This window comes from Hibiscus syriacus, unplaced genomic scaffold, assembly GCF_006381635.1.
Source record: "Hibiscus syriacus cultivar Baekdansim isolate YM2019G1 unplaced genomic scaffold, ASM638163v2 tig00116971_pilon, whole genome shotgun sequence".
NCBI classification, from domain to species: domain Eukaryota; kingdom Viridiplantae; phylum Streptophyta; class Magnoliopsida; order Malvales; family Malvaceae; genus Hibiscus; species Hibiscus syriacus.
Window position 1 is genome coordinate 2,143,779 of NW_024063495.1, and position 144,179 is coordinate 2,287,957.

The window sequence follows — 144,179 nt, forward strand, 5'->3', positions numbered from 1 at the left end:
GATTTTCCCTCAAGAAGAAGCGAAATAAATCTCTCTCTTTCAAGATTTGATATCCTGAGTAACAGTGGAACAAGTTTGTCTCAATTCAATCTTCCCTAAATAACAGTAGAATGAATCAACGTCCCCAGATCTGATTTTCCCTCAAGAATAAGCAAAACAAATCCATCTCTTTCAAGATTTGATATTCTCTAAGTAGCAGTGGAACAAGTCTGCCTCAATTCAATCTTTCCTGAATGACAGTGGAATGAATCAACGTCCCCAGATCTGATTTTCCCTCAAGAAGAAGTGAAATTGATCCATCTCTTTCAAGATTTTGGTATTCCCTGAGTAAGTGGAACAAGTCTACCTCGATTCAATCTTCCTGAGCAACAGTGAAAAGAATCAAGTCCCCAGATCTGATTTCTCTCAAGAAGAAGTGGAATAGATCCATCTCTTTCAAGATTTGATATTCCCTGAGTAACAGTAGAACAAGTCTGTAATACCCCAAATATCGGGTCAATGATTATATTTAAATGATTTAAAATTTGGAGGATTAAATTGAATAAATGGTAAAGTATAAGAAATGATTTGATTAAGACCAATTAGTAAGAATTGATGAATGAAAGGGAATTTTGGTCCTTTATAGTGAAATGAATTTAAATTTCATTTTATTAGGGATTTAAGAAATGGAAAAAGGGGAAAGTTGAAAACTAAACTAAGTCATCTACTCTTCTTCTTTCCCCATGATCGTGCTTTCCTCCATAACCAAAGGTAAGGCTTCGACTAGCTAGTTTTTCCTTTCATTTTGGTTTGTTATTGAAACCTTAAGTGATATGGAAGCTTAAGGAATGGTTATAGAGGATTAAAAACTAAGAATTGATGCTTTATTTGAGATTGAATAAAATGGATTTTTGAATGGTATGTTGAAATATGAGTTTTTTATTGAGGTTTATTAGTATATTTAACTTGTCAAAGAAGTAAATAAGAGATTAGAAGCCTTGGATGTGATTAAAAACATGTTAGAAAAACTAGTATGATTCTTAGTTTGAGATGCTCTTTGGATAATTTAGATGTTATAAGAAGCTAAATGGAGGAAAGTTAGTTGGTTAAGTTATGTTAAGTTTAAGGGTATTGTTTGAGGTAAAAAGCAAGAAATTTAAATAAAAATTTGGTAAAAATCAAGCTGAAAAATGGAAAATCTGGGTAGGGTATCGATACTGGAAGAATGTACCAATACTATAGGTTTAAATTTGAAGAATTACGATGAACAATATCGATACTGATGCAATGAGTACCGATACTAATGTGGGTATCGATACTAAGAGAAAGGTATCAATACCATGATTCCAGAATGCATAAATGGTATTGATACTGAAAAGGAGTATCGATATCATACTATAGAAGTATCGATATCATGGTAGGTGTACCGATACTATTGAGTCTGGAATTGTAAGATAGACTGAAATTGTAATAGAAATTGAAGATAATAGTACTTTTGAGTATTATTAAAGTATAATGTTAGGGAATATACTAACATTGGTATGGTATGTGTCTTTAATGGATGCTTGTGTAGATCATAATCAAGCTCCTGAGTCAAGCAAGAAAAAAGGCAAAGATAAAGTTGTCGAATAGTCGAACATCATTACAACTTATTAGCGAGGCTTATCAAGTGAGTGCATTTATTGTATTTATATGAGATGAGGAAGAATCGAAATAAGTCAACTTAGAATGTTTTGATTTAATGTATGTTTACAGTATTTAATATTTCATAAATGTGTATGTAAATTATATTATGAATAAGTTTTAGAGTATGAACTGCTCTAAAATAAATAAAAATGCATAATGGTGCATTATTGGCATAAAGGTACCACTCATGGTATTCATAAAAGGTAAATGACCATTTCGGCACTTCGGTGCAATGTAGTACCTTAATTCATATTTAATATATTTGGCAAAATAAAGTATAATTGGGAACAAAATACAGAAAAATAAGTATGTTGGGCATACTAAGAATGGTTTTGATGACTATATGAAAGAAACATGGGTTTAATTGAGATGATTAATTGATTTTTAGAAGTATACGAATTAGTTTGTATTTCAATAACTATGATATGATTATGTATGAATTTTAGTTCAATTGCATTATTATGCCTCATAAGTAAATACTTAATGTGTGTTGATTTCACGCGTAGGTAAAAGTCGAGATTAGAAGTAAAGAGTACTGAGCAAACTCCAAGCATCGAGGGAATATATTACAATCAATAAGACATCCTATGATGAAATTTTTAACTTAGTTTAATGGCATGTACTTATGAATGTTATTAGCTCTATTTAAATATTTTGGAAATTTGTCTGTAATAGATTAACTGGATCGTCTTTTATTGATTTTAAATATGGATAACATGAACTAGTAGTGATAATTGGAGTAGACGTGTTTAATAATATATATATATATATAATTGAAGAATGTCTTATAATCTATATTATTAAATGCTTTTATCTAAGAAAACAAAAATTTTTATTGATTTTCAAGTATCGAGAATGTTTCAAAAGTCATGTGACATCAGTAACTCGTGTACGGAAACAACGAAAACTCTGTCTCTTCGTCTTTGCCCTATTATTGTTGACACAAGAATGAGCAAAGAGGGGTAGTGTGTTACACTCATTTTCATCTTGTTAATATTTGTATATATATTATATTATTATTATTATTATTACTATATATTATTATTATTATTATTATTGTTGTTGTTGTTATTATTTTATTTTTTGGCATGCTTATACAAAATCCAAACTCGAACCCATTATACAATCCCTACCTAGTTAGGGTTTTAAAACCCTAATCTAACTTAGTCACCCATCGCCACCGTCAGTAGAATGGAGTCCTTACCGCCACCATCACCAATCAAATCTGTCACCACAGATGCCTTATATCCCAGGCCACCTCTTTGTTGCACCAACCCCGACCACTAATGCTACCACCAACCACACGTCAAGTCCCCTGCCTGTCCATGTACCCACATCAGCAAGGCAACAAACACCATATGCAAAATTTCATTTGTAATGATTTCATATCAGAAAAAAACTCAAAATATGTAAAAATCAGGGCTTATAAAGCCCCGAGCAAAACAGTAACACTGGTTCTTCCCTCGGGTTTTAGTTTTGAATAAAAAGCCAAAAAAAAAAACAAAAACTTTGAAAGGTATTCTTTTATTTTATTTTCCGGTTTCGGAAAAAAGGAAAAATAGCTTTGCATGTAACAAAACTGAAACGAGAGGGTCGATTGGTTTACCTAAGTCGTAAAGATCTTCGCGGCAGTCAGAGTGGGTAAGAAGCCGAAAAAGTCTAGGCTTTTTTGCTCGCTTTGGGGTTGTTTAGAGGGTTTTTAGGTAGTTTTAGGCTTAGATTTAGGGCTAGGGTGGCAGATCTAGACTTGGGGAAATTTTGGTTCGATTTGGGATTTCGAGCCACTATGTGCGGTGGCCAGAGAAGACTTGCGGCGGTGACAGTGGGCCAGCCGGAGGGAAGAAAGAAAGTGAGAGAGTTTTTCAGGGAATTTTTTTAAATATTCAGTGCAAATGAAAAAAAAAAAAAAGATTAAGTTGTATTTATAAAAAAAAAAGTTAGGGGAAATTGCATTTAGGTCCCCCTAAGCGTATATTTTTGCATAATGGTCCTGTAAGGACGTTTTCTTAATTTACCATTTTTATGTTTTACATATTTTTTGGTTAATTTTTTTGTCCCTGTATGTTTAGCATGATTTTACAGTTTAGTCATGTGTAGTCACTGTTTAATTTTTTAAAAATATTTAGGGATTGATTTAGTAATTTCCCCTTTTATTTCAAATATATAGTTTAGGCTAGGAGAAATGAAATATTTATGAAATAGCCCTGTAGTTTTTGCATGTTGTTTCGAACCCGAATATGTTTTTATTTTAATTTGGCCATGCAATTTTAATTTATTTTAATTTAGCCCCATTTTATTTATTTTTATTCTTTGTAATTTTAGCACTTAATATGAAAATGCTCATTTTCACTTATATACTTTATTTTGTTTTAATTTGGCATGATGGTTTGATTGTTTATGTTTAGTCCTATTTTTTTTAATTTTTCCATGTTGCTTGCATGTTAGTTCAGTTTAGTCCTAATTAATTTGCATGATACCCTCATAAGCATCACTTGGCTCGATTCGAAATAAATTGATTAAGGGTATATTCGATCATTTTAATATTGTCGTAAAGTGACTGTCTTAATGTATAAGAAAGATACTTTCAATAATTTTAAAATGAAAGTTTATCCCATTTAGTGACACAAATTAAAATGATTTTCATTTTACAATTTGAGGATGGGAAAAAGATCATGTCTTTTAATTAAATTCATCGAGAAAAGACTGTTAGATCGAATCTAAGGTATCGTCTCGAGATATTTAAATAATTGAACATCCTTATTCTCATTAAATATTGGTAAAGTAAATAATAAATTACTTGTTGATATGCTTTTAATTTGTTTTATCATCGCATTTTTTTCCTGATAGATTTTCAAAATAATAACATTCAAATCGATATTGAGAATAATATTATTTTTTCATTTCAGTCTGAGTGATAAATGACTACTTTAAGCATGAGAAGTCATATATTCTCGATTGGAAATCATTAGATATTCGTTTTCACTCGAAATCGCTATTGAATTTTAAGACGAAATAGTAATACATCTTTATTTAAATTGGGGTAATAAATGATTGTTTTAATGCATGAAAGGTCATTTATTTTCAATTGGAAATAATTAGATATTATCGTTTTCACTTTTAAAATTATTTTGGGTGTTATTATTTGAAATTAATAGTGAATTTAGAATGAAATTTTAATATTTCTTTATTTTGATTGAGTAAGAATCGATTGCTTCAAGGTATGAGAGATCGATTCTTCTCGATAGGAAATAATTAAATATTATTATGTTTCATCCAAAATTTCAAAGAATATTATTTACAGGGATCTTAAATTAAATTAGACTCGAACTTGTAAATTTCATTGTAAAGATAATTAATTAATCGACTAGGTACCAATTTAGGGTGTTATGGGGGTGCAATCCTTTCCCACACATAACTGACAGTCAACTCAAATTTTGGTAACGCATGCAGCAAGTTTGTCATTTTAATTAAAATTAATATTTTATTAAAATGACAAATACATTTTTTGGTGCGCAATCACATCCTAATCAAATATTGGTAACGACTTCTGAACCACGTTTCATCACTAACGTGTCATCAAAATCATTCGAAACGAACCCCCTTTTCCTTAAGAAAAAACTATTTCGACAAAAGGCTTCTCCTCAGATGTTGTAACACTTCCCCGACTAAGTGGTTTAACAGTAATGGCAAGAGACGAGATAATTGTTATGAGTGTCGACACCCGTTTTTTGTCCCGATATTTTTAATATTATTATTATATTTATTTTTCAGGTTACAAACCCAACTGTGCCCAGTTACTCAACACCCGATCCCAATTACAAGCAACCCAATTGGCTCAGTATCGATGCCCAAACTCGGGCCCAATGCTAACTAAGCACCTAGGGTTTCCAGCCGCAACCGCCATTCTCCACACCGAGAAAAGCCACCGCCGCTTATTGTCGCTCCGGCAAAACCCGTAACCTCTGACGTCATCTCTCTGGCAAGATTCACCAAATCAACACGTAATGACAGCGAAACAAAGACAAATAACAAATAACAAAAAATGAAATGGTTTCTTACATATCAACCCTCACTGTGATTCGACCGAACCGATGATGATGACCTCTGCAAAATTCTCCCCAAGCACACAAAGAGAAAGAGGACGAGAAAATCTAAATGGGGGGATTCAGGGGTTTTTAAAAAGGAAAAAGTACAGAGAATAGAGAATAGGGAAAGAAAAAAACGATGAGAGGTGTTCGATTTTGAGAAAAAATAAAAAAAAAAGAGAAACATAAGAAATTGAAAGCAAGGAAGAAACCGAGAGGAAGCTTACCATCTTCCACCAGAGAGAGCCTTGTCGCTCATCGGAGGAGTGAATTATCGAAGGTAGCCCTTTTTCACTCTCGTGTTTTGGTATTTTGGAGGGAAAAAGGGGTCGAATAGGTATGTGAATGCTCATTTAGGCTCGAGGACTGAGAGGGAGTAGAAAGATGGTTGTTGGCCCCTCGTCGGGGCCATTTCAAGCGGCCGAAGAGAGATACTTGCATCTCTCGGTTGAGAGAACATGAAATGATAATAGGGTGAGAAAAAGCGGATGAAAATGAAATAAAGAGGGTTCAACCAAGAATCACATAAAATGAGCTATTTAAACCCCTAAAATGATGTTGTTTTAGGGGTTTAGGGTTTTTTTATTTTAACGCATGGGTTAATCATGCAGCAGGCCACCCAATGTTTGTAACCTTTTCAATTTAGTCATTTAATGCAATTTTCCATTTTTTTATTTCGAGCTCCTCATTTTCTGCATGTTCTATTTTAGCCTTGTTTCGTGACTTATGAAGTTTATGATTTTCTCTTCTAATTTTACTCATGTTGTATTTTGGTCCTTGGGCTTAGTTGTTTCGAGTTTACGCTTGTTTGCACATTGGATCTGTTATTTTTGGATTGTTCATTTTAATCCTTTCTTATTTTAGATACTGTTATGAATGAGGTAGTTTATTAGCATGCTTAGTCCTTACTCTTTTGTCATGTATTGATTTAATCCTCATTTCAAAATGGTTCAAATGTGTTTTAATCCCTATACTTTCCATTGTTTTATTTTTTATATATGTACATTTATAGATATGTATTTACAAAATATATTATTTTGTATAAATATATTTATTTTATTTATCTTATTTTTAACTATTATATATATATATATACATGTATACATATATTTTGTATTTTATATATATAATTATTTCTATCCTAAGTTAAAAATATATGTTAATAGATAAAAATTTATGTGTTATTTTTATGATTTTTTTAAACTTATACATGTATACTATATTATTAATATTCACTTATTAAGTGTATTATATTTTATTAAATAAATTTTATATATTAATTATGTTATTTTTTTATGCATGCTATGTATGTAAATATGTAAATTGGGTCCTATTTTAATTAAATTGCATGAAAAATATATGAAACCTCATAAGCATCCTCGACTCGATTAAAATAATTGGATTAAGAGTAATATCATTTTTATTTTTCGATTATCGTGAAGTGATTGTCTTAACGTATAAGGAGATTACTTCCGATGTTTTTAAAATGAAATTGTATCCTGTCAAGTGGAAACCTAAAATTCGATTACACCTAAAATTTGGGACCGAGAAAAATATCATGTTCTTTTATTTAAATTCACTAAGAAAAGATTGTTAGATCGAACTAAGGTCTTATCTCGGTGTATTTAAATAATTGAACATCCTTATTCTCATTAAAGGTCGGTAAAATAAATAATTAATGGTACTTGCTTGATGTATGCTTCTAATTCGTTTTATTTTTGCATGTGTTTTTCAATGGGTTTTCAAAATAGTAACACACGAATCGATATTGAAAATAGTAATATCTCTTCATTTCAGTTGGAGTAATAAACGACTACTTTAAGACATGAGAGATCATTTATTCTCGATTGGAAATAATTAGATATTACCGTTTTCTCTCGAATCAATATTGATTTTTAAGACAGAATAGTGATATATCTTCATTTCGATTTGAGTAATAAATGAATGCTTTAAGGCATGAGAGGTCATATATTCTCAATTGGAAATCATTAGATATTATCGTTTTCACTCAAATCAATATTGAATTTTAAGATGAAATAGTTATATCTTTTCATTTCGGTTGGAGTAATAAATGACTGCTCTAAGGCTTGAGAGATTATTTTATGCTCGATTGGAAATAATTAAATATTATTATTTTCTCTCTTAAAATTATTTTTGTGTTGTTATTTTGAATTAATAGTGAACTTTATAATGGAATTTTAATATTTCTTTATTTTGATTAGAGTAAGAATCGATTGCTTTAAGGTATGAGAGGTCGATTCTTTTTTATAGGAAATAATTACATATTGTTGTGTTTCATCCTAAAATTTAAAGAATATTACTTGTAAGGGATCTTGAATTAAATTAGACTCGAATTCTTAAATTTCATTGCAAAGACAACTACTTAATCGACTAGGTACCGATTTAGGGCACTGTGGGAGTGTTAATCCTTCACCACACGTAACGACTCTCGAACTCGAATTTTGGTAACACATATCGCAAATTTGTTGTTTTAATTAAAATTAATATTTTTATTAAAATGACAAAATACTTTTTGGGTGCCCAATCACATCCTAATCAAATATTGGTGGCAACTCCTCGAACCACGTTTTACTATTATCTGGTCAACAAATTAGTCGAAACTATACCCTTTTTCAAAAATCGTTTCGACAGCTTGACGACTCCATTGGGAATCGAACCCAGAATCGTATCCGTCAAGTGGAAACCTAAAATTCGATTACAACTAAAATTTGGGATCGAGAAAAAGATCATGATTTTTTATTTAAATTCGCCAAAAAAGATTGCTAAATCGAATCTAAGGTCTCGTCTCGGTGTATTTAATTGAACATTGTTTTTCTCATTGAAGGTCGGTAAAATAAATACTTTATGTATGCTTCTAATTCGTTTTATTTTTTCATGTGTTTTTCAATGGGTTTTCAAAATAGTAACACTCGAATCGATATTGAAAATAGTAATATCTCTTCAATTCGGTTGGAGTAATAAATGATTGCTTTAAGGCATGAGAGATCATTTATTCTCGATTGGAAATAATTAGATATTATTGTTTTCTCTCGAATCATTATTGATTTTTAAGACGTAATAGTGATATATATTCATTTCGATTACAATAATAAATGACTGCTTTAAGGCATGAGAGGTCATTTATTCTTGATTGGAAATCATTAAATATTATCGTTTGCACTCAAATCAATTTTGAATTTTAATATGAAAGAGTGATATCTTTTCATTTCGGTTAGAGTAATAAATTATTGCTTAAGGCATTCTCGATTGGAAATAATTAGATATTATTCTTTTCTCTCTTAAAATTATTTTGGTGTTGTTATTTTGAATTAATAATGAACTTTGGAATGGAATTTTAATATTTCTTTATTTCGATTGGAATAAGAATCGATTGCTTTAAGGCATGAGATGTCGATTCTTCTCGATAGGAAATAATTAAATATTATTGTGCTTCGTCCTAAAATTTAAAGAATATTATATGTATGGGATCTTGAATTAAATTAGACTCGAATTCTTAAATTTCATTGCAAATACAATTAATTAATCGACTATGTACTGATTTAGGGCGTTGTGGGGGTCTAATCATTCGCCACACATAACCGACTCCCAAACTCGAATTTTGGTAACGCAAACCGCAAATTTGGTGTTTTAATTAAAATTAATATTTTTATTAAAATAACAAAATACTTTTTGGGTGCCTAATCACACCCTAATCAAATATTAGTGGCGACTTCTCGAACCACATTTTACTATTAACCAATGAATTAATTAGTCGAAACGTGAGTTTTTCAAAAACCGTTTCGACAATGACTGTTTGAGAGTGGGGTGTAGAAAATATGATGATGAAGTGAGCAAATGACCCTCCTATTTATAGGTGAAATGAGCCATCCTATCTCTAATGAAATTGTTCCACACGTCAGGTGCTAGTTGGAGAAGTAACAGCTGTCCCAGGCAACTGTCCCATTCCAGAACATTCTGTCTAGCACCTAATGACTAGGGTTGTTCATTCGGTTAAAACTGAACCGAACCGAATCGAATTAACCATAACCGAATTAACCGAACTTTTTTTTTTCTTTAACCATTAATCGAACCGAACTTTTTTTCGAAAATATTAACCGAACTGAATAAATTTCAGTTAATTCGGCTAATTTTCGAATTAACCGAATTTTTTTTAAAATTTTCTAATTTATATAAAAATTAAATGTTTTTAATTCAAAAAAAAAAGTTTATAATTAATTTAAATAATATATAATTATAAAATAAAAATTTCAGATAAAATTTTTAATTAATTAATATTGATTTATGTTTAAAAGTTTTTGGATCTTAAATTATTAATTGGGTTTTAAATGGTTTGGGCTGAACCCATATGTTATATATAATATATTTAATATTTTTTAATTAAAAAAATAGTTTACAATTAATTTAAATAATATATAATTATAAAATAAAAAATTTATATAAATTTTTTAATTAATTAATATTGATTTAGGTTTAAAAGTTATTGGATCTTAAATTATTAATTGAGTTTTAAATGGGTTGGGCTGAGCCCACATGCTATATAAATATTTAATATTTAAAATTTAATTTCGGTTAATTAACTGATTTCGAACTGAATTAACCGTTAACCGAATTCTAAAAATTTTCTTAACCGTTAACCGACCGAACTAATTCGATAACCGAACCGAATTAACCGAACTAATTCGGTTCGGTCGGTTAACCGAAATAGTTCGGTTATTTGAACACCCCTACTAATGACTCATCGCTTGCTGCAGCTTCTACTCCAATGCTACAACATTTTTGTACCTTTTTCAACAATCAAAATCAAAATAATCTCAAGAGAAACCATATTGCTCATGATGCATAATGCATGCAAATGTAAATAAAATGATCTTAAAATGCTTCTGAACATGCTTAAATTCAAAATAAATTTAAGTATAAATGATTTATATGATAACTCTTTTGGAGAGTTATCAATAGTATACAATATTAATATATTTTTATACTAAATTTAGAAGCGACTCAATGAGTTCATCTTCATTGATTGTTGCTCACCTCTATTCGACATTATCCGTTTTAGTTTTTTATGGGCTCTCCACTTCACAAGTCTCCCCTCCAAGGTTGCTGCTCCTCATCATCATCGACTGGAGTCTTTTGAGTGGACTCCACCTCTACAAGACTAGATCTTCTTGAGATTGATGCCTCGGTGTCATCTAGCACTCGTTTGGACTCTATTGGAGGTGTGTTCCACTTTCACTATGGTGGTTGAGTCGTTGAATTTTAGAAAGCTTTCAGCATCGACACTCCTCTTCAAGCTAGGCTGTGGAGCCTCAACATTGATCTTCAAGTGGCATGGACCCACGATTTTGAACGATTCCAAGTGTAATTGGACTATGCGGAACTCATGAAGTCAATCCTTACCCCGAAGACTTCAACCCTTTCTCATTGATAAAAATTATCTATGTTATTTGAAATCAGTCTGGTTTACGGAAATTCATTGGATCCCACAAGAATGCAACATGATAACTGATAAACTAGCGAAAATGTCTATTTTCAATCACTATAAAGTTTAATTACTCGACTCTGTATCGTCCGATGTTCAATTGCTTATTTCAAAGGATATTGGAAACTCCATATTATAAAATGTTTGTTCTTAAATCATTGGCTTGAAACCACCTTCCAATTCAAAATATATATCTTAATGTTATTATCTTATGCAAAAAATATAGATATAATCAACTTTAATTAAGTTGAGAACAAATAATGTTATTGATCAATAATCATCAATCAAACATGCATAATCAAAATAAGCGTAAAGTACACAAATGTTCCCTTGATTATAAAGTATTATTTTGTTGAGTTCACTTACTAATAAAAGTTATAAAATAGTCTCCCAACTATAGGACATGTTGTATTGAGTCATTCGATTATTAATTAAAAGTTACAAAAATATAACCCAACTATTCATATGCTCCAAACTCGTCATTTTTCGTTAAAAATTGACAGTCATATGAGATGGACTTAACATGTTGATTGTGATATGATAAAATCTGATCTCAGAAACGTTTTAGTTGTATTTTGTGGATCGAATCTCTGTTTACATTATGTCGTCAAGCTAGTGCTTGAAACATTATGTTGGCGACTAGTGCTTAAAAGAAACGGCGGTGCCAATATACAACATTAAATATAATTTTATCATATCTCAGACAGTAGGTTAACGTTAAGCTCAGACGAACGCCAATTTTTTAATAGAAAATGATAATTTTGGAACATATGAATAGTTAGGTGACCATTTTGTAACTTTTAATAGTTGAAGGACTCAACAAAACAATATCTTATACTTAAGGGACTATTTTATAACTTTTTAATAGTCATAGGACTCAATAAAGTAATGCATTATAGTCAAGGGACCGTTTGTGTACTTTACTCTTAAAATAAAAGTGGGTTATATTATATTATTAGAGTAATGTGATATACAATATTATATAACAACAACGATAAAGAATGTATGAAATCACCAAATAATATAATTTAATTCAAACAATTATTTAATCAATAAATGATATATAAAATCAAGTCAAAGTAAATCTAATTGCTCAAACTAAACGTAACATGGGTGTTTGCTATTTCTATATGGACCCATGTAGTTTGTCGTAGCACCAAGAAACGTGTAACATGACATTGAGAAAGATAAAGGAAATCCCAACAAGGAATATATGTGAGCAAACTTAATTTAAAAGTCGATAAAGATATTTATTTTTGTATAATATTCATAGTAGAATTGAGATGTACAATGTTGAGAATTCAATATATATATATATATATATATATATATATATATATATAATTGTTAAAAGGTTGATTCTTTGAATAGGTATTATATTGTATTCACTTCATAATTATAAAAGAACGAAGAAGAAAAAAAACAAAGTACTCGTATTGTGTCCTGATGGAGGGATGGGCACACCCTTAGTCAACAAACTGGAGTTCAAACGACTAGGGAACTGCTGAAGACACGACAGTCGTTGGTGGTAAACTAATACGATAACGGGTTATGGGAGGAGGATTGAAACATATTTCAACAACATCATGATAGAGAAATGGCCTAAACCTAGTACAACCATAATCATGATGTACAACCATACCTACTGGAACCAAAAATTATTCATTTCAAGCTCAAGTTTGTACATTGAATAGACTACCATGTCCTACTTTTACTTTATTTATTTCTTGAAGAGGAGCACTATATGATTAACTGTGTGCTTAAAGTACATTAAAGAAATGGTGGTGGTGGAGGAGATGGATCTGATGTACGTCTACTAGGTCCCGACGGAGGAATCGGCACTCCTTTAGGCAACATTCCGAAGTTCAAACTCTTCGGAAACAATGAAGACGTGACAACGTTCACTGGTGGCAAACCGATATTTGAACGAGGTGCCGGAGGACTAGGAACATACTTCAACAAATTACTTGTAAGCGACGAAGATTTAACAGCCGTCGGGGGTGAACGATATGATATCGGGTTGCCGGTGGAGGGTTAGGAGCATACTTCGACAAATCACTTGTAAGCGACGAAGATGTAACAACTGTGGGGGGTGAACCAATATGATAGCGGGTTGCAGGTGGAGGGTTAGGAGCATACTTCGACAAAACTGTAAGCGACGAAGATGTAACAGCTGTGGGAGGTGAACCAATATGATAGCGGGTTTCCGGTGGAGGGTTAGGAACATAACCCGACGAATCTCTTGTAAGTGACGAAGATGCAACAGCCGTGGGTGGTGAACCGATATGATATCGGGTTGCCGGTGGAGGATTAGGAGCATATTTCGCCAACATCATGACCCTGAGGGCTGCATCGACCGAAGAAGGGAAATGGGCTAAAAGTAGTACAACCATAAACATGATAAATAACCAAACCCTATGCTCCATCTTACTCGATTCTGTAATAATTGGGGGTTTTCTGGTTTTTTATGTCTATTGTATAAATAAACAAATTCTTATTGTTGTTTATATAGAAGTTTCACCATCAAAGAATTTATTGATTAAGATCAGTAAGTTATATTACTACTGAATATTTGAGATTTTAATTTCCTTAAAAGTTATTGCTTGATTTTATTGCATTTAATGGTGGTTGATTCTATTGGATCATATTCGTAATTTATATTTCTTCAACAAAAAAATTATTTTTGACAAAAAAATAATTTCTTTAATCTTTCTTATTACAGTCAGTCACGATTTCTTTTAATAAATCACCGGTATTCAATTTATTAACCGACTAATTCGGATCGGATATTGAAGAGCCAAGGGGACCCTCCCAACCCAGTTTGCTCAATTTGCAAATGTCAAGGTCCGAACCCCTGACATTGATTGAAGAATCTAGTGCCTCATCTCACTAGACCAAGTGAAAACCCACTATTTAATAATTTATTCAATAATATTTATGTATTTTTATATAATTTTTTAAAAATAGTTACTTAAAAAATTTATTTTAAATATGGATAAAATAAATCATCTTTTAAATTAAGATCATGAGTGATATGACAAATTAAGCGATTTGAAATAATTTCTCGTAAATGAGTAAGATCCAATAATTTATTTCCTTTTTTTATAGTGTTGCTCCTTTTATATGGACCCTAAAATTTTTAAGGAGTTGTGATTTATAATGAATTTATCATGATCTTAATAATTAAATTGATAATTTTAAATTCATTATGGATTTATTGGTGGAAGAGGTGCACCAATGAATCCATATTAGATCTTAATAAAAGGAATATGTCTCTTTATGCCATATTTAAGATTTAAACCTCTCAAAATCGAAGTAGAGCATTTCCTTTCATTCTCATAAAGTCTCCTCTCCTCTAAATAAGATTAAAATTAGATTTAGGATGATGAAAAAAAAACTTCAAAATTGATAAAATAGTACACATACCACGACCATAATATATAACCATAATCATTGTTCCATCTCGACTTGATGTATTTTTTTTAGATTCTTATATACAAGTTTTACCATTAATGAAATTATATTGATTCTATTACATTCAATTGGCAAACAAAGAAGTTCAAATTTTGGCGTATGTAAATGGAATAAATTGGGTTGAAAGGGTTATTCTCGTCTCTACAATATCCAGTCAGAATTAGTTGATCAATAGATTAAATATCAGTGGTTATAAAAAAATTACATTAGTTTTTTTACAAGGGGAAGATGGAATTTAATCGATATTGTTCTTTTGGAATAAAGGAAGAGAACAATTAACTCGTAGGAGTAAACAAATGATTACAATGAGGGGCTCAAAGAAAAGAAAACGCGAAGGAATGGAGAGATTCAGGGTGTCTACTTCATTTGATTGGCCCAATCCTTTTTCTAAGGAGATAGATGGAGTTTGGAAGATCAATTGGGTGGAAATTCCAAAGTCTAAAAACAAAGGTGGTTGGGGTTTAAAGACATGGAAGCATTCCTCTCTAATATTGTGAGAATCGGAATAGTGAGAACTCATCAAGTAGTCTTTATAGTTAAAGGAAAGATTGTCCTTTTTAAAGATAATAAAATGGAGTAGTTGTGTTTGCAGAGCATGTGTAAGTTATTAATAAATCAAGAAAATTATGAATACATATCATCTTATAAATTATAATCATCCTACACTATTAGAAAAAACTTGGAAGGAAACTCTTACAATACATGACCCACCCATTTTCAACCAACCAAAATGGAGTAGCTATTGGTATCTACAAAAACATGGAAGAGAAGTGAGTTGTTCTTTTGTATGCAGAAAATCCCCGTTGGAAGACTCACCTACCAAAGTCAGGTGTGCGACGCAGATCTGTCCAGATTAGTCAAGGCGAAGCCTTGAAACTGGGAGGGCAACAAAAAAAGACATGGAAGCATTCATCTCTAATATTGTGACAAACAAATTGTCAACTGGTTAAGAAAATTATGAACATATATTGTCTTGTAAATTATAAGAACCCTAAACAATTTTTTTAACTAATCTAGGATAAGTACAATACAATATATGTTCAAAGATAACTCTCAACCAATTGACAGTAAACATTCACACCCCTCACATTCATAGTGCTCGAATCCAAGACCTCAAAAAATAATAACAATTACTTTACTGTCAAAATCATAATTGCTATGCAACAAAAACTTGGATATCCCAACACCTCACTTGCCCCAATTCGCAACCACATCTACTGCTTTCTTGGAAACTTCATATCTCCCCACTACTTTGTATGTCAAATTATTCATCTGCTGATCAAAATCAGTTGGTTTATTTAAAAAAAAAAATTGTTTAAGATCCCCAATGATTAGAGAAATTATTATTATTCTTAAAAATTTTGGGTTTAAGTAATTATGTTTGTAGGATGTGTGTTGTCAATAGTTAAAACAATATGAATATTTAATATCTCGTAATCACCTCATACTATAAAAAAATAAAATATTTTCTAATTATATGTTTATTTACGATTCTATATATAAACGTTCATTATAATTTTGATTTTTTTCTTTCTTAATAAAAGTAACTAATATTTTTTAAAGAAATTCACTGCAAATATTTGTAATGGTTAATTTTAATTTTAATTATTATAATTTATAATTAGAAAAACTAAATTGATAGGGAGAAAAAGTTATAATATATCATAATTTCGAAAAGATTGTTTAATAGAATGTCAACATTTTTTTTATTTCAACATTGCAAAGAAAGGAAATATACTTAATAATAATCTTAAAAATGCAATTCTTTTCGTTTCATGTTTAATAAATATTAACATTAAAACAATATTATTATTTTTTTAATAATTTTTATCTAGGGGAAAGGATTGAGAATTTTTCTCTTAATGGATATTGAAACCACAACCTAAGATAAATGTGAGGTACCAACAGAGAGCTTTTAACTATCCGCTCTAGAAATTTATTATTAACTTAAAAAAGTACTAATGAATTATTACTTCTGAGATAAAACGTTAGATCCCTTAAATAAAGTAATAAGTTCAAATTGTGATGTTGTGGATGAAAAAAAAAATGAATTGAGATGATTATCCTTATAATAAACTTCTATAATATTTTATTTGAATTAATCAATCACTAGATAATATACTAAAAACTATATCAAACAAAACTAAAAAAAAAGAAAATAAAAAAAATATTTTATTATCATCCATCATAGTTTGCACATGCAACATCAATCATCATCATCAAAATAATTGCTTTTGTTTGGCTTATTTTCACCACCTCACCATTCCATGGGTCACATTAAGGTAGTATAAAAATAACATAACATATATTATTGTTTCATTGTCAATCAAACATCACTTCCTATATAATTGAATAACTAAGCAAACAATAAGGTGTGGATGCCCATAAACATTTGCCTTTTATGACCATGTGACATACATGTGACGTATTCCACAATCTCATTGAAATAATTTATAATTTGGTTATTTTTATAACTAGTCCCAGTTTGTAATTATTTTGTTTTATTTCCATATTAGTGTAAAATTAAATTAATTTCATATAATTAAATAGTTCTATATAATGTATGGTTTAAGATTTACTTACATAATGTAAAAAAAATAGTTTTACATTGATTTAGGATCATTAGATGAGTGAAAATAAACAACTGAGATTATCTCCTTATTTTTTTCAATGAATATCTTCTTATTTCATATTATTAATCTCAGCTGTTGTTTTCACTTACTCAATAATTCTAAATTAGTATAAAAAAATTTAATTTTATAATGTGTAATTGGATCTTACCTCATAATTTATATTTTATTATATATTTAAATGTTATGTAAATTATAGTTATAATCCATATATATTTGTATAAAAAAATTAATCAATACGATTTATATATGAGATTGTAATTATAATAAATGCATTTATATAATAAAGATTAAAATTAATCATTATAATGTACGAATAAATAAAATTTGTAATTAAAATATAGACTTAAGGGTCACATTTGTCCTTGGAGTAGACCCAATTTATCATTTTTGTCATATTGTATTTTCGCTTCAATTAAGCTCTCAAATTTATTTAATTGTGTCATTATATACCTTACCCCTAACTTAAACTCTAAATTGATAAGCCTAAACCCTGAACTATAAACTATAAGTCATAAACCCTAAATCTTAAAACATTCGATTTTGGATTTTAAGTTACGGTTAGGATGTATAATGATACAATTGAATAACTTCGAGAATTAAATTGATATGAAAATACGATAAGATATAGTGGTAAATTATGTATACTATAAGAGCAAAAGTTATCATTTTACCTAAATTGTTTTAAATCTAAACTAAAATAAAATATAAAATAATAACTTATACAATAAATAAAATAATACCTCAAATATTAATCATCTTTAATTATTGACTTAAGAAATGATACCAAACCCAAGACTTTATTCCAATTTCCAAGTTTCCAACTTGAATTTACCCCTAATCATGGGGCATTTATTCTATTATAATCAGATTTTAATATAAAAATAAAAATATTTATTTTGATATTAAGGATATTGTCAAGGAAAGATACTCGTAATTTTATGTAAGAGTCTAAATTTTAAAAAATATATTAAAGTTATAAAATTATAAAAAAAAATATGTGATGTAAAAGCAGATCAATAATAAATAAAAAAATAGATAAATTATATATAAATTTAAAATTTCTAAAAGATGTGACTGATTCGACATTCCTTGTTCCATCATTTTATTCTTTTTACATTCATATTAAGAATGCCATGAAATTTGGACCGACGAGTTATTACTCTACCTATGGTCTTTCAAAAAAATAAAAAAGAGTTTGGGTTAGATTATGTTTTTTAAAGATAAAGTTGACTCGAATTTGATTTGATTTTATAGTGAAAATTTCTTCGACCCGACTTGATAGATTATAATTATCATTTATATATATAAGATAATTACAATAATATTCATATTGTATATTTATTTTCAATCATGTCTTATTTGTTATATATATATATATATCAGGTCAGTCGGTTGTGAGTTTTTACAAAAAATGAAAAAAAAAAAATCAGATCAAAATTAGGTGGATTAAGCTTCCCTAAACATATATTGAGAAATGAGCGAAAAAAATATAATACTTAAATCGATCAAAAACCCAACCCAATGGAACCAATATTTATCCCTATTTTATATTTGTTAAAAAAATACATAATTTATGCTGACAACTCCATTGTCTAATAATTTGTTATAATCCAACAAATTATATTTCCATCAAAATCAAGGTCTCATTAGCAATCCATATGCTAAAATCTAATAATTTTAATCCTCTACTTAATCTAATACTATTTTTTTCATAAAAAATATTTTTGAAGTGTCGAACAATTTTTATTTGCACATAGAAGTATGTGTTATTTACCAAACTATATGAAAATGTCAAGATACATTATCATAGTACTTTATATTAAAAGGTGTAAACTATAAATTTCATCATTCAATTTTCTTATCACTCTTGTTTTGGTCATTAAATTAAAAAAAAAGTTAATTTGATCATTCAAATTTAGAGATTTATCCTTTTAATCATCCCATCAATATCTCTCTAACTTTGTGTTAACTCGTTTTTTATTAATTTTTTAGTTACGTAGGCACTAACCTAAATTTCGACTACCGCTCGTCGCGATTGACAATTTCACTAACAGGCATCACCCACGATTTTTAGAAATTAAAAATTTCAGATCATATTATTCTGGCCCCCCTACGTTTGAATATGATCCTTTATGAGAAGGTGGTGGCCATTAAAACCTGCAAACATTTCCAGAGTACATTAGGCATCTACACAAATTTATACACATGATGGAGAATATTTCGATCACAAAAAATAAACAAAATTATTTGATTGTATTTTTTTAGACATGTTCTTTTGCAGGAACATATATGCAAAAGGAAGAAGAAGAAAAATATTAGAAAAACAGTGCGCCTTCGACTTTGGAGTATCTCGGGTGATCATAGCTTCTATTTGAATATCCTAACGGTGTAGAGGCCCTTCTTTTAGGGTAAATAACAACAAATCTTAATTTAGATTACATTTAACAACAGACAATAAAGATTAAAAAAAAGAAAGAAATCAAAGCATTTAATGTTAGATTCATGAAATATACGGTTAGAGATGGACCAAAAGGGGTGGGGGCAGTTGCCCTGTTAAAAATTTAAAATTACCATATATTTTAGATTTTTTTCTATGTATTTTCTATTGAAAATCTATTTTTGTCCCTTGAATTTTATAAATTTGTCCACACTAAAATTTTAGATATTCCTCCCTAATATAAAATTCTACATCCATCACTGTTTACGGTGTTTCCAGTTAAACGAACACTTGATTCACGTTCAGGAATGCGAAATGAATTTATTGAAAAATTTTAGGATTCATTGACTATCGTCACTGATTAGAACGACAATCGATCACAAACAACGATGGTTGAAATTTGAGTTGGTTTGAACAAAGAGAAAGAAAATAAAAGCAAAAGAAAAGAAAATGAAGAGAACAAAGTTTTATAGAAATCTAAAACGACATTGTTTGGTTTAAATTATTTTTTAAGGATCCAAAATGATGTTATTTTAAAGTAAATTACCATATATAATATCGTTAACTATTTAACAACATAATGACAAAATAAAACATATCAAATTAAGTGATCAAATTAAAATATTTAAAACAAGAATAAGGCACATTTGAGTAGAGAAAACTATAGTTGACTCTATTAAGAAAATTAATTCACAATAAATTATTTAGGGGTAACTTATATTAAGATCACTTGATTATCTATTAAAAATATCACTTAATCACGATCCTAATGATTTTGTTGGTAAAAGAAATTGTTATATCTTTAGATTCCGAGTTCGAGCATTAGAAAATTCAGGGATACGAGTATTTAATGTGACAATGTCAAATGGTTGAGAATATAATAAATTATAAACATTATTCGATTACAATATTTTATAAATATATCATTCGATTGTTACCTAATTTTCTAAAAGTTACACATATTTGCAATAATATTTTAATTAAATGATTTATTTATAATTTATTATAATTATCCATTATTCAGTGACATTAAATTAAAAAAAAAAACATCACAAAATAAAAATACCCTTTTAAATTAAAAGAAAAAGAAAAGAAAAGGAAGATCAAACTATAATTTGGGAGCGAAGAAGGCTCAAATAAGAGAGATCTTCACACAAAAATCACTCTTTCCGAACTCTTGATTTCTTTTTCTCTAGATCTACTGCTGTTTTATTCTAAAACACAACCTCTGTTGGTATTGTTGTGATTTTAAAACAATAAATGTTGATTCCTTTACAAGTGATTCGATTATAGCCCTCTGATTCTTCCCAGGACCACACCTTTTTTATCTCGAAAATACGGTGGATGTCGACGAAAAATTCCATTTTATTTGAGGAATTGAACAAGAAAGAAAACCCATTGTAGTATGTCAGTTTGGTGATGGATTCAAGCAAAAGCGCTGCTTCTTCTCAACAAATGGCATCGTCGATCGAAGGCTAGTGGTTTTGTTTTTGTTTTTAGTAACTTTTTGCTAGAAATACTCTTCGTTTCCTTATTTCATTGGTTGTTTTTCCACATTAAATTTATTTTAGGAACTTATCGAGTTGATTTGCCCCATCTCTAGATGCTTTGCCCATTAGGTTAATTATGAATTTTAGCTGGTCATGATTATTAGCGTGTGTCAATCTGAGGTAGATTCACACTTTCCTCGAACTATGTTTAGCGCTGAGTTTTGGTTTATCTTATAGCAGCTTCCTTTGTGAAGTGATTGAAAAGTTTTGATTTTGAGGGGTGGTTCTGCTGGTGTTATTCGTGTGCTTTGGGGAGTTTTTATATGGACTTGGGGTTTTCCAAGAAAAAAGAGAAAGATGTAGGGGCAAAGAAAATAAAGGAAAACTAAGTGCGTCGGTTTTGCTAAGCTCGGAGTATGATGATTTAAAGTCTACAATTCTGTACATTTCCTTTATAGTTGATTCTATATCTATGTGTGGTAATCAAGGTTGGGAGAAACATACATCTATTTATGCGCATTTTTTATTCCTCTTGTGGAAAGCATTCATTGCTCTATTCTCTCGTCTTTTTAGTTGGGCTAGCACATTGTCAACATGACATAAATAGATCAATTTGTTTGTCATAATTGTTGAAAAATTCAATTTAATATATGGGGGTGGGGGGCAAGGAGATTTTATAGTGTTATTTCTCAACATTGGCAAGTGGAATGGTTTCTTCTAATCAGCTCATTTGCTTTCGTGAGCATATGTTCTCAGAATGCAAATTTCATGTTCGCAGTGCAAGAATGTTTGCTTTTGTTGTATAATGCCATTTTCCATCTATAGTTGAATTATATTTATAGGTTGACATGAAAGTTTTTTTATGCAATGATGCTGAATGATATTAGCTTTATTTTTGTGTTCCTTGTAAAGAGGATTTAGTTGTGGAGTTCTTGTAAACCCATCACTGATCGGCTTGTTAATTGCTGCAGATATTCATGAGAGTCATCAACAAGAATTAGAAAATTTGACATTGACAACACAACCCTTCAAAACATTAAGGTTTTTCATTCTGGCTATCTATCAATATTTTAAGCGATCAGCACTGTATCTTTTGGCAAAGGGTGGTGGGCTTATGCTTTCAAGCACTCTAATAGCAGTTCTTGGAATTTTTCTTGTGACCATTGAGGGTCCTCATGAAAAGGTAGGTAAATTTTTAGGTTAAACTAGTCTTTTCATCCGTCTTTATCATATTTTTCTGTTGATGCAAAGCATATATGTGCAATTTTGTTTGTAGCTTATAAGGGTCTTACTTTTTTTGGAATTAGTGACTGTGAGGCAAATTGCTCATTACTATTTTTTTTTCATTTTGTGGGGGGGGAGTTGAGGTGATTGTGCTGGTTCTTTCTTTTGTCTCTTGATGAGCTATGCATATATTGTAACCATTTTTTTCGATCTATGCATATATCGTAACCATTTTTTCTATGGTGCTGATGATAATCTGTGCTCATTATTTAGTTGAAATAATTCTATTTCTTGGTTCATCATTTATTGTGCCCTGATCAATAGGAACGATACTTAACTGTTGATATCTTCATTGCTTTTTTCATCAGCACATCGAGGAAGTTTCTCATTATGTTCAGTTTGGACTATGGTGGATAGCACTTGGTGTTGCATCTTCAATCGGTCTTGGTAAGAATATTTATTTTATGAACGTTTATGATAGTCTGGAGGAATATGCTTGATGAATATTACGTGATTTGGATTAATTTTCGATTTTCTATGCTGTTATATCAGTGTATGATTATAGGCTAATGCTGGTTGACTAAGCAGATGTCAAATTTCCCTTGATCTGACCTGTCACTTCTTTACTTCAAATTTCCTATTCCAGGATCTGGTCTGCATACTTTTGTCCTATATTTGGGTCCTCATATTGCGTTTTACCATAAAAGCAATGCAATGTGACGAGTTGACCTGAAAAGTGCTCCATATGATACAATACAGTTGAAGAGAGGCCCTTCATGGCTGGATAAATCCTGTGAAGAGTTTGGACCTCCGTTGTTTCAACATCCCATGGTTCAAGGGTTCCACTTAGCAGCATACTGCCGCAGGTGCAGATGGAAGCTATCTTATGGGGTATCGGGACTGCACTCGGAGAGCTTCCTCCTTACTTTATCTCAGAGCTGGTATGTGCACCGGATTTATACTTGATGTATTTTATTTACAATAAAAAGATTTACCAGAAGTATTGGTTTTGACATTTCTGGAAGAGGCCCACTCCGATTTTCATAAGCATTGATACTGGATATAATGCTCAAGGCATATTTATTTTCCATAATATGATGATCTCGGGTTTTATTTTCTGAGAAAAATGGTTCACCATTTAAATGATTTCATTCTTCCATCTTTTTTTTCTACTTTTGATGCTGCTTTGGTTGGTAATTAATTTTGTACGAAGTTCAAAACCTTGGCCGTTCTCTGATCCGAAAGTTAACCGTCTACTAAAGATTGTTATATAATTGTAAATTTTTACCTGACGTTGATCTTCTGCTTATGCAGCTAGAGAGTCGGGAAGAAAATTGATGCCATGGAAGAATTGGATGCTTCCTCAAGTGAGAAATCTGGAGTTATAGCTACTCACCTGAAAAAGATCGAGGGCTGGCTGTTATCGCACTCCCAACACTTGAACTTCTTACCATTTTAGTTCTTGCCTCGGTCAGCACCTTTCTCTTCACTGCAATTTTGTTTCTCTATGACTATGGTTTTACTGTTTTTCGTCTTCGTGACACCTAGGACACACTTTGCCTAAAACTACTAATGTTTTTATCTCAGTAAAAGTCCTACTTTAAGACGACATCCATCCTGGTAAAATTTTCCCAAGCCATAAGAATATAAGTTGACCGTGGTTTATATGTAGTATTATCCCGCAGTTGATGTTATTTTGTAAACCAGCTGATCATCTTAATCGTGTTTCAGGTCCCCAATCCTTTATTCGACCTTGCTGGTATCATGTGTGGACAATTGGAATTCCTTTCTGGAAATTCTCTCTCAACATTGATTGGGAAGGCATTTATCAAAACTTACATACAGGTTTTTGATTTCCTCTTTGTGTTTTACTGCAAGCAGAACTCGAATTGCTTCGATATTTTTCTTCTTTAACCAAATTGATTTCTTTTGATTCCCTGAATTGGTTTTATTATATGCTCATTTGTCGATTCTCGGTACTGGCATTGGCCAAAAAATGTCTCAATTCTCGAATCGTTAGATGAATTTATGTACTAAGTACCTTCTTTCATTCCTTCTCTGCAGATGGTTTTCATTATCTCCGTCTGTAATAATCAACTCCTTGACTGGATCGAGAATGAATTGATCTGGATTCTTGGCTTCATACCCGGATTCGATACTTTCTTGCCCACCCTCACGGCAAAACTCCATGCAGCCAAAGACAAGTACTTGGCCCCACGCCCTCTACCTTCAAATATCAAGGTACTCCACTCTCTTAAAGCCAAGTATAAACAATTCAATCCATTTTAAACCCGAGTTATGGCCGACTCGAATCTAACAAATTCGGAAATTTCATTGCGCAAAATGATGCTGTAGGGGAAGTGGGATTTTTCATTCACTTCAATCTGGAACACTGTTGTGTGGCTTATGCTCATCAACTTCTTTGTCAAGATTGTTAATGCAACTGCTCAGAGGTATCTTAAAAAGCAGCTGGACGAGCAGGTAGCCAATATCTTACCTGCTTCAATAGATTCAGATTGACCGTGTTATCTCGGACGAAACTATTGCATTGTACCGTGTAATCATCTGTCTCTAAATTAATTTTCTTTCGGTGAACTATTTCATAAATTATTACCATTGAAGCTACTTTAAAAAGAAAGCCCCTGCTTGGCTAGTACCCTTGTTAGAATGTAGTATAGACAGAGAATAGGAACACAGAGAACAGAAGGTATAGGTCAGTTATATCCCTATGTAATGCTCTGGTCTGGGTGGGGGGGGGTTTAAACCATTGTGTTTTTCTCCATCTTAAACTACTGTTTGCTTGATTCTGGGAAATTTGAGATCTCATAATTTTTCACCCTCAACTTCCTACTTTGCTGCCATCTTCACTTGCAGGTTTAGACGTAATGGCAAAAATGCTCTTAATGTTTGAAAATAATCATTTAACTTTTTTTTGGAGTAATTTAGCCCCAAATGTTTTATTTGGGGCAAAAAAGTTCATTCATTAATGAAAATTGTTAGTTAACAAATGGTTAATGTTCCAAAATAGGAATTTTTTTGTCCTAAAATGTAATGTAATGTTGGGAGTCAAAAATGTTTTAGAAAGAAAGAAAAAGAGTTAAGGTGACTATTTAGTCCAACGTAAAGGATTTGTTACCTTAAAATGAAACATTAAACATTGTGATTAAAATGTTAAGAAAAAAATAATATAGACCAAAATGACTAGAATTTTTATATGTTATTGTCATTGAAAGTGATAACAATTTTTTTTTTAAATTATCTTAAACATTGAAGTAATATAAATTTATTATTGATCAAATATGATTAATAAGATTTTCATATAATCCGAATTATAAGATAGAATAAAAATCCATTATTGTGGGAACAAAATAACCCTACTAATCCAAATCCAACGATACAGTGAAATGAGGCCCATGGGTCATGCTGCCGAAAGAGAACCAACACATGTACCTAACGCTGTGATTTGTGAGCACAAGGTTTTTTTTGTTTTGATAACGTTGGACCTCTCAAGATTAGGTTAAAGAATCCGACCCTATAAAAGAAACCTCCGAAAGGATTCAAAGAACCCACCACTCTATCTCCCGCTTTTTTCCAGGATTTCCAACCAGCGCAGTTCGAACTTAGAACATGAGACCAGCTCGTAATCCCAAGAACCCTTGCTTTGCCAATTGAGCCAGACAAGTTATTAGTTGTCGCCTTTTCGATCAGTTGGTAGAGATCCCCTACATCAAGTCCCACTGAAACATTGGTTAATCTTTCCTATGGAAACAAAGTAAAATTCAAGCGATTTTAATGATTAAAAGATTGTTGTGATCTTTGAGATTTTGAGTCGAACATCATAATATATATATAATATATATATATATATATATTAAGAGTTTTTTAAATAAATATTCTTTTTGACAAAATTTATAAAGATACTAACTTCAACAAATTTTAAATAATAATTGGATTAGTGGAGTGAAAGTCGTTCACCGACAGAATTAATTATAAAATTGGAGCATCAACTTATAAAAAAATACATTAATTTGACAATTCCAAAGTTTGAAACTTAATTGTACTCATACTCACATCGGAGGCCGAATCTTAGATTCTTCACATCACATGTCTCTCTCACCAAACCAACCTACCTAAACATTAAATAATAACATGCCATTTCTCGGGATGGATTAAGAGGTGTTAGAGGGATTATACCCATAAAATTTTTAAATTTTTATCCTATACCTTTTTAAATTTTATATTTTTATAAGTTTATTATCGATTAGGGGTGAATATTCAATTAAATCGAATCGAGCCAAAAATCTCGAACTAGCTGAGCGAGTCTTATTTTAGGGTCTAAACTTTATTTAATTTTTTAGTTGATTCAAGTTTATAAAATCTTATTTGAGTCAAGTTTTAAATTTTGTTTAAATAAAATTATAGATATTTATAATATTACTATGAATAATGGTTAATTTAACAAGGTTCTCTAATATATAAGAGTAATATCTATTTTTCATGTTCCTTTTAGATTATACTATTATTTAATAATCAAAAGTGTTTAAAATTATAAAATATATCTATAATTTTATTTTTAAAGAATATATTTTAGGAATAAGTATTTATACGAATTTAGTGATAGATCAAGGGGGTTGGGGGTAGTCGCTCCTGAAAATTTTAAATTATTATATTTTTAATTTTTTGGTATTTTCTATTGATATTATATTTTCGTCATCTATAATTTTATAAGTTCATATCTCTTAAAATTTTAAAAGTTCGTTCCGAACATAAAATCATGTATTCGCCCATAAATGAGATATAAAAGAGTTAAAGAAGAATGAAATAAAGATTTATAAAAAATACAATAAAAACTACATTGAATAAAATGAAAATACAAGATATTAAATTGTAAAAGAATAAAGTTTATTAAAAATATGAATTGAAGTTACATTTATATTCTGTAATGACAAAGGAATATATAATTCAAATTAATCAAAATAATACTAAAATGTAAGAAAAATTAGAAGTACAAGGAATTTAGAAATAAATACAATGAATTAAAGTGATGATTCGTATTTATCATTAAATTTTATTTTATTTTTTAAAATCAAATCAAATATGTAAATTGAGTCAATTAAATTATTATTTTTTAAATTGGTTATAAATTTACTTCCTCTATTCTAATTAATGAGATGCTGTAAATATGGGGAAAATTGATCGAAGAATAGATTTTACAGTCAAATTTCGTACTTATTACAGTAGTTTTGCTATGAAGCAAAGAATTCTTGCAATGAGCAATGGCACCTTGAATAGCACTCTGCAATTCTTCCATCGACGACTGATTCGGACACTGAATGCCACCACCGACGTCCGTATTCATCGCAACCCTTTCGAGAGAGCACTCCGAGTGGCTCGGCGAGGAACGTATCGACGATGGGCAGCTCGAAATGCAGCTTCTCCTTCTTGGGTACCTCAAGTTTCCCGAGAAAGAGTGAGAAAATCCCCCATTGTTGCTTTCTTTGACAGATCTCATTGGTTTGATTGAGAATGAATCTGGAATCGATGTTGATGACGACAAAGCTGAAACCGGTTCAACTGTTTGTGATAGTTTCTCGTACATGGCTTCACTTTATTCAAGTACTTGCTTATAACTCGTTTCGCTGTTATGCTCATCTTTTTAACGATGAAGAAGTGCCGCCGCCATGGTTACCTGCTCATGCTTATGTTGTTATTCTTTGTGACATGGAAGAGAATCTCGACAAAGAAAATACTTGTTTTCTTGATTTGTTGTTGCTGTTGATGATGATGAGTCAAAATATTTGGTTCCCGTTGTCTTCGGAAACAGAGCTGGGCCTCGAGGAGCCGCAGTTATCGGCGGCGAGCAAGAGGAGGTTTCTGGCGAAAGACGAGTGGGAGTCGTTGGGGAGCTGGCGGTGGAGTCGCGAGAGGTGGTGACGGTGGAGGAGGAGGTGGAAGAGGAAGATAAGAGGAGGGTACGGACCATGGAGAGACGAGGGGAGAGGTGGAGAGGCAAGAGCTGGCCTTTGTAAAAGAGGTCATCGGCAGGGCAAAGAGAAGAGGAGGTAGCGGCGCGTGGGAGAGTGAGATGGTGAACTCAAAATCGGAGGAGGAAGATGAAGAGAAAGAGCGGGAAGGAGATGAGGGTAGCGTTTGGGATCTTGAACCTACTTTCTCCCTTCTCTTCCCCACCATTGTCTTTCAAAGCCTTAGCTTAGCTTAGCTTAGCTTAGCTTAGCTTTGTGTGTGTGTGTGTGTATACACATAGACGTACGTAGGATTTTAACTTTTAAAATTTCTGAAAAATAAAAACTTTTATAAAAAATATATAAAATTTAAAATATATATAATTTAAATTTTCAACAAATAATTGTATCACTCCCCTCGATCCATCCATGTATTATATAATCATTAACGTTGAATCACTGATAACGGCATCATGGAAATGGCAAGTCATGGTTGTTTGAGAGAGGAGAGGCAAATGAAGGAGAGATGATTAGAACTGAGTTTTTGTGTTTTTTCCTTTACATGATGAGTCAGGGAAGAAGACGGAAAGAGTTTGGATCTTTGCCTCTTTGGGTTGTGTTTGACTTCACGCGACTTGTGGAATATGAGTTTTACGCGCCAGCTTTTTAGTTTTAGTGTAACTACGACTAGTACTCCAATTATTATTTTATTCCGTTTCTCTCGCTTAACTATTATTTTTTTAAATTACATCTAACGTTTAGTTTTGGTTTCATTTTGATCATTTACCATTGAAAATTAACAGAACTGTTGACATGGTATTTTTCAATGACGATATGAAATTATCTTATGGTAACACATTAGCATTATCATATTTTTTTAATGTGGTAACTAAAATGAAACCAAAACTAAACGTTAGATATAATTTTGAAATAAAAATAATTAGGTGACTAAAGTAGAACAAAAGTATAGTGGGATACAAATATGTAATTTACCATAATTTTAAAATAAAATTTTAGTTTTATAAGGCAAATCATTACAAAATCATAGTTTAATAAGGTAAGGAGGTAAGGATGTGATATTTTAAAAGGCTTGTTGTTTTGGTCTGAGTTGAAGTGGTCCATATGAATAGGGCGGGATCTTGACTTAGGGATCACATGGTCATGGAAAAAGTTATAGGGCTTAGGTATATTTAATTATTATTTATTAAAGATTTAAACTCGATAATTATATATATAAATTGTTAATAATTAATAAAGTATTAATAAATATTATCTTATAATATTTAAATTTAAAAAATATTTCTTACAATTAGATAATAAAATTATTAAGAAGTCATTAATATAATATGTACTTATTAATTATAAAATTTACGATATAAATTGTGTTGAATCTAAGGTAGTAATCTATCATCGATTTTGATAGGGGTATGGGAGCATTTTTTTTATTAAGCTAAAGGTGAGATTATAAAATAGTGTTTGATGTAAGTACTCTCGATCACTTTTGTAATTGCTAGCTCTTAAACCCGTGATTTCTAGGAACGACAATTATTCATTTAATCACTGAGATAAGTTGGTTCGTACAGGTGTGGGATCAAAGTTACTGTGATATGATATAGTTTTATTCAGTTAGATTACTGTGTATCTATAGTTATATGTATGCAATTAGAATTTTAGAATTTGAGATATTCTCTTAAATTTTTTTTAATACTTCAATTTACATCCGCTATAATAAAATTCTTTTTTCTATATCTGAAAATTTTATCTGTTTAAATTTTTTTCACTTATATATATATTCTTATATTTTTTTCTCATTGTTTACTATTATTTATTTACCGTTATTTGTAAATTAAATTTTAATATATTTTATTATTCATATTTATAGCTTAGTGTCATCTCTTCTAATACTATTATTTTTAATATGGAATAGTTTAATATTTTTAATTTAATCATTTTTTATTGAATTAAGATAAAAAAATATTATTGATTACTTATTGATGTAAAACATTAATTGACATTTTTTTAATCCATGAATGTGAGCAAACTCAGCAAAGTACAAGGAAAAGGCATGTGTCGACTGTCGTGTGATTGCATGCAGCAATGGAGTTTTTCAGATTAAGATCGCATCCCTTTTTATTTCTCTCTTATTTTTAAGTGTAAATTACACAAATTGATCCCTGACTAGGGCGTTATTTTGTTGAGTTTTTAGACTATTAAAAGTTATAAAATAGTTTTCTAATTATTTGACGTTGCTTTGGTGAGTCCCTCAACTATGAAAAATTACAAAATGGTCACCTAGCTATTCATATGTTCAAAACTGATCATTTTTCAACAAAAATTTGACGGTCGTCTATGCTGGACATTAACATGTTACTAAGATATGACAGTCATTATAGATTATGGGATTAAATTTTAACATGTCTCAGTCAACGTGTTAACATACAACTCGAATTGTCGTTAATTTTTAAAGAAAAATGACGAGTTTGGAACATATGAATAGTCGGATGATCATTTTATAACTTTGAATAGTCGGATGATCCTATAGTCAAAAGATCATTTGTGTACTTTACCCTTTTTTAATGACCTAATGATTAAGTTATTCAAAAATAATTATTTTTTATCAAATTAAGACATTAATTTATATGAAAAATTATATAAGATAAAATCATAGATAGATGAGAGAAATTAATTATAATGTCAAAAAGTATAAAATGACATTAATTACATCATCTCAAACTTACAACTGTGAAGTTGGGTCAAAAGCATTAGAATGCCCATTTTTCTTTGCAAAATCACCCTTGGTGACCTCTTCTCCATCATATTCATCATCCATGAACCTCTTCCAAAACCAGTGCTGCTTCCCACTCTCTCCGTCATCTCCTCGATCGGGATGTTCTTAGTCTCCGGGATTAAGAACAACGTAAAGACCGACATGACCAGGACCCATCCGGAGAAGAACAAGAAGATTCCATACTTGAAATGGCAAAGCATTCATAGGAAAGCCTGAGCTATGATGAAGGTGAAGAGCAAGTTGACACAAACCGTCACACTCTGCCCCGCCGATCGGGTCTCGAGTGGAAACGTTTCACTAGGGATCAGCCAACCGAGAGGACCCCAAGACCACGCAAAGGCCGACACGAACATACACACCACAACAACTACGAATATCGCGAAACCTTTGTGGAGATCGTCGGAATGATCCTTGACCTTGAGTCCGAGAATAATCGCTATGATTACTTGGGAGAAAACATTTGTACCGGCTTCGAGTAGTAGCATGCGACGGCCCACTTTGTCGACCGAGTAAATCGATACGACTGTTGACAGCACATTGACAACACCGGTAATAACAGCAGAGTAAAGTGCAGCATCATTGCCGAATCCCAATGTGTTGAACAAGACGGGGCATAAACATGATTGCATTGATACCGGTACATTGTTGGAAGATCTGTTCCATGTAGACACATCATAAAAAGAATAATTTTTTTCGACCCAACACGACTCGAATATCATTATCCATATGTTTACCTGCAAGGCGATTGCGAGACGAGTTGGGGCCGGTTCCTACGTTGAAGGAGATTTTTGAAAGGTGTTTCACTTGTTTAGCTAGACGACTCGCCTCGACAAGCTCCAAGAACTCGGGTGTCACAATTCAAGATAGAAAATGATAGAATTGGGGATTTCAGAAAAATGAAGAAAGTATGAAGAAGAAGAATTGCATTGAAATCTCAGCATAATTTCTCATTACAATTATGTTGCATATATTTAGTAACAACATCCAATTATTTGTTACAGCTGTCAGTGCTTTGTCATGTAGTCTAACTGTTTTCTTGCTGCTATATTCCTTCAACAATTACTTCTTGGGCTCACGGTTGGGCTGCCATCACTCAAGAGTCTTCAATTGCTTTGGTCTCTCCTTTGGCCCACAATTCCACGTTCTCATTAGCTTTGTTATCTCCTTTAGCCTGTTCCAGAATTACATTCCATCAGGTAAATCAATCCCCTCTTTCTCCCAAATCCCTAGCCTCTGAGTTCCCAATTCTCTGAACCCTAATTCCATTTCTCCCTAAATCTCTTCTCCTTCTCCTCACCATGACAATACCCCCCTTCAGACGATCCTTGACCTAAGGATCAAACGTGGAAACTGTGTTCGCAAAACAGTATAGTCTTCCCATATAGCATCATCCTTTCCCAAGTTTGTCCAGTGAATCAAGAATTGGGTAACATCCTGATTATTGCGCTTCACAATTCGTTTGGCCAAAGCAGCAGCCGGATATACCTTTAACTGGCCGTCAACATCAATTTCCGGAGGATCCAACGAGATAATCTACTGGTCACCAATCTTTTTCTTTAAGAGACTAACATGGAAAACAGGATGGATTTTCGAATGATCAGGTAATTTTAATTTGTATGCCACTAACCCCACTCGTTCAATCACTGTGTAGGGACCAAAAAAGCGAGCAGCCAATTTAAGATTTTTACGAATTGCTAACGAGTCTGCTGATACGGTTGGAGTTTAAGGTAAACACTATCCCCCACCATAAATTCCTTATTGTATGCTCCTGTCTGCATATGCTTTCATTCTTGATTGAGCCTTCTGTAGTTGTTCCTGCAAAATTTGTTCATGACATCTCGTGCTCTAATAACTCCTGTACTGTCTGCACCATTGACTGGCCACCCCAAGATAAAACTTGAGGTTTATAACCATACATTGCTTCAAATGGAGTTACTCCTAAGGCAGTGTGATAGTTGGTGTTATACCACCATTCTGCCTGTGGTAACCAATCAACCCATAGTAGGTTTAATAAAACAAACATCCTCAAGTACTGCTCAACACACTGATTACTCTTTCAGTTTGGCCATCCGTTTCTGGATGATAGGCAGTGCTGAAGTGAGTTTCTGTGCCAACTTGTTTTAAATTCCTTCCAAAACACTTGTAAATAACTTGTCTCTATCTGACACAATAGACTTAGGATGGCCAGTAATTTATAAATCGAGCTAAATAAAGCTTTGCCAAATCAGCTGTGTAAGGATGTTTTAAAGGAATGAAATGACCATATTTAGTAAACCTGTCAACAATTACCCAAATGCAAGTGAATTTCTTGGAAGGTGGCAAACCTTCAATGAAATCCATAGAATCATATCCCAACCTGGTGTGGAATTGGTAGTGGTTGTAGGAGACAGCTTTGTGAGAATGATCAATTTTAGTCATTTGGCAGACCTCACACTGAGCAATAAAATCTGTGATCTGTTTTTTTAATTTGGCCAATAAAATAAAGCTGAACTCTATAGACAGTAGCTTGAATTCCTGATGTCCTCCCAAAGGGATGCATGTAAAAGGGTCAAGATTTGTTGTACAATCCTCCAGTTTCACCCACAAAACTTTCTTGTTAAATCTCAGAACTCCCTGAGTAAAAGTCCATGACTGTTAGCATCTGTACAGATACTCAATTCTGTAATTTTTGCCTTTGCAAAGCTATCTTCTGTATAGCTCTTTTCAAGATCTTGAACCCACTGTGGAATAATAGCTGTTACAGTCATCTTCTGTAATTCAGCTTCATTTTTTCTAGATAAAGCATCTGCAGCCAAATTACTTCTCCCTTTTCTGTAAAGAATTTTATGTCTAACCCAAAAGTTTTGTAAGTCCTTTCTTTTGGATAGAAGTAGAGTCTTTGGTCCAAAATATGTTTAAGTGCTTCATGATCTGTTTTGATGACAAATGGAATTCCTTCAAAGTAATGTCTCCATTTAGTTACTGCCATAAGAATAGCTAAGTATTCCCTTTCATAGACAGACAAATCAGAATGTCTAGGACTTAAGGCCTTACTTAAATAATAGGACGTCCCTCTTGAGATAAAACAGCTCCAATCCAATAGAACTCGCATCTGTTTCCAAACAGAATGGTTTAGTAAAATCAGGCAAAGCAAGAACAGGAGCCTGAGACATGGCTGCTTTAAGTGTCTCAAAAGCTGTCCTAGATTCAGGTGTCCAAGTGAAATTATTCTGTTTAAGCATCATCAATGGCCTACTAATCATACCATAATTGCGTATAAATTTCCTGTAATAGCCTGTAAGACCAAAAATCCCCTGAGAGACTTCAAATTTGTAGGCAACTTCCAAGTCGTCATAGCTTCTATCTTGGAAAAATCAGTAGCAACACCTCGAGCTGAAATTACATAACCCAAATTTCCACCTGTGTTTGCCCAAAAAAAACACTTACTTCGTTTAGCAAACAACTGGTGCTTCCTCAAAGTCTCTAATACAATTTTTAAATGTGTCTTGTGTTCTGCCATAGATTTATGTATATGAGAATATCATCAAAAAAAACTAAGACAAATTCCTCAAATATGGTCCAAAACTTCATTCATCAATGTTTGAAAAGTTGCTGGTGCATTTGTTAGACCAAATGACTTTGAACTCAAGTGGCCATGATGAGTTCTAAAAGTTGTCTTCTCAATATCATCAGGTCTTATCGAATCTGCCATATCCTGATCTAAGATCAATTTAGAAAAATCTTAGATCCAGCCAATTCATCCAAAAGATCTTCTACCACTGGTATAGGAAATTTTTTAACCATAGAATTCAATTGCCTATAATCACAACTCTTACTTGTTTGTATAATGGAAGAGGCTAACATCTCCTTAATCTGTCTCTCAACTTCTGTTTTTTGATGGTGAGGAAATCTGTATGGGCGTAGATTGACAGATTGAGCTCCCTCCTTAAGTATAATTGCATGGCCTTGACCTCTTTGAGGCGGCATACCATCAGGTTCAGCAAATATATCTGCATACTGTTGTAAAATTGATTGTAAATCTGCTGAAATGAAAACTGATCTTCTTCTGTTATCATCAAATAAATTCACCAGCAAAAGCAACATCTTTAGCAACCATTTCTGTAACTTATTCTCAGAAAGTAATTTAATAGTTGGCATCTTTTTTTCTCCTTGTAAAAGAATTTGTTGTCCATCTTTTTGGAATGCCAATGTCAATTCATTAAAATCCATCAAAATGGGACTGTACTTTTGCATCCAATCAACCCCTAGCACCATATCACTCCCTCCCAGTTGCAAGACTCTGAAATCAGTTCAAAAAGATGTCCTTGCATTTTCCATTGGAGTTGTTTACTAGTGAGTGTGCTGTAAAGTTTCTCTCCATTTGCTACAGTGATTGAAAGAGGTCTAGTAGAAATAACCTCTGCTCCTTCCTTAGCCCAACCAGCAGTTACAAAACTATTTGTACTACCACTGTCAATCAAAATATTTAAGGGTCTCCCTTTCACAGTCCCTTGAATTCTCAAAGTTGAAAAACTAGCCTGTCCATTTAAAGCATTCATAGAAATTTCAAAATCTTTTGCTCCTGCAATCTGAGCAACAGATTCTGGTAATTCGGTTTCTTGAATATTCTCCTCTTCAATGTCTTCAACAAATTCACCTTCATTCATACAATTTAGCTGCTTCTGTTTACATTGATGTCCCGGAGCAAACTTGTCTCCACATTTAAAACAAAGATTATTATCTTCGATAGTCTAAATACTCTGCTTAGTGTTGGTAATTGGAGGACTAGGCTTAGGAAAAATCGTAGTAGACAAATTCTTCACTGTAGAAGTTTGACTTGAATTGTAGAAATTTCGAACAGGAAGTCGAAATTTTTTACTTTCAATTTCACCAGCAATTTCATGAAGTTTAGCTTGTTTAAATGTAGCAGCCAAGGATTTTGGTTCATGTGCTCGAACTCTGTGCTTCAATTCATCCTTTAAGCCGCTAATAAAGCTAGAAATGAAATACTCTTCCCCCAGATGAGGATTCTGCTGTATAATAAAAGACATTAATTCATCAAAACGTTCCTGATACTCCTCCACAGTACCTCGTTGAGTTAATTTGTTGAACTCATCCACCACATCAATATACGTACTGCTGTTAAATCTGTGACACAAATCAGCTGCAAACTCATGCCAAGTAACCTTATGTTTGTGCATTAGATACCCATTAAACCACGTTTCAGCCTTTCCAGTCAAATACATAGAAGCTATTTCAATCTGCTGAGATTCAGGAATAGCAAATATTCTGAAATATTTCTGACATTTTTGCAACCAACCCCTAGGATTTGAACCATCAAAGAACTGAAGTTCAATTCTAGGTCTAAAAAATGAAACAGAAGCATTAACAGTAGCAGGAATAGCACTAGAATTCTCCCCTGAGTCATCTCCATTACTAACCAGTCTCAAAGATGGAACAGTTAGAAGAATAGGATCAGATTGTTTATCACCAGGTTTAGATTGTAAAATACCTGGTTCTCCAGGTTTAAAAGAATATCTTTCATGCTCATTAATTACAGTAACCTCACAAGGTGTCTTACCTTCCAGTTTTGGTGCAGGAATGTCAGCTCCTTTCTTACTGGTTGCTGGAGTTAGGTGATCACCTTCCTCTGCACTTTTTGTAATCAGCTGAATAATCTTCTGAAGATACCCAGTATTTTCTGTGGACTGAGCTTCCAGGGTAGCTAGACGTTCCTCCCATTTCTTCTCACGTTGAACAACCCACCATCTCGGCACTTCCTCTTGCTGCTCTGCAGGTACAGTTTCAGTTGCTTCGATCGGATTTGTTTCAGCCATTTTTGTATTTTTCTTAGGCATTCCAAAAAAAAAAAAATTGAATTTTGGATCAATTAACGTAGCTCTGATTACCAATTGTCACAATTCAAGATAGAAAATAATAGAATTGGGGATTTCAGAAAAATAAAGAAAGTATGAAGAAGAAGAATTGCATTGAAATCTCAGCATAATTTCTCAATTACAATTCTGTTGCATATATTTAGTAACAACATCCAATTATTTGTTTACAGCTGTCAGTGCTTTTGTCATGTAGTCTAATTGTTTTCTTGCTGCTAGATTCCTTCAACAGATTACTTCTTGGGCTCACGATTGGGCTGCCATCACTCAAGAGTCTTCAATTGCTTTGGTCTCTCCTTTGGCCCACTCCAATTCCACGTTCCCATTAGCTTTGTTATCTCCTTTAGCCTGTTCCAGAATTACATTCCCATCAGGTAAATCAATCGATCCCTCTTTCTCCCAAATCCCTAGCCTCTGAGTTCCCAATTCTCTGAACCCTAATTCCATTTCTCCCCCAAATCTCTTCTCCATTTCTCCTGTCACCATGACATCGGGCTCAATGTTATCGGTGCCACTTATCTTCCGGAGCACAGCCTTTCCTTGTTCAAGTCGACCGCGCTCGATGAGACTGTTGGGACTATCAACAACCAAGAGGGCCCCGACGGTTAGGAGAAGTGCCGGGATGCCGGCCAAACCTAATGATAGTCGCCAACCCCATCCACCTTTGATTCTGTCGTTGCAAAGCAAAGCAATGAATGATTGTGAGACCAATAGAAATGAAAGAATTATTCACACTACAAGCATGTTAGTGGCGATTAATTAACTGTTAATTAAACATTAAACATGTAATTAAAGAGTAAAAGAGAAGGGGAAAAAAAACAAGAGATTTACTTGGCAGTGCCGTAGATGACAAGATTAGCAAAGAAAATTCCAATAGTGACGTTAAGTTGGAACAATATGTTTAACCCTCCACGAATCCTTGTAGGTGCTATCTCAGACAGGAACAATGGCACTGCCTGTATTTCATAAATAACCAAATAAGTGATTTAATTTAAAGAAAATTATAATGTAAATTAAAAGTTTAACATAACTTTATTTATTTTTTTGGTATAACCACAGGTATCATCCCAACTCAGTTTATTTCATTCGCAAATATAATGATACAAACTCTTAACTTTACATAAGAGATCTAGTTTTCATCCCACTAAACCAACTAGTTGTTAGTATTACTTTATTTATTTTAATACTACATGTTCTATGTGGAATTGACCAAATATGAAGGGTCAATATGACTTTTGAATTTAGGGTTTTGTTATATCAATGAGATGCTTTCTGAAAATCTCTCCATCTAGCAAAGTTTCTAACTAGATTATATCCCCTAAATATAGAGTTTTAATCAACTATAATGCATAGATAAGATCTCTGACAGACAAAAATATGACTAGGTTTATTTAGTTTGTCGACCTATAAGAAACCATGATAATCTTACTGTTGACACACACATTAAAAATTACTATAAATATCACCAATCGAGATTAGAAAGTAGATGAAATGCCCATAATCGCCCGGCTCTCTTTTTTTCATCATGATCATCCATTTTTTTCTCTTCCAAACACAATGGTCATTCATCTACCGACCGCGACTCTCCACATAAATTATAAAGAGAGAATCGTTAATACTCGATAAGTCAAACTTAGCATGTTTATTAAGTTTAAGGTGCAAACTTTATTTCAAAATTTAAGGTTAATATTAAGTTATATATTTTAAACTCGTTTTTTCGTAAGGTTAGATAGAATATTTTAAAATAAGTTTTCGTAATCTATGTATTAGATGGTTTTTTTTATATGAAATTAAACCAATGGAAAGTAAAAGAGTGTCACACAAATCCACCATCGCACGAATAAAATGTCAAACCTAAGAGTATAATTTTTAAAATTTGGAAAGTAGTGAAAAAGACAGGGATTTGGATTGTGACTAATGCTTAAAGAATATATTTAAACTATAAGAATTGGTAAATTAAATCAATCAATCAAATCAAATGTTAGAATTTTTAGCACTAAAGTTTGTGGAAATGTAACGAGTTAGGTGATGTGGGTGCTAAAGGGACTATTTAAGTAGTCTTATTACCATACACAACTGAAATTAGTAGCTTTGAAAGGGAACTCTAATTGATGACCAACAGCTTTGAAAAAGGTAATTAATTAATTAATTAATCAAATAGTGTTTTCAAGGACTAATATGTAATTAGCCTCCATGAACTAGTGTGTCGAATACAATGCTTATCGACGTTACCTGATTGGCGAAGCCTACCCGCAGGTGGCCGTTAAACCGGCCAAATAAAGCGACGAAGTGAACAGCTGCAGGCCTTGGTTGTCGTATTTGCAGTAATTCCCTTCGGTTCCAGGGTTTCTAGTTCTATGATAAACCACCGGGAAGAATTTTTTCAGGAAGTCGGGCATGGACGCAACGCCACCTGCATCAAAACAAATTAATTCATTTATTTTACAATAAAAAAATTACTCATTTCCATGTTTTTGACGAGTGACAATGAAATAATTTTTTAATATTCTTTTTGTTGGATTAATTATTTGAATGGTGAAATCATTGAGCGGCATATGGTTATGTTTGTACGGTGTGTATTGTTAATAGTTATAATAAGATATTGTCTCACTGATTAAATGATATTGTTATTCGAGTAGCTACGTCTATAAGGTGTGTACTTGTCATAATTGAGAAATATTATGAATAGATATTAGTTTATATCATCTCACTATTTAGAAAGAAATTGATGGTCTAATTGCATAATAGCCCCCTTGAGCCTAAATGTTCATACAAGAAATGATGACGATCCGAGTGATCTTAGCTTCGAACTCCACCCCCGCCGGTATCACCCGCCGGCATAGCTTCTATCTTAATATATATATCACCTGAAAATACGAAGCTATATATCTCTCTCTCTCTTCTTCTCTTCTTCTAAGAAATGGAATATGCAAAGAAGGAAGCAAGGGGAGTTATATAGAAGTGGAGAGTGTACAGCTCGAAACCCCTGCAATTGAATCCACCACCAGGATCTTTACACGTGTTTCTTGACTTTTCTCTGTTTTCTTTATATATATATATATATATATATATAATATATATATATATATATATAATATATATTCTTTCGATGGCTGGTTAGTCAACTGACGGCGTTGTCTAACGTCACTATAGTTTTCATCAAACCAAAAGTAGTCTCTTTGAAACATTGAAATTTAGCTCCCCTCCTTTTATTCCAACAAGAATTTTTTTTAAGTACTATAATTACAATCATACTTAGGGATGATAATTTGATCTGAATTGACGGGTATTGATCTGAATCAATATGGTAGAGTTATTTAAAATAAATAAATTCAGATAAGGTCAGATTCAAGGCAAAAATCTTATCCTAATCCGACCCGACACGAAGTAATAGTATTTTTCCATAAGTTTAGAAATAATTACTATAATATCTATTTCTATAATTTGTTTGATTAGTTTTCTATTTTGTCAAATAAAAAGAATAATATATATTTGTATCGGGTAGAATTGGACATGGGATTTTACTCTAAAACTTAGGTTAAATTTCAGGTCAGATAGGACCTCATTAAACATGGCTCGGGACATATTAAAATGGAGAAAATATATTTCTAGAATCAGATTAATCAAAAGCTCTATCCAACCCACTTTGTTACCATCCATAATAATACTAATTTAGAAATAAGCATAATTGACTATTATAAACATAAGTCAAACAAGTCTAGATTAGGGTGCTTCTAAGCATATCTCATACAAGATTTACAGATAATGAAACAGGAAGAGGACTTAAACATTAAATTTTTATTATTAACTAGTTTTTATTTGATTTTGGAAGTGTGATGGAGAAGATTTTGGTGATTAGGTCAACTTGTTACATGCATAATCAAATCAAAGACGAAGTTCACACGACTAAAGTATCCATTGGTGTTGGATTGAGTGACGAATGTAGTATATTATACAGTGTTTATTATGAAATTCGAATGTTGAAATTAAAATTTCATGTTCGAATCCAAACAATAACTTTTTTAATTTCATTTTTCTGCTGTACTATCAAACATAATATATAAAACAATATGAATTCAAAAAATGAATATTGGATTTTCTCCGAATGTTGAGCCGTTGCTTGCATTGCATGAGATCTTAGGTTCGATCCTTCCCAGCGCCTAAAAAATGCCTTTGTTTCATTTTCCCTTTAAACAGGCGGTGACACGTGTCACCACCTTATTGCTGGAAATATTATTAAGTTAAAATATTAAAAAAAATTTAAAAAATTTATCCAAATATTATTTAGTTAAAATATTACAAATAATTTAAAAAATATCCAATCATGTTGTGACACGTGTCATGATAATGTCACTTTTGACACATGTCGTCACATGATTGGAGGATTAAATATATTGAATTAATTTAAAAGTATGATCAATTTGATAGTATGTGTAAGTAATAAGTACTAAATGTATAATTAACCAATTTTATTAACAGCCACATCGACACTTCTGTTAATTGTTAACGACAAGGGATTTGATTGAATGCATTTAAATAGTCAGATCACCTTATTGATGAAAATTTAAAAATGACGGTCAAAGTAAAGGGGAAATAGTTGGATGGTCACCGGTATAGTTTACCCTTTTTTATCCTATCGGTCCTTATGATTGTCAGAAGACACATAAGTTAATCCTTGAGATTAATGTCCGTAAAATTTTAATTGTATGTTGACGTGGATCACTAAAATGGTGACACGTGTTAAATGTTCAATGAAAAACATCAAATTCAAGGGTTAGCTTGATAAAAATATCAAATTGAGGGGATTAATTTGTGTAAAAAACCATTTAAAAAATTGTCAAGTCAGTTACATCCGGTTCATAAGACAACTCTGGTTGATTGTCTAAACTTTTATTTAATTTATTTTAGATAAGATAAGGAAGGTAACCTTTTTAATGCCAAAAAGAAAACTGATTCACGAGAAAAAGAGCATAAAAAGCATGAATATTTGCTTAGCGACATAATTGTTTGGTAAAATTCTTTTATTAGTATGTATACTATGCGTAAATTGTAGAATAGTCTTGTACTATGCATAAATTATGGAATTAGTCTGTGTTTTATAAGAGCAACATGAAAATAAATAAGTGTCACCTTGATCAGTCATATAACGTTAATTCAGCCTTGAAAAATTAAACGAAAAAGGTCAAACGACCGAAACATACCATAAAACAGAGAAAAAATATCATAAATGTAGAATTATTAGAAACTAAAAAGACAAAGAAAAAATAAATATGCAATATAAGAAAGTAAATGAGAAACAAAGAATAAAAGCGGTAGGTGGCCAATACTAAAACTGATGTCGTTGCCCGTAAAATAAAATAAAAGAGAGAAGAGAAACAATTATTATAGAAGTTTAAAGTTTTTAGTTTACGATATTTTTATTTTGAAAATTAACCTCCACGTGTTAATAATAAAGTTATGTTTTCTGCTTCTTATGAATTATTTATATATTAATTAAATATAATTTGTCTTTGATCTAATTTAAAAAAGTAATAATAAATCAGTGGTATCAAGCTCCAAAATTATTCCATTAAAATTATAAGGTGGGCCCAAATACTTAGAAAGTACCTCTTTTGGGCCGGATCTGACCCATCCCGCAAACATATCTCATCCGACGTATCACCAACTTAAAAGTTCAAATAATTATGTATTATAATAATTTTCATCAATTATTAATAAAATGGTTAAATTGTATTTTGGCTCCTCATATTATAACTCATTATCATTTTAGTACTTAAGTGAATTATTCAATTTAATCTTTTTTTTTTTTTTGCTAATACAGGAATAAAAGGCACTAATTAGACTCAATGTCTTTCTGCAAAATATATATCAATGCGCATGAGACTCGATAGTTGTTAGCTGCTAATAGAAATTTTCATGCATCTTTTATTAGACGATTGGGTAATGAAGTTACTCATTCCTTAGCTACTTGGAAACTTCATTTTGGCAACTCCCTTTTCTTTGATTCAGTTTGTCCCGAGTTTATTTCAACTTGTATTGAACAGTTTTTCTCTTCGTTAATGATATTTAGGCAGGTGTTTTTTCTCTTTTATAGGTCTAACCTTATTATTGGTTTAGAATAAATTTTTAATGAGACCCGTTTTAATTTTTTTAAAATAAAGTGATGACACCTTAATCAATATAATCAAATCAATCGTAATCTTTATTCCAACGATCATATTTTTATCCATAAATCAATATAATAATAATAATAATAATAATTATTATTATTATTATTATTATAATTATAATAATAATAATAATAATAATAATAATTGATTCGAGAAAAATGATAATCTACACATTCTTGTCAAAGACAAAACAAACCAACTTCATATTTTTCACGTTGGGAGGGGGGAAAAAGATTTAGTTAGTTAAAAATATTGTGTAGGGCCAAATATAGAGGAAAAGATGAAAATAAATATGAAACATATAAATAATTATTCAATTATGTTAAAATATTAATTTTATTATTGAAAATTTTAAATTATAAATGACAATTAAATTTTTTAAATATATAGATTGATCATAAAATTTATCAAACTATTATAAATTAGTTAATAGAGGAAAAGATGAAAATAAATGAAACATATAAATAATTATTCAATTATGTTAAAATATTAATTTTTATTATTGAAAATTTTAAAATTATAAAATGACAATTAAATTTTTTAAATATATATAGATTGATCATTAAAATTTATCAAACTATTATAAATTAGTTATTAAACTTATCAAATTATTATAAAATAATTCTTAAAACTTATCAAATATTATTAGTATTTTATAACGTAGAAGTAAGCTTATACATGAGTCGAGTCAAGCTCGAATATTGTTGAACTCGACTATACTCGAAAGACGATGAGCTTAAAATTGTCAAGCTGGACTTGAAGTCGAAATAAAAAATTAAAGCTCGACTCGAGCTCGAAAAATTTGAACTCAAAATATTCTTAGACTTAACTCGATTGAAATTTGAACTCGAACGAACATGAACCCAATGTGCATGAAAACTTATGTTGTATTTAAAAAAACAACATATAAATATAATTGTTACAAATAATTTATTTTAATTAAAATTTAATATATTTTTTTCGAGTTGGTTGTACATTTTTTGAGTCAAATATCAAGTAGTTTGTTTCAACTCATTAATAACTCAAGTTGAATTCGAACTCGAATTGAGTCCATTCAATTTAAATATCAACCCGAGTAATTCACCTACGTTAGGAAGCAGTAATTGTATTGTTAGGGTGTTGAAGAGCCAATGATGCAGTGGATGTGTCCCCATGGCTTTGCTTCTTATCCTTTTCAGGGGGGCGGCGTCAGTCAAACACTATTCCCCTCAACAGCAGCAGTTTTAGCTTCACTCGGAAACTTGTCAACTAATTCTCCACAAACAATTATCATCTCAACAGTGTTAATTAAAAAAAATCACCATTAAAAGATTACGTTAAATACTAAAATTCTATATATATATAGCTGTACGAATAAAATAATTTAATTGAATGAAATTGTATCATATATTGTAATCCACCATGATCTTTATTTTTTTTAAATTCCACCAATGATATTCTCAAATAAGACTTGTTGATGGGAAATGATACGACGACTATAGCGAATTATCCCTTTCGGTTTATACTGAGAATCGCAACCAATAGAGACGACTATTAACGAATGCTAGTATCTCTATTTTTATCAAATAGCATAGGAGGAGTTAGTGAAGGTGAGGTGATTCCTTCTGGTCTTTCATTCTCTTAGTCGGTCAAAATATTTATAATGATTCTTAATTCTGATGTCAAGTGTATAGATATGATGACTATTTATAGGATGTCAGGTCAGATGATGGTAGATTGATTATGGTAATCATGTGGATCAATTAAAAGTCATGTAACAAATTGTGACTTTCGAAGGACGTTAGATATTCGTGATCCTCTTCCGGAGACATTTACTTATATCTTCTAGAGTTCCATGAGTGTCAAAATATTGCATCATAGATGCATATGGATCTCTGAGGTTATTAGGTGCAAAAATGATATGCGTAGGGTCTTTTTAACAGAGTACAACATTAATGTTAATAAACTAGATCACTCTTATTAATTTGAACGAAAAAATAATAAATCAGAAAACGATCATTCTCTTGTCGATTATAATTCTCTATCCAAATTAAAAGAGATGAACGTTATACTCCATTATTTCCATCGACGAGACCGAATCTTCTGATGGCACTGTCAACCAGGCTGTTGCATGAGCAGACTGACAAAGCGTATTAAGGCAAGCTTCCATTAATAAGGAGAATCAATGATGTTTTCGGTCAAAGTTAGTTAAACAAATTAATTGGAGTCAACAATTATTGGGGGGAGGGTCCTATCTCCTTCTGCCCGCCTGCACCAGGTACTCAGTAATCGACACACACTCTAAATAATTTATAGTTACATTGGCATTGTGCATGAAACAGCTAAGCTCTGTGATGAATGCTATACAAGTTGGTAATCATTGGCACATTGGCATTCATGTTTCAGGCTTGGAGTGTGCTCCGGATCAATGAATTTCCCCATAAACCACCAAATGAGTTGATGGTCCCCATCATCACCCTCTCTTTGAATTGGGCCTTATGAAGATGCTACTAAATTATTGTTTTTTGACCTTTCCCCCTTTGTCCCCACCTCTAACAAATAACTCTCATACTTTTAACACTCAAAAAAAAAAAAAACTCTCATACTTTTAAACCCTATTCTTGAAATACGATTGCACATTCTAAAAATTTCAAATTCTAACATAACTTAAGTAACCCTCCTAAATTTTCTAATACACTTCTTAAAAATTCACTCCTCCTAACAGAAAACTTTGCACCCGTCTTTGGGTTCGAATATATGTAATCGTGTTAAAATTTATATAGCATGAATTATAAACGAATTCAATTTTGTGATTTGATTTAACATTGAAATTGTTGGATAAAGCTACAATTGAAGTGATAAAGTTGTTTTCCATTGTAATTATAGATTTAACTAGTTCAAGCGGTATCATATTCAGAGGAATAATTAGGATAAAATTATAAAGAGAAAATAATGACCGAAAATGTCTTATAATATACGATTTTAATCAATTTTTTTTGGATTTGCCAAAATGACCAACAAAATCGCAACGCAATCTCAAACTTCGCAACTCATTTTCCAAATTCGCGTTGCGATAGTCCAAATTCGCATTGCGATATCGCAACGCGATCTTAAATTCGTAACTCAATTTTCAAATCCGCGTTGCGATAGTCCAAAATCGCATTGCGATTTTCCATTTCGGGGTTGCGATAGTCTTGCTCTTGCATTTATAGTCAATGCATGCAACTTACAATGCTCAATCCCACATTGTATTGGAAACACTATTGGGAATGGGTATTTAAGGCTTGAATTTCCCACATCTTTGTTGAGTGAAAGAGAACAAGGGGACTCTCGCGCGCCGCCGCCGCCGTCTCGTCCGTGGTCGTGGTCGTGGTCGTGGTAATACGTGTCTTCGACACGTCCGCGCTGATACATCTTTTTAGAGAAAATTCTTAAGAAACAAATACAATGGAAAATCGCAATGCGATTTTGGACTATCGCAACGCGAAATGGAAAATCACAATGCGATTTGGACTATCGCAACGCGAATGAATCGCAATGCGATTTGGACTATCGCAACGCAATGAATCGCAAGCGATTTGGACTATCGCAACGCAAATGGAAAATCACAACGCGAATTTGGACTATCGCAACACGAAATGGAAAATTGCAATGCGATTTGGACTATCGCAACGCGAAATGGAAAATCGCAACGCGAAACTGGAAATTCGCAACGAATTTGGAAACTGAGTTGCAAAGTTAGAGTTCGCGTTGCGAATTTAAGATCGCGTTGCGATTTGTTGGTCATTTTGGCAAATCCAAAAAAGTTGGTTAAAATCGTATGTTATAAGACATTTTCGGTCACTGAGGTTATTTTCTCAATTATAAAAGATGACAAGTTACTTATCTTTGAATTGAACAGATTTTAAAAGATAATTAAGTCATAAATAAAGGGTTGGGGTTTAATTTCACTAATTTCAAAACTAGGACTCTGTAAGGACTCACGTCAACAATTCCCAACTTAGAAACCTTGTTGAATTGGGAGGGGTTGAATTATAAATTAGCCACTAAAGATCAAGGATCAATAAAGCTCACAACAAGAACCAAATAATTAACCTACCTTAATTTAGAGTATAAATCACATGTTAAGTATAGGTTGTTTGTTTCAAGTGTGGGTAAGCATTAAACATTATTGTTTCCCTATCATTTTATCATAGAATAGTCAAAATTAAAGCATTATAATGTTAATTATTAGGTGTCTGGATTTAATTAAGAGATGTGCAAATCTTGGAACAAGCTTTTCAGTAGCTGGACATGATCATATTTAACATCTGTCAATTATTTTTTCGATGCCGAAAATACCCTTGGTAAATGGAATTTTAACTAATATACCAAATGGGTCAAGCCATTGAAGGGGTACATTGGTCAGTGGGAGAGACGTCACATGGATTGAAATTTACAGTCATGTGATCACATGCTTAAGATGACTCAAAGGGGATTAAGCTTTTCTTCTTTATATTTGCTTCACTTATCCAAATAATTAATTAAAATTTTATAATGTCACTAAATCTTAAAAGATAAGCATATTACCTTTTTTTATTTTTTTTTTCCATGTTTCTTACCCTAATTTTCCCTCCTAAATTTAGATTTTTTTTCTTACCTATTGATAACGTGCAAACATCATGCATACGTTACTACTTAAACCTGAAATCTCTTAGGAGAACAACACTCTCTTTAATCACTAAGATCGTTTGATAAATTATCTTAAAAATACTTAAAAAATCATGTAATATACAAGTTTAAAATATTTATCGAGAAGGAAATATAATTATCGATCAAATGAAAAAATTAAGAGCGAGTTGGGTCTAATCCCCCCATTCTAATTCTTAATATTTGATGATTAACCAAACAATTTCTTTCAAATGTTTTACTATAATAATTAACATTAAATTAATTTATAAAATTTTAAAAATTATTAAATTAACAGAATTTCCGATCAAAGAAAGGTATCAACTTTAAAAAAAATCCAAAAAGAAAAAAGTTGATTTTTTATAAAAAAAAACATTTTATTATTTTTTTCTAAAAAGGAAAGGAAAAGTCCTTTTTGTCCATTACTAAATGTAAAGTGTTGTGTCCATGTTATGCTTTCAATATACTAAACAGCGAATTAGCTCACTTGTTCCGGCTTCACCAGACCACATTAGCTTTTATAATCTCACCGTCCACTCAACAAAGTTAACAATGACAGAACCGAGTATATAATTAATTGAGTTAATTCCATCCTACATCCCTGGATTATGATTCATATTTTAAATTCATCGATAAGTGTTCTAACCGAAGCTTCGAACTAGAGCATCTTTCGATTAAGTCCTAAGCCGACGAATAAATAGAAGGAATGATGCTTCAATTTAAGGATTCTGTTGGAATAATTTTCCATTTAGGGACCAATTTGGAACTTATCCTATTGTTTGGGGACATCTAGTAAAATTAGCCCTAATTAAATATTGAGTTATCAGCATAAAATGCATTTCCTTCCATCTCCTCCTTTATAAATCACAAGTCCCATGCATATGTCATCAGGCACAGCTCCAACCTTCAAAAATGGCTCTCGAGGCCGTTCAAGCAAGCTCTAGAAATAGCATAGAACCGAATTCGGGTCCGAGGATTTCGTTCTCGGCCGATTTCCTCGACGAAACCAACTTCATATCCATCAACCCACATTCTCAAAACGAAGAGATGAAGGCAAAGAAGGAGAAAGATAAAGCGAGAGTTGCAGACTTCGAGTTCCTTTCAAGCAAAGTGAGCAGCCACGCCATGTTGACGGCCGACGAGCTTTTCTTCGAAGGAAAGCTACTCCCCTTTTGGCAAATGCAGCATTCCGAGAAGCTCAAACAAATCAGCCTTAGAAAAACCAAAGATACGGAGGAAGAAGAAGATGATGATGATGATGGTGAGGTGGTGAGGGTGGAAGAGGTTATAAACAAGGATGAGAGTAGTAGCATGAGTTGGTTCGTGGATGATGACCCGTCTCCTAGGCCACCGAAATGCACCGTGTTGTGGAAGGAGTTGCTGAGGCTGAAGAAGCAACGGGCTTCGTCCTTGTCACCCTCGTCTTCCTCGTCATCGTCGTCTTCAAGCTCGTTGGCCGACATAGCTGCATCTGAAGAAGGGAAACAAGGGTCTAGGAATAGAGATAATAAGCATGTGAAGAGGATAAAGAAAGGGTTGGAAAGAACACGATCAGCGAGCATTAGAATCAGGCCAATGATTAATGTTCCTATTTGTACACAAGTCAAAAGCAGTGCATTGCCTCCTCTGTTTCCTCTTAAGAAAGGAAGATTAGAGAGGTGAAGCAAAAAACAACAAAGCAATAGCTGAGTTGAGTTTGATCTGAAAAACTAGGCTTCTCCAATATGCTATATTTGTTTTTAATTTTTAATTTTTCAAAATTTTCTGCTCTTTTTCCTATGATGGATGGAATCTCAGATGTATCACAATTTACAATGTAAATGTTGACTGGTATTTACTCTCTTTGCTTTTTCCAACTTGGTTTCACTTCATCAGGCACCAATGTATTATCAGCTAGCAAAATGAGAAGTCATTTACAGAACAACCACATGCAAAGATGCAAAGTTTTATGAATTTTCAGGGTCCCACTCTGAAAGATCAGCCAAAGAGGGGAAAAGAAAAGCCTGATGAACGGGGCTAACAGCAATGAATTACTTTTGGGGAAGAAGAAAGGATCTGAAAAAGTTAAAATGGGTTCTGATTCATCATTTATGAAATATATTTTAAAAAAGTCGGGTAATTTAGTGCATCTGATCTAAGGCATATAGCACCCAAGTATGTCACTCACAATTTCAAAAGATTCTCTATTTGTCCTCATGTTGTTTCCAACGGGTTTCGCAAGTAAATGGACATTGACCATCTATGCTTCTGACAGGTAAATGCCATCTAAAATTTTAAAAGAACTCGACAGAGATGACTCTTTTTACCAACACAAATACATCCTGGATGGTAATTCTATTAAATATGTTAAAACTTATGTATAACACAAATTATTAAAGCGTGGAGAACCCATCAAGTGAATCAGTGATAAAAGAGTTATTCTCCTTAGAGGCCTTATGTTCTTTGCAAGATGCATTGTCAATTGATTAATAAAGTTCTGAACAGATACTACCTTATAATCACCAACTATTTAAAAAAACTTATTGAATTATCGAAATCCATAACACCTTAAAAATCATTACAACATAAAAGGTAAAGTACACCGGAGGTCACTGAACTATGCTTAGTTCAGCATAACACCATACATGATTTGTTGGTCTATTTTCCACTATTTATCTATGTACCAGTAAAATGGTGTTATTTTCACCATTTAGAAAAGCATTCACAACTGTATATTCAAGGTATGGCTATGATGTACAGGCTGAATATGGACAAATTATTTCTAGGATAAGATGGAAACTTTGCAATCAAACAGAAAACATTGGTGAAACTTACAGCAAAAATCAGACCAAAATGATAGCTTTTTGTACAGAATAAATATAGACACATAGAATTTGGTGAAATCTTGTATTTTGACCATCCCAGTCGTGTGAGGTTACCTCTGAATGCGGGTAAAATCTACATAAGAAGGTGCTGGCGATAAAAACTGATTTTCAGAAGTCCTAAAACAAATTACAGTTTAGGCTAATCCGTCAGTTTATTATTCACAAGCTGTAAAGCTTGAAGTTAATGAGCTAAGAATGAGTGGCATGACTAGTGTAAAATTATACTTACCTCAAGTTCAGTCCAGATTTACCAACCAGGCTATCCGGTTCAAGATAAAACAATGGAAATATAACTGAAAAAATTTAATATCTTCAGGAAGGTGAAGGACCACAAACTATATGAAATAATAGCTGTTCCCTCAAGTATATAGGACATATCACATGTAAATCCTACATAAATCGGTTTCTTTAGCTCAAACGAGTTAGATAAACCAAGCAAGGTGAATTCTAGTTGATTAGAATTTTTAAGCTATATTAAACAAAAAACGAGTTTCTATATGGAACAAAAGGGATAGGGCAGTTCTAAATGAAATTAAAGATCAAACAAAAGATTTACGGACATTCAGTCCTTTCTATAGACACCTAGGTTTTATCTCTTGGCTTTCTCACCAAGAAGTTCAAACCACTAAGTCTTCAATATTACAACTTCAATTTCAAGGTTAAGGTATAACCTTCACAAATTCAACTGACAAACTTGGTTTTACCCAAATCTCAGAAATTCACTCCCCTTAAACTAAAAAACTCAAGATAATATACATAGATTTTTTACCTCACAAAGGTTGATTTTGGCAAATTTTTGGTACAATTACAATGAGAGATAAGATAATAATACAAGGAGTGAGTACAAGAGATGAAAAAGAAAAACTAAAGCTTTAACAATTGAATGCTTTAAGAGTTGAATCTACCATTCTTGTACTTCTAATGTTGAAAAGGCTCTATCGTTTATTGTAAAAAGAACTGTTGGTTTTGATCCAAATTCGACCAAAGGTTTGCTGTCAAGGACAAGGATCGATATTATATGAAAACCAATCCTTTTGTTTCTCAAGCTTGATGAGCCAATTTTCAATTCGAAGTACCAAAGAACAGACCCCTACGAATAGAGGATCGATCTCTTCGGGTTTGGCAACCAAAGTAACCATTCTGTGAGAAAAATGATTGATCATTTTCACAACAGAATCAATCCTTTTCTCAAAATAAAATTCTAACAATTTTATCTTTGAAAAATGATGACTATTTAACTTAAAAAACATTCGGTAAAAGATCATTTCTTTGACAAATTTTGACAAATAAATTTTTCAATATTCTCAATCAAGCTATTTAGCTTAATGTTTTGTCAATTCAAAATGAGGATCAATTCAAAGATAACATTATGAAACTTGGCTCTATTAACAAGGGATATTTTTCGGGTCATGCCATTCTCCATTAATATAGGAAAGAAACCATGTGCAACAGACCGGGTACATGGGTCCAATAATAATAAGTTCGATGTTGAGATAACGAGAAATTCATCGAAAAGGTCGATAAGACTCAACCTTTTAAGTCTACTACATTCATCTCCCACCATTTTATGAGGCAATCTAAGAAAAACTATGCAGAACCTATAAGTGATTTTAGTGGTAAAAGAGTGTTATTCTCCCTAAAGTTCTCGAGTTCAAGCAGCTGCAGCTGCATCTGCAAGGTGTGTATGCGTTGTCGATGGCTAAAAAAGATTCTGAAAAAATATTACTTTGTAATTAACCCAAACTAATAAAAGAAAGAATTTATGTAGCACAAGATAGAATCAATCTGATTACTCCATTTACGCATCTTGAGTATCAAACATACCATAACAAAATTTCTTTAATCCAAATTTCTCCTGCTACTTGAATCTAACACAAGTTAACCATTATCCTTTAGAGGAATTTAGTTGTTCTACTATTTTTTAATCCTAAAATAAGTAGAGTTCGATTAGTTTAGCATCTAACCTAGTTACAGATAGTACTCAAATTGTAGTAGCTTTTATTATTTATAACTTCCTAAAAACAAATCCATTACAACAAACTGTATTATAGAAATAAGAAGGATAAACTACTAAAAGAGCCTTGAACTAGTTTAATTTTGTTAATTAAGCCTCTATACTTTCGCGGTACCCAGATAAGCCTTATATCTCGATTTGGACTTAAACTAGCCCTTATTTCAAATGAAATATTGATTTATATTATGAGTTGTGTTTAGGCATAAATTAAAGGTTAGTGGCTTATTCATATGTGAATTAAAGATTAAGGGCTTATTTGGAAACAAGTTAAAGTTTAAGGTCTTATTTGGCTGCAAGTTAAAGATTAGGGGCTTATGTGGATACTAACTAAAGTTTAAGGGTTTATTTAGGTGTAATAAAAATATAAGGGCTCACATAAATAAAGTGACAAAGTTCAAGGGCTTATTTAGTATAATGGCCAAATAAGACTAACTTACAGTTCACGCTATCTTCCTATGTCTCAAGTGGTGATGGGATATCTCCATTGAATTGATTGTTTTCCAAATGCCTTTAACAAAAAGAAAAAAAAAAGTGGCATATCAAATGTAGTTTTCAAATAAAGATTTAGACAATTCTATATGAACGGCCACGTACAAATTATTTAGGAAGCCGAATGACTCAATGAGCAAAAGGCTCAAAAGAAAAATAAACTTACAGTATTTGTAGTAGCTTTAATGAACTGAGGTCAGGTATTACTTCTGATAAACTGTTATTACCAAGCCAACTGTTGAGAGAACGGAAAATTCAATTAGAATGTTATGATCACCGAATCTCATCACTTGAATATCAGCTTCAATACCATACATGCCACTATTGCAGTTAAATTAGCAATGCCTGATGACAACGATCCCGAAAGACCCATATGGACAGCAAAAAAACTGCATCTTAACTCACAAAGTAATCGCACGAATTCGTTCGCCCTCTGAACATGTACTTCCAGTCCATGCATTATTAAGGGACAGGCAAGAAACACCGTTTCAATCAAGTGGAGGGTTTCACGGACTGTTTTTGAAGTTCTCTAGAGCTCTAACTGCAACAAAAAATTGAGATCCTTTTCAAATAAACAGGGAGAGGAATGAAAAATTCAAACAAAATTAGAAATTAAAGTTTTCGTGCAAACCAGCAACAGACAATCACACAATATCGGTTAAAGCATTTTTCAAGGAAAAAAATCAATTTGATTTCACATAACAGCAGTAGAAATCATTATCAACCATACCATCCCTTGTGTGAGTTCTTCTAGCTCATCAAAAATCTCCCCAGCATTGATTAAAGGATTAATATTTGGATTGGCAGCAGGACTCGAAGTAATCCTAGTTTGACCGTCAAGTGGCCATCTGGTAGTGAAGATCGCAGCTCCAGCCGAAGTCGCTCCCAAATTGCTACAATACCTTACATCATTTACGTGTATGTCAAGCACTCTTGAGCTTGACGAGATTGAATCACTATTATCTGCAAAGTACAAAGCAATGTAATAAGTTGAGTTTGGAAGTGACACAGGCGGTCATATCAACTCCAGGGGTTCTAATTGATCCGTCGAAAGTGCTCGTTCAAATACTTTTGGAGGGGGTACATTCCAGAACCCAGAAACAGGTGGAGTATTGTTGCTTGCTATAACATAAACATTTTCTTCACATGGCTCCTAATATCGATGAAATTGATCATCAGGGTATCTTATCAAAGCACAAAACACTCGTATTCAACAATAAAGTAAGTATCTAAAGAAAAAGGAACTCCCACTTCAGACTTCAGAATTAATTTAGCCATTTTTTTTAATTTTGCCTACCATATGTTTTTGCTATATGTTGTGGAAAAACTACGAAAAATCATAACAACAAAATGAGCCTGCAAAAGGAATTGCTTAAGACTTACCTAATAATGGATCCATTGTATCCAAAACTGTGTCTAGCAACTAAACGCAAAGCATGAGAATCAAAATTCGTAGTATTATAAAGCGAATCCCCCAAAATAAGCATCTCCAAGCTCGAAATAAACGGGCCATACTACGTATACATCTTCTGAGCAATACAAACGCTCATGGTTGTCCCTCTAGCTTCAAACACCACTTCGTAGACTACGACCCCTTCTGATAATCCTTCGTCGTGTTCACCACCCTCCAAAACGTTCCATCCACTATCTGGACCAAAACCGGAGGCGAAGGAAAACTCAATCCGTTGACTCCGCCGTAGTAGTAAATCGTCCTGATCAGGTACTTGGCATCTCTGTAAACGCGTGCCACGTAGCAGAACTTACGGTACAGATTGTTTTGAAGAGGAAAGGATCGGACGGTGGAGAGAGTGGGGAAGAGGTCAGGAACCGTTAGGTTCTTTGATGTACCGGTGGAGATAAATTCCCCGTCGGGAAGCCATTATCGACCGTCGATTACAGTTCTCGCCGTCGCGCCACAATGAATCAAATATCCTACAAACAGAATTTTAAAAATTATAGTTAGAAGAGGATAGAAATGGAAATATTTGTAAAAGGGAGGGGAGAAAGGTAGGGATGGGCATGGATTTTGTTAAGTCCTAATCCGAAAATTATACATTTTTCATCCGATCCGATTTAATTAAAAAATTATGTATCCTCCACTTGAACCGAACTCAACCCGATTTTTTTAGATTAAATTTGAACTCGATTCGACTCGACTCGAAATAATATATTTATTAAAAATTATTATTTTTATTCAATAAAAATATGGATTTAATTGAAAAATAATATATATAGAGGGTATTTATCTCTAAATATATAAGGCAAAATCATATTTTTTCGTATCGAGTATTTTTCACTTTAAACCCCAACCCGACCCGACTCGAACATCCCCTCTAAAAAACAACCTGACCCAAATCCGATTTATTTTAAAAAATCAACCTGATCAAGTTGGAACCTATCGGGTTCGGGTCTCGTGCCCATCCTTAGGGATAATATGTGAATTACCAATGATATGAGCGTAACAAAATCTAATGGAATGGATTGTTTAATTTTAACCGAATTAATCGATCTGATTAAAATTTAATTTAGTTAATTCATTATGTAATTAGATATTAAATCATTAAGGGTTATTTTTTTTCAAAGTTCGTTTGCTTATTAATTCAATTTGAAATTAGTTAATTAATTGAATTAACAAAAAATATTAAATAATAATATATTATATATATTACATTTATCTTAATCTCAAACTCATTAAAAATCAAGATCAAACTGATTTTTAATCATGTTAGACTCATTAAACTTTCAAGATCCAATCAAATTATAACTCAAATAAAAAAAAACCTTTACTAAACTAAAAAATAAATTTTGATTAATTCAAAATTCCACCGAATTAGTAGAATTTTATTCAATTCAATTAATAATATCAAAGATATTGATTTAAATTAATAATTAAAGAAAAAATCTGATTATCTAATTCACTCGGTGTTCGAATTAATTGATTGAACACCCCCACAAATCTAATATATATAAAGTTTGAATTAAATTAAATTAAATTAATAATATGAGTTGAAGGGTATTTATATATTTTAATTTTATAAAAAAATATTCAAAATGTAACTCAACTCTTAAAACTTTTATTTGATTCAGTAAAACATGTTTACTTTATTTTTTATAAAAAAATACTCTTCATTTTTTGCAAACAATATTTTTTTAAAAAAAAGGAAAGATGAAACCACATTTAGTATCTATTTTTTCACAATAAAAGCATAATATATATATATATATATATATATATATGGTTAAAATCCACTTACACAATGTAAAACTTGTTAGTTTTATATAAATTTAAGACCGTTGGATGAGATTGACTCATTGTTTTTTTTCTTAGTGAATATCTTCTCATTTCGTACTATTAATCTTAGTCATCTATTTTTGCTTATCCAACTGTCCTAAATTTGTGTAAAACTAAAATAATTTTACATTATGTAATAGGATTATATATATATATATATTGAAATGGAAGAAAAGTTCAAATTATGCCAAACTCTAGATAAGGAAAACCTTGGACATCTCTAGTCACAAATCCAACATTGCCATTGGAGCATTCTTGAACAAAGAAAATAAAATGCTTATTGCTTAATATGTTAATTGACCCTTGTATTTGATGTATTTTTTTTAAAGTGATGCCTACATATTTTTGACAACCACATTACTATTTAAATTTGACAATCATTCTCAAAGAGTTATCTACAATATTTTTTAATTACCACTTTAGTACTTAAGTTTCAAAATTGTTTCAAAATTGTTTCAAAATTGTTTTAAATTTGTTATTTTAATCCTTTTATAAAATTAATTGTAAAACATTTTTGTCAATTAATTTAGGCATGATGTAAAAAAAATGTCCATAACGTTTGATTAAATAATTATTTTGGCATATACTTTTTTTGAAGTATTCCCCCCTCAAATATTTTATTTTAGATTAAAAAGAGCTCTAACATTTAACCAAATAATCACTTTAGCCCTTATTTTTTTAGAGCATTTTATCCCTCAACAATTTATTTCAAGGTAAATAGGCCCGTTCTTTTTAGTGTTAATCGTTTGTTGACTAACGATTTTCACTCACAGATGAGTCTTTTTGCCCAAAAACGAAACATTGGGACTAAAATACACCAAAAAAAAAAGAAGAAGGCCAAAGTGGTTACTTAAACAAACATCATGGACATTTTTTGTCATTGTGCTTATGGATCCAACTAGAGATGATAATTTAAGCCGGACCCGACGGGTGAGTTCGGATCAAGTGAATTTTTGGTTTAAGATGAAAAATCTTTGACCCGAAATAATATTATAATTTTCTTCTAGATGTCAAATGATAATTATTATAATAGCTCTATCTATAATTTTTTTCAAAATAATCCTTGTTTTGCCAAAAAAAATAGTTTTTTATATTTTTTTATCATGTGGAGTAGGATGCATATTTTTATTTCAAAATTTGAATCAATTTTGAATTGGATGAGATCATTCTAAATTCGAATCAAATCAAATTTAGATAAAAAAAATGTTTCTCAAGTCGGATCTGATTGATTGAAAACCTGACTTATTCCTATTCCTAACTCGACTAGACCAGAACACATAAGTGAAATTTAAAATATACGAAAACGAAAAATTATTTTTTGATTCCAGGTTTTATATATTTTAGTTTAATTATAAATATTCTTATTTATTGTACAGTTAGAAAATTATTTTATTGGAATCAAGAATATTATTTAAATATATAAACAGAAAAAAAATAAGATTCATTTCTATAGAGTAAATTTTTTAAATATACACATTATTTGAACCATCGGGCTAATTAAATTTAATTATTTTAATAAAAACAATATTTTTTAAATTTATTATATTTTATATTATTTAACTCATTCATTTATTTTCACTCATCTAAAAATTTTAAAAAACATATAAATTTATATTATCTCCATTGATCTTAATTTATATTTATATATATATTAGGGTCAAATTGGTCATATAAAAGTCAAATCTTTTAAAATTGTTATATATGAATTAAATATTTTAAAAGGCCTTCAAATTAGGGTCAAATTTGTCGTATAAAGGTTAATATTTTTAATTAATCACTGGTATCCGATCTATTGATCGACTAATTCAGATCGGATACTGTAGAGATTAAGGTGACCCTCCCGACCCATTTTGCTCTATTCGCAAACGTCAAGATTATAACCCCTGACCTCACTTAAGAAATATAATACTTTATCCCACTAAACTAACTTACTGTTGGTAAAGGTTAAATCTTTTAAAATTGAATAATCAAATAAAAAGAATTAGAACAAGAAACCACGATATAATATGGCGGCCTGATTTAATCTTTCATATTCTTCAAGGAGAAAAAGGGAAAAAAAGAAAGAGAAAAGGCCAAATTGGCCCATTAGGGCACCCGACTAAATAATTTAGCCCATTAGAGCATCCAAACGTTTAATTTGGGATTTACGACAAATTGAACAGTTCCTTGGAATATAATTTTTTAAATGGGCCATGTTAGGTGGGCCCCACACCCAGATTAAAAAAAATCTTGAGGGACTCGTCACTCCGACGTGATAAGTCTCAATAAAAAATAATTATTTTATTTTATAATTTTTAAAAGAAAATTAAAAAAAATAATATTTTATTATGAAATTTGAGCAATGTTGGTAGTATTGATACTACATTGTGAGTATCGATACTTCCACTACCTTTGGTATTGGTACCCCTTTTGGTATCGGTACCATTTTTCATTATGAAATTTGAGCAAAACTGGTAGTATTGATAATATATTGTGAGTATCGATACTTCCGATACCTTTGGTATCGGTACTATATGAACAATATCGATACTACGTGTACAAAAAAAATTTGTGCTCAATTCCAAGTAAAACGAACTTTGAATTATTTTTGAAAACTTTGAAAACTCTTGAACAAATTCAATTCAAGTCTAAAAACTTTATGCCTTAATTGTTATATCAAAATATAGTTCAACATTTTGTAACGCTTATTTTAGCGTCTAACACGATATTTTGGAAGATGTGAACAATGTTTTCTGTTATGACATTCACTTCTGCAGTGGCCACAAAGTTTTGGTTGACCTGACTCTCTTTGAGGATCATCCATATCGGTATGAATTCAGCTAGATTCAGGTCGACCCCGTAACTTCCTACACAATCGAGGATTTGGTAACCATTCCTCAGAAATTGTGCATGTAGGCCAGTATGCTTCATTTGGGAGGTACTTGAAGTCACAACTATAAATGTTACGTATAGTGTGCAGGCTATAACAGTCATCAACATATAAGTATGGGTCAATATTGATGTGCATACATGCAACAACATCGTGAGCACATGGGAACCTAAAAGCTTGAAATTGACCATAATCACACAATCTTCTATTCAGATTACCAGTGTATGTTGTAGAATTACCTCCCTCATGTGGTCAAACTAGAGCTTGGACAAACATTGATGTCGCATGTGCTTGATTCTTTTGCATTGTCTTCTCTAAATCTGGAGTCCAATTTCTCCCATCGCTGATCATGGCATCAATTTGTGCACTTTTGTCTGCCCATACTCTAAAGTAAGTCTCCCTAACAATACTTGCTATCGGGAGATGTCGAGTCCCTTTCAGCACTGAGTTGATACATTCAGCAAGGTTGATAGTCATATGGCCGTAACGTCGACCCTCAACATCATATGCTTGTGACTATCTCTCCCTTGGTATTTCAGCTCATCTCCGTATCTTCTCAAATTTTCAAGCTATGCACGGAAGTTTGGTTGAAGTAAAACATACCCTAAAAAACAGTAACTTAAATGTTACTAAAAAAACATTAATGAAGCAGAAATAATTAATGACAATTGCTAAAGTACTTACCCGTATTGATAATCTCCTTTTTGATCTTTTTCTTCTTAAACCTCGTCATTGCATTCGACGTGATATGACATATACAATATGCATGATATGTGTGAGGCGGCGTCCATCTATTTTTGGGTCTACCAATTGTGCTTAACAACCCAGGAGATCGATCTGAGATCATGCAAACCCCTTCTTGAGTGACAACATGGGAACACAAGTCGGAGAGAAAGAAATTTCAAGTTTCCTCCGATTCATTTTTAACAATGGCGAAAACAATGTGGAAAATATTTCTATCTCCATATTGTGAAACAATTATCATCAAGACGTGTCTGTAGAACCCATATAGAAAAGTGCCATCAACTTGAATCATTTGTTTGCAAAATCTAAACCCTTCGATAGCTGACTTAAACGCCCAGAACAAACCACCAAAAATTCTCTTCCCGGGGATAACGTCTCCCTCAAGCGTGACTGCAAGATGAGTATAGTACCTAACAATGGTTCTAGGGATAAAAAATTTCATTGCTTGTAACAGACATGGTAGCTCATTATATGGCTGATCCCAATCACCATACAACAAGGTCATTGCTTTCCGTTTTGCCATCCATGCCTTGTAATAAGTCAAAATATAACCAAATGTATTCCAAATGGATGCCACTAACACAAAAACGACATTCTTGGATTTTTTTTCCACCAACAACTTCACATAAGAGCATAGGACATCTGAATCTAAATGTATGTTGTCTTGTATCAAGGAGGTCATTGTACATGCGTGTTCTGCATTGAACCTTGTGATTTCCCACAACATCTATTGTTGTAGGTATGATACTTGTATCCTCCATTTACAGCCAACATCATGGTGTATACACCGTAAGAAATAAGTTTTTTGATCCGACTCCGCGACATAGAATTGAAGATGAGCTTTGATACAATACTCTTTGATTGCTAGTTGTGCCTCTTTTTTGTTTCAAATTTATACCCTAATAGCCAACTCAAACGACCGCTCGTCTGAAGAACCCCAATAGGCAGCACATAACTCTTATATATCAAATATTTCAGGATTCCGCATAGCATCGTATTTAATGTCATGCATTGTAACTGCATGATGATACCGAGGTAAATCTTGATGATTGAAGTCAGGTTCGATTTATGTCCTTGCCCAAACATTTGGAGCATTATGTAATCCTTTACATTGTGAAACAACTGCCTCCCACACATCCGCCTCAACATCCAAACCTTGTCCCTATGAAGCAGCCTCAACAATATCAGACTCATCAACTAATGTTGTGTCTTCATCGTTTACCAACGAAACAATGTCTTCATCATCTTTGCTAAATTCAACAAGGCTTTCACCGAACCGTGCAACAAGGTTCTCATCACCATAACTTCCATGTGGTTGAGAGGGTCATGTTTCTTCTGTTCTTCGAGCTGGTACTGATGACGTCGGAATATCAGTTGCATTCACCGTTTCGACGTACATCTCCACCATATTATTATCTTACAATTGATGAAGTCCAATCATAACAACAACATCTTCATCATCAAGCTGAACTTTTCCATAAGTCATTGGATTTGAGGATATCAGGTGCCGATAACTTACACATGAAACATAAGCTCCAAATTTTCTCTCAATTTTTTGCTTCTTTTGGCGATGCAATGCATCTACAGGGAACATCATATTGATCGGCATGTCTGACTTAAACACAACACCAACATCAGTTTGTAGAATTTTGCCATTATAATGGACACTGTGAAGAATTTGTTTCTCATTTTTTGAAATGTTTTTGGTTAGATGAAAAGAGTTTTTGTGCGTATGAGATTGAAAATGAAAGTGTCTAAAGTAAGAGCTTGAAGATGATGTACACAACTTAAAGAGGAGAGATATTTTTTCCCGTTGGAACTCGTCACGCAGGCGTGACGAGTTCCATTGAAAATTTTAACAAAATTTGAACGTTTAACAACGCTCAATCTAATGGTAAATGTTTTTTAAATTATATCCGTTGAAATTCATCACACCGGCGTGACGAGTTCTATGAGAATAAAATATATATTTTTAAAAATTACAAAATAAAAAAAATATTTTTTATTAGGAATCGTCACGTCGTGTGTGACAAGTCCCTCAAGATTTTTTTAAATCCGGGTATGGAGCCCATCTGACACGGCTAATTAAAAAAATTATATTATGACGAGTTTCATGCAAACAATTCAATTTATAGTAGATCTTAAATTAAATGTTTGAGTAATGGACTAAATTATTTACTCGGTTGCCATAATGGGCCAATTTGGCCAGAAGAAAAGCCTATTGTTTCAGTTAAATCTCCAAAATACCCTTGATCCAGTGTCTCCCTTTCTCTGTCAAATCACGCTTCCCATTTCTGATAAAACCTTCTCTCCCTGTTTTTAGAGTCTTTTCCTTTTCTTTCTTATTCATTATTTCTATATGGAGCTTCAGCGTCCGGAGGAAGAAGGCCTCCCAGAACGAAAGGGGCAAAAGCGGAAACTAGATGAAGAGATCCAAGAGGGCCGTGAAATCTCCCTCCCCAATCGCCGTGCACTCTTGGCCGAAGTAACCGCTCAGGTTAGCGTACTCGAATCCGCCTTCTCTTGGCGCGAATCAGATCGCGCCTCTGCTAAGCGTGCCACTCACGTGCTAGCTGAACTCGCCAAGAACGGTAAAATTTTGAAAATCTTCAGTTCCAAATTCCGATCTCATTCTAATTTGAATTTTCTCGCCTTTCCTTTGTGTTGTGTTTTTACTGATTTTTTTAATTTCATGATTAACGGTAATGATCTATTTTTTTTTGCAGAGGAAGTTGTTAATGTGATCGTTGAAGGTGGTGCGGTTCCGGCTTTAGTGAAGCATCTGCAAGCGCCGCCATGCGACTATGGCGACCTAAGTCCGAAGCCTTTCGAGCACGAAGTTGAAAAAGGAAGTGCTTTTGCTCTGGGGCTTCTCGCCGTAAAGGTGATTTTAGTGAATATTTCTCCTTTTATAACAAAAGAAAAACTAAAGATGGTTGTTACTATCATACTTGCATTTTATATAATTTTGCGTAGTATGAGCTGTAGTTAACGGTTTGAAATTTGAATTATATATTAGAAGTTCACTTGTTAGGCGATATAGATAATTTGAGGTTCTATATAAAAAATTTCTTCGTTAAAATTATGTTTGATAGTAGCAAAAGTTAAACTTTGAGAAAATTTGAGTTACACTAATCTGTTAATATATGGAAAAATGAAAGAAACATTTTAGACATAGAGATGGTTTTTTTTGATAAACCACTAAATCTTGGCTATGTTTTGAATCTGGTATTTTCTGGGTTTGCATGATTAGTTTTCCTGGTATTGATGGAAATATGTTTGTTATTCACTCTTGTTAATCATTGGATCTGCTATTTTTCTTTTTTATTTACTTTGCTGATAACAGCCAGAACATCAGCAACTAATAGTTGATTCTGGGGCCTTGTCACATCTTGTGAATTTGTTGCGTCGACACAAGGATAGTTCTATTTCTCGTGCAGTGATCAGTGTCATCAGAAGAGCTGCTGATGCTGTCACCAACCTTGCTCATGAGAATAGCAGCATTAAAACCCGTGTCAGGTTTGCAAAAATTGTGCAGTTTTAACAGAAGTTATTTGTAGTAGCTCCTTGTTTATTCTAATACTTATCTTGATTGGTTTGATAGAATGGAAGGTGGGATTCCACCTCTTGTTGAGTTGCTTGAATTTACTGATACAAAGGTGCAAAGAGCAGCTGCTGGGGCATTACGAACCCTAGCTTTCAAAAATGATGAAAACAAGAATCAGGTAACAGATCTGTCTTTAGAAGTTGGACTGGATAAAACTGTCTTCAGTGCTGGTTAATGGAGTGAATACTATGCCTTTGCAGATAGTTGAATGCAATGCTCTACCTACTCTCATCTTAATGCTAAGATCAGAGGATGCTGCTATACACTATGAAGCGGTAGGATTCTTGTTGTTTATGTTACTTAGCCTCGGGTGTGAGGTGTTGGACATGGGTATATGTCTGTCACAGTATGTTAAATTTTTTCAAGATTTCCATGCATTTTGAGAGTCCTTAAAGGATTATATCCTCATCATACTCATGTCCGATATGTGTAGGACACGAGTACTTCCAGACAAATAATGAGTAGGAGCAACATAACTTGGATGATTTTTAGGCTAATTCCGTTGGGTTCTAATTTATTTATTTTATCAGTTCCATAAAAAATTTTCCAAATCCCTTGTAGGTTGGTGTGATTGGCAATCTGGTGCATTCATCGCCAGACATAAAAAAAGAAGTTCTTGATACTGGAGCTCTGCAACCTGTCATTGGTTTGCTCAAGTATGTTTAATTTGGGTTTCATGTTTCTTTAACTTGTTTTACTTTTAACATAGGTTATAGTTCGTTACTTTTGGGCTGTTTTTTATCTTCACTTTATCCTTTTTCATTAATTGATTTTTTTTTATTGGAAAACAGTTCCTGCTGCTCGGAGAGCCAAAGGGAGGCAGCTTTATTGCTTGGGCAATTTGCTGCAACTGATTCTGATTGCAAGGTGAAGACTGTCCATTCTCTTCATACTTAAACTAGGCTTAATATGCTGCTTCTTGGATCTATTGTCAATTTAGGGGACACATGATGAAATACAATTATTTGCTCTGGAATTACTGTCCTAGTATTTGTATGAATTTAGCTTTTCATGTGGTTTGCCTTTGTCCTTGAAGTGATTAGGACAAGAACTGGTCTTATTGCTTATAATTTTCATTCCCTTAATTTTTCATTGTTTCTCCTTTTTGACACATGCTTCTTTGGATTTTGCAGGTTCATATTGTACAAAGGGGTGCTGTCCGACCCTTGATTGAGATGCTTCACTCTCCTGATGTACAGCTGAAAGAGATGTCAGCCTTCGCTTTGGGGAGGTTGGCACAGGTTATTATTGCTATATTCCTTGTTGGACAATTTCAAGCTGTCATTAGTGCTGTGAAAGTTGCTTATTGGCCTTTGTACTCAAATCTTGCTAAAGCTCGTCCTTTTTTCTGTGATAATAATGTGGTTAATTGTCTCTACTTAAAATGTTTGCTTTTTAAATAAAATTTGAAGTTAATTTAGTTATGAATTCCTGCCAGTTTCTAAGACTAAATTTATTCATTACCCATCAATCTAACATCTTGTTCTCTTGGTTTCACGATTTTCGCAAGTCATGTAATTATGATGGTTTTGTCAGATGCATCCCTTGTTTTCCACTCTTGAAAATATCGTGCCTCTCACAATTTTCATCATGCATGTTTGCATATCAATTCTTTTGGCATGATATCCTAATAAAACTTTGCTCCTCAGTATTGAACAGAAAGGGCTCAGTCTGTTTGTGTTTTTCTTGTTTCTAAGGTTTCTCTTTACTGGTCTTTATAGCTGCTTCTGAGAAACGTCATACTCTGCTAAATTTCCTTTCTTCATAAGCTGGGACTAGTAAATACCTCTGTGTCACTAATATATAATTTTGTTTGCAGGACACACACAATCAATTGGTATTGCTCATAGTGGTGGTTTGGTTCCCTTGTTGAAGCTTCTAGATTCTAAGAATGGATCTTTGCAACACAATGCTGCATTTGCTCTTTATGGTCTTGCAGATAATGAGGTATGGTAGTCTGTGGTAGCTGTCAACCTTTACAAAGTGCCTGGATTTATTTTTTGGGGTCATGATACATGTTAATATATTCTTCTCTCCTGTAGGATAATGTATCCAATTTTATTAGGGTGGGGGGTGTCCAACGGCTGCAAGATGGAGAGTTTATAGTACAAGTATGTCAATCCTTTTAGATGTGCCTTGTTACTCTCTTAGTTTCCATGCTACTAGTTTTTTTGATGCTGCATGATATCCATAAGAAATCAAAACTTCCCCAGCTCATTGCTTTGTCTTTAGTTTTCCGTACTGATTTAATATTGTTGGTTTATGATACTTTCAGGCAACAAAAGATTGTGTAGCCAAGACATTGAAAAGACTAGAGGAGAAGATTCATGGGCGAGTAAGCATTCTCATTCCTATAACTACTCTTTGCCTTTTATATCTTTATATATTTGGACTGAAGAAATGTCTGGCTGTTCAATGCTCTTTATGTTTTAGGTCTCATTTGCTTTATTTATCTTTTGTAGGTTTTGAACAATTTGCTGTATCTCATGCGTGTTGCAGAGAAGCCAGTCCAAAGACGAGTGGCTTTAGCTGTAGCTCATCTTTGTTCCCCTGATGATCATAGAACTATATTCATTGATAATAATGGTCATTTTGTTTACCCTTTCCTCAATTAATCAATATCAATCCTATTCCGTGTTTTGTGCAATTTAAAGTAGCATACTGCATGCATGGAGCGCAAATGTTTTGTTGCTTTGAGAGGCTGATTGTTCTCTGTTTTAATGCAGGACTTGAACTGCTTCTTGGTCTTCTTGGTTCTTCAAGCGCTAAGCAGCAACTTGATGGTGCTGTAGCTCTGTACAAGTTATCCAACAAAGCTATGACACTTTCTCCTATGGATGCAGCCCCCCCTTCTCCAACACCACAAGTGAGCTTGTAAAATTGGTTAGAGCGTCATGCATTTCCATTGCCTGAATTAATATCATTCCGAGAAATCGGTGTTATGCCTGGCCATATACTGTTCCATAGTTATTGCAAGGGTAGATCTATGACATTCTCATAATTGGTTTATAAGGAGGAGAATAGTTCATACTTATGGCAGTTCTATTTAAGTTCCTGTTATAATATACAACTTAAATGCAGGTATATTTGGGGGAGCAATATGTGAACAACGCTACATTATCTGATGTTACCTTCCTAGTTGAAGGTTATACAATTTGTCTACCTAAGGCTCTGATACTTGCTATGGAAAAATAGTGGGTTACATGTCAAAATATAGCTTTTGTTACAACTAAGATCCTTTATTTCTCTTCTCTTGCAGGTAGACGATTCTATGCTCACAGAATCTGCCTGCTTGCTTCTTCAGATGCATTTCGTGCTATGTTTGATGGTGGTTATCGGGTGAGTTCCCTTTTGCATCCTTTTAATTTTCCAGTTGTCCATCCCTTCTCTTCTCAAAAGGGGGGCCCAGGGCTATCTTCATCCTTGGTTTTTGGCCGGGAATTTTTATTCAAGTGCTTTCTAACAAGTGGGAGAGTCCACGTTGTATTGCACTATTTCTGATGATTCTGGAAGAACTCTAAACTCATTTTTTCCGAACTTGGGCTTTTTCATTTATTACTGGTAAGTGGTAACCTTGTATTATTCTTTTTGAAAATACAGGATTCCAACTATTCATTATCACTTTAGCTTTAAACTTAGACCTATAGTTCTTGCTAGAGGACATAGATAATGTTGTCAAACTACATGAGGTTCTTTTAAAAATCCCTCTTGGCCTGTATTTTGCAGGAAAAAGATGCAAGAGATATTGAAATTCCGAACATTAAGTGGGAGGTTTTTGAGTTGATGATGAGGTATTACAAATTATTGATCCGGATGTACATACATTGGATTTACATCATTGTATTCTTTTTTAGCATAATTCTTTTTAAATCATTATATTCTTTTTTAGCATAATTCTTTTTACATCATTGTACAGATTCATATATACTGGATCAGTAGATGTTACATTGGATATCGCACAAGATCTGCTCAGAGCAGCTGATCAATATCTTTTGGAGGGACTTAAGCGACTTTGTGAATATACCATTGCTCAGGTGAGCCGAAGAGGTTATCTGTAGATATTCCGAATCCTTTAGTTGCCCTTAAAATCTGGGATTGGCATCTGATCATTTCTATGTTTTCATTGAAGGATATCTTGCTTGAAAATGTTTCGAGCATGTATGAGCTGTCTGAAGCTTTTCATGCCATATCGTTGGGGCACACTTGCATATTATTTATCTTGGAACATTTCGATAAATTGAGTGCAAGACCTGGGTATGTACTTAAGACTTGCCATGACCCAGCTCTTCTTTAGGAATTCAACTCTAATGTACTTAACTCGAGCTTCGCGTTGCGTTGCAGGCACTTGCATCTAGTCCAGCGGATAATTCCCGAGATCCGCGACTACTTTGCTAAAGCACTTACAAGACCTAACACGCATAAACTGCGGCTATAGAAGATGTTCGTTTTTAACTCCTGATCTCTAACCAGGTATGTTGTACAGAAAGTAGCAGATCTTATCGATTGATTACTCGTAGCGTGGTTCATAATCATTTGCAGGTAGAGCAAAAAGTATTAGTTTCCTTCTTTTATTCGTTGTCTGTAGATGTTTGGAGAATATCTTGGATTGTGTTGGCTAGTAGATATAAATGTATCGAAAGTGTTATTGGAGTCGGTTCTCGGCAGTCGCACGTAATTGGAATAAAATTGAAAGACATTATAGTAATTATCTTTAAATATATTTAGAAGTTTTAGACTATCCATAGACCAGGATGGGGATTTTTCATCATAAATTTGAATCGACTTGATCTCGGCTTTCTCCTTTACAAAATTCGTTCCGAGTTTTGAACTTGAATTTTAAAAAAAATAATACAAAAAACTGATCCTATAAGTTGGTCATATAATTTGACCATCCGTAGAAGATATTTAAAAATTGCATTTGATGTATGGTAGGGTAGGTAATTTTCTTTTGGTGGAGACCATGAAGAAGACGACGGAAATAATTCATCATATAAATACAAAAAGTCATTTAATACGAAAACAATACAAAGGTTGGTGTCGTCACTTACCAACCAAGAATGAAAAAGAAAGAGGTAAAGGACTTATATTGTCGAAATAATTGTTCTTAATAATTATTACCGTGGAAAACAGCATCTGATGGAGGGTAAGAATTACCAAAAAAAAAAACGTTACGGCTTTTCCATATTTGCCAGGCGAAGGACGCAAAAAGAAAGGACCATGGAATGTTCAAATCTGAGTGAGGGAGGCTGTTGCATGAAATAATATTGTGAATCCAGCTATTGATGTCCATGAGAAAGAAAGGTGATGCCAAAGGAGGTGGAAGAATGCGAAGCCAGAGAGCTTTGATCGAAGGAAAATCCCTCAAGGTGTACAGAACTGATTCCACTGAAACTTTGCATATCGGACAAAATAAGATTGATCGGGTTACACGTTCGGCATTAGTCATAAGTCGACCACGGAAGGCTGTCCATAGGAAGAGCCGAATACGTTGGGGGACGCCAAGTCTCCTTAAGGATTTATAAGCAGAACGTATTCGGCTCTTCATGTGCTCATTAAATTGGTTCCGAAGACCCCATCGCCAGAAACAAGAATCATCAACGTCATGACTATCGGGTGGCTTGATATTCAAGATGTGAGGAATGGCGTTGCTAGAAAACAACGAGTGTAAGGCCTAGAGATTCCACTGCTTGCCATCTGCAATCAAAAAGTTTTATCATCAATAAGGTGAGGGTGAAGGGCATGATCACGAAGAGGACCAAGTGAAGGAATCCAAATGTCATCCCATAGTCGGACGCCACGACCATTTCCAACAGACCAGGTGATATTGCGATGTAGATCATCCCAAATTACAAGACCTATGCTTTATTCAATCTCAGTGATGAGGCTATGCTTGTAAAAGGTGACTGGTAGCCCAGGTAATCGGATGACCAAGCAACTACTTTTCTTGGGAATGGCTAGGAGGTTAAGAAGTTGGATGACCAAGGCTCCACTACCAAAAAATGACCAAAGATAGTCCAAGGACGGTCGGAGAGAACTTTTAGATAGTGGGATCTAGTACGAAATGTTACTAGAAAGTAGTCGTTTTCGAGATACAATAGTTAAACTGCTGAGTTAGTTTAACTACTATGGTTTGATCGAACTTTTTTCAGCAAGCGCTTGGACTCTGTCAGAAAAGTTAATCGAGATCATGCCATCAGCTAGACTTCTGGACACATCTCCGTTGATTAGTTCAATGTCATCATCTTCAATGATATCGTCATCAGCCGGTGCAACGTAAGATCCTTCTGCCATGAGTTTATCCTTGTACGAAGCCATAGTTGGAGGGGCTGGGGGATCGGGAAGAGAAGAATCCATGGGAGTGTCGACACTAGAGGCAGGTGGATCGCCGGTGTCAGGGGGTTCGTCATTCAGGCGACGAGCTTTTTTGGCTGATCGTTCATCGGCTATGGGAACGACGGAGTTAGGCAAGGGAGGAGCAGGAAATTCGTGAGATATTAGGGTTTAATTCACGAAAATAAAATTATAACTAACATTAAATAAAAAGATTATCGAGATTTTATCATAAACTCGAACGGCACCTTTAATTTTTTATATAAAAAGATTATCGAGATCTTCATACCACAAAACACTGGTTATAGATTTTTGTTTGTTAATCATGTTTTTTTTATTAGTACGAGATAAGGTGATATACATTCAAAAGATTCTCAATCATCTATCAATAAACATTCAAATACTTTTATAAATATTATACTGAATTCCAAATTTTTATAAATAACAATTATCTCTCTAACTATTAAAATTATTTGTTATAATCAATTTTTTTTCAAATGTCTCAAAATAAATATAAAAGTGTATCCTAATGTAATGTTGTCGTAATCATATCTTATCATCATGGATCACACTCAAAATAAATAATTCTTTCATTAGTTGACTACTAAATTGTTGGTATCAAATAACTGACATTGTTTTTGGTGTAAAATCATTATCTTATTATAAATATTAATAGCATCCTATGTAGTTGCCTCATGGTAGCCTGCCTCACATAATAATTTTTTCAATCTTTTGACAGAAGGCCTGAATAATTTAGGGTAAATTATATATTTAGTATCTAATTTATTACTTTTATTCTGTTTATATTTAATTTTATTTTTTTTTTCAAAATTATATATAACATTTAGTTTAAGTTTCATTTGGATAGTCATCGTTAAAAGTTTAATAGAACTACTGACATAACTTCTTTTTATTTTTATAATAATGACATGACATGACATTACGTTACCTTATGATAATACGTCAACATTAAAGGAGGGACATCAAAATGAAATATAAACTAAAAGTTAGATATAATTTTGAAAAAAATGAAATTTAGATACCAAACTTCAACTTTGGTCTATAAATTGCGTATCATAGTTCATAGAGTCGGACCAAAAGCAAAACACTTGAAAATTGCATGGGTTCCCATGGCAAGAAAATGGTCACCGAGATCCTCCCTTTCACCCGAGTTTACAAAGATGGCTCGATCGAGCGATTGTCTGGCTCTCCTATTGTCCCACCATCTGCCTCAGACCCTGAAACCGACATCTCATCAAAGGACATCATCGTATCTGAAAACCCACCAATCTCAGCTAGAATCTACCTTCCAAAACAGTCGCTTGACCAAAAACACCACCAAAAGCTCCCCCTTTTAGTCTACTTCCATGGTGGAGGCTTTTGCTTCGAGTCAGCTTTCTCTTTTGTCCAAACCAAGTACATGAACGGCTTGGCTTGTTCAGCCAACGCTCTTGTTATCTCAATCGAGTACATGCTAGCCCCCCGAGCACCCTCTCCCCGTTGCTTATGACGATTGCTAGTCTGCTCTACAATGTGTTGTTTCTCATAATTCCAATGGTGTTTCCAACAAGGATCCTTAGTTATCCACTTATGACGATTTCGATCGAGTTTACGCCGGCGGTGAAAGTACCGGTGCCAACCTTGCTCATAACACACTGATGAGAGCTGGATCAGAGGGCTTACATGGTGGTGTTAAAATCAAGGGAGCTTTTCTAACACACCCTTATTTATGGGGTTCAAACCCGGTTGGTTCCGAGCCTAAGGATATTAAAGAACGGGCGAAGCTGCCAATGTATACTATTTGGCACTTGGTGTATCCGGAGGTGCCTGGGGGGATAGATAATCCGGTGGTTGACGGAGCTCCGACCTTGACCGGACTTGGATGTTCAAGGCTGCTTGTTACCGTAGCAGAAAAGGATTTAATGAGGGATAGAGGGATATTGTATTATAATGCAGTGAAGGAAAGTGGGTGGAAAGGGGAATTGGAGTTGGTGGATGTTGAAGGAGAAGATCATGCCTTTCATATTTTGGTTCATGAGTCTGATAATGCTAAGAAATTGATCCAACGTCTGGCTTCTTTCATTTTTTAATGCCTTTTGTCACGGGCTAGAAACTTGGGTCCGAGACATTGGTGTAAGCGTCCGACCAAAAGGTTCAATACGAAGAATCGGACTTACCAAGACCACCAGAGTTAGCCAATTCTTGGAGAATGCTTAACAAGTCCGTGAAAGATCTATCCCGAGGCGTCCGAGAGAAGTGACGAGGGCGATGGGGGCAGTGTTGTCGAGGCTCGCGGATTCAAACCGAGACATGTGAATAGATATCTGTAAGAGAATTATATAGACTATTGGGCTTGCCCAGAACCATCAGATCTGGCCCGTTCCTTAGAGGATTCTAGAAGGATAAGGTTAGGTGGGATTACCTTAAATTAAGAGATTGTGTTAGGTGGGAATCAATCCTAGCCCTTTATGTAAAACGATCTTGGCCATCGATTGAGAGGGAGCTCCCCTATAAATAGAGAGATCTCCTCCTCATTTGTAATCACTTAATTCCATTCTTCTCTTTGTGAGAGAGTAATAAAGCTCTGAGGCATTTAGTCTATTCTTTCTGAATTCTTTAGTTCTTTGTTCTTGTTGCCTATCTTGGTGGCCAGTAGTAGTCACCTTCGTGTTTGCACTTCTACACGATAGTCTGACCTTATGGATCGGAGTAGCCACGTTGGTGTTAAAGCTTCCGCAACCCGAAGCCTTGAGGGCTTGGTTCCAACCTTTGTGAATTAGCACACTCACTAGGTTTGAGTAAGGCTTACTTAGTCACTGAGAAGACCGAGGAGCGTCTAAAGTGTCTAAGGCCGCATGACCCGTCAGACCTTGACTCTGATATTCCGACAGTTTGAGGCGTCGAAGTTCTGAGGGCGTGACAAGTGGTATCAGAGCGTTTCGTTGTGAGCAGATCTCGGTCGAAATGATTTTGGTGAAAGGTGCGAAATCGGGTAAGTTCTATTTACTTACTCTTCGTTCAATTTAATTTGATAATTGAAATAGGGCACAAGAAAAGAGGAGTTTTCGCACGTAAAGGCAAAGAGTGTCATGGTGGGAAACGGGAAGAGAGTCCGTTGGGTTCAAGAGCATCGTCGGTGTCCAAGCATGGGGATACCGAGATGAGTTTGCGAGGAATGCTCGAAGCAACGATAACACACCAAGCGGAGTCGGTTCTCGAAGTAGAGAGGCTCAAGGGTGACGCCGAAGACATGTCCGAGCGAGACACGTTCTCTCATGAAGACGAGGAGAGTCTTAATGAGGAACAAGGAGAAGAACTCTCATTGTATGAGAAATGGGCCTACTGGATAGAATGCATTGCTGACCACACAGAGAGGCTCATTAATCTAGAGCATATCTCAACTTTGTGGGAACAATGGGTCGGTAGACTTGAACAAGCCGAGGATGAGGCCAAACAGACCCAAGGATTTTTGTATTGTCTCTCATTGATCGATTAGAGTCCATGGAGGGCAGATTCAAGGTCGAGACGTAACGAGTTCTAGACGAGTTGGAGACGGTTCGAGAGAGTAATGCCCAAGAAGCCGAGGTAACGGCTTTGAGGAATGAGGTGGATGAACTCAAAAGGGAGCTTCTCATATGCAAGGGAATAATGAGTGAATGGGGTGCGCTCAAGACTTTCTTGGAAGGACTTAGACCAGGGGTGATGCTCGGGGAAGAGCAAGGTGATGGCCAGAGACTTTCAGGAGCCATAGCTGTAGCCGGAACACTAACTGAGCTTGCTGATGTCAAGCCAAGTAGTAATGTGTCGTCCAGGCCCATGCCCAGGGATAGTGGCAACAATGGGGGAGACCAGGAAAAGGTACAGCGGGGAGATGGTATAGAAAGCTCTTCGAGTAGCCAAGTAGAGCCATCGATTGTTCGCGGCCAAAGAAAGCCATCGGGAAAGAATGGTAAGGCCAAGTTCGGGGAAAAGAAGAAGGCGAGCAAGGAAAAGCTAAAGTGCTACTTCTGTGATGGTCCTCACTTGATTAGGGGATGTCCCGAGAAGCGTCGCCTTACAACCATCATGGAGAGGATGGGGGAAGGAGAAGTAGCGAGAGTTGGCGGAGGTACAAGTAAAAGTGCCAAGTCAAGGGAAATACTTGGTCCGATTGATGGGATCAACGCGGCCAAGTAAAGATCCAGACGAGGCAAAGCTGTCGATGATGAGGCAGCTGAACTAAGAAGAAAGCTCGATGCGATTGCGGGTGTTCAAGCAATCAAGTCAAGAGCAAGACTTGATGAGGCTACATGTTCCAACATAGCCGAATCAAGGGACAAGCGTGGTACGACTACAAGTTCTCAAGTAGTCAGGCCAGGATCGAGACGTGCCGAGACTGCGGGTGTCAAAGCAGTACCGCACAAGAAGGGACCCGGTGCGATCGTGAATGATAAAGCTATCAAGCCGAGGGTGCAAAGTGAGCAAGTCTGCTCACAATATGCCAGAATGGAGGCGTGGTCCAAATTGAGGCGCCTTAGGCATAAAGGGACACTCAAAGAGTATGTGAGACGATTCAGAAGACTCATGCTCAAGGTCCCAAATTTGACTAAAGAATAAGGGTTCTTCACCTTCATGTTCGGACTGAAGCCGTGGGTGAAGAAAGTGTTGGAGCGAAGGGAAGTCGAGGAGCTATCTAAAGCCTTGACAATCGCCGAATCCATCAAGGAGTTTGGGGTCAAGAAGAACAAGACTTCCAAACCAAAGCCGAAAGCTGAGGGTAGCGGCAAGATATCCCGCAATGAAGGCAAGTCAAAGGATGAGGAAGGTTGTTCCTCGAGTGGTAGGGAAAGTCCACTCAATGATGAACCAGACGGTGGATTTGGTGAACATGTGTGTAGTCTTAGCACAAGATCAAGTGCTGAAGATGCTAAGTCGAGGGTAAGAGTCGAGCAAGCGAAGGGGCGCAAACTTGAGGTGCCAACAATGTTGCGAGATTACCCGAGGGGAGTCGAGTCATCCAAGGTGACATATGAGCCCAGGATCGAGTAGTCCAGAGAAGAGGACGAACCAAGGATCGAGGGGGCATTGAGACTTGGCTCAATACGGTTCATCTCTGCCAAGGCGAGTAGAAGCCAAGTGTAGGAGACACCACCCATTTCAAAGGTGGGAAGCGAGCTCCAACCTTCGTGTTAGAAGGGAGGATGCGAGGAAGGGCATCGAACTTTACCATGAGAAAGTGTCGATGCATGATGGCGCAAAGAACTCCAATGACAAGGGTTCAATGCGGGGAGTGTCAGACTTTATGGAGTAAGAAGGGCTGACGCAAAAATTTGAGTAAATGCCAATTAATCAGAGGGGGAAGGTACATCTCAACACATTTCTGGTGTTATTTTGAGTTTGATTTTCCGTTTTAAGTTAGTGTAGGTCGGGCAAGACTTAACATTTAGCGCGGGGGAAACAAAGTTTGGATGGGATCCAAGACTTTGCTGCAAGGGACAAGAGGGTCCAAGTTAAGGCAAATCAAGACTTGTAGGAAAGAGTTCCTACGACAGAGATGCACTTGAGGGTGTGTTAGCCCATTTCATCACTTGGCGGCAAGAGTCGAAGCAAGCACAACCATCATGGGAGGCCGAGTCCTTATGGGGGGATATGAGCAAGTGGAGGCATCGAAAGGCAACCAAGTTGATGTGAAATATGGCGCGAAAGATCTTGAAGTTAAATGAGGCAAAAGCCAAGGCGAGCAGTTCGTATGGGAGGATCGCAACAAGCCAATGCACTGAAGATATCCAAGAAGGTGTTGCCCAGGATCGTCGAGTGCAGCGATGAGGGCGTCGCTAGGTTCGGTGGGGGAGAATGTCACGGGCTAGAAACTTGGGTCCGAGACATTGGTGTAAGCGTTCGACCAAGAGGTTCAATACGAAGAATCAGACTTACCGATACCACCAGACTTAGCCAATTCTTGGAGAATGCTTAACAAGTCTGTGAAAGATCTATTTCGAATCGTCCGAGAGAAGCGACGAGGGCGATGGGGGCAGTGTTGTCGAGGCTTGCGGATTCGAACCGAGACATGTGAGCAGATATCTGTAAGAGAATTATACAGACTATTGGGCTTACCCAGAACCATCAGATCTGGCCCATTCCTTGGAGGATTCTAGAAGGATAAGGTTAGGTGGGATTGCCTTAAATTAAGGGATCGGGTTAGGTGGGAATCAATCCTAGCCTTTTATGTAAAACGATATTGGCCATCGATTGAGAGGGAGCTCCCCTATAAATAGAGAGCTCTCCTCCTCATTTGTAATCACCCAATTCCATTCTTCTCTTTGTGAGAGAGTAATAAAGCTCTGAGGCATTTGCTCTATTCTTTTTGAGTTCTTTAGTTCTTTGTTCTTGTTGCCTATCTTGGTGGCCAGGAGTAGCCATCTTCGTGTTTGCACTTCCACACAATAGTCCGACCTTGTGGCTCGGAGTAGCCACGTTGGTGTTAAAGCTTCCACAACCCAAAGCCTTGAGGGCTTGGTTCCAACCTTTGTGAGTTAGCACACTCACTAGGTTTGGGTAAGGCTTACTTAGTCGCCGAGAAGACCGAGGAGCGTCTAAAGCGTCTAAGGCCGCACGACCCGTCAGACCTTGACTCTGATATTCCGACAGTTTGAGGCGTCGAAGTTCTGGGGGCATGACACTTTTTTAATGCGTAGGACATGCTAACAAATTTAAAAATTCACCCCTTAATATAAAATTATGTTTGCTCGGTTGTTGACCCTAATATATCCCTTTTGATACCTATTGTTAACAATCTGATTAATAATGTAAGGCATCTCCAACCCTCATCTCTACTCTAGCACATCTCTATCTCTATTTTAGATGAAAAAATAATTCATCTCCAGCGCTATCTCTATATTACCACTAACTCTACTTTATTTACAATATTTAACTATTATAATATTAATTTTACAAATATAAAAAAATCAGAAAAATACAAAAAAATCGAAAAATTACAAAAAAAAAAAATAGTATGATTATTTATCTAATTTAAATGTATTTTTATCTATCTTATAATTTAATATACTTTAATTAAAAAAAAAAAAAACAAAATGTAACGTGAGCTACAGTGCCGCGCTAGATGTGACACGGTACTGTAGCAATTCTCCACAGTAGCGATGGATCTAACGCAGGGCTAGAGCACTCCACAACCAGAATTTTGCTATAGTAGAGCAGCGTTGGAGATGCTCTTAGTTGAGCAGTTAATAAGGTGGTGTTAGTTAAGCTGTTAGATGGTTGTTATATTAATTATTGTAGTTGAGAGCTTGAAATTATTCGGAACTTGAAATTCACATTATCAATAAAAAAAACTTATATTATGAGGATTCTAAATATGTCTTTTGATACCTGCAACTTTCATATAAGGTTGATTTCAAGAATTCATTGATTAGTTTTAATAATAAAATATTAATTTTTTGTAGAAGATTCTAACAGTTCTATTTGTAAAATGCGTATGCAGTGACGAAACTTGGTGATATAGTTTAAGAGACCAAATTAATATTTTTGAAAATTTCAAGGGCCTAAAATTAAACTTTTTCAATTTTTAAGGGGAGCATGGCCTCTACATGTCTCCACTACATTCCACCATTGTACATTATCAATAGACTAAAAAAATTCTTAACAAATACTACCTTATAATGATCTCATATTATTAAAAAAAATATTGATACTAACAAAACTTCTTAGGAATAATCCGCGTCACTAAGGCAAATCAAGCACCACATATACATATAGTGCTCGGTGAATAAATAAAGTGTATGATTTTTTTTTAAAATTCAATGACTCAATTATATACTTATTAATAATATTATTTAATTGATAACATAACACATCTTGAGACGAAGCTATTTAAATCTGAATCTTTTAATATAAATATCATTATCTTTTACTGTTAAGACCAATTAATGAGTTCAATTCTCTAAAATCGAGCATTGCAAGGTAATTATAAAATGTGTGAACTTATTCTGGTGACCATCAAATTTAAGAATCTAATTAGAGCAAAAAGAAAACACTTAGACACCGAATTACACATTAAAACCGAGTTCAAATATCAAAAAGTACATTTAACAAACCAAAAAGAAAGAAGCACAAGGTGGGCACTGAATCTTATAGGATATCAGTGAGCAAAGCCCAAGCAGGGTAAATCAAGATAACAATAATGCCAATTGTGTTTGATATTCCATTGGCTTTGGTGAACGAATTTCGGAACCCACCAGATGCCCTGGTGTGCTCTTGAAGCAGGTAACAAGCAATTGCTAGGCATATCACCACACCGATCCACCCGTTCCTTATAGTGCTGGAAAACAAGCTCGGCGCCACCACTATTAGCACTATCAAAGCGCCCGGAAGTTCAAGCCAATCTGCACTTGTTCCGGTTTCATCTTTTGTTACCAAATTAAACAAGAAAGTAATAAAAAGAGTTGTGCAAACAAAGTGACATCGGTTGTAAATGAATTGTTGTTATTCATTGAGGTTTCGGGTTTGAGACCCATAAATACTAGATGTGTGCGCATTCAATGTCAAATGACTGAAAGTTGTCTTTGAATATATATTATATTGTATTTCCTCATATTAATAAAAGAAATTTTAATTGCATTCACACATTCTCAAACTATGACCATCATTCTAAAATAGTCTTTAAAACTTTTGATTCATACTCAAGTTCATCCAAATATGTAATTAATTTCAACCATAATTTAACATTTCTTTTCAAATATATAATAACCGAGCTTGGCCTAACGATTTTATTTACAGTGGATCTGGTTAGCATACACACATAGTTTGAGATAAAATTGGAAATAATATAGATTGAAGGTCATAATATGTGTAGATGAAATTAGAATGTTCAAAAGTATGAGAACTATTTTAGAATGAGAGTTATAATTTAAGGATGAAATTGAAACGTTTGAAAGTTAAGGATATATAATACAATTAACTATAATAAAAATGGTATAAAAGTAGAATGAATACATCAGATTTTAGGCGAAACACCCTGGATAGGGGAAAAAAACTCTAATTATGATCCCTGAATCGTGTATATATAAGTGTACAAATACTAAATCTTAGATGATAAATTTATCCAAAATCATTAACCACCATTAATTAGCATTTCTTTTTCAATTTTAGTTCTTTACTAAAGAGATAATACATTAAATTTTTTAAATCGGATCAAACGAAATTTAAAATATAATCTTTAACATTTTTGATAACTATGTTTAAGTGATTATTTATTTTATTGGTTATCATTATCATGAAATTTTATATGTGTTCAATCCATTCGAAAATTTTATGTTAATATATCTTAAAAAATATTTTTGGATCTGTCATTGATTATGTTCAAATACGGGATTAGACATAAAAAATATATATACATGTTATACCTGGGAAACGTCTAGGGAAGAACAAGTGCAAAACGACAGCAACAAAAGCAATCCATTTTCCAACTTCTCCTCTGCAGAACCAAACCAAAAACTGTAATAAAAATCGAAAAGCAGAACACAATGCTTGAGCTATACACGACGAGTACACGGATTCACCTCAAGATGTTGAACAGTAAGGAAGGAAGACTCAAGAAGATGTATGGGATCAACAGTGCTGTAAGTATATTAGTTTTCCAGTTTGTCCGGTCCAATATCAACAGTAACTGCATCATTAACCACAAGCCATACAGATTAATTAGGGCAACTATTACTTTTCAATTTGTTCGAATTCTGACATTATGAATAAAATAAAATAAATTAAACCATCATTCGTAATAAATCTATATAGTATTCAGTTTGTATTAAACAATTATAAATTGTATATATGAAAAGAGTGACGTACATGGCAGCAAAGGAAGCGATCCATTGGAGAAATGTAGTCCCAAATCCCCAGGAAGCCAGTTTGATGGCATGATTGGTAAGCTTCTTGGCTGCAAAGATTACATCTTTGAAATCGGAAGCGATGAGATCAGTTGCCTCTTGCTCACTCCTCATTGCCAAATAACTCCTCGTTCCCATTGAGACAAAACCAAGAGAGAGTTTACAAAGTCGACACAAAACACCAAATGTTGGCAAATATAGTTTGACTGTCTGTTTTGGACATTGAGTTTCAAAAGCAATCTTTGTACATTTGCCACGTTTTATTGATTTATTTATAATAAATGAAATATGTTCAAATTATTGTTTTGATTATTAAGTTTTCATAAATTATAAAATGGTCATGAAATTTATTGAATGGTTATATATCTGTAATAATATATACATGATAATAATGAATGTAAAGCAATTACAAAATAAAGAGCACTGAGATTTTACGTGAAAAAAATTCAATCGGGAAAAATCTACAGGCAAAAGAGGAGAAAAAATCACTATGTCAAAAAAGAGTACAAGAAGATTTATATCTAAATCCGGTTTAGCATTTAATCAACTTACTTCTAAACCTTAATCCCTAGTATTTATTTATAAATATAATTTTCTCGTTTATAAAGAAAAATTACATAAAATAAATCTACTCGAACTGAAATTACATAACAGTTCAATAAAATTTAATGATAAAATTATTAGACATTTTATCATTTCTGGAAATTTAATGATTGAAACAGTCATTTGAACCTAATTTAGTGACCGTGTGATATACTTAACCTTTTATTTATGGGTCATTCTAATCACTGTTTACGCGTCAGCTATGCCAACTCACCTCCCATCTTGATTCTTCTTAATCTTGTCCTTTTTCATATTACGTAGCGTCAGTTGATGTTGAAAACATAAAATCTAGAATTCTGTATAAAATTTTTATTACCCTTTTAAATGTTTAATTTTAAGGGTAAACTACATCACATAACACTAAATTTTAGATGTTGTATTAATTATACCATTGAACTTTCAATTTAGTCAATTATAGCATCAAATTTTGATTTATGTTTAAATTATGTTACTCCATCATTAAATCATTAACAAAACAATGATATGACTGATGGTTGTTGACGTGAGCATTATATCAAAATGATATCATTTTGATGTGGTTGTTTTGATGCTCAAAACAAATAAAACGACGTCAATTTATTTGATATAATTAAGGTTAAATTGCTCTTTATGAGACTTGAACCAAGGCCGCTGTTCACATTTAACAATTAGGTCAACTCAAATTTTGAAATTAATTTTAACATAAATTATATGTATCGTAAATTGCATTTGAGATTAATTCTAAAATTCAAAATAACCCAAGGCCTAAACCCAAATTTTCTCATTACATTTCACCCTCATCCTCGACTTGGCCTTCTCAACAGCTTGCGCCTTCTAGGCCTAGCCTAGAAGCAGGGGCGGGGGCCTATAGGGCCCAGTCCTGTAAAATTATTTTATGTTCGATAGATTTTGATTTAATATTATTTTAGTTAATGTAAAAATAAGTATTTAAATTAAGAAATATAAGAATTTATTAGAAATTTAATCAAGTAGGGGACGAACTAAAGAATGGTAATCTAATACCAACAATCGGTTGGTCTAGCGTGATGAGGTACTAGATATCTTAAGCAAGATTAAGGGTTCAAATATTGACGATTGCGAATTGAGCAATTTGGGTTGGGAGGGTCGTCCTTGCCTCTGCAGTATTTGATTTGAATTAGACGATCAATAGATAAGAAACTGGTAGTTATACAAAAAAAAAAAGGAATGATAATCTAATCTTCTCAATTTTTTGTTCTAATAACAATTTAGGTCATTATAAATTTAATTATTACACAAATTAGATATTATTTTATGAATTGTAAGTGTAAATACCTAATAAGTCATTATATTTTTCTTAAAAATTTTAATATTTCAACCCCTATTTATATCTAATTCTGGCTCCACCCCTATCTAAAAGTCATGATCTATCTTCAATCAAGCATTCCTCAACCGTGAATTCTTGTTTATCATATAAAGAAAGCTTCCCATCAGCAAGAAAATTTCATTTTCTTATTGTCTTATGATTACTGAATATAAGGATATCATGTATCAATCGTCTTTCGGGTGGGCCCAAAATTTAGCTTCGACTTGGATAGAATATTAGAGCCGCCACCGATCATTTATTTTTCGTAAAAAAATTGGTTGATCGGATATCATCATACATAATCTGTGTTTTACCAGAAATATATCGGGTTTGGGAGTCGGTTACAGTCAATGAAAGATTAACACCCCTGAACTGCCCTTTCGATACCATTTAATTTGTTGGTTGTCTTAATTGCGAAAATTGTAATTTAAATTTAAATTGAAAAATTCGATCATAATTATTTACCTTTTGATTAATTAAAATTATCCTTAAAAAATCATAAATAAAGTAAAAAAAATAAAACCAACAAAAACAAAGAGTTAGTATTAAAATCAAAATATAAAAAGTAAATAAATAAATAAAAGGGAATGAAAGAGGATTTATAAAAAAAATAATAATAAATTGGAAATAATTAAAATTTACGGATCAAATTAATACTAGAAATGAGCTGCAAGAGAAAAACAAAAACTTAAGGTATTAAATAGCAAAAGAAAAAAATTAAAGTACTAAAATAGTACAAACAAAAAATTAAAGGATTAAAATAGAAGGATCTAATAAATCAATATGAACAAATAAGATCTTCAATAATCAATTTAAAATAAATATAGGAGCCTAAATTGTAATAAAATCTAATTATGTAGATTAAAGTACAATAAAAAAATATGATAACTAAATAAAAATAAACATGGATCGAAATCTAAGGAATTAAAATATTCAAGGCTAAATAAAAAACTAATAATGAATAAAATATAGGAAATGAAAGTTACAGGCATAAATTATTATAAAATATAACATATTAGTGATCGAATTGAAAATAACGAAAATAAAGTGCCTAAAATAAAATAAAACATAGAGATTCAGTGATTAGAATGTAAAAATAAGGTAATATTATAGGGACCTAAACGTGATTAACCGTACAAGTTTGGTGACTGATTTTTAAAAACACGGCAATAATGGAGTGGCTTAAACATGAATAGACCAAAACTTTAAGCGACCAATGTAAAAGACAGCAAGAAATTCAAGTACCTATGTGAGGTTAACCCAAAATTAAAATAAAAGCACTTTTTTCTTCCCCCAATTCCAATCTGCGTGAGGATTACCAGAATCCCTATCTTTCTTTCTTCTTCTCTTCGCTGAGCAACAGAGCAGCCATGGTAACCGAATCTGTGGTGAACCCGAGAGTCACACTGACCACACGACTCTAGACCCGACGACGGCGACACCCCTACTCCGACGAACACCGCAGCAAGGTAACCTAACTTCCTATCTCTATTTTAATTAATTTTTTAGAACTCATGAAATTTACGTTAACTAAGAACAAAATTACAAACTAAAATTCTTATTATTAGTTGCATTCGAATTGAACACATAAATTAAAGAAACTGAAATACCTTAGGATTGCTGAAAAATTTCTGTATTTTTATTGCTGATGTTTTCCTTTATATTTTTTTATTATTTGCTGCAACTGAGATCGTTGGATATTAGGAAAAGGAAACATGGTGGTTATTTATATTCAACATATTTGAGCATTTTAATTTTTTTAGGAAAATAAAAATCATATTTTTGCTGTGGAAGTAAAAGATATAAAAAAATACCGAACTTAAATAACAATTAAATGCATGAAAAGAAAAATATATTGAATGTAAAAAAAACCAAATAACCTTGAAAATATTGCTTGTACTTCTTCTGAAAAATCGAGTCTTCCTCCCCTTTTTTACATAGATTTCGGTTGGGTTTTATACCCATTACAAACCATCAATCGAAATAATAATAAAATATTTCCCTAATCTTCTATGCACTTGTTTGATGGTGGAGTGATGGGTGAAGCGTGGGCAGCGTCGGTGGCATGAGTGAGGCATTTGCAGAAGCAGCATCATATGGGCATGGGCTGGCAGCAGCAAAACGGGTCAGTCCACCGGATCGGTTCAACTTTAATCGGGTCTGGGCTTGATGTAATTGTGTTGGGCTCCGGGGTTGAGCTTTATTTGGGTCATTAGTTTGGGCTTGAATTTAGGCCTGCAAAACAGTGTAATATATTTAATAATAATAATTATTATTATTATAATAATATAATATTTTTTAAACCCGGTCAAAAACAAGTATCTACAATCTCCTCGCTTGAGTCTGCACCCATAGCCACCGGGAAATCTAAGCACGTACCATAAGCTGTCGAACCTCCCACAGAATAACACACCTTCGAGTCTCGCTCCAATCAGAGTTTCGACCCGACACCGAACTCGACCCATGGCAGTGTCGTTTTTTATTTTTTACTAATAGCCTGAAGCTACTTCTCTTGGGATTAGTGAAAATTAGGTTTTTGTTGTCGTTATCGTCGTCGTCGGGGAGGATTAGGTTGGAGAGATGAATGGAGAATGAAATGGTGTGATCAGAGAGGCAATGACGCTTGGGATGGAAGCCATTGGTGGAAGAAAGTTTTGATGGGTATATTGGGGATAAGAGAAGTTCAAGGTTTGTGTTCACCCTACATTTTGATATAATAAATAAGAGGAAAATGATTTTGGACTAAATTAAATTTATTTAGAGCTTTTAAAAATAATTTAAAGTCTATTAAACAAGAATTTGTACACAAAACATTTTTTTGAGTAAGTAGTACATATATTGTTCTTACAGTACTGATAATGCATGAACAATACCGATACCAAATATAAGAGAAGTATTGATACTCTCATTGTAGTATCGATACTACCTATGATTTTTAAAAATTTTCAAATTCTAGAATGTAAATTGATATTGATATTTAAGAATATCAATACTACTTTACATAATAGTACTAATATTGCAAAATTCTAGTATCAATACTGGTCGATCCAACAGTTATTAACAACTAGATTTTTAAATATAACAAAGGAAGTATTGATACTCCAAACCCGAGTACCGATACTCCTTATGTCGAGTAGTTTTATTTTGCAGCTAATCAAATCCCAAACGACTCCAAACTTCCTCCAACGGCTACAAACGATCACAAGCTCAATAAGTCAAGAACACTTGAAGAATGACACAACACCTATTCAAGCAATAAAGATAAAGAGAAAGCCCTTCCATTCTTTTTTCCTTTTTTCTCTTATACATAAGTGTTTTAGCATAATTGTAAATATTTAGGATTCTTTCTTGTGAGCTTAATCTTGAAAACACATACCTTGTGAGATTTTCTTGTTTACATTTCTTATCCTTTATAAAAGGGAAGTGATTATAGTTTAGGCTTTGAAAAACTAAAGAATTGTAAATATTACTTTTGAGCTTAGGAAAAAAAGAACAAATTAATGAATTTGTTAGAAAATATTTTATGTGGAACTAAGATAGTGGATATAGATTTAATTAGAAATAGAACCACCATAAATCTTTACACAAATTTTTCTATCATTTTTCCTTCCACACTTAAATTTTATAGAAAGTCAATTCACCCCTTCTTAATAGTTTTTCGATTATTCATAGAGCTTCAATAATCCTAACCGTTTGTTAGAGGTAAAAAGGTCTCCATGAATGGAGATACAAAATGCAACCGTCTACTGAGTGACGTGGGTCTAGAGCCTTGTGCGACATAGGATGTCAGATTCTGCGATGAAAGGAGGATTACAAACGAAACATGAGTTTTACAGATATGAGTTTTGAAATTCTGATCTGCAGCAACACCAAATCTATATTGTTTACTTTAAAAAAATCTCTAAGCTGTGTTTTGAGATAAAATTTTATAATAAGAATTCACTGTTGAAGAATGCTGAATTGAAGACGGATTAGTGGCTTCCAGGCTAAAAGGTGAAGGCGGTTGAGAAACCAATTTAAGGACGAGGGTGAAATATAATGGTAAAATTTGGCTTTAGTCCTTGACTTAATTTAGGATTTTAAAAATAATCTCAAATGCACTTTACGATATATAATTTATGTTAAAATTATTTTCAAAACCTAAGTTGGCTTAGTGGTTAGCTGAGAACTTAAAATTTCAAGTGACATTGATTCACGTCACGTGAAGAGCAATTTAGCATTGCTTTATCAAATAAAACGACGTTGTTTTGATTTGTTTTGAGCATTAAAATAATCACATCAAAATAACGTCGTTTCGATATAATGTGTATGTTAATTGCCATTAGCCATGCCATTGTACCGTTAATGATTTAAAGTGGTATAATTGAAACGAAAATCAAAGTTCAGTGTCAGTGGCGAATCTATAAATTTAAGAATGGAGTCCAAAATTTTAATTTTATCTTCTTAAAATAATGGGTATGCAAAAATTATAATTTTTGTTCTTTTTTCCTTAATACATTAAGCTAAATTTAACCACTTTTCTAAAATAATAGGGATGTACTTGGCCCCTATAGGGGCTTAGTGCATCCGCCACTGTTCAGTGTTATAAATGACAAAATTAAAAGTCCAATACTATAATAATCGGTATAACACCTAAAGTACAGTGGTATCTGTATAATTTATCATATTTTAATTATCTTTTAATAAAATGTCATTTTAACTAATATCATCATAGTATTTACTAATATTTACTTGTAAAATGATATTAAAGGTTTAAAATATTTATTTCTTTTTAATAATTTTAGTAGACCTTGAGTTTGGACTTAACCAAATAATTTATGATATAACAAAACTCAATTTTTTGGCTGGCCTTCAAGTTCGAATTTTAATTCTATAAATGAATCAATTAAATCTTAATTTAACTGATATTTCTATTATTATAATATATAAGATCGAACGTATTTAAACACACCTTAACATTCATTTAGAGGTTTGGGATATTAAGTTGTATTTCGAACTTAATTATGTTGGACGTAATAAACAGCTAATCTCGTTTGTCCTAAAAAAACAAGGAGGTTTGGAACATTAAATTATTAATTGTTATTTTTAAAAAGTCAGTGGATAGTTTAAAAAATCACTACTAAACTCGTCAAGTGATTTTTGTGATAAAAGGGAATGTTGATTTCTTTAGAAGTCATGTGTTTGAGCAGTTACATCTGTGTGTACGTTACCAATAGTTTAAGAAAATTTTAAACAAATAATACCTTATAATTATCTCATATCATTTGGAAAAATTCACTGCTGATATCTCATATGATATAATCATACATTTAGTTAACTGTTGGCCTACATTGGGCCTTGTTTGTTTTTATTAGGGTTACATGTTTATTAGTTATATGGGCTTATTTGTTATTTGGATTTAATTTTTATTTATTGGGTCTTAAAATTATAATTTCAATTCTTCTTTTTGAATGCAAATTTCCTCTTTTTATAATTCAATCCCTCAAATTTGTATTTTATTCAAATTAATCCTCTGACAACTTTTTGTAAATTCTTATTCCTATAAGTTGTTGACTCTTTTATACTCTCAACAATACTTTATCCTAAAAGTGTTTCTTTAAAAAATATTATTATTATTATATTATATAATTTTAGATTGTATTTAATTTATTAAATAACATTAAAATTCTTACTTACTCATGTGAAAAGTGATATAATATATATTGTTAGAGAGAGTCATTTAAACTGAAACTAATCAATATCATAACATTATAAATATTTATTTTTAAATTGAAATATAAACTGAATAAATATATTCGATTTGATTATTTGACATGGATTTCACAAACTCGATTTAAATCAAATAAAATTCAAATGACAAAATGATACTCGTAAGCTTGACTAACTTATTTTTTTATCAACTTGACCCGACCAAATATTCATCTTAACTAATATTAGGGTAAACTACACGTTTAGTACCTAAACTAATGTTTTGGTCCATTTTAGTACCTAAACTTTCATTTTTTTCTCAAAACCATATATAACATTTAGTTTTTTTGTTTCATTTTAGTACCCTTCGTTAAAAACTTAACGAACGGGCTAGTCGGCTGCCGCATCTACAGTCGTCGGTCATTACATTTGTCGACCGATAAAGCCCAAACTTCACAGCCCTCACTTTTTCGGTCCTCTAAACGTGATTTCGACCTCTATTTCACTAAGAAATGCCTCAATCTTCCCAGCTCGATAATGGACTCTTCGATTTCTTTATCCTTCGATCACCATTGTCCACCGTCCAATGGGCCTGAAACTGAACTATGTTGGTCAACTCGTCATTCTCTCGTGGTCTACTATTCAGATTAGTCGTCCGTCCACCGGAACTACGTCACGTCAATTCATCCGTTAAGTTTTTAATGGTGGGAACTAAAATGAAACAAAAAAAACTATATGTTATGAGTGGTTTTAAAAAGAAATGAAGTTTAAATTCTAAAATAAATTAAAATTGATAGTTTAGATAATAAACGCGTACTTTAACTTTTTAACGAGTTGAGAAGTAGGCCCAAAAGTTCTTTGACACTGTCTGTAAAGCTAACTTTGGAGTGTGATGTTCATGTTCATATATAATGCAAAAGGTAGTTTAATGGGCTGCATTAATTTATTTGCAGTTAGTGATGAACCGACCACTGGTTTTATAACATCTTTGCATGGATTAACTACGTTTTCTCTGCCTGTCTTGTTCCTATATGTCCTTTGTTTTAGTTTTAAAAATTGATTAAAATAAGTGTTGATGGCTGTCCAAAAAGCTTAAGCAAGGTGCTTTGTACGTGCTTACTTCAGCTGTGAATTGGATTCTCGTCTTTCTTTAAAGGTCATTAGTATAATAATTAGGGTTAGGGCAAATATATATTTCATCAACTTTAGGCTCCCACTTGATGCCAAGGAGACATGACGTACTCTTGGGTACTGGCCCACGTTGCTTTTATTAAAATGAAAGCAAATAAACTAATGATTAAAATAAGGGTAAATTACAAATTTACCCACTAAATTTTACTATCTCTTCTATTTCTCTTATTGAATTTTTAAATTATTTTAATTTACTTACCGAACTTTATACATTAATATTTTTTTATCACTTAACCGTTTTCCTTTTAATTATGTGATGACATGATATTTTTAATATTTTTATATATTATCAATACAACAACAACAACAAAACCCAATCCCATATGTAATGGGGTAAGGGAGAGGTAGGGTAGTAGGCTGCCCTCAACGTCAGGTTGAGAGTAGCTTCCGTGGAAGATCTCCGGCAGTTAGAAAATTAAAAATATAGATAAAATGCAAAGCATGTATAAATAAATACATAAATACATAGTTGAACAATATTCATATGCAGTCATAAATATCATTAATATTATATGCGCGTTTGAAATGGGAAGTAATCCCTGTAAATAAATTCATGCGAAAAAATATCTGCATATAGAAAGAAACGTAAGACCCGACTAAATTTAAAAGTGAAGAGAATATTACACAGAAGTCCACGATAGCAAGTCCAGTTCTAAGCCTTCATAAATATCAATAACAGAAACGTATAAAAAATAGAATTTATGAAAATTACTATAAAAGCATTAAAAGAAGACAGAAATAATACCCTAGAGATGTGACCCACACTACTCGATTACCCTAATATTTTGTCTCTTCATTTTATTCTCCACCACTCATTTATTATTCACCTTTGTTTCTCTTCATTTTCTCTGTTGATTTTCTCGGCATCCAAACAATGAAAAGTTTAGCTCTTCACTACTTCTCCACCTCCACCATCACTCTTTTCTCACTCCATTCTTGCCCTTCCCTCCATTTTCGCTTTAAACCCACCTCTAAAATACCTTCACCATCTACTTCCCAAACTAAGAAACCCTTTTCCTTTCCCCTACACGAGCTACTTCTCAGGACGACATCAACCCACCACCTCAAACAACGCTTCTCCTCCGCCCTAAGAAGTCAAACTCCTCCCTTTCCTTATCTCAATTTTCATAAGCCCAATTGTCTGCGGTTTTTTTTTTATGGAAAAGAGACTTTTTTTTCCTTTCCTTTTTCTGACATGTAACGATTAAAAAGATTAATTAAGCCATTTCATAATGGTGTTAAAAAATTAACGGTTGAGTGATAAAAAAAAGTTAATTTATAAAATTCGGTGAGTAAATTAAAAATATTTAAAGTTTAGAGAATAAATTTATAATTTACCCTTAAAATAATAAACTTTACTATTTCTTTTAGTGACGTGATTATATTTTAATTAAACAAAGTCATAAAAATAAGATTTTATTGTGTAATTTGTATCTTATGGCGAATCTTGAGGGAATAATTTGAGGGAATTTAATCGTTTTTTAAGGTCTGATTAAGGTTTTCAAAAGTTTCGAGGGATTTAATAAGATTTATTTTAAAAGCTATCAATTAAAAATTTTAAAATATTTGAGAGGCTAATTGGAAGTTTTTAAAATTCTAGGGGTTTTAGTTAAAAATATTTTTTAAAAAAAATGAAATTTCATACGAATTCCTAATAATTTTGGAAGATTTAGTTACAAATATATAAAAATTGAAATTTAATGACAACTTTTAAAGATATTAAAGAGACTAATTAAAATTTCCAAAAATTTAAAGGTGTAATGTAAATATTTTAACCATATACTTAAGAAAATGATTAAAGTGGAATAAAGGTTGACGTGCTTATTATTAACTTTTTATTAATTATTATTAAAATTGCATAATTCATGACTTTTTAGCATTTTACTTAATAAAAAAAAGTTTAAAGAGTGACAGTTTAATTTAATGTTAAAAACAATAATTTTTTACAGGAAATGTAATAAAAATCATACGATTTTTTATCTTTAATTTAATTTCACCCTAATTCTGATTTTTTGTCCATTCACAAAAGTCGTTCTGCTCTGCTATAAACTTGACTATCTCTTTTATAAAATTTGTTTCACTTTTTTTTTTAGAATATAAGGGAGGCAAGAATTGTAAAGGACCACATAGGTACATAATGTATGGAAGGTTGCCTTCCATGGATTCCATAATCATCAACCCAAAAGATGTGGATGAGTAGACACATTTAATTTTCTATATTCTGTTTTTTTATTAGGTAGGAAAGTATTTTATTATGCTTTTTTAACATAAATTGAAATGTTGAGGGTTAAAATATCCATACACACAAAAAAGAGACAGAGTGATTATTTTATTAAATTTTAAAGGTTTTTTTACTCTAAAATGAAATGTTAGGGGCTAACATACTTCAAAAAAAAATTGAATACGAAGCAAAACAATTATTTTGAAAAACGTTATTAGAGGCTAATTTTGACATTATCTCTTTTATTTATATCTATCCCATGCAGTTTTATCATTGTCTCCAGATAGAGGTCATGTCCCCCAAAACGGTAAAATTTCCTCTTTAATCCTTTTAAAATGTGAAGTTTTAAGATGAAGATAAAATTATTTTTCAACTTCTGAAACATGATATACTTCGATTCAATTTTATTTAAAATATATAGTTTTAAATTGAAACAATGATGAAATTACAATTTAATCTTCTTAAAGTTCATCTGATTTTTCAATAATATCATCCTTAAAATTTTAAATTGAATTCTCTCCTTGCATGTTTTTCCCTTTAATAATTTCCTCACCTGAGTGGATAAGATTTCTTACTTTTAGTGCATTAAAACAAAAAGAGACGCAAATATGTTAGAAGAAGTCACCTCACTGGTGAGCTCTTGTTGATTTAATTATCAGTGCCATATTTATAGGTATTATCTGCTTTTAACCATGGAAAATGACACATTTACTGCGTCTCTTTGGAAAGTCAGAAACATATAACTTGACCAAAAAATTAGCCAGAATTTCTCATCCTTGACTCTGGGTAAAATATATTCCGAAAAAAATATCACTCGTCTCGACTCGAAATTTAGTTTAATTATATGATCTAAGACCAATGAAAAAGGGACAATAATATAAATGTGGGTACAAAACATGTGTTTGTTCATGCATGTGTAATCACTAAAAGGTAACATGTGAAACTTATTATACAGTGGATTGGGTAAATAGTGGTGATGATGGTCACAATCACAAAATATGAAGTATGTATTAGAATTTGTGATCTGAATCTTATTTGAATTTGATTCGGAAATCTCGTAATATTGTAATTTATAACCCCTCAAATGACGAGGACCCTTGAACATAGCATTTTTGTGAGCTTGTGAAATCGCCATTGCCATTTGTTTAACCATTCTTGGGGTAGGTCACTCACATGGCCTAGTGTTAATTAGTTTTGGCGACTTTTATAAATCAAGAGGGAGAGATTCTACATTTATGTTAGGTATAATGGTAATTAGGAATACATATTTGACTCGAATCTAATTTTATAAGATTTTATTTTTAATAAAGAATTGGGATCCAATTGGGTTTGATTTAGTTTTTTTTAAGATGAGACCCAGACAAATTAGGTTTGGATTCAAAATGAAAAATACATGATCTGGTCTAATTCGACTTGACTCAAGTTAATAATATAATTATTCTTTAAATATTTAAAAATAATTATAATATCAGTGTCTATATTTTTTTAATTAATTATCTATTTTACCTAATAAAAACATACCTATCTAAAATAACTGTATACAAGTATATTCTTTGAATGGCAATTGTGAAAAGATGTGAACATGACCTATATTTGAAAAACTTTGCCTTGTGGGACATTTGGATTTGCCATGTATTTATATTTCCATAGTGGGGTAGGAGGCTGTCGGTCCAAACACCTTCTAAGGATCTTAAACCTTAATGATTTGACAAAATTGCCCTTCACCGTGTATGTGTGCTGGGGATAAGGAGGGTGGTGGTTTAGGATGAAGAAGTGTTGTTTTGGTCCGCTAGAATTCATGTATATTACCGACAAGTTTTGAATTCTAGTCTTTATGTATGTAAAAATATTCTATTGGGAGATTCATCCACAAAAGTCAGATGTTTAACACAGGTCGATCTGAATTAATCATTCTTAAAAATTGGAAGGACAAAAAAAAAGAATTCATGTCTATTTCTGTAACTTCAGTTGCTGGAAAATTCAAAGGCTGTGGGCTGATGGTACGTAATATTATTCCTCCTTTTTGAATGTAATAAACTTAATGTTCGACTCATGAAACATATGAACCATACATGAAACAACGGAGTCTTTGGTCCCATTGCTTTGGTATAATTTCGTTTTAATGCTTGAATTATATAACTTTTTGATAATTAAATGATATCAAAATTTCAAATTATTATACCATCACAGTTATTATTTTTAACAATTTAATAAATTAAATGATCATTTTATAATTTTTAAAATTTCAACAACCAAAACTACTATTTGAACATAGTTCAATTACCACATAAATATGCTTCCTTTTTCAGTTTTTCTACATTTTCTTTGTTCCCTTTTGCCTGTGTGTGTGCTGTGGCTGATTTAACAATTGTATAATCCAAGTGGTGTCACTTTGTAAGTACTACAAATTCACATCTCCACCCCCTCTTCATTACCTCATCTCCCAACACTTTCAAGTTTGTGTTCTCCTCTGTATTATGGCGACAATCGTTTGCCACCACCACCACCACCGAGGCTTACAGTCGTGTCTCGAGTCGCACACGGTCGAGCCGAGAGCTTTGAGGCTAATGTTATCTCCGTCGATACCCCATTTCTCCCCGTCGTCTCTCGAATTGGTCGGTAAGTCATTTTCCATTAATCCGAGTCCTGAACCGGGTGGTTGGAATTTACTCCAAGCTCTGTTCGATGGCCCTCGACCGTCGAAAGAGATCGAAGGGAATGAAAATACTTATGTTCGCCCTTCGAGTGATAAAAACTTGGAGTTGTGCACTGAGAATTTGGGCAGTGAGACAGGTAGTGATGATGTCCTCGGAGACGACGACGACATTTTCTCGTCGTCTTCTTCATCTCGTTTAACACGAAAACAACATGAGTCGCGGCGAGCATTAGGATGTAAGAAAGTTATCGGTGGCGATTTCCCGCCTCCGCTGATGACGATAAGCGGATCGGAATCGATTCGAGTTTGTCCTCACCGCGAAAACGGAAGATTGGTAATGAAAGCCGAGAAGGCCCCATCTTACAACTCTATCTTCCGAGCTGAACGAAGCAATGGCCGCCTTCGGCTCTCCATTTTCAAAGATTCCACTTCGAGTATTGACTATAAAGAAGAAACAACAACCGGCAATGAAAATGACAACAAGGACAACAACACTAATAATAACGAGGAAGAAGAATTCGAAAATGATAGAAACGCCATAGCCGATGAAGACGAATTCGAGAACAAAGAAGAACCGGGGACGACAAAGATCGAACGGAGGGAAGGCCGAGGAGGCGGCAACGGCGCGGAGGGAGGCGCAAAGGAGGTGAACATGAAGAACAAAGGATGGTTAAATTGGGTGGCTACATCCATAGTTTTGTTCTGGATTTGCCTGTATGATATAATCAAATTTCCCTCACGATTCTTACTTTGTTTATGTTCTTGTTTTATTTTTTGGAGGGTCTATTGAATTCCTATGTTTCATCTTTTAAGGAATGTTGTTTGTGGTAGGTCGGCGGTTATTACCGTTATTCCAGTTCTGTTTCTTACATATAAAAACATAAACTTCATTACTGCTTCTTCTCTTGTCCTCAAATGGTTAGGTATTTGTCACCTTACTTTGGACAAGGTTGTGGAGCTGGTAAAGAAAGGGAAATCAAAGGGACCAAAACGAAAAACAAAAAATCAAGTTGGAATCGATAATGTTGTGTTAATTGTGAGTTTAAGTGGATTTAGGAGTATAATTTCTTCTTCGGTAAGAAGCCAATGAACCAAATTTCGGATTGAGTCCAAATACTTGAAATTTAATGTATTTCATAATCCAATATATTATCAAAATTTGATGTATTCTAAAAATCCAATATATTGCCTATCAAAGATAAATATTAGATTATCTAATCCTTTTTAATCCAATTTTACCTTGTATACAATGTTTTGAAAACCGGACCGGACCGGTCGGTTCAACCGGGAACCGCTGCTTGGTCCGGTCCATTCTAACCCGGTTGAACCGGTTCTAGTGAACCGCAAGGAACCATTCGAACCGGCTTTGAAACGCTCGAACCGGACCGGACTGTGAACCGATTCAACCTAAATTTTTTTGATTTTTCATTAAATGTTTTTTGGTATTTTTATTTAATTTTTTAAATAATTATGACGTCGTCCGGTTCTTACGACCAGTCTGACCGGTTCGACTGGTTAAACCAGTGAACCAGTAGCACGACGACCGGTCCGGTTCTTAAAACCATGCTTGTATAAACCTTTCGCTTTCCTTATCTTCATACAATTACACTTATAAGTGTTATATTTATCAAATATAGAAATCCTTTACATTGACAAAATTCTATACTCATCTTTTCAACATAAATCACAAAAAGAACATCTCTCTCGTGATTTTAAACGTTGAGATCTATTATATAGTTATGGAGCTAAATTACTTGGTGACAATGAAATCTTATTTTATAAGAACTTTTAAATAAATTTAATCAATAAATAATCTTCGACAACCAGAATTATATCAAAATCTAAATTAATTATTAATTAGAATTAGAGTCAATACATAACGATCTTCACCCTAACAAAAGTTACATCAGAAGATTAACATTCAAGTCTTTAACAACTCTAATTTTTATGTAAACTAAATATTCATTGAAACATCGTTGGATTAATTGAGAAGTACTCACTTGCAACTAAAAATTCATTGCATCAAATTCATCATTCATGTCTGTAATTTTACTAGTACAATTCACAGTAACAATTTCCTTGAAATTGAACAACTACTTGTGATTATATTATCATGAGTTCCAAATCAAAGTTTTGATATTATTTGTTAAGAATTTATAAGTAGAAAAATAATTAAAGTGAGATCAACATAAAATAAATTGCACACAATACATAAAACTTAACATGGTTTGATTATGTTTGTCTCCACGTATGATAAAAGAATCTATTATAAACATAGATATTATAACAAGTTCAAATACAAGAAATTTCTTAGACCTCATAAACTCGATATATTTTGTAAACTCATCTATCAAAGAGAGATCAATAGAGATTACATCTAACTCGTAATTTTATCTATATGCTTTTAAAATTCAATAATCTTTAGACCATATGGTTAAAAGCTCCTAGTTGATACATTTTTTGTCCCTTAAGTTGAGTTCGATACTTATTATGAGCAAAACTTCCCTTTCCCTCTCGTAGGTAGGAATTGTTCAAAAAAATATACTATATTTATAAAATCAATAACTAGTCATCAAAAAATCATATTCTTATAAAATAATATTCAATCACTAAAATCACTTTAAAATCTACTTTAATTATTAATTAAAACTTAAATCAATCCATAACATTGACTAAGCTTATGGCCTCAATTTCTAAGTTGTTTTTTAACGTTGCTATTGTTGACCTTTACGTTCCAAGAGTACAGTTTTTTTTTTAATTATTATAAATTTAAAAGATTATTTTAAAATTATATCTTAATAATTTTGGTAAACTAAAGATTTATAATGTTTGAAGAGTACCGCTAAGCACTATTAATTTAATTTATAAAAATTTAAAATGTTAAAGTACTTAATATATAATTATAAATTAGTTATATATATAATTATACATTAAGTACTTTAAAATTTTCAAATAAATTAAATTAATGTATAATTATAAATTAGTTATATATATATATGTGTGTGAGTTAGGATCTACTTATATAATATAAAGTTCTTTTAGTTTCACACAGATTTAGGACAGTTGGATGAGTGAAAATAGATGATTGAGATTGATAGTAGGAAATGAGAAGATATTTACTGGGGGCAAAATAATGAGTTAATCTCTGCCATTTATTTTTACTCATCTAATGGTTCTAAATATGAGTAAAAAAATAAGGAATCAATATCAGTCATCTATTTTCATTCTTCCGATTGTCATAATTCTTTTGAGTGGCTTTTCCATCATCTTGGTGGACACTTTTGTTGTTGACGCCACCAACCAAGTTGACCCACAAACTAAACTTTCTTCTTTTCAATTATTTGCTCTTTTAATTTGTTTGATCTCATCCTTTCCATCCATTCAAATTTTGAAAAATACATTTTTAAAATAAATAAATAAGTGATAAAGATTGTTTAGAGATCAATTTCAAAATTGATATTAAAGAAAAATCTAAACAAATATTTCATCAACTCATTCATAATTTAATTTAATTTACTTGTCGATCATAATCAAAGATGATCAAAATACTTGATTACGACGGATTTCGATCCAACCTGACATCATAAGATTTATTTTTTAAATAAATTATATTTGAGATAGGTTTTATGAAGGAAAGAACTGAAGTCGAGTAAAGTTAAATTTAAGATGAAAAATCATCATTCGATCTAATCCAACATAATTAATATGATGTCTATCCCTAATTATAATCATATTCACACGTATTCATAAAGAAATGATTTCCCATCAAATAACATTGCAAAATATATATTCATTGGATTGTTGATTTGTAAAAAAGCACATGCATGAAAAGGGAAAAACATAATTTTATTGATAAAGAATTGAGACAAACTCCCCAACCCACACATTCATGTTTTTTTTCCTTATTGAAAGGTGAAAAGATCCTAAAGTGTTGATTTACAATTGAATTGGCTTTACAATAAGGGAAAGATAGTGGCAACTTTCTTATATGGATATGGAGGTGAACTCCTCAAGAACTAAGAATCCTAAAATTTAATGCAAAATAATTATATAATTCAACTTTTTTTCTTAAATAAAAAATATTGTTGAATTTACCTAATATTTGACAAGTGGTATGTCTTGATTGGTTACCACTCTTTGTTATGGATCATGTCAAGAATAATTTGTGTAAAAAAAATCAAGTGAAAATGGAAATGAAAACATTTTTTATTTTAAAGAAGAATCTATTTGATCATGGAGTTGTTAAATCTCTTCTATGCATCACTTTTCAACTTGTATCAATTAGGAAAAGAGTTAGGATAAAAAATTAGAAAGGATAAATTATCTAAATTTAAAATAATAAAGATTAGAGATAGAATTTGGTAATAGAGTTTGGGGGCTAACCTATTTTTTTTTAAAAATATTAAAGATTTAAATTTAAATTTTAAAAAATTTGAAGGGTTCAGTTTAAATTCTTTTTTAAAAAATTGGGGTCTAAGTAAATTTTTTGAAAGGCTTAATGTTAATTTTTAAAAATTATGGGAAGAGTTTAATTAAGAATATTCAAAAAAAAAATTGAAAGACTAATATGAATTTTTAAAATTTTTGTGAGGACCAAATTAAATATTTTAAAAACTTTACAGGTTTAAATTATAATTTTTAAAATTTTTGGAGAGCCGTGACCCCCGCTAGCCTCCATTGTGTTCCAGCCATTGATAAAGATTCAACAAATGTTTAATCTCAAACATTGAAAAAAATCTAATTTAGTTTAAATTTTAATTGGTAAGGACCTAAAATACCAAAAATTATTCCCACTTTTTATGTGTCTATGTAACACCCTGAACCCGTACCTGACCCGAATACGAGTCTAAGGTGTCACATTAACTTTTCAAACTTTGACTCTTGACTAAATTCAAAGAAAATTTAAAACTTTCATTAAAAATAAAAGCAATTTATTTACATAAATTGACCAAAATAAACAAAATCGATCAGAGCATATTCAACTCAATTAATTAGTATATGCAAACTATAATCCAAATAACCAAACACATTTAAATCATCTATTTTATGATCTGAAATTTTGTAAGGGAGATGCTGACATGTCTTGCTCTTCTTCGCTTTTCTTCTCGCTTCTATAACCTACGTGTGAAACAATCACACACTAAGTCTATGACTTAGTGAGGCATTAAACTTACAAAGGAAACTCTAAATGCTTAAACATGTATGAACATATCACTTCATGATGTCACACAATCATTCTATATAATATAATGTACACATATACACATCACACATTATTTCCATCATAATCTTATTCTATTATCCATATTATTATCATTTATATACTTTAATCATACTTTTTTTATCAACATATGACTCATTCAAACCATACACACATCATCATATCAATCATATAATACAGTTCATATCAAAAAAGCATATACTTCACAAGGACTATCTTCATTTTTATCTCTTTGTTTAGCCCATGTACACTTTTGAGAACTATAGATATGTGAGTCTATTGAGGTTGTGCACTATGCTGTCACCACAGCTCGTATGGGGTCCCACTAGGGGCTATGAAATTTATCCCGAAGGACCACTATGAAATGTCCCGTAGGACCACTATGAAATGTCTCGTAGGACCACTATGTCCCAAAGGACCGCATAGACCCTCGACTCTTGGCATGCCAACTATATCTCTAGATCTCATAACACATAACATGAGCATTATCTTTATATCGTTTCACATCTTCATATAATCATACGATTCACTTTCACTTATCACATATACTTTCTCTTTCATATAACTCATGTCATATATCACATGGCTCTTTATCTCATTCTCATATGATCATATAATCATGTAGTTCACTTCTCATATCACTTTGAATGATTTTACATAAACATGTATCATATTATATATATATATATATATATATATATCCGCAATTACATGTAAGCACATGTTTTCTTATCTTATAACTTATGTTACATATGCTTGTAATCTTATGACTTATTGTTAAGTAACTCAAATAACATTGTATTATTACATACTTTATTCCATAACCATATATTCACATAGATCACGTAGTACATATAATCACATAAGTCCTTGTTACGTAGCTTATATCACATATTCATATAATCACTTATGTCATTACCACATAGCTTATATCATATTCTCATGTAATCCACATATTCATATCACCTAGTTCATGTCACTTGCATGGTTTCTCATAAACATATATATCATATCTTACTCTTATCTAATCCTGCATATCATCTATGTTTATTCACTTAATCTCTTATATTCATATATCACATATGCATATTATTCATTATATAAACATATATTCATATAGATTACGTAAATATATATATATATATATATATATATATATATCTTATATCAGTTTCTATATCTTATCACACTAACATATATTTATACCTACACAACATATAATTCATAACAAACACATGTTCATGTTCATGAATTTATGCCTAACACTATAGGAAATAGACTTGTCGCAAGTCTTATTTCCAGTTTATATCATATACGATCTAATATGCACTCACCTCAGCCTCACTTGCTATCAATTACTCCTATGGCTTACTTTATATTCTGGATCAATTCTAATCTTCAATCATTCCGGAACTTGCTCTTTATTGATATCTACACAATCATATATTTATACTATCAGTACCAATCGATATACTATAATCTATCACTTGTTAGACTAAAAGAAAGATTTATTCTATTTCCCATTGAAGTGCATCGATACATTCTACAGTGTATCGATGCATCCCTTAACATGTGCATCGATGCACTACCCATGCATCGGTACACAAATCACATTCGATGTTTAATCTTAAGGGGGTGCATCGATGCACTAACTGTGCATCGGTACATTCAAAGCATTCGATGTTTCTTCTTTAAAGAGTGTATTGGTACACATTGAATGTGCATCGATACACTTTGCCAGAATTTGTATTTTACGCCCGAAAATCATAAACTCTCATTCAATTCTTCTATTTTAAGCCCCTATCATGTCATTAAACTCAACTACCATTACTTAAACCAACTTGTATTCATATAAACCATCTCTATATTCCATATCTCATCATGATTCTTAAAATTAAGAATCTTACTAAACTTTCAACTTTGTTATTAATCCTTTCTAACTTTATAAATCTCTTATTCTTAGTGATGACAAATCAAATTCCTTCTCAAATTTCACTTATTAACTCTTTCCCAGAAATTCATCTAAAAACTCATTTTCCTTAATCTCTTCTATATCTTTTATCTTGTTGTTTTAGAACAAATTAAGCTTTCCTTAAGCTTAATTATCATCTAATGATCATACTCTAACCTTAAAATCAACAATTAATCAACAAACAAAGAAACTCACCTTTGAGCTTGGAGATACGGGAGGAGGAAGAAGAAGAAAGAAAACTCTGGAGAATTCTCTCATTTCCCACGTGATTCCCTTATCTTATAAAAGGAATATAAAAATTTTCCTGTCAAATGACCATTTTGTCCTTTAATTCCTTTAATAATTACTAACAACTTTTAGGAAATATTTCCAGATAAATATTTTGAACTATTCAATTATTCTACTTTAATCACCAAATTCCGAAATATTTCAATTTGGTCACTAACCCAGTATTGAAGATGTTGCAAATCTCCCCTCCTTTAAAGAAAATTCATCCTCGAATTTTCACTACACATCTTGATAAAAACATATATTATATACTTCCATAAAGTCTTTATCATATCCGATCCTTTAAACTCAACCTTTTTTCATTTCTTTATCCGTTTATCCTTCTATAATAAAGATCTTATACATAACCAAACTATATCATGTCCTTCATACTTTCATACTCTTTTATATTGTAATATCCCAAACTATGAGTTAGTGATTAAATTGTAAAAATTCAGAATTTGGTGATTAAAGTGGAAATAGTTGAATAGTTCAATGATTTATTTGGGGATATTTCTTGGAAGTTTTTAGTAATTATCCAAAGAATTAAAGGGCAAAATGGTCATTTGACAATAAAATATATTTTTATCCCCTTTAATAGGAGATAAAAACGTGGAAGATGAAAACATTTTATCATCATCTTCTTTCATCTTCTTCCTCCCGTATCTCCCAAGCTCAAAGGCAAGTTTCTGATTTCTTAGTTGTTTGTTGTTTTAAAAGTTGAGTTATGATCACTAGATGATAATTAAGATTAAGGAAAGCTTAATTTGTTATAAAACAACAAGATGAAAGGTATATGAGAGATTAAAGATTTTGAGTTTTTGAATGAAATCTTGGAATAAAGTTTATAATTAGAAGTGGAAGTCAAATTTGACTTGTCATAAGTGAAATAAAGAAGTATAAAGTATTAGAATTGAATTTAGAACATATGGAAAATTTAGTATGATTCTTAATTTTAAGAATCATAATGAAATATGGAAGATAAAGATGGTTTATATGGATATAAGTTGGTTTAAGTGATGTTAGTTGAGTTTAATGGTATGATAGAGGCTTAAAATAGAAGAATTGAGTGAAGAATTGATGATTTTCTGGCTTAAAATATAATTTCTGGGCAGAGGGAACCGATACCCTATGAAGGGGTATCGATACCTCATCTTGAACGAAAATTTCCAGAATGTCCATGGGGTATCGATTCCACTGGGGGTATCGATTCCCCCTAATTGAAAAATAGAATTTGGTTATTTAATCTGGCTTAAGTTATTAACATCAAGTTTAAGGTTTAGGCTTCTGATAATTGTTTTGAAATGTTATATTTATGTAGATATTAAGCCTAAACAAGTTTCAGAATAATCAAAGAATTAGTATTGAATCAAAGCAAGCAAGGCTAAGGTGAGCACAATTTAATTGTACTTATGTTATCGAAAAACATTGGTTTGCGATGAGCCCGTGACGGAGTTACTATGGTAATAAGTGACTCCTAAAATGTTATATGATTCTTATGAGTGCATTTTAGTTTATAGGATTATAAGGAATTGGACTTGTGATAAGTCTTTTTCCAATAGTTATAGTGTATGGAGTATTGATTATAAGGATGTGAATGATATGAAATGAATGTATACTTGATTATATGAACTGATATGTGCTATGTGATATGCCATATGTGAATAAAATATGAACTATAGGAAAGGATTATATGAGTATATGAAAAGATGATTCAAAGTATATGTGTATATATATATATATATGAACATATGTGGACAATATATGACATACGTACATGAATAAATGAGAAATGATCTACAAGATTACATGTAATATGTGATTACATGCACTTGTGATACATGTTAAATGCTATGAGATAGATGTTTACACATACATGTGGTATGTGACAGAAGAGAAAGAACAAGTGATATGAAATGAATAAATGATAATGCCCATATGATATATATACGAGAGCTATAGGTATAGTTGGCATGCCAAGAGTCGAGGGTATTGTAGTCCTTTGGGATGTAGTGGTCCTACGGGACATATATAGCAGTCCTTCGGGACGCATACTGAATAAATGTTCGGTGCCCCATGAGGGAATTTAATACGAGCTGTGGTGACAGCATTAGTGCACAACCTCAATGTACTCACATACCTTCAGTTCTCAACAGTGTACATGGGCTAATAAAGAAATTAAATAAATATACTGAATGTGATATGTATATGTGATTTGTTATATGGAATAAATTAGAGGATTCATGTATTGGTTATATGAACGAATATATGTTTTAGTTATATGAATTGTATTACATGAATTATATGATGGTATATGTGCATGTATGCATTTTGTTTATATGAAATATTATATGGTTATATTATATATTTTATATGCCTCACTAAGTCATCGACTTAGCGTGTGATTGTTTCACACGTAGGTTTGGAAAGCAATAAGAGAAGTAAAGAGGAACAAGACAGGTCAGCTCTCCTTACCGAAGATCAGATCAGAAAAGAATTGGATAATATGTATTCTATAATACTGATGGTAGTTCGCATGTAAATAAAGTCTTGAACTTGATATGCTCTAATTAGTTTTGCTAAAATCACATGAATATGTTTTATATAATTTAGTAAGTTGTTTTAATAAAAGTTTTAAAATTATTCACTATTTTATACAAGTATAGGTTTTGAAAAGTCAATGTGACACTTTGGACTCGTATCCGGGTCGGTACGGGTTGGGGTGTTACATTTAATGGTATCAGAGCTACGGTTTAGCTGATTCTAGGCTAAAAACGAAGTCAAAAGTGTTTTAAAAGTATACATGCCAACATAAAGTGGAAAATTTTCTGATCTGATAGGGTAAGGAGTGTATTTCTTGTTAATAGAGTTAAATTGTTACGTTATATAAGATAAGTGAATGTCTGAGAATGATTTATGAGATATATATGATATGATAGATGATATGATATGATATGATAGATGTGAACATATGCAAATGACATATGTTATATGTTATGAATTGAATGATCATATGCACAGGTGATATGTGATAGAAGAAATGATATGAGCACATGAATATATGAGAGCTTCCAAAGTGAAGCACAAGGATAGACCTGAAGGTAATAGCATTCACCTGCTCTGGCTAGGCAGGGAGAAGAGTGAAAACCTCAGGAAATGCCTGTATAAGATTAGAGAATGATTCATGTTGTTGAGTGATATTCCGATGTGTTTTCAATTGTATGCTTCATTAACTCATAGAATGAAGGTATCGAAATAGTTAAAAGAGTTCTGTTGTTACAGACCTTTGGATAAATTATAGGAAGATAATGTTAGAAGGTTTTTATTTCTCCAAATTAGAGAAGTTAAATTGAGTAGTTTCGTTACTACGTGGGCAAGCTAGAGTATGGTGGACAAATGTCACCATGAGAATGTTAAAAGACTCAATGATGTGGGTATTATTTGTAGAAGAATTCAAGAATGAGTACATGGATGACCCGTTCATAAGACAAATGAAGCTAGAATATACGAACATGAAGAAAGGGAATTACATATGCATGTGTATGAGTATAAGTTTAATAAGTTAAGCAGATTTATTATTGGGTTGATTCTGATTAAGAAGGATAAGAGGGATACATGTGATTGATTATTTAAGGCTTGCGCCTTAAATTAAAAGAGTGATACTGGTTTTAAATTTGTTCTCGTTTCAATAAATGGTTAATCGCGTTAAAGTTCTTGAGAGAGCTCAAAATGAAAGGATTGGAGAACAAAAATCACAGATGATTAAGAGAATTAGTGCTTCATAAAGTTAAGCACCATCAAAGAAAGATAGAGATTCTGGTTTTCAACTTTACACCATATATGAATTAGTTGTATTCTCCGTTAGAGAATAAAGCCAATCAGTTCAAACGGATTGGAAATTATAGTATTAAAGTAACTTTATCGTCCTGAAATAGAATAGTTTCTTTACAACATAGACAAGATAAAGTGGAATAGATGAATGTTAATTGGAGAATATTAAAAGACCAAGGAAGGATTTAAGAATATGAATATCACTGATCGGTTATAAGACAAAGGTAAATGGAATGGTTGAATTTGAACCAAAGGAATCGTATGATGTATGAGTGAGAATGAAGGTTTGATAAGTGAAAGAAATAGATGATGAATTATTTTGACTGGAAATAATATATATATTTGATAGTTTGATGAAGGTTTACGTGTTGATTGAAAGAAATAAGTTGAATAATAAAGTAGTGTGATAGTGAATGTATTAAAGTTAAAGGATTTGTATGTTTGACGGAAATTAAGGATTGATAGAAAGGTTAAAAAGGAAAAGTATAAATAATATGAAGGGAATGTAAAAGCATATGAGAAAAGGGTAATGAAAGAATTAAAGTAATGAAGTGAAGTTTATGATAGCACGAAAGATTTATTGAAGAGGTGATATGTGAAAAGGAATAGTAAACATGTAAATAGTATTGTGTATAAGCAAGAGTGTGGATATGATAAGGGATTTACATTATAAATGGAAAGAGTTAGTGATGGCTAAAAAAAATTAGGTGATGGAAATGTATTGGAATTATAAGATATTGTTAGGTTATGATAACCAAATATGAAGTGGATTCGAATACAATGTATATTTTAATTATGTAATGTGATGTAGTGAAGGAGATAAGGATTTGAATGTTCAAGAGAATATAAAGAGTAATAGAAAAGTTTGAGAAAGTGTATGTTGGTGAACAATTTATAAGACAAAGGAAGTTACAACGTTTGATTTTAAAATAAATGAATAATACTATGTGTGCATAAGATATCGTTAATGGAAATTTCGATGGAAAAGAATGTATAGGATCAAGTTGATAAGGGTTGTACCTTAGATTAAAAAGTTGAGGATTGTGTTCAGAAATTTAATGTGCAATCGGATAATATTAGAGGATCTCTACTATTCTAAAGTGGAAAAGTTAGATGAAGTAATTTAGTTGCTATGTGGTGGAACTAAAATATGATAAATAAATGTTATAATGAGAATAAGAGAAGATGCATTGAGGTGAATATTGTTTCGGAAAAGCTTAAAGAAATAGTACATCAAGTGATTATTTTATAAGATAGAAGACGTTGAAATGTTTAGTATGAGCAAAGAAGATTTCATGGTGCACGAGAATGACTGTGGATTTGAAAAGTTAAGTAAACTATGGTTGAGATAATTCTGATTGAAAAAAATAATAAATAAATATATAATTAATCGATTAGGGCTTGTGCCCTAGATTGAACAGTTGTTATTGACTAACAGTAAGAGTAAAGGTGATAGAGTTATAAGGTTGGAAGAAAAGATAAAGTGAATTAATCAAGTATGATATGGATTTGAATATGGTTATGTATTTGGATCATATAAATATGATGAAGGCAAATAGAAGAGTATTTATAAATTTTAAAAGGAGCTTTGAAGAATAAAAAAAATACAAGTACAAGATATGGTGAAGAATAAGATTCTGTATAAGTAAAGTTGATCATCAAAGTTATAAAGATGTGGTAAATATCAGTGATTAGAGATGAACATAAGTGATAGGAAAAAAGAGTATGTAAACATGAAGGAAAAGATATGGTCTGAGTATAAGGAGATTTTGACTTGGAAGGAATAAAGGAATAATGGAACAAAGAAATGAAAAGGGTTGAAAGATCAAATATGATAAAAGTCATATGGAAGTATTAATGATAAATTCGATATAGAAGTAAGGAAATGTGCGAGGTGACGTGAAAAAGATTTTTATATTTTGTAAAGTACATGTTTAATTACATTTGAGGAAGATTTAAAGTTAATACCTTTTGTTATAAAAAGGTGATTACTCCTTGAACAAGTACATGAGATTATATGAAAAGATTTTGTGTATTGTAATACAGACAAGAATTAAGGACTGAGTAAAGATTTGGTTTAAGGTGTAAAGTAATTAAAGAATGAAGAAGGAAATCAATCGATTCATAATATTGAGTAGTAAGGATTGGATGTTACTGTTTACGTGATGAGTTATATTATATGGAATTTTAGAAAGGTCAAAGGAAAATGCAGAATAGAAGAGAGAGAAAAATAGAAATAAATTGAAATTATTAGTTACTGATTATATGATAAGTGATAGTAGATGAATGTATAAAGCGAAAAGGAAGTTTGAAATCTAAAATATTGAAAAGCAAGTTTTTAATAATTACAAGAAAGATTAAGTAAGGGAAGTTATATGAGAACATTAGAAGATATGTTCTTATCAAGAGGTACAGTGAAAATTCGAGGACGAATTTTCTTAAAATGAGGGGAGATTTATAACATCCCAAACTATGGGTTAGTGATTAAATTGTAAAATTTCAGAATTTGGTGATTAAAGTGGAAATAGTTGAATAGTTCAATGATTTATTTGGGGATATTTCTTGCAAGTTTTTAGTAATTATCCAAAGAATTAAAGGGAAAATGGTCATTTGACAATAAAAGATATTTTTATCCCCTTTAATAGGAGATAAAAACGTGGAAGATGAAAACATTTTATCATCTTCTTCTTTCATCTTCTTCCTCCCGTATCTCCCAAGCTCAAAGGTAAGTTTCTAATTTCTTAGTTGTTTGTTGTTTTAAAAGTTGAGTTATGATCACTAGATGATAATTAAGCTTAAGGAAAGCGTAATTTGTTATAAAACAACAAGATGAAAGGTATAAGAGAGATTAAAGATTTTGAGTTTTTGAATGAAATCTTGGAATAAAGTTTATAATTAGAAGTGGAAGTCAAATTTGACTTGTCATAAGTGAAATAAAGAAGTATAAAGTATTAGAATTGAATTTAGAACATATGGAAAATTTAGTATGATTCTTAATTTTAAGAATCATAATGAAATATGGAAGATAAAGATGGTTTATATGGATATAAGTTGGTTTAAGTGATGGTAGTTGAGTTTAATGGTATGATAGAGGCTTAAAATAGAAGAATTGAGTGAAGAATTGATGATTTTCGGGTTTAAAATACAATTTCTGGGCAAAGGGAACCGACATCCTATGAAGGGGTATCGATACCTCCTCTTGAACGAAAATTTCCAGAATGTCCGTGGGGTATCGATTCCCCTGGGGGGTATCGATTCCCCCCTAATTGAAAAATGGAATTTGGTTATTTAATCTGGTTTAAGTTATTAACATCAAGTTTAAGGTTTAGGCTTCTGATAATTGTTTTGAAATGTTATATTTATATAGATATTAAGCCTAAACAAGTTCTGGAATAATCAAAGAATTAGGATTGAATCAAAGCAAGCAAGGCTAAGGTGAGTGCAATTTAATTGTACTTATTTTATCAAAAAACATTGGTTGCGATGAGCCCGTGACGGAGTTACTATGGTAAGAAATGACTCCTAAAATGTTATATGATTCTTATGAAAGCGTTTTAGTTTATAGGATTATAAGGAATTGAACTTGTGATAAGTTTATTTCCAATAGTTATAGTGTATGGAGTATTGAATATAAGGATGTGAATGATATGAAATAAATGTATACTTGATTATATGAACTGATATGTGCTATGTGATAGGCCATATGTGAATAAAATATGAACTATAGGAAAGGATTATATGAGTATGTGAAAAGATGATTCAAAGTATATGTGGTATATATATATATGAACATATGTGGACAATATATGACATACGTATATGAATAAATGAGAAATGATCTACAAGATTACATGTAATACGTGATTACATGTACTTGTGATACATGTTAAATGCTATGAGATAGATGTTTACACATACATGTGGTATGTGACAGAAGAGAAAGAACAAGTGATATGAAATGAATAAATGATAATGCCCATGTGATATATATACGAGAGCTATAGGTATAGTTGACATGCCAAGAGTCGAGGGTATTGTAGTCCTTCGGGGCATAGTCCTTTGGGATGTAGTGGTCCTACGGGACATATATAGCAGTCCTTCGGGACGAATACTGAATAAATGTTCGGTGCCCCATGAGGGAATTTAATAAGAGCTGTGGTGACATCATTAGTGCACAACCTCAATGTACTCACATACCTTCAGTTCTCAACAGTGTACATGGGCTAATAAAGAAATTAAAATAAATATACTGAATGTGATATGTATATGTGATTTGTTATATGGAATAAATTAGAGGATTCATGTATTGGTTATATGAACGAATATATGTTTTAGTTATATGAATTGTATTACATGAATTATATGATGGTATATATGCATGTATGCATTTTGTTTTTATGAAATATTATATGGTTATATTATATGTTTTATATGCCTCACTAAGTCATCGACTTAGCGTGTGATTGTTTCACACGTAGGTTTGGAAAGTAATAAGAGAAGTAAAGAGGAACAAGACAGGTCAGTTCTCCTTACCGAATATCAGATCAGAAAAGCATTGGATAATATGTATTCTATAATACTGATGGTAGTTGGCATGTAAATAAAGTCTTGAATTTTATATGCTCTAATTAGTTTTGCTAAAATCATATGAATATCTTTTATATAATCTAGTCAGTTGTTTTTAATAAAAGTTTTAAAATTATTCACTATTTTATATAAGTACAGGTTTTGAAAAGTCAATGTGACACCTCGGACTCGTATCCGGGTTAGGTACGGGTTGGGGTGTTACATATACTATGCATACTCATCTCTGATTACCGATCTTCATCACATCTTCTTAACTTTGATAATCCACTTTACTTATTGTTGAGTTAATCGATCGATGGAATCGGCCAAGAGGGGGTGAATTGACAATTAAAAATTTGGTGGAAGCTTTTGCAGAAAATTGAAAGTAATTGCACAGGGATTTAGAGTGGTTCGAATTTCTCAACCAAAGTCTACGTCCATTACCTTAGCTATCCACACTAAGGATTTTCCAACAAATTCACTAATTTGTTCTTTCTTTTGAGGACAAAGAGTAACCTTACAACTCCCTCAAGAATTATACCCCAATTCTTGAGCACACTCTTTTTCAAAGAGAAATACACAAATTTGCAAACTTACAAGGAAAACCTCACAAGGTAAGATGTTTGCACAATTCTAGAATAAGAAAAAAACACTTAAAAATAATTACAAATGAGCACAAATGGTGTTCTTGAAAGAAAAATGAATATTGAAAGGAAAATTGGCTTGAATTGCACAAACTTGGTGTTTGATGCTTTCTCTCTTGTTTCTCTATGATTTCTTCTTGATTGTTGTTGATCAATGGCTTCTAAACTTATTTAAATACTCCTTCAAATGATTCTGAACGTTGGGGATGGTTAGTGGAGTCAATAGAGCCGTTTAAGTGTGAAAATAATCAATAAATTCAGTTGGGAGCGTCAGTGCATCGATGCATACCCATGGTGCATCGGTGCATCAAGTGTAAAATTCAAATATTTTGACCGTTGGACCCTTAGTGCATTGGTGTACTAAGAGTGTATCAATGCATAAAATACATTTGATGTTTCAAAATAGCCAGAGTGCATCGATGCATGGTTTGTGCATCGATGCATCAAATGCACTGAGTGCATCAATGCATGGTATGTGCATCGATGCATGGTATGTGCATCGATGCATAAAATGCATTCGATGTTCAATTTATTCATGGTGCATCGATGCATAGATTGGTGCATGGTGCATCACTTTGAAAAATTGATTTAGGCTTGATTTTGGTTCAAAATACTTTGTGAAAATTGTTTCAAAAATATATTAACTATAAAACATAATTTTACACATTTAGTAAGGTTTGAATTTGATCTTGAAATACTTGGAGTAATATTTTGATATTCGAGTAATTAAATCGAATATACTTAGAAAATCATTTGTAAAATCTTAAAATTCGTTTAACTTAATTTGTTATATCGAAACATCAAAATGTTTTCAACAATCTCCCCCTTTTTGATATAACAAAACATTTGTGTAATTTTAAGATTTTCTAAAAAAATCGAAATCAATTTTGAAAAAAAAATTACTCCCCCTTACTATAACACTTCTCCCCTTTAACACTTAAATTTCTCCTCCTTTTTGTTAAATTAAAAAGACTTTAGAACGTTTTAAACAGGGTTTTGAAAAGCATAGCCAATTGATTATAAGTAAATATATCTTAAGCTGCTAAGATCACAATCAAAAGAGAGATTAGCCATTAGTTCCATTATCAATATTCATAAACAAATATGAAATGACATTATTGGTCATATATGTCTAATGATGCAAAAATAAGAAAATTCACCCAAACCAAATATATATATATTAAGTTCAAAATCCAATCATCCAAACCATAATAAATTCAAACATTTAACAATCCAAACCAAATAATCCAGAAACATCAAAACCAATCCAAGTTTGAAAAACTAAGAAAGCATAACAAGGAACCAAATCTACTCCATCGGAGGATCGGGAGGAGGAGGAAAACGAGCTCAAACTTCAAGAGTGAGTGCGTCCATACGTTCACGTATCTCCCGCTGAAACTCAGTAATCTGAGACTCCATGGAGGCAAACCTCAGATCAAACGACTTTAAGAAAGATAAAAAATATGGTGGCATTTGATCATCTTACCGTGCTGGTTCTGGTGCAGGCTCATCATCTGGTACGTGATCGTCGATATCTTGCATAAGTTATTGAAACTCGGGATCATCGTCAGCAGCCGGTGCCGGAGGAGGAGGAGCACGAGAAGAGCTAGAGCAGCTCGTGAAGAACTAGCTCCCGGAGTTTGCTTACCGGGTCAAAAGACCCAAATATTGGTTTCCTCGTCTTGTTTCCAATCCGCTTTCTTCAACGAGGTGAGATTGATTTAGTTTTGGAGAAGAATGAGATTGCCAAGAGAGACGTTTAGACCGGGTTTAATAAAAAGGTTACTAAGAAGACATCCATAAATAAATGTTTCAACATGTTTTGAAGGAACAATGTTTATGATATCCACTAGTTGACTAAATATAATGTGGGGTAGATTTATTTTGATCTTATTCTTGATACAGTGCATCCACCATAAATCCCTAGTACGAAGAGTGGAGTACCGACCTCCGGATGGTCTAAACCACCAAGAGATCATCAAATGAAGAAAACGATCGTGATGTGATCGTAGATTACTAACACTAGAGTTTGGAATATAGGGATATTCCACAGTTTCATTCTCATTATATAACCCATCATCATTTAGCCCAAAATGGAAAGCTATAGTTTTGGGGTCAATATTAATATATTGGCCTAAAAGATAGGATCTAATTGTTATAGTCCCACATTGAGTTTCGTTTTGAATGCATATCGCATTGGAGTAGAAAATTAGACTAACTGATGATTGACAATAGGTTTGAGATGAAACAATTTATCAAACTTCCATGTTTTAAGAATCGCAAGGTATTCGAAGTTAATATCTATCACGGCTTGAAGAGAAGGAATACGCTCTTCCCGAATTCTATAGGATTGGAAAGAATTTCTATACCTAGAGTACAATTCGTCTCTATGACGTTCAAGCATATTAAAACAGGATCCTATAAGACTATTAGGTGGAGGAAGAACGGGATTTGGAGGTTGGGTAAAATGACTAGAAGAAGTCCTAAGGCGTTTTGGATTTGACATGGTTTAAAGAATCAGAATAAGGAATGAAACCTTGAAAATTTTGGATTGATGAGAATGAGATGTTGTGTTGCACGATTTAATGATAGTAGCAGGATATAGAGATGAAAAGATTGAAGATTCCGACAAAATTTTGTTGATTTTGAGCAAATGTAGATTTAGGGAGAGAGAGGGGCGAACGGCGCAATGGAGTGTTTTGAAGAGTTTTTGAGAGGATGAAGAAAATCAGGGTTTTTATCCAAAAACCCGATGGATGCATCGATGCATGGCTTTATGCATCGATGCACATTAAAGGCGTGCATCAGTGCACCTTCATGGTGTATCGATGCACATTCAAGGATGCATCGATGCACTGTTAGGTGTATCGATGCATTAAGCACAAAAATGTCAAAAATCCATTTTAAACACTCAAAATGCTAAATTAATTGACTCTAGTGGTATTGGCAACTCATATAATGAAAATTAATCATGTTCAATTAATCATATTAATCCTTAAACTATATTTGAACATAAAATTAATTTTTACCAAAGAACATAAGCTCCCCCTAACTAATAGCAAAGAATGCAATAAAAATTATTATTATAAGAATTTTTCATTTATTCTTAAAAGTGCTAAAAATATTTTAAACACTAAGTGAAGATAGGTCAGTTAAACCTAATTCTCTCCTAAGTGTCCAAAATCTTTCTTTGTCTAAAGGTTTTGTAAAGATATCTGCTAATTGATGCAAAGTATCAACAAATTCTAGAACTACACTTCCTTAGCGACATGGTCTCTAATGAAGTGATGTCTAATTTCAATATTATTAGTTCTAGAGTGTTGGATGGGATTTTTAGTGAGACAAATAGCACTAGTATTGTCACACTTGATAGGAATGGTACCTACTTCAATTCCATAATCAAAAAGTTTTTGTTTCATCATAAAACTTGTGCACAACAACTACCAGGTGAAATGTATTCCGCTTCAGTGGTAGATAATGCTACACAATTTTGTTTCTTTGAAAACCAAGAAATCAACATATTTCCAAGGAATTGGCAAGTATCAGAGGTGCTTTTCCTATCTAATTTGCATCCTTCATAATCCGCATCAGAAAAGGCATGCAAGCTAAAGTTAGAGTCTCTAGGATACCAAAGTCCTAAACTAGGAGTGTCCTTAATGTATCTAAAGATTCTCTTAACAGCTAGTAAATGTGATTCCTTAGGACATGATTGAAATCTAGCACATAAGCAAACACTAAACATAATGTTCGGTCTACTTGCAGTTAGATAAAGCAAAGAACCAATCATTGACCTATATAATTTAACATCCACACATTTACCTCCTTCATCTATGTCAAGCTTTGTCGATGAGCTCATTGGAGTGTTATGTGGTTTCCCATTTTCCAGTCCAAACTTCTTGAGCATATCTTTGACGTACTTAGCTTGATTTATGAAGATGCCATCTTTTCTTTGCTTGATTTGGAGTCCCAAGAAAAATGAGAGCTCCCACATCATGCTCATCTCGAATTCACTTTGCATTAGCTTAGAAAATTCTTGGCAAAGAACATCATTAGAAGAACCAAATATTATATCATTAACATAAATTTGAACTACTAATAAATCTTTACTTTTATTCTTTAAAAACAATGTAGTGTCAACCTTCCCTTTGGAAAAACCTTTTTCAATTAAAAAGTTTGACAATCTTTCATACCAAGCTCTAGGAGCTTGTTTTAAGCCATAAAGCATTTTTTCAATTTAATAACATGATTTGGAAATTTTAAATCTTCAAAACCAGGAGGTTGTTCCACATACACTTCTTCCTTTATAAAACCATTTAAAAATGCACTTTTAACATCCATTTGATATAATTTAAATTCATGAAAACATACAAATGCTAATAACATTCTAATTGCTTCCATCCTAGCTATGGGAACGTATGTTTCATCATAGTCTATGCCTTATTTTTAGTATACCCTTGAGCAATAAGTCTAGCCTTTTTTCTCACTATATTATCACTCTCATCAAGCTTTTTCCTAAATACTCATCTAGTACCTACAGTAGATTTATTACTAGGCCTTTCAACTAATGTCCATACTTTACTTCTCTCAAATTGATTTAACTCTTCCTGCATAGCCATAATCCAATGTTTATCATTTAATGCTTCTTTAATATTCTTAGGCTCTATGCATGAGATAAATGCAATATAATTACAAATATTTCTAAGAGAAGATCGAGTTGTTACCCCATTGGATGGATCACCTATGATTTACCATACTTGACATTGTTGAATTTTCTTGGGTAAAATACTTCCCTTTATTCAATGGTTGGATTCTCGAGAGGATCATGAGTTTCCTCATTTTTCGTTTCTTCATTTGATGATGGTTCTCCAATGTCATGTCTAACGTCATTTGTATTTATAATACCTACATCATCATTCAAGCAAGAATCCTTCCTCGGAAGGAGATTATCATTGAAAACATGTATAGACTTTCTACAACTAAAGTTATTTTATTAAATACTCGATAAGCTTTAGAACTTAAGGAATAACCCAGAAAAATTCCTTCATCACTTTTAGCATCAAATTTGCCAAGATTGTCTTTACCATTGTTTAAAACAAAACATTTAAATCCAAAAGGATGAAAATAGCTAATGTTAGGCTTTTTATTTTTAAAAAGTTCATATGGAGTTTTCTTAAAAATAGGCCTAATCATTACTCGATTAATAACATAACAAGTGGTATTTGTGGCTTCCGCCCAAAAATATTTTGGCAAATTGTTTTCACAAAGCATGGTTCTAGCCATTTCTTCTAAAGTTCGATTTTTCCTTTCAACAACTCTATTTTGTTGAGGGGTTCTAGGTGCTGAAAATTATGACTAATACCATTAGAATTACAAAATTCAGTAAATCCAAGATTTTCAAATTCAGTTCCATGATCACTCCTAACACTAGTTATAGAGTAACCTTTTTCGTTTTGGATTACTTTTGAAAACGTGATGATTTTTCTAATGCTTCATCTTTAGTACTTAAGAATAGAACCCAAGTATATCTAGAATAGTCATCTACCAAGACAAATGCATATTGTTTTCCACCCAAGCTAGTAGTTCTAGATGGCCCAAAAAGATCTAAATGGATCAATTGCAATACTCTACTAGTTGATACATCATTATTGGATTTAAAAGAAACTCGCTTTTGTTTTTCTTTAGCACAAGCATAATAGATTTTATCATTATCAAATTTAGTTTAGGCAGCCCTCGAACCAAATCTCTTTGAATTAACCGTTGCAAGACACGCATACTAGTATGTCCTAGTCTCCTATGCCATAACCAACTATCATGCTCATCCTTACAACTAGGCATAAATTAGTCATATCTATAGAGTCTAAATGCACCATGTATATGTTTCCTATTCTATGACCAACAAGCATAATCCGATTAGATGCAATGTCAATAACTTTACAACCATTAGTTTCAAACATGACATTGAATCCCTTATCACATAATTAACTAATACTCAAGAGATTATGCTTTAATCCATTCACATATAAAACATTTTTAATTTCTATGGAAGAGGTATTACCTATGGTACCTATACCTTTGATGTGACCTTTTGAATTATCACCAAAAGTCACTTCTCCTCCATTTTTGGCGTTAAGCTCTATGAACCAGCTTTTGTCCCCGGTCATGTGTCTTGAGCATCCACTATCAAGGTACCATGAGTATGAATTTGTTTCCCGTGCCTTGTAGTAATGCTCATTTTCCTACAAACATAGATTAATTTCTAATTTTTGGTACCCAAATTCTTTTAGGTCCATATTCATTAATTTTCAAAATCCTAGTCCCCTTAGGCATCCATTTGTGTAGGATATCCTTATCTTTAGTAGTAACGAGTCCTTTAGGAACCCATATACTTCTAACGATTTTTCCATTAGAGGTCGGGGACCTCTATGATTCTAGTTTTTTAAAACTTTTTCTAACAAAGTTGGATTTTGAATTTTCTCCAATTTCAAAACGTTTTGTTCCAACTTTATCAAAAGAAACTTTAAGATCATCAATTTTCTTTTGATGATCATCTTTGACCTTTGAAAGTAAATTTTGCAAATCCAAATTTTCTTTTCAAACTCTTCTAATTTGATTTGCAAATCTTTGATTTTACTTTCAAGATCGTTGTTGGTTTTGGTTATGAGTTTATTTTCATTTTTCAATTTTGAAATATCATTTTTATATTTTAAAAACAATTTCTCATAATCCGAAGCTAACCCATTATATTCCTTTAATAACTCATCATAAGATAAATCATCTAAATCAAATGAGTTAGAGGTTACCTTAGAATCTCCCCGAATGCCATCAAGCACAAGTTTGCTACTTCTTGTTCCTCTTCATCAGAACCTTCTTCATCGCTCCATGTAGCCATATGAGCCTTGTGCTTATTCTTTAATTGACCCTTTCTCTTTAATTATGGGCAATCATATTTGACATGCCCCGACTTTTTGCATTCATAGCAAATGATTGGGTCCTTCTCTTTTAGTTCATTTTTGAGGCCTTCATTTCGTTTGAATTTTCTTCCTCGGTAAGGTCTCATCATTTTTCTGAATCGTTTGGCAAACAATGCCATTTCCTCTTCATCGTCATCTTCATCTGAATCACTCTCATCTTTTGTGGATTTGAGAGCAACTCCAATGTTTTTCTTCTTCTCCTTCTCCTTTGGTGTCTCGTCAATCTTATCGAAGTCCACCTCATCTTCAAGCATCATTTCATGAGTGAGGAGGGAACCAATTAGTTCTTTAAGAGTTAAGGACTTTAGGTTCTTAGCCTCGATAATTGTCGTCTTCTTGGATTGCCACGATTTTGGAAGTGAGTAAACTAACTTCCTCACAAGCTTTTCATTTGGAATGATCTCTCCACATGATTTGAGACCATTGACAATTGTTGAGAATATATCCGTCATAGCTTTGATATCTTCATTTGGTTTCATCCTAAAATTTTCATAGCTATGTGTAGAAGACTAATTTAGATTATTTTACCTCATCGGTTCCTTCATGAGTGACTTGTAGTTTATCCCATATTTATTTGGCGGTTGTACAAGATAAAACTCTCCCATATTCATCTGGTCCAAGAGCACAAAATATGATATGGATGGCTTTGGAGTTGAGCTGGAACATTCTTGTCTCTCATTCACTCCACAATCTTGGATAAGTGAGAGGTTTGATATATCTGTCTTCTACAACATTCCATGCTCCCATGTCACTTGCTTGAATAAAATACATCATCCTATTCTTCTAATAGGTATAGTTAGCTCCATTGAAAAAAGGAGGCTTGTTGATGGGCATCGAATCAAGATCGGAGTCGACGTTTGAAGTGGAGGCCATTGATGACTTGAATATCAATTTAACTCTTCCCGAATCAACTCAAAAGGCGATTAAACCTTCAAATGAGTGAAGCTCTGATACCGATTGTTGAGTTAATCGATCGATGGAATCGACCAAGAGGGGGATGAATTGGCAATTAAAAATTTGGTAGAAGCTTTTGCAGAAAATTGAAAGTAATTGCACAACGATTTAGAGTGGTTCGACTTTCTCAAAAAAGTCTACGTCCACTACCTTAGCTATCCACACTAAGGATTTTCCAACAAGTTCATGAATTTGTTCTTTCTTTTGGGGACAAAGAGTAACCTTACAACTCCCTCAAGAATTATACCCCAATTATTGAGCACAATCTTTTTCAAAAATACACAAATTTGTAAACTTACAAGGAAAACCTCACAAGATAAGATGTTTGCACAATTCTAGAATAAGAAAAGAACACTAAAAAATAATTACAAATGAGCACAAATGGTGTTCTTGAAAGCAAAATGAATATTGAAAGGAAAATTGGCTTGAATTGCACAAACTTGGTGTTTGATGCTTTCTCTCTTGTTTCTCTATGATTTCTTCTTGATTGTTGTTGATCAATGACTTTTAAACTTGTTTAAATACTCCTTCAAATAATTCTGAATGTTGGGGATGGTTAGTGGAGTCAATAGAGTCGTTTAAGTGTGAAAATAATTAATAAATTCGGTTGGGAGCGTCAGTGCATCGATTCATACCCATGGTACATCGGTGCATCAAATGTAAAATTCAAATATTTTGACCGTTGGACCCTTAGTGCATCGGTGCAATAAGAGTGCATCGATGCATAAAATGCATTCGATGTTTCAAAATAGCCAGAGTGCATCGATGCATGGTTTGTGCATCGATGCATCAAATGCACTGAGTGCATCGATGCATGGTTTGTGCATCGATGCATCAAATGCACTGAGTGCATCGATGCATGGTTTGTGCATCGATGCATCAAATGCACTGAGTGCATCGATGCATGGTATGTACATTGATGCATAAAATACATTCGATGTTCAATTTAATCCATGGTGCATCTATGCATGGATTGGTACATCGGTGCATCACTTCGAAAAATTGATTTTAGGCTTGATTTTGGTTCAAAATATTTTATGAAAATTGTTTCAAAAATATATTAAGTATAAAACATAATTTTACACATTTAGTAAGGTTTGAATTTGATCTTGAAATACTTGGAGTAATATTTTGATATTCGAGTAATTAAATCAAATATACTAAGAAAATCATTTGTAAAATCTTAAAATTCGTTCAACTTAATTTGGTATATCGAAACATCAAAATGTTTTCAACACTTATACAGAACTTCATTCTTTACCATCTCTTATACTTGTATTTTCCTTCCTTAAAGCTCCATACAATTACTTTTCTCCTTGTCTACATCATAGTTATCTGATAAAAATACACAACTATATTTAGATCCACATCATAATTAATTAATTCAACTTTATCCTTTCTTCCAATCTTATAACTCTATCACCTTTACTCTGACAGCTAGTCAATAACATCTGTCCATTCTAGGGCACAAGCCCTAGTCAACCAATCACATACATCCTTTCCAATCGAAATTATCTCAAAATTAGTTTACTTAACTTATTAAATTCACCTTTATTCTCATACATCTTGTAATTTCCGTTGTTCAAACTCAACATTCTGACTTCCTTTGTTTATAAACTGATCATAGATATACTCATTCTTAAACTCTTCTTATAATTCCTTAGCTTGTATCCAAATCCACTTCATATTTATTTATCTTATTCTGACAATATCTTATAATTCCGGTAAATTTTTATCACATACTCTGGTTAGCCAACGCTAACTCTTTCCATCTTAACTGCAAACCCTTATCATATACACACTCTTATTTATGCTCAATAATATCCCTTCGTTTCAAACTCATAAGCTCTAACTTTATACATCTTATACGCTTTTCACTAATACACTTATTCTTAAATTCTTTTACCAATTCTCACTGCATCATTTGATCTTTTAACGCTCTATGGTGACACTTGTTCACCATATTCTATCTTATCCACTAAATCACAAAATGAATCCATATCACCTTTTCGATTCAAAATAGTGAAAACTTTCTATCATTATTCATATATGATTTCAACTTTCTGAAATCAACCTTTAATCTTATAAGACACTTTTGAGGTTTTCGCTCTTCATCCTGCCTGGCCAAGGCATGTGAATTGCTATCACCATCATATTTGTCAGTTATCGATTCACTTCGACAATTTCTATAATCAATTTCTACTATATCATACAAATCTTATTCTATTAGCAAGACAACATACTCCTTACACTATTAGATCAGAAATTTTCACTTTGAGTTGGCATTTACACATTTTAAACCTCATTTGACTTCGGTTTAAGCCTAGAATCGGCTAAACCTTAGCTCTGATACCATTAAATGAAACACCCCCAACCCGTACCCGACCGAATACGAGTATGAGGTGTCACATTAACTTTTCAAACTTTGACTCTTGACTAAATTCAAAGAAAATTTAAAACTTTCATTAAAAATAAAAGCGGTTTATTTACATAAATTAACCAAAATAACCAAAATCGATCAGAGCATATTCAACTCAATTAATTAGTACATGAAACTATAATCAAAATAACCAAACACATTTAAATCATATATTTTCTAATCTGAAATTTTGTAAGGGAGATGCTGACTGTCTTGTTCTTCTTCGCTTCTCTTCTCGCTTCTATAACCTACGTGTGAAACAATTACACGCTAAGTCTATGACTTAGTGAGGCACTAAACTTATAAAGGAAACTCTAAATGCTTAAACATTCATGAACATATCACTTCATGATGTCACACAATCATTCTATATAATATAATGTACACATATACACGTCACACATTATTTCATCATAATCTTATTCTATTATCCATATTATTATCATTTATATCCTTTAATCATACTTTTTTTATCAACATATGACTCATTCAAACCATACACACATCATCATATCAATCATATAATACAGTTCATATCACAAAAGCATATACTTCACAAGGACTATCTTCATTGTTATCTCTTTGTTTAGCCCATGTACACTTTTGACAACAATAGATATGTGAGTCTATTGAGGTTGTGCACTATGTTGTCACCATAGCTCGTATGGGGTCCCACTAGGGGCTATGAAATTTGTCCCAAAGGGCCACTATGAAATGTCCCGTATGACCACTATGTCCCGAAGGACCGCGTAGACCCTCGACTCTTGGCATGTCAACTATATCTCTAGATCTCATAACACATAACATGTGTATTATCTTTATATCGTTTCACATCTTCATATAATCATATTATTCACTTTCACTTATCACATATACTTTCTCTTTCATATAACTCATGTCATATATCACATGGCTCTTTATCTCATTCTCACATGATCACATAATCATGTAGTTCACTTCTCATATCACTTTGAATGATTTTGCATAAACATGTATCATATTTTATTCATATGTATATATATATATATATATATATATATATATATATATATATATATCCGTAATTACATGTAAGCACATGTTTTCTTATCTTATAACTTATGTTACATATGCTTGTAATCTTATGACTTATTGTTAAGTAACTCAAATAACATTGTATTATTATATACTTTATTCCATAACCATATATTCACATAGATCACGTAGTACATATAATCACATAAGTCCTTGTTACGTAGATTATATCACATATTCATATAATCACTTATGTCATTACCACATAGCTTATATCATATTCTCATGTAATCCACATATTCATATCACCTAGTTCATGTCACTTGCATGGTTTCTCATAAACATATATATCATATCTTACTCTTATATAATCCTGCATATCATCTATGTTCATTCACTTAATCTCTTATATTCATATATCACATATGCATATTATTCATTATATAAACATATATTCATATAGCTTATGTAAATATATATATCACTTATATCGGTTTATATATCTTATCACACTAACATATATTCATACCTACACAACATATAATTCATAACAAACACATGTTCATATTCATGAATTTATGCCTAACACTATAGGAAATAGACTTGTCACAAATCTTATTTCCAGTTTATATCATATACGATCTAATATGCACTCACCTTAGCCTCACTTGCTATCAATTACTCCTATGGCTTACTTTCTCTTCTGGATCAATTCTAATCTGTCAATCATTCCGTAACTTCCTCTCGATCGATATCTACACAATCATATATTTATACTATCAGTATCCAATCGATATACTATAATCTACCACTTCTTAGACTGAAAGAAAGATTTATTCCATTTCCCATTGAAGTGCATCGATACATTCTACAGTGTATCTATGCATCCCTTAACATGTGCATCGATGCACTACCTATATCATCCCAACCCGTATCCGACCCGAATACGAGTCCAAGATGTCACATTGACTTTTCAAAACCTTTTTCTTACAAAATATCAAACATTTGAACTCATTTTAAGAAACTATGATCATATATTATTGAATTGTGTTTATTATAAAATTTTGAGGCAAAACGTATTTATGAACAGTAAAATATGGTATGAACAATACCGTGAACATTACCTGCTACAGTACCCGAATGTTAAATTTTCCAGATTGCTTAAGGGGTATCGATTCCCCTGCTACAGGGAACCGATTCCCCTGCTATAGTAACTTCGGCAAAATACCTATAAATTCATAAAAATCCAAGTTTTCATTCGTATAAATTCTCCATTTATATATATACCTTTAAAACATTACAAAATTTAATCATGTGATTTTACAAAACTGATTAGAACATATAGGATTTAATCCTTTATTTACATGTCAAGCACTATCTTTATTACAAAATACATACTATACATTTCTTTTTTGATCTGACCTTTGGAAAGGAGAAACTGACCTGTCTTGCATAACTTTTATCAATCTTCCTCTTCTCGAAACCTACGCTTCAAACAATCACATGCTAAGTCGTTGACTTAGTGAGGCATATAAAACATATAGTATAACCATATACCATTTCATATAAACAAAAGCATACATCTGCAGATACTATCAAATCATATAAAAGCATATCTCCCATTGTATAACCAATGCACACATATACATTTATCATGAACATATTTATCAGTAATCATATTATTATCACTAATTCATTTTTATCATATAAGCATATGTTGAACATTTCCATATACATCATGAAACACATCTATCATTTCATAACAAAACACACTTAACATCGTATAATTCATATAATGTATTTTGTATCATAGTCCAAACATATACATCATATATATATTGTATTTGATATTGTCTCTTTATTAGCCCATGTAAATTTTTTAGAACTTAAGGTATTCGAGTACATTGAGGTTGTGCACAAATTCTGTCACCACAGCTCGTATAAATTTGCACCGAAGTGCCATGTAGAATTTGTCCCGAAGGACCGCATAGAATTGCACCGAAGTGCCACGTAGAAATGCACCGTAGTGCCATATAAGATTTGTCCCTAAGGATCACATATAAATTCCTTAAGAATCATATACATATACCAAGGATCAAGTAAGTGTCTCAAAAGACCTCATACATGCTCCAAAGAATACATATACCTCTCGAATGACCGCGTAGACCCTCTACTCTTGGCATGCCAACTATACCTATAGCTCTTGTATAATATATCATGGGAATTATTATTATGCTTCATATATTCATGTACTCATATCATTGCTCTTATGATAACATATCACATGTGCATATAATCACGTAGTTTACTTTCATATAATTCATGTCACTTTTCATATGAATTCATATTCATATGTCACATAGCTCAGACCTTGTTCTTATGTCTTTTCATAGACATATATTCTTTCTCAAGTAATCAATAGGTTCATATCATATAACATGTATCATGGATTGCATATTTATATGTCACATATTTCATATCACTTTTCATAGAATCATATAGCTTGTTTCATATGGCTTATAGAATTTCTCCTTTGTTCATATACATATGTCATATATTGTTTACATATATTCATATATACCTTACATAGCACATAAGATAACATATCATGCATACCACATAGTTGATATCATATTTTTCATATATTCATGTAATTCAATATCACATGTCGCATATAATAACATATGACACTTATACACATTTTCATATACTCATACACACATAAAGATCACATACATTTTAGAAATTACTCCTTACCATAATAACTTTGTCACTGGCTCATCGCAAGCCAATGTTTAATCGATAACTTAAATACAATTAAATTGCACTCACCTTAGCCTTGCTTTGGTTCGATCCTAATCCTTTGATTATTTCGAAACTTTTTTAAGCTCAATATCTACATAAATATAACATTTAAAAACAACTATCAGAAGCCTAAACCTTAAACTTGATGTTGATATCTTAAGCTGGTTTAATAAACCAAAATTCCAATTTTTATTTAGGGGGAATCGATACCCCCTGCACATTCTAGAAATTTTGTTCAAGCCAGAAATCACTGTTCATTAGACGAAAATTCACTATTTTTGCTTCAATTCTTCATATTTCATCCCCTTTTATATTCTTAACTTAAATATACATACTTAAACTAATTTATATCCATTTATTTCATCTTAAACCTCAAAATCTTCTCCTCTTTATGAACTTCAATAATCATGCCAAATATTCAATATACTCCAAATTCAATTCTATCACTTCATATTTCTTAATTAAGCTAATGACAAGTCGAATTTAACTTCAAATTCAACTTATCAACTCTTTTACAGAAATTCATTTAAAAACTCCTTCACTTAAATCTTTCATAACTTCTTCATCTTTTGATTTTAAGATAACTTAAGCTTTCCTTAAGCTTAGTTATCATCTAATGATCATAACCCAACCTTAAAATCAACAATTAATCAACAAAATAGAAAACTCACCTTTGCCTTGGAGCCTTCACAGGATGAAGAAGATGAAGAAGGAAGAAGAGTTTGTAGATAACTCTTCCCCACCCCACGTGAATCATTCATATAAATGGGTAAAAAATATTTTTCTTGTCAAATAACCATTTTGCCCTTTAATTTATTGGATAATTACTAATAAATTTAAGGAAATATCCACAAATAAATCATTGAACTATTCAACTATTATACTTTAATCACTAAATTCTGAAATTTACAATTTGGTCACTAACCCGTAATTTGTGATGTTACAAATCTCCCCTCCTTTTAAGAAAATTCGTCATCGAATTTTTATTGCACACTTTGATAATAACATATATTTTAATACTCTCATATTGTTTCCTTTATTTGATCTTTCATTCATTTAGTTCTTCCCCTAACTTTTTCCCCTATTCACTTATCTATTGTCGTTTATCATATAAACAGTAACCTCATCCTTTTCTATCTTTTCTCTCTTCCGATTCTGTATTTTCCTTTGATCTTTCTAAGATTCATACAATGTCACTCATCACGTAGACACTAACATTCATTTTCATCACTTATCATTATAAATCAATCAAATTCCTCATAAATTTTTAATTATCTTGTAACAAAAACCAAACTTTTATTACATCCTTAATTGGTTGCTTCTAAAACTTCTTTAATACATATAATTTTTTTTATTTCTTTGACTACGTTTATTTGGCCAAGAACATAACCTTACATCTTTTTCAATTGTGATTAAACATAAACTTTATAGAATCAAACAATCTTTCACATTACCTTGCACATTTTTCTTACTTCTCCATCGAACTTATAATCTACACTTCCATATAACCTTTATCATATCTGATCCTTTTAATTTCCTTTTTATTTAATTTCCTTATCCCTTTTTCGCTTTCACAAATCAAAATCTTCTTGTAACATAAATCATATCTTTTAATTCATGATCACATACTCTTTTCCTATCACATATATTCATCTCTAATTACCGATCTTTATCACATCTTTATAACTTTGATAAGCATCTTCACTTATACATAACCTCATTCTTTATCATCTCTTGTACTTATATTTTTTTTCAAAGCTCTTTTTTTTAAAACCTATAAATACTTTTCTCATTGCCTTCATCATATCTATATGGTTAAAATACATAACCATATCCAGATCCATATTATACTTGATTAACTCACTTTATCTTTTCTTCCAATCTTATTACTCTATCTCCTTTACTCTTACAGCTGGTCAATAACAACTGTTCAATCTAGAACACAAGCTATGGTTAATTAATCATATACACCCTTTCCAAATCATAATTATCTCAATAATAGTTTATTTAACTTATCAAATCCACATTCATTCTCATACACTATGAAATATTCTTTGCTCACACTAAACATTTCAACGTCTTCTATCATATAAAATAATCACTTGATGTACTATTTCTTTACGCTCTTCTGAAACAATATTCACCTCAATGCATCTTCTATTATTCCTATTATAACATTTGTTTACCATATTTTAGCTCAATCGCATAGCAACTAAATTACTTCATCTAACTTTTCCACTTTAGGATAGTGGAGATCCTCTAACATTATTCAGTTGCACATTTAATTTTCTGAACGCAATTCTTAACTTTTTAATCTAGGGTACAACCCTTATCAACTTGATCATATACTTTCTTTTCCATCAAAATTTTCCTCAATAATATCTTACTCAATTTTTTTTCAAACTCATACTTTTACTCAAATATAATATTATTCCTCTGTTTCAAAATCAAATGTTATAACTTTCTTTGTCTTATAAACTGATCACCGATATACTCATTCTTAAAATTTTCTCTTACTCTTTATCTTCTCTTAAACATATAAATCTTTATTTCCTTCACCACATCACATTACATAATCAATATATACAACTGTATCCGGATCCAACTCATATTTGGTTATCATAACCTAATAATATCTTATAATTCCAATACATTTTCATCACATAATTTTGTTAGCCATCGCTAACTCTTTCCATCTATAATGCAAACCCCTTTATCATATCCACATTCTTGCTTATACACACTACTATTTACACATCTACTATTCCTTTTCACATATAACCTCTTCAACAAATCTTTCGTGCTATCATAAACTTCACTTTATTACTTTAATTCTTTCATTATTATTTATTTATTTCTTATACTTTTACATTCTTTTCATATCGTTTATACTTATCATTCTTTATCCTTTTTAACTTTTCAATCAAAACATAAAACATTCATCAACTATCCATATATATATATATATATTCTTTCCAGTCAAAATAATTCATCATCTATTTCCTTTACTTACTAAACCTTCATTCTCACTTGTTCATAATACAATTCCTTTGGTTGAAATTCAACCATTTCATATACCTTTGTCTTATAATCGATTACTGATATTCATATTCTTAAACCATTCCTTGGTCTTTATCCATTTATCCTTTTATAATATGCATTGTCTTATACATAACTAAACCATATCATGTCCTTCATACTCCCATGCTCTTTTATATTTCACTTACTTATCCTTAACTATCAATCCTTATCACACTTTTATGACTTCGATAGTCAACTTTACTTGCACAGAACCTTATTATTTATCATTCTTATACTTATGTTTTCTCCACTTGTTTAAACAATTATCAGATCTCAATACTCGTCTCATTCCTTTAAAATAATTTTTCCTGCTTCAATTTTCATAACTTTTAACAGAGCTTTTAACCCAATTCACAAAGGTTGTCTTTAACCTTGACTTATTATTAATTAACTCCTTGTTTAATCTTTCAAGATCAAACCCTACTGCTTGAGTCTGTCGGACTCTCATCTGCTTTGATTCTCTGGCGGAGAATACAACTAATTCTTATCTAGTTTAAAGTTGAAAACCAGAATCTCTATCTTTCTTTGATGGTGCTTAACTCTATGAAGCACTAATTCTCTTAATCATTTGAGATTTTTGTTCTTCAATCCTTTCATTCTTAGCTCTCTATAGAGCTGTAACGCGATTAACCATTACTTGAAATGAGAACAATTTCAAAACCAGTAACACTTTTTTTAATTTAAGGTGCAAGCCCTAAACAACCAATCACATGTATCATTCTTATCCTTCTTAATCAAAATCAACTCAGCAATACATCTGCTTAACTTATTAAACTTATACTCATACACATGTATGTGTAATTCCCTTTCTTCAAGCTCATATATTCGAGCTTCATTTGTCTTATGAACTGGTCATCGATTTACTTATTCTTGAACTCTTCTACAAACGATAACCGCATCACTTGATCTTTTAACATTCTTATGGTGACATTTGTTCACCATACTTCTAGTTTACCCACGTAATAACGAAACTACTCAATTTAACTTCTCCACTTTGGAGAAATGAAAACTTTCTAACATTGTCTTCATATCCTTTAATCAAATTTCCATAACAATGGAACATTTCTCAAATTCACCCTTGAACTCAGGTGTTCTCAACTCTTTTCGACACATTCATTCTATGAATTATAGAAGTATAAAATTAAAAATACATCATAATGTCATTTAACATCATGAAACATTCTTAATCTTGTACAGGCACGCCCTGAGGTTTTTTGCTCTTCTCCCTGTCTGGCCAGGGCAGGTGAATGCTATTACCTTCAGTCTATTGCCTTGTGCTTCACTTTGGAAGCTCTCATGATCATACCTTTAATATAACATAACAATTTAACTTTATTTACAAGACAGTTTACTCCTTACACTTCATATCAGAAAATTTTTCACTTTATGTTGGCATGTATACTTTTAAAACACTTTTGACTTCGTTTTTAGCCTAGAATCGGCTAAACCGTAGCTCTGATATCATTAAATATCGTATCTGACCCGAATACGAGTTCAAGATGTCATATTGACTTTTCAAAACCTTTTTCTTACAAAATATCAAACATTTGAACTCATTTTAAAAAAATACGATCATATATTATTGAATTGTGTTTATTATAAAATTTTGAGGTAAAAATATATTTATGAACAATAAAATACGGTATGAACAATACCGTATGAACAATAATGAACAATACCGTGAACAGTACATGAATGTTAAATTTTCCAGATTGCTTAAGGGGTATCGATTCCCCTGCTATAGGGAATCGATTCCCCTGCTACAGTAACTTCGGCAAAATACGTATAAATTCATAAAATCCAAGTTTTCATTCGTATAAATTCTCTATTTACATATACACTTTTAAAACATTACAAAATTCAATCATGTGATTTTACAAAACCGATTAGAACATATCGGATTTAATCCTTTATTTACATGCCAACCACTATCTTTATTACAAAATACATACTATACATTTCTTTTCTGATTGACCTTTGGAAATGAGAAACTGACCTGTCTTGCATAACTTTTACCAATATTCGTCTTCTCGAAACCTAGGCGTGAAACAATCACACGCTAAGTCGTTGACTTAGTGAGGCATATAAAATATATAGTATAACCATATATCATTTCATATAAACAAAAGCAGACATCTGCAGATACTATCACATCATATAAGCATATGTTGAACATTTCCATATACATCATGAAACACATCTATCATTTCATAACAAAACACACTTAACATCGTATAATTCATATAATGTATTTCGTATCATAGACCAAACATATACATCATATATATATTGTATTTGATATTGTCTCTTTATTAGCCCTTGTACATTTTTGAGAACTTAAGGTATTCGAGTACATTGAGGTTTTGCACAAATGCTGTCACCACAGCTCGTATAAATTTGCACCGAAGTGCCACGTAGAATTTGTCCCGAAGGACCGCGTAGAATTGCACCGAAGTGCCACGTAGAAATGCACCGTAGTGCCATATAAGATTTGTCCCTAAGGACCACATATAAATTCCTTAAGAATAATATACATATACCAAGGATCAAGTAGATGTCTCAAAAGATCTCATACATGCTCCAAAGAATACATATACCTCCAGAAGGACCACATAGAATTTGTCCCGAAGGACCGCGTAGACCCTCTACTCTTGGCATGCCAACTATACCTATAGCTCTCGTATCATATAACATGGGCATTATTCTTATGCTTCATATATTCATGTACTCATATCATTGCTCTTATTGTAATATCCTCAATACCGGGTTAGTGATTTAAGTGTAAGATATTTTTTTTATTCAATGACTAAACTAAATAAATTGAAAAGTGAAGGAATTAATTGAAAGATGTTGGTGTAGGATTGATTAATAAGTGAAGGAGAAATAAGAGGGTAAAAGGGTCATTGAGCAAATAAAGGAATAAAATAATAAATTGTGGGTATTATAATACCCATGTGAATGAATTGAAGAGATAAGTTCCAGATTACTCATCCCTCTTTTCTCTTCATCTTCTTCCTCTTTAACGTGAAACCCAAGCTTAAGGTAAGAATCTAAACCTTGGTTGTTTCTTTTATTTTTAGCTTGGAAATTGAAGTTTGGATGTTATATAAGCTAAAGGAAAGCTTATATGACATTAAAACAACAAGATAAATGTTTTAGAGATAGATTTGAAAAATGGGTTTTTAGATGAAATTTTGATATAGATGAGTTTTTGAGGTTTGAATAAGATTTTTGACTTGTCAAGAGGTTAATTAAGGAATATAGAGTGTTAGAATTTATTAATAACATGTTTAAAATTTGGGTATGATTCTTAGTTTTAAGAATTTGGATGAAATATTGGAAATAATAAAGTGTTGAAATGATAGAAGTTAGTTAAAATGGTTGTAGTTAAGTTTGGTAGTATAAAAGGAACTTTGTATGAGAAAATTTAGTGAAGGGTTGATGATTTTCGGGTTTGAACAGTAAAATTTACAGATTTTGCAGAGGGAACCGATACCCCCTGGGGGAATCGATTCCCCCTAAAGGAAAAGTTGAAATTGGTTCATTAAATTTGTTTAAGCTGTTAGAGGTTAATTGCAAGGTTTAGGATTTTGATAATTGTCTTGAAAATTATGTTCATGTAGATATCGAGCCTAAACGAGTTCCAGAACAAGGGACAAGTAAGATCGATCGAGGGAAAGGCAAAGAGATTTAGGTGAGTGCATATGCATAACATGAACATAGTGTTATAATCAGTTCTAGACTTGTGATAAGTCTAGATTCAATATTTTGATACATGATCACATTCCATATTATGATACATGACATGAATTTATATTATATGCATTATGTGACATGAATATGCAAGAAAAGTTATATGAGTGCAAATTTAATTTGTACTTATTTTTATATAATAAACATTAACTTGCGATGAGTCAGTGACGGAGTTATTACAGTAAGAAAGGACTCCTAAAATTGTTTTACATGAACTAGTAACTCGTGCCCACGCCTTAACTAAAGACCCCTTCTGCGATAGCTTAGAATGAATAAGCCGTGTCCACACCTTAACTGAAGACCTTTTCTGCGATAACTCAAAATGAATAAGCCGTGCCCACGCGTTAATTAAAGACCTTTTCTGCGATAGCTCAAAATGAATAAGTCATGCCCACGCCTTTGAGGAAACCTCATCTGGTCTTTTCGTATTTGAATGTATGATTCCATAAGTACAAACATGTGAATGATATGATACTTATATGTGCATGAGTACCTGAATGTGAGTATATGTGTCATATATTATTATATGTTACATGATTTACATGATTATATGAATATATGAAAATATGATATGTCTATGTGATAAAGGTATGGAAATAATATGTATATGAGATACACTACGTGAAATGTAAAAGCCCATGTTATGTAGATTAGAACTATAGGTATAGTTGGCATGCCAAGAGTAGAGGGTCTATGCGGTCTTTCGGGGACGTATATGTATTCTTTGGAGCAGGTATGATGTCTTTTGAGACATTTACTTGATCCTTGGTATATGTATATGATTCTTAAGGAATTTCTATGTGGTCCTTAAGGACATATTATATGGCACTACGGTGTAATTCTACGTGGCACTTCGGTGCATCTCTACGCGGTCCTTTGGGACAAATTCTACGTGGCACTTTGGTGCAAATTTATATGAGTTGTGGTGATAACATAGTGCACAACCTCACAGTACTCACATACCTCGGGTTCTCAGTATTATATCATGGGCTATTGAATCTATTGAACTTACGGAATTTATTATATGAATTTATGATGATTAAATTGAGAAGATTATTGGTAAGGTACATTGTTATATAGCTTACATTGATTGCATAGATGTTTTTGTTACATTTCATTTTATTATAGCATCATTGTTATATTTCATTGTTATTGTTATTATGCCTCACTAAGTCTATGACTTAGCGTGTAAGCGATTTACACGTAGGTACGAAGAACCAAGATTAGCAGAAATAGAAGTGGCAAAAACAACAACACTGCTAGAAGATAAGATCAGAAGTAATTAATAAAGTATGTATTTTGATTGTGTATAATATGTTGGTATGTGAGAAATGTAATTAGTTGTTAGTACTAACGCTCTGATCGACTTTTCTAATGTTTTGAACGTATTTATGTAAATGTAAATGTATAGTAATGAACGGTTAAATTTTTACGAGTTTTATATACGTTACTATAGCAGTTACTGTTCACGGTACTGTAGCAGATTGTTGTTCATATGTATTTTAATGTACACAAATACGTTTTTACCTAAAATTTTATAATAAACATAATTCAATAATTTATTATAGTATTTTCTTAAAATAAGTTCAAATGTTTTGTTATTTTGTAAGGAAAAATATTTTAAAAAGACAATGTGACATCTCGGACTCGTATTCGAATCGGGTACGGGTTGGGGTGTTACATTTAATGGCATCATAGCTAAGGTTTAGTCGATTCTCGACATAAACCGGAGTCTAGAGTGTCGTATAATGTATACATGCCAACAAATAGTGAAAACTTCTTATCTGATGGAATAGTAAGTATGTTGTTTTGCTAATAGAATTATATGGTTGTATTTTTATAGATGTTCGGACAAGGTAGTTCTAAGAATTGAGAGATGATAGACCCGCTGAAAGTAGTAATTCACCTGCCCTGGCCAGGCATAGTGAAGAACAGACACCTTCTGGAGTGCCTGTAGCTGATCAAGATGTGTTCTTTAGAACATTAGATGCATTATTGACGCATTTCCAACCTCCTGCTCCATCAACTCCCAGAGTAAATGTAGCAAAGGAGTTGATAGGATTAGGAGCTCTCGAATTTAAGGGAGAAGCCGAGGAAGGCCCGGTTGTAGCGGATCTTTGGCTGAATGATTTGAAAATTATGTTAGATGGTCTTCACTATTCTGAAATAGAGAATCTGGATGGAGTTGTGTCATTACTAAGGGGTCAAGCAAGGATATGGTGGACGAACGTCACCATGAGGATGTCAAGTGACCAGTTGACGTGGTCTCTGTTCTTGGAGGAATTTAAACACAAGTATATTGGAGATCAATTCATCAGACAAATGAAACATGAGTTTATGAATTTGAAGCAGATGAATCGCTCCGTATACGAATATGAATGTGAATTTAATAAGCTGAGTCGGTTTGCTTCAGAGCTTGTGACTACAGAAAAATATGCTTGTGAATGGTTTGTGGAGGGCTTGCGCCCTAGATTGAAAGAGATGCTGATAGTACTGAACTTGTCCTCATTCCAAGAGGTGATTAATCATGCTAAAGCTCTTGAAAGAGCTCAAAATGAGAGATTTGGGGACTCAAAAGTTTAAACATCTAAGAGGATAGGTGTTTTTTCAAGCACAACACTACCAAAAAGAGAAAGAGATTCAAGATTCCGACCTCAAGCTAGATCAGAATCAATTGAATATTCTGCTAGAGGAGCAAGTCAGATGAGAGCTCGACAGACACAATCAGTGGGATCTGGTATTGGGAGATCCATTTCGGGTCAAGCAAGACAATGTCAGCATTGTGGGAAAAATCATTTTGGAACATGTCGAATGGCTTCTGGAGTCTGTTTCGATGCGGTCAAGCTGGACATTTCATTCGGGATTACCCATTAATGGTTTGTGAGTCTGCACCATCTGAAAGAAATGTTTTTGCCTCACAAAGAGGACGAGGAAGAGGTAGAGGAAGGAATCAATCTGAATCCTCTACACAACCTAAAATTCGCTCCACTGCACGAGTATACAATTTAAAGACAAGTGACGACCATAATGATCCCGATATTATAGCAGGTACTTTCCAGCTATATGATAAATTAGTATTGGTGTTGATTGATCCGGATTCCAATTATTCTTATATTACCAGTAAATTAGTAAAGAAATTGAGAATTCCATTAGAGGCTACGAGTAATGAGGTGATAGTAACTAACCCTTTAGGGCATAGTGCTCGGGTAAACAAGGTTTGTAAGGGGTTTTCTCTAAAGATTCAGGGAATTGAATTTCCTGCTAATTTAATGGAACTACCTTTTGATGAGTTTGAAGTAATTCTGGGAATGGATTGGTTGTTTCGTTATTATGGAAATGTTGATTGTAGATTGAAAAAGGTAAACATGAAGAGTCCAGAAGGGATAGAAGTAAATGTGATTAGTGAAAGAATTAATCCTTTAACAAATGTGATATCGGTAATGGCAGCAAAGAAGTTGATGCTACAAGGATGTCAAGGTTTTCTTGCAAATGTAGTAGATACAAGAGTTAAAGAGAAAGGGTTAGATGAGGTTCCGATAGTCGAAGAATTTCCTGATGTGTTCCTTGCTGAGTTACAAGGATTACCTCAGATAGATAAGTAGAGTTTCAAATTGAAGTTATGCTGGGAACAGCTCCTATTGCAATGGCACCTTATCGTATGGCTCCGAAAGAATTACAAGAATTAAAGAAGCAATTGCAAGAGTTGCTAGAAAAGAGATTTATTAGACCAAGTGTCTCACCATGGGGAGCTCCGGTTTTGTTTGTCAAAAAGAAATATGGTTCAATGCGTCTTTGCATTGATTATAGGCAACTCAATAAAGTGACCATCAAGAATAAGTATACATTTCCCCGAATTGACGATTTATTTGATCAGTTAAAGGGAGTTTCAGTGATCTCGAAAATTGATTTACGTTCTGGTTATCATCAATTAAAGATTCAAGATAAGGATATTCCAAAGACGGCATTTAGAACGAGATATGGTCACTATGAGTTTATCGTGATGCCATTTGGAGTTACGAATGCACCAGCTACTTTCATGGACCTCATGAACAGGATTTTTCAGCCTATTCGGATCAGTTTGTTGTTGTCTTTATTGATGACATATTAGTGTACTCGAAATCCCAAGAAGAGCATGGCACACATCTGAGGATCGTTTTATAAATTCTAAGAGAAAAGAAGCTTTATGCCAAACTCTCCAAATGTGAATTCTGGTTGAAGGAAGTGACTTTCCTTGGACATGTGATTTCTGCAGAAGGAATTCGAGTAGATCCCCAAAAGATTAAAGCTATTTTAGAATGGGAAGTTCCAAAGAATGTGTCAGAAGTCCGGAGTTTTCTGGGGTTAGCTGGTTATTACCGAAGATTCGTTAAAAACTTTTCAATAATAGCATTACCCCTAACCAAGTTATTGAGGAAAGAGGTAAAATTTGCTTGGACTCAAGAATGTCAGGAAAGTTTTGAAAGACTAAAGAAGATTTTGACATAAGCTCTTGTATTGGTTCAACCTGAATCCGGTAAGAATTTTGTGGTATATAGTGATGCATCCCATAATGGGGTGGGATGTGTGTTGATGCAAGATGGCAAGGTGGTAGCATATGCATCGAGGCAATTAAAACCGCACGAAAAGAATTATCCAACGCATGATCTGGAGATAACTGTAGTAGTGTTCACTCTTAAAATTTGGCGTCACTACTTGTATGGTGAAAAATGTTATTTATATACAGATCACAAGAGTCTAAAGTACTTGATGACTCAGAAAGAGTTAAATTTAAGACAGAGAAGATGGGTGAAATTTCTCAAGGATTATGATGTTGTGATTGATTTTCATCCGGGAAAAGCAAATGTGGTAGCGGATGCCTTAAGCCGAAAGACGTTTGCAGCCTTAAGAGCTATGGATGCTAGATTATCATTAAGTGAAGATAGTGTTATCTGTGCCGAATTGACTCTCAAGTCATCATGGCTAGATCGAATTAAAGAATTGCAAGATAGGGATGAAAAGTGTTCAAAGAAGCTACAACAAATAAGGAATGGAGAGTGTACAGATTATGAGATGAAAGCTGATGGGAACCTATATTATCAAGGGAGGCTAATAATTCCAAATGATGATGAGTTAAAGAATGATCTATTAATGGAAGCTCATTGTAGTCCATTAACGATGCACCCTGGAGGAAACAAAATGTATATGGACCTCAAGAGTCGATATTGGTGGTCTGGAATGAAGAAAGACATTACAGAATTTGTATCTAAATGTTTGACTTGTCAACAAGTCAAAGCCGAGCATCAAGTTCCGTCAGGATTATTGCAACCGCTTTCTATTCCACAATGGAAGTGGGAAAATGTGACAATGGATTTTGTTTCGGGGTTACCCTTGACTCCGAAAAAAAAGAGATTCAATTTGGGTAATTGTCGATCGTCTGACTAAGTTAGCGTATTTCCTTCCGGTTAGAACAGATTTCTCTATGGAAAAGTACGCAGAAATGTACATTAGAGAAATTATATGATTGTATGGTGTACCTGTTTTTATAGTTTCTGACCGAGACCCTCGCTTTACCTCGAGATTTTGGAAAACCTTGCATGGAGCATTAGGCACACGACTGAACTTCAGCACATCATTTCATCCCCAGACTGATGGACAATCTGAGCGAATGATCCAAATCCTAGAAGATATGTTGAGAGCTTGTGTAATTGAATTCAAGGGATCGTGGGAAAGATATTTGCCACTTGTCGAATTTGCTTACAACAATAGTTACCAGTCCAGTATCAAGATGGCACCCTATGAGGCTTTATATGGAAGAAGATGTCGTACGCTATTAAACTGGTATGAACTCTAAGATCGAAGTGTTCTTGGTTCATATTTGATTCAAGATGTGGAAGAGAAAGTTCGAGAAATTCAACATAATCTCAAAGTGGCATTTGATCGAAAAAAGTCCTATTCTGATCTCAAAAGAAAAGAAATTGAAGTTGAAGTTGGAGAAAAGTTTTTTTAAAAGTTTCTCCTTGGAAGAAAGTATTGTGATTCGGTCGGAAAGGAAAATTGAGTCCTAGATTTATTAGACCTTATGAGATTGTAGAGAGAGTAGGACATGTGGCATATCAGCTAGTTTTACCCCCTGAGATGGAAAAGATACATGATGTCTTTCATGTTTCAATGCTTCGAAGATATAGATCTGATCCCTCGCATATCGTGATACCAGAAGAGATTGAGGTTCAACCTGACTTGACTTATGAGGAAGAACCTGTTCAAATATTAGCTCACGAAGTGAAACAACTAAGGAATAAGACTATTCCTTTGGTCAAAGTGCTATGGAGAAATCATAAGGTGGAAGAAGCAATGTGGGAGCGTGAAGAGGATATGCGATATCAGTACCCTTATTTGTTCGTGCAATGAAAATTCGAGGATAAATTTTCTTAAGGAGGAGATTTGTAACATCCTCAATACCGGGTTAGTGATTTGAGTGTAATATATATTTTTTGTTCAATGACTAAACTAAATAAATTGAAAAGTAAAGGAATTAATTGAAAGATGTTGGTGTAGGATTGATTAATAAGTGAAGGAGAAATACGAGGGTAAAAGGGTCATTGAGCAAATAAAGGAATAAAATAATAAATTGTGGGTATTATAATACCCATATGAATGAATTGAAGAGATAAGTTCCAGATTACTCATCCCTCTTTTCTCTTCATCTTTTTCCTCTTCAACGTGAAACCCAAGCTTAAGGTAAGAATCTAAACCTTGGTCGTTTCTTTTATTTTTAGCTTGGAAATTGAAGTTTGGATGTTATATAAGCTAAAGGAAAGCTTATATGACATTAAAACAACAAGATAAATGTTTTAGAGATAGATTTGAAAAATGGGTTTTTAGATGAAATTTTGATATGGATGAGTTTTTGAGGTTTGAATAAGATTTTTGACTTGTCAAGAGGTTAATTAAGGAATATAGAGTGTTAGAATTTATTAATAACATGTTTGAAATTTGGGTATGATTCTTAGTTTTAAGAATTTGGATGAAATATTGGAAATAATAAAGTGTTTAAATGATAGAAGTTAGTTAAAATGGTTGTAGTTAAGTTTGGTAGTATGAAAGGAACTTTGTATGAGAAAATTTAGTAAAGGGTTGATGATTTTCGGGTTTAAACAGTAAAATTTACAGATTTTGCAGAGGGAACCGATACCCCCTGGGGGGAATCGATTCTCCCTAAAGGAAAAGTTGAAATTGGTTCATTAAATTTGTTTAAGCTGTTAGAGGTTAATTGCAAGGTTTAGGATTTTGATAATTGTCTCGAAAATTATGTTCATGTAGATATCGAGCCTAAACGAGTTCCGGAACAAGGGACAAGTAAGATCGATCGAGGGAAAGGCAAAGAGATTTAGGTGAGTGCATATGCATAGCATGAACATAGTGTTATAATCAGTTCTAGAATTGTGATAAGTCTAGATTCAATATTTTGATACATGATCACATTTCATATTATGATACATGACATGAATTTATATTATATGCATTATGTGACATGAATATACAAGAAAAGTTATATGAGTACAAATTTAATTTGTACTTATTTTTATATGATAAACATTAACTTGCGATGAGTTAGTGACGGAGTTATTCAGTAAGAAGGGACTCCTAAAATTGTTTTACATGAACTAGTAACTTGTGCCCACGCCTTAACTAAAGACCCCTTCTACGACAGCTTAGAATGAATAAGCCGTGCCCACGCCTTAACTGAAGACCTTTTCTGCGATAACTCAAAATGAATAAGCCGTGCCCACGCCTTAACTGAAGACCTTTTCTGCGATAGCTCAAAATGAATAAGCCGTGCCCACGCCTTATGCGGAAACCTCTTCTGGTCTTTTCGTATTTGAATGTATGATTCCATAAGTACAAACATGTGAATGATATGATACTTATATGTGCATGAGTACCTGAATGTGAGTATATGTGTCATATGTTATTATATGTGACATGATTTACATGATTATATGAATATATGAAAATATGATATGTCTATGTGATAAAGGTATGGAAATAATATGTCTATGAGATACACTACGTGAAATGTAAAAGCCCATGTTATGTAGATGAGAACTATAGGTATAGTTGGCATGCCAAGAGTAGAGCGTCTACGCGGTCTTTCGAGACAAATTTCTACGTGGTCCTTAGGAACATATATGTATTCTTTGGAGCAGGTATGATGTCTTTTGAGACATTTACTTGATCCTTGGTATATGTATATGATTCTTAAGGAATTTCTATGTGGTCCTTAGGGACATATTATATGGCACTACGGTGCAATTCTACGTGGCACTTCGGTGCATCTCTACGCTGTCCTTCGGGACAAATTCTACGTGGCACTTCGGTGCAAATTTATATGAGTTGTGGTGGCAGCATAGTGCACAACCTCACAGTACTCACATACCTCGGGTTCTCAGTATTGTATCATGGGCTATTGAATCTATTGAACTTACGGAATTTATTATATGAATTTATGATGATTAAATTGAGAAGATTATTGGTAAGGTACATTGTTATGTAGCTTACATTGATTGCATAGATGTTTTCGTTACGTTTCATTTTATTATAGCATCATTGTTATATTTCATTGTTATTGTTATTATGCCTCACTAAGTCTATGACTTAGCGTGTAAGCGATTTACACGTAGGTACGAAGAACCAAGATTAGCAGAAATAGAAGTGGCAAAAACAACAACACTGCTAGAAGATAAGATCAGAAGTAATTAATAAAGTATGTATTTTGATTGTGTATAATATGTTGGTATGTGAGAAATGTAATGAGTTGTTAGTACTAACGCTCTGATCGACTTTTCTAATGTTTTGAACGTATTTACGTAAATGTAAATGTATAGTAATGAACGGTTAAATTTTTACGAGTTTTATGTACGTTTTACGAAAGTACTGTAGCAGGTTACTATAGCAGTTACTGTTCACGGTACTGTAGCATATTGTTGTTCATACGTATTTTAATGTACACAAATATGTTTTTACCTAAAATTTTATAATAAACATAATTCAATAATTTATTATAGTATTTTCTTAAAATAAGTTCAAATGTTTTGTTATTTTGTAAAGAAAAATGTTTTAAAAAGACAATGTGACATCTCGGACTCGTATTCGGATCGGGTACGGGTTGGGGTGTTACACTTATGATCACATATCACATGTGCATATAATCACGTAGTTTACTTTCATGTAATTCATGTCACTTTTCATATGAATTCATATTCATATGTCACATAGCTCATACCTTGTTCTTATGTCTTTTCATAGACATATATTCTTTCTCATGTAATCACATAGGTTCATATCATATAACATGTATCATGGGTTGCATATTTATATGCCACATATTTCATATCACTTTGCATAGAATCACATAGCTTATTTCATATGGCTTATATAATTTCTCCTTTGTTCATATACATATGTCATATATTGTTTACATATATTCATATATACCTTACATAGCACATAAGATAACATATCATGCATACCACATAGTTGATATCATATATTCATGTAATTCAATATCACATGTCGCATATAATAACATATGACACCTATACACATTTTCATATACTCATACACACATAAAGATCACATACATTTTAGAAATTACTCTTTACCATAATAACTCTGTCACTGGCTCATCGCAAGCCAATGTTTGATCGATAACTTAAGTACAATTAAATTGCACTCACCTTAGCCTTGCTTTGGTTTGATCCTAATCCTTTGATTATTTCGGAACTTGTTTAGGCTCAATATCTACATAAATATAACATTTCAAAACAACTATCAGAAGCCTAAACCTTAAACTTGATGTTGATATCTTAAACTAGTTTAATAAACCAAAATTCCATTTTTCAGTTAGGGGGGAATCGATACCCCCCAGGGGGGAATCTGTACCCCCTGCACATTCTGGGAATTTTTTCAAGCCAGAAATCACTGTTCATTACACGAAAATTCATTATTTTTGCTTCAATTTTTCATATTTCATCCCCTTTTATATTCTTAACTTAAATATACATACTTAAATTAATTTATATCCATTTATTTCATCTTAAACCTCAAAATCTTCTCCTCTTTATGAACTTCAATAATCATACCAAATATTCAATATACTCCAAATTCAATTCTATCACTTCATATCTCTTAATTAAGCTAATGACAAGTCGAATTTAACTTCAAATTCAACTTATCAACTCTTTTACAGAAATTCATTTAAAAACTCCTTCACTTAAATCTTTCATAACTTGTTCATCTTTTGATTTTAAGATAACTTAAGCTTTCCTTAAGCATAGTTATCATCTAATGATCATAACCCAACCTTATAATCAACAATTAATCAACAAAACAGAAAACTCACCGTTGCCTTGGAGCCTTCACGGGAGAAAGAAGATGAAGAAGGAAGAAGAGTTTGTAGATAACTCTTCCCCACCCCACGTGAATCATTCATATAAATGGGTAAAAAATATCTTTCTTGTCAAATGACCATTTTGCCCTTTAATTTCTTGGATAATTACTAATAACTTTCAGGAAATATCCACAAATAAATCATTGAACTATTCAACTATTATACTATAATCATCAAATTCTAAAATTTACAATTTGGTCACTAACCCGTAATTTGGGATGTTACACTACCCATGCATCGGTACATAAATCACCTTCGATGTTTAATCTTAAGGGAGTGCATCAATGCACTAACTGTGCATCGGTACACTCAAAGCATTCAATGTTTCTTCTTTAATGAGTGCATCGGTACACATTGAATATGCATCGATACACTTTGCCCAGAATTTGTATTTTACGCCCGAAAATCATCAACTCTTCATTCAATTCTTCTATTTTAAGCCCCTATCATGTCATTAAACTCAACTACCATTACTTAAACCAACTTTTATTCATATATAAACCATCTTTATCTTCCATATCTCATCATGATTCTTAAAATTAAGAATCTTACTAAACTTTCAACTTTGTTATTAATCCTTTCTAACTTTATAAATCTCTTATTTTAGTGATGACAAGTCAAATTCCTTCTCAAATTTCACTTATTAACTCTTTCTCAGAAATTCATCTAAAAACTCATTTTCCTTAATCTCTTCTATATTTTTCATCTTGTTGTTTTAGAACAAATTAAGCTTTCCTTAAGCTTAATTATCATCTAATGATCATACCCTAACCTTAAAATCAAGAATTAATCAACAAACAAAGAAACTCACCTTTGAGCTTGGAGATACAGGAGGAGGAAGAAGAAGAAAGAAAACTCTGGAGAATTCTCTCCTTTCCCACGTGGTTCCCTTATCTTATAAAAGGAATATAAAAATTTTCCTTGTCAAATGACCATTTTGCCCTTTAATTCCTTTAATAATTACTAACAACTTTTAGGAAATATTTCTAGATAAATCATTGAACTATTCAATTATTCTACTTTAGTCACCAAATTCTAAAATATTTCAATTTGGTCACTAATCCGGTATTGAGGATGTTACAGTCTCCGTCTATGATATCAACTATTTGGAACTTAGTTTAGTGTGTGATTTTGTAATTTTGAAAAAGTAAAGATGGTCGTATGCAAAGTTTCTATTATTGTTCACATAAAAAAAACTACGATGAAGATAATTACAACTAATGTTCACATAAAAAAAGATAACAAATATAAGCTAATTTAATGCAAATTATAATGTTAAGCTATGCTGTAAAGAATGAAAAGAATATGACCTATTAATGCTTGTTAGGTCGAATGATGAGGAGTTTAATGTTATTTCAAGTCTTAAATTACAATTTTATAAAGAGAAAATAACCTCAGTGACCAAAAATCCCATATAATATATGATTTTAACCAACTTTTTCCGGGTTTGCCAAAATGACCAACAAAATCGCAATGCGATCGCTAATTCGCAACGCGATCTCCATTATCGTAAATCAGTTTCCAGATTCGCAACGCGATTATGACTATCACAATGCGATTTTCCATTTTCGCGTTGCGATTTTCCCAATTCGCAATGCGAATTTGGAAAATCGTAATGCGAATTTGGAAAATCGCAATGCGATACTGACTATCGCAATGCAATTTGCCTAATTCGCATTGCGATTTACATATTCGCGTTGCGATTTTCATAATTCGCAATGCGAATACGTAAATCGCAACGCGATTAAGTAAATCGCAATGCGAATTAGGAAAATCGCAACGCGAATACGTAAATCGCAATGCGAATCTTACTATCGCAATGCGATTTACATAGCGCCATTCGTATTAACGCGTATTTTTTTTTCAAATTCCAAACACGAATTCTTTCTTAATATATCGGGAAACTGAACCGTCCATAGAATCGCAACTCATAACCTCAAACCTAAAATCACAACACTCAGTCCCATCTCCATCTCTCACTCTTTACAGCGAAATCCGTCCCCATCTCCGAAGATTTCCGTCCCCATCGACGGCGAAATCCCTCACAACCATTCACGGTCAGAAATCCCTCACAATCATTCAGAAATGGAAAATCAACCTCCGAGGGTTAGTTTTTTTAATTATTTTTATTTTGAAATTTTTGCATTATTTTAGGTTTTTCATATTGAAATTGATGATAAGTTTACTGGTAATTTCAATAATAGATTAACCATTTCACTTAGATTTCTTATTAAATTCATTCGATTGCTGCCAATACTGCTAAACTGTTTAGCCTGTGAAGTTAGTATTTGTCTTTGTTTTGTCTTTTGGTTGAAGTAATGCAGAAGAAGAATAGTTTCGAGAATGAAAATCGCAACGCGAAAATAACTATCGCAACGAGAGAATCGCAACGTGAAATGAAAATCGCAACGAGATAATCGCAACGCGACACCAAAATCGTATTGCGATTTTCATTTCGCGTTGCGATTCTCTCGTTGCGATAGTCATTTCGCGTTGCGATTCTCTCGTTGCGATAGTCATTTCCGCGTTGCGA

General features: G+C 32.6%; 4 protein-coding genes, 1 long non-coding RNA gene and 5 pseudogenes across 5 annotated transcripts; 5 read left to right on the forward strand and 5 right to left on the reverse strand.

Moving 5' to 3' along the window:
- Nucleotides 1–10,739: 10,739 nt before the first annotated feature.
- LOC120191901 lies at nt 10,740–23,932 on the reverse strand. Its single transcript, XR_005522736.1, has 3 exons — nt 23,797–23,932; nt 18,518–18,522; nt 10,740–10,752 (listed from the first exon to the last, which is right to left on the reverse strand). It is a non-coding gene; the product is annotated as an uncharacterized LOC120191901 (long non-coding RNA).
- On the forward strand, nt 20,934–25,211 carry LOC120191900 (annotated as a pseudogene).
- A 2,434-nt stretch (nt 25,212–27,645) lies between these two features.
- Nucleotides 27,646–28,700, reverse strand: LOC120192115 (annotated as a pseudogene).
- Nucleotides 28,701–31,201: 2,501 nt separating this feature from the next.
- Nucleotides 31,202–39,973, reverse strand: LOC120192116 (annotated as a pseudogene).
- An 8,868-nt stretch (nt 39,974–48,841) lies between these two features.
- On the forward strand, nt 48,842–49,716 carry LOC120191970. The gene has a single exon (XM_039194825.1). The coding sequence runs from the start codon at nt 48,862–48,864 to the stop codon at nt 49,609–49,611; it is 750 nt and encodes a 249-aa protein (XP_039050756.1). The 5' UTR covers nt 48,842–48,861; the 3' UTR covers nt 49,612–49,716.
- Nucleotides 49,717–54,367: 4,651 nt separating this feature from the next.
- Nucleotides 54,368–55,195, reverse strand: LOC120191799 (annotated as a pseudogene).
- A 7,385-nt stretch (nt 55,196–62,580) lies between these two features.
- LOC120192085 (ARM REPEAT PROTEIN INTERACTING WITH ABF2-like) lies at nt 62,581–68,478 on the forward strand. The gene is given in 20 exon segments (XM_039194939.1): nt 62,581–62,812; nt 62,948–63,105; nt 63,568–63,740; nt 63,826–63,946; nt 64,029–64,103; nt 64,390–64,484; nt 64,620–64,695; nt 64,962–65,069; nt 65,648–65,660; nt 65,663–65,775; nt 65,871–65,939; nt 66,104–66,163; nt 66,291–66,414; nt 66,555–66,694; nt 66,910–66,973; nt 67,088–67,167; nt 67,555–67,619; nt 67,745–67,862; nt 67,958–68,082; nt 68,170–68,478. Coding segments are annotated over 20 exon segments (2,103 nt in total). The 3' UTR covers nt 68,264–68,478.
- A 2,800-nt stretch (nt 68,479–71,278) lies between these two features.
- On the forward strand, nt 71,279–72,257 carry LOC120191754 (annotated as a pseudogene).
- A 5,912-nt stretch (nt 72,258–78,169) lies between these two features.
- Nucleotides 78,170–80,201, reverse strand: LOC120191656 (cold-regulated 413 plasma membrane protein 1-like). The gene is made up of 4 exons (XM_039194566.1): nt 79,995–80,201; nt 79,713–79,819; nt 79,557–79,627; nt 78,170–78,536 (listed from the first exon to the last, which is right to left on the reverse strand). Exons 1-4 carry the CDS (start codon nt 80,172–80,174, stop codon nt 78,283–78,285), a joined length of 612 nt encoding a protein of 203 aa, XP_039050497.1. The 5' UTR covers nt 80,175–80,201; the 3' UTR covers nt 78,170–78,282.
- Nucleotides 80,202–93,491: 13,290 nt separating this feature from the next.
- Nucleotides 93,492–94,609, forward strand: LOC120191767 (protein FANTASTIC FOUR 3-like). The gene has a single exon (XM_039194688.1). It carries the CDS (start codon nt 93,541–93,543, stop codon nt 94,507–94,509), a length of 969 nt encoding a protein of 322 aa, XP_039050619.1. The 5' UTR covers nt 93,492–93,540; the 3' UTR covers nt 94,510–94,609.
- Nucleotides 94,610–144,179: the final 49,570 nt, after the last annotated feature.

Excerpts from the sequence above, each read along its gene's own strand:
- LOC120191970 (XM_039194825.1), top strand. The coding sequence starts at position 48,862 with ATGGCTCTCGAGGCCGTTCAAGCAAGCTCTAGAAATAGCATAGAACCG.
- LOC120191656 (XM_039194566.1), bottom strand. The coding sequence starts at position 80,174 with ATGGGAACGAGGAGTTATTTGGCAATGAGGAGTGAGCAAGAGGCAACT. Across the intron at positions 79,820-79,994 it reads CTTCCTTTGCTGCCATGTAC|TTACTGTTGATATTGGACCG; the intron begins GTCACTCTTTTC and ends TTAATGATGCAG. Across the intron at positions 78,537-79,556 it reads CTTCCCTAGACGTTTCCCAG|ATTGGCTTGAACTTCCGGGC; the intron begins GTATAACATGTA and ends GAACAAGTGCAG.
- LOC120191767 (XM_039194688.1), top strand. The coding sequence starts at position 93,541 with ATGGCGACAATCGTTTGCCACCACCACCACCACCGAGGCTTACAGTCG.